This window comes from Pelecanus crispus, chromosome 2 (genome assembly GCF_030463565.1).
Source record: "Pelecanus crispus isolate bPelCri1 chromosome 2, bPelCri1.pri, whole genome shotgun sequence".
NCBI lineage: Eukaryota > Metazoa > Chordata > Aves > Pelecaniformes > Pelecanidae > Pelecanus > Pelecanus crispus.
Window position 1 is genome coordinate 134,285,147 of NC_134644.1, and position 144,179 is coordinate 134,429,325.

General features: G+C 41.5%; 1 protein-coding gene across 1 annotated transcript; it reads left to right on the plus strand.

Moving 5' to 3' along the window:
- The first annotated feature begins 12,586 nt into the window (after positions 1-12,586).
- CLVS1 (clavesin 1) lies at positions 12,587-114,568 on the plus strand. The gene is made up of 5 exons (XM_075706039.1): positions 12,587-12,975; positions 43,440-43,614; positions 95,997-96,107; positions 97,242-97,477; positions 114,481-114,568. The coding sequence occupies exons 1-5, from the start codon at positions 12,587-12,589 to the stop codon at positions 114,566-114,568; spliced, it is 999 nt and encodes a 332-aa protein (XP_075562154.1).
- The last annotated feature ends 29,611 nt before the right edge of the window (positions 114,569-144,179 follow it).

The following is a 144,179-nucleotide window of genomic DNA, read 5'->3' on the forward strand; positions in this document are numbered from 1 at the left end:
CACTCACTCCCCCTGCCCCGATGGGATGGGGGAGAGAATTGGAAGAGTAAGAGTGAGAAACACTCCTGGGTTGAGATAAGAACAGTTTAATAATTGAAATAAAGTAAAATAGTAATGATAATAATAACAATATAATAATAATAATAATAATATACAAAGCAAGTGATGCACAATGCAATTGCTCACCACCCACTGACCAATACCCAGACAGTTCCTGAGCAGCAATCACTGCTCCCCAGCCAACCCCCCCAGTTTATATACTGAGCATGATGTCATATGGTATGGAATAGCCCTTTGGGCAGTTTGGATCAACTATCCTGGCTGTGCCCCCTCCCAGTTTCTTGTGCGCCTGGCAGAGCACGGGAAGCTGAAAAGTCCTTGACCAGCATAAGCAGTACTTAGCAACAACTAAACCATCAGCGTGTTATCAACATTCTTCTCCTACTAAATCCAAACCACAGCACTATGCCTGCTACTAGGAAGAAAATTAACTCTATCCCAGCCAAAACCAGGACACTTATGCAGAAGTTGTTCCCTATCCTTATCATTTATCACCCAGTTCTTCTGTGTACAAGATCCTTCAGCAAGTGACATGGGACAGATGTCCAAAGCAAAGAGACCAAGACAGTCAACTCACTTTAATCCACCACTCCCCAGGAATTATACTGCACAATGTACAGGGGTAGCAGAAGAAGAAATGCACTTTTCTGGTACATTTGATTAGGCTTACTGTGTTGGTGAGAGCAGCTGAGTGTGAATTTGGTAGCCAAGGCCATTAGGTGACCCAAAGTCTTTCAAGTACAGCTTAGCACAGGTCTTCTAAGGCTCATACAGAAAGTGATTTTCAGGACCTAATTTAATGAGAGAAGTTCCCCCTCTCCTGTCTTTTCTATATCGCTAGCTAAAGCCTACAGATACCTATAATGAAAGAGAGGTGATTGTGAAGTAGTCAGATGGTCTGTGGAGCTCCTTGTTAAAGGACATTATGGAAGGATGTTCTAGCAATTTATAGGTGTTTTGGGAGACACTGGGAAAGTTCAAGGAGGACAAATTCTTCCTAAAAACACCAGCACCACATTGGTGGGGAAATCCCTAAACTTAAAATGTTTGGGAGAGGGGCTGGGAGAGTGCAGTGGTGAAGCTTGTCCTGTTTTTGTATTCTTCACTAGACATTTGCTGTGGCTGCTAGTGGTGACAGCACAGGCAGCTGGATGTACCTGTAGTCTGACCCAAACGAACTTCTCTTACAAACTGAGACTGCCACGTTAAGGCAGCCCATCTATAATACATGAAGATTACCCTTTCTGTGGCCGCCGTAAATGCCACAGGAGGTTGTGCTCTCCCCGAGTTTCGCTGGGGAAGGGCTGATGCCAGAACAAAGGCGGTGGAGAGACCATGCCACCAGGTGAAAAGCCCGCGCCGCTAAGCTGGCGGGGACCGGCTGTGCTGCTGCTGCTTTCCCGGCTGCCAGCAGCCCGCAGCTCCTTTGTCACCACTCCCTCGGCGGTGGCGGTGCGCCGAGCCCGCAGCCTGGGAGCGCCGGGAGCGCCGGGAGGCAGCCGGGCGGGCGGCAGGGGGGCTTAGGACCCAGGGGGACGGCAGCCGCCGAGTGGAAGGACCCAGGCTTTGGTGCACACGCCTCCTACCAAAAAAAAAAAAAAAAAAAAATCCTAGCCCCGTGGAGCTGGCGCTCGCTCATTCACAGTTTTCTAGAGAGATCTGAGCCTGAACCTGGGAGCCGGGAGATCTTTCTCACCCACCCAGCTCAACAGCAAGGACACCTACAGGGGGAAAAAAAAAACCTTCCCACGCAGCCCCCCGCCGCCCCACGGCAGGCTGCCTGGCGCTGTGCAGGTATTTGGATTTGTCTTTTCTCGGTTTGCAGCAGGGCGGCTCTCCGCGCTCCGCGTCCCCCCCCGCGCCGCCGGGCCCGGGCTGCGGCGTTTCAGCACCGGCGGGCGGACAGCTCCGGCCGCAGCCCCGCCGCGCTGCGGGCAGGGGCCGCTCCCTGCCCGGCCTCCTGCCTGCCCTGCCTGCCCTGCCTGCCCTGCCTGCCCTGCTCCCTGCTACCTGCCTGCCCTGCCTGCCCTGCCTGCCCTGCCTGCCCTGCTCCCTGCTACCTGCCTACCCTGCCTGCCCTGCCTGCCCTGCCTGCCCTGCTTGCCTGGCTCCCTGCACGCCCTGCCTGCCCTGCCTGCCCTGCTCCCTGCCTGCCCGGCTCCCTGCCTGCCCTGCCTGCCCCACCTGTCCTGCCTGCCCTGCCTGCCCTGCCTGCCCCGCTCCCTGCCTGCCCTGCCTGCCCTGCCTGCCCTGCTCCCTGCCACCTGCCTGCCCTGCCTGCCCCACCTGCCCTGCCTGCCCTGCCTACCCTGCCTGCCCCGCTCCCTGCCTGTCCTGCCTGCCCTGCCTGCCCCGCTCCCTGCCACCTGCCTGCCCTGCCTGCCCTGCCTGTCCTGCCTGCCCTGCCTGTCCTGCCTGTCCTGCCTGTCCTGCCTGCCCTGCCTACCCTGCCTGCCCTGCCTGCCCGGCTCCCTGCCTGCCCTGCTCCCTGCCACCTGCCTGCCCTGCCTGCCCTGCCTGCCCTACCTGCCCTACCTGCCCTGCCTGCCCTGCCTGCCCTGCTCCCTGCCACCTGCCTGCCCTGCCTGCTGCCTCCTGCCTGCTGCCTATCCTGCCTGCCCTGCTCCCTGCCTGCTGCCTCCTGCCTGCCCTGCCTCCTGCCTGTCCTGCCTCTGTTTCCCTCCCTGCCTCCTTCCCCTGCTCACAGCCTCCCCTATGTCCCCTGCCTCCGCTGCTTGCCTCCCCTGCCTGCCCTGCCTCCCTGATCCCTTCCTGCCCTGCTTTCTGCCTCCTCTGCCTCTTACATGGCCTGCTCCCTCACTGCCTCCTTATCCTGCTCCCTGCCTCCCCTGGCTGCCTCTCCTGCTTGTCCTACCTCACTGCTCTCTGCCTCCCTGCCCCCTTCCCCTGCTCCCTGTCTGCCCTGCCTCTCTTCCTTGACCTCATCCTTGCCTTCCCTGACTGTCCTACTTACCCTGCCTGCCTTGCTTCTCCTCCCTGCCCTGCTTCCTGCTTCTTGCCTCCTGTCTACCCTGCCTCTTCTGCCTCCAGTCCTCCTTGCCCTGCCTCTCTGCCTCCTGCCTTCCTGTTTTCTGCCTTCCCTGTCTACTCTCCTCCCTGCCCTGCTCCCTTGCCTCCTTTCCACCCTGCCCCTGTTTCCCCCCATTCCTCCATTTCCTGCCCCTTCTTCCCCTCCTGTTTTCCTTCTCCATCACCAGCCTCAGTCCTTCCTGAAAGAGGGCATGGGGACTGGAAAAATCAGCCTAGCATCCCAGGAGCTGGACAAGCACGGGAAAGAGCACAAGTTGGAAGCAAAAGTCCAGATCCAATTTGAGAGCAGGGGAGAGGCGAGAGGGGTGGAGAGGAAAGGGTTAAAACTGGGAGTTAAGGCACCAAGTAAGGACTCCATCCAAGTGCAACAGATAGGAGCTCACCAAACAGCAGCAGATACCTGTTTGCTCCTCAGCAAATTGATGCCTGTTTTCACCAGGTATATTCAACCCAAAGGGGGGTGAGGGATTAAAGAGAGGACAGAATGTGCCGTGTCGGTCAAATGTTCTGCTTTCCCAATGGCAAACAGTGATGAATAATGGGTGCAGGGAAGAAGTGAGGTGAATCGTGCCTACCCTGTGTATCCTTTGCTGCAGGAAGTCAAGAATTAAGTTGTGGTCTCTGCAAAGCAGCGAGGGTGTTCAGAGAGGGCTTCATACAGAAAATAAACACAAAGCAAGTAATGTCTGGAGAAACCTCATGCGTGCTACTGACAGACTTTAATTCTGTTTGCAATGGTTTAATCCTGGGAGGGTGGGGAAGGTCACAGGAGAAAGGGATCTTTCCCTTTTTCAAAAAGCTGATTCCTCAGTCTGAACAAGCTTGAGGAATAACAAAGTTAAGGAGCAGATGGTTACTCGTTGTCCATCACTAAACAGTGACTGGATCATATTTGGGAGGAAAAATTAAATTACAGAAAGGCTGTTTTCATGTGCTTTCTGAATAATCAGATGATAACATGGATTTTCTCCAGTACTAAAAGTTAATGCAATGCCAACATCTAAATGACGTATTATGTAACAGTATTATGCCATGAACTGCATAGCAAAGGCAAGGGTTTTCTTTTTCATATAATGATAAGACAGATAACCTTATAGAGCTTTCCCTGGTTTGCAGTCTGTATCCCAGCTTGAAGTTTACAGGGGCAGCTTGTGTTGTCAGCATAATCAGGTCTGATACGTATCTGTTATAAAATGCTGTCACTTATTTTAAGAATTCTGTTGACTCATCCAGCTCTGAAAACTATTAAGTGTTTTCTAAAAATTGTAAGGCATATGCAAAACAATGAAAGATATTACAACCTTTTCCAAACCCCTTCTTACTTTATTATATCATCATTTATAACTTAAAATCTGGTGCAGAGACCAGATATTCTTATGCTGAATAGCACTGAGTGCTGCTGAGTAGTAGTGTAAGTGGTGTAATTGAGTTCAGCAATGGAGGAACTGCAGAATCCACCCCATAGCACTGGGTCATAATTCCTTAAACTCCATGTGCTTTGAACACAGATGCTGTTTCACTGAAACATGTAACAGCAACCTACTCATCTTCCAAAAGAGGACCATGTCAGTTAAAATAGAAATGATCAGCCTCATAAAAGGATGGAGAATATTTCCTTCAAACTAGGACTGGAAACTAATGCAATTGTTAATTTAAGTGTGCAGTTACTGAAGCAATCGTGCTATTGTTTGACAAGCGAGTATTATTTGCTCATACAGCCTGTTGCTGTGGTGTCTGGCGCACACACAAACAAGCTATGACAGTCGGGTCCTACTAGTAAAAAAAAAAAGAAGCAACATCAGTCTTTTATGCAGTGGGAAGTTCAGTGAGCAAAAGCTCACATAGTTTTTGGCAGATGAGTTGTAAGTACTTTCCCTCTTGATAATAATGCTGCTCTGAGGATTTAATTTAAGAATTTTCAAACAGTTTTGGGTTTTTGTGGGTTTTTTTCCCCTTCAATAGGATTTATAGAAATAAACTCCTTAAGTGTGATATGTTCTTCCACTAAGAAAACAAAGACACAAGGTAGTATCAAATTATAATAAAATTCATTTCCACAATGCTGGAAGAAGTATCTCTGTGCAGATCTTTGTGTTTGTGCTCAGACTTCAACATGAGTGAGAGAAAAGAACAGGAGATTCGCATGAATTCCTGGGTGCAGAAATCCCTCCCTCTTTCCTTTATCTCCTTCCTCCCTTCTTCTTCCCTCCTTTCCTTCCTTCCTTTCTTGACTCCCTCCTTCCTTCCTGCCTTCCTTCCCTCCTTTCTTCCTCTCTGCCCCTGTCTTTCCCTCCTTCCCCTCCCTCCCCCCACTGTCAGCCCATAGGATGATGGATGCCTTTCTCTGGCATAAATGTGTAAAGCAGAACTAAGTCAACCAATAATACATCACCACTGCATTTCATATTTTTTAAAGGAAATTAATTTTTAAAATGTGGGAGCAAAATAACTGTAAAATTAGATAAACTTCATGTTATTAAAGATGTAGGACTAAATATCTCGATAATATGTTTTGTTCCTTCTTCCTCAATCTTTGTACAGATGTTGTAACACAACTTCTACAGTGCATTTAGGGATTTTCAGGCACCAATATTATGACCCCCATGCTATCAGATTTCTGCAAATAGCTTAAGTATCAGGCTTGGGGGTTAGAATTCATGTTTTGCATACTGCTGATAATTTCGGCTGCAAGTTTCTACAGTACTGGAGAAAGTGACCTCTTTGTCCAATAGCGTCCAGGATGCTTTTTGCATGGTTGCATTTAGAGTGGTTCATGACTGACATGGAAGTCTCTCAGAGCCTGCTGCTTCTTTGACATGCCACAGGTCAGGCCTCACATTCCCATAGGGATTTGAAGTTTATCTGTGGTTGGTGAATACTTAAAACTTTGAAAATATGATTTGGAGAAAGATCGAAGCAATCTCATTAAGTTCACAGGTATTTTGTTTGACTTCTTTATTTACAAGTTGTTGAAGCTCTCCTCCTCAGCATGTGGTCCTATTCTTTAATATTCAGGTAGGCAGTAAGTTTTGGACATTTTAGGTCAAAAGATAATGAGGCAATTTTTTTAATTTTATGTCTATTGGACAACCTTGTCAGTCTTTCCTCATACCTGTCAGCTTATAGCAACAGCAGGACAACTGCAGGTGAGTGTTGCTGATGTGCCTGCCCTACGTACTGTGCAGAGAGCTACAAAGATCAGTTGAGTTGCTGCCGTGTTTTGTGCTGTGCCATGGCGAAATTACCACTGCTGGACAGATAGATGTGGTGTGAGGGTAACCTGCAACTGACTTAAGCTGACAAGGAGACTGTAATATGAGGGGAATAGGAATCTGTGATGTATTGGTTTTGCTGAACTGAAATAAATGTTAGTTTTTGTACCTGAACGAGGAGATCGCATCCCAGGAAAGTGTGAGAAACCATCAAATTCCCCACACAGCTGTTACAGTCACAAACACTCCCTATTTTCATATTGAAGAGAAGCAAAAATTCCCTAGTGAAGGTTTACAGGAGTCCTAGGACTTGCAGGAGAAAGGCTTGCGATATTTAACTCATTTAGCTTGACTGAGAGAATCTAGTCTCTTAGAGAAGGGCTGCAGGGAGGCAGGGGGTGTTCATAATAGTCAGGACTGGGGAGGCCACACCTGGAGTACTGTATCCAGTACAAGAGACACATGGACATACTGGAGAAAGTCCAATGAAGGGACACAAGGATGATTAAGTGACTGGAGCATCTCTCCTGTGAGGAAAGGCTGAGAGAACTGGTGCTGTTCAGCCTGGAGAAGAGCAGGCTCAGGGGATCTCACCGATGTGTACAAATACCTGAAGGGAGGGTGCAAACAGGACGGAGCCAGGCCCTTTTCACTGGTGCCCAGTGACAGGACCAGAGGCAATGAGCACAGACTGAAACACGGGAGGTTCCCTCTGAACATCAGGAAACACTTATTTTACTATGAGAATGACCGAGCCCTGGCACAGGTTTCCCAGAGAGGTTGTGGACTCTCCTTCTTTGGAAATATTCAAAAGCCACCTGACACGGTCCTGGGCAACCTCCTCTGGGTGGCCCTCCCTGAGCAGGGGGTTGGCCCAGGTGACCTCCAATCTCAGCAATTTTGTGATTCTGTGATAATCTGAGCAGCAGTCAGTGTATGGACTTGGGATATGAGATACACCTGTCTGGATCTCCCACTGGGGGGTTGCTCTCGGCAAAAACATAAAGAAATGGTACACTTTTGGAGTCCTGATGGTGCCATTGAAGCCTACAGGGATTACACCTGGGGACACTGGGAACATTGCAGTCTACCTCTCCATTTCCTTGTGTGCAACATGGCTTCGCAATTTTTCTCATGATACAGAGAATTATGCATAGGGGGAGAAAGATTGCCCAGCTGTTAATGGGTAAGCTTGCGGCTCAGGAGACATATGGTCTGTTCTCAGCTCTGTGAAGTGTGTCCTCCGTGACCTCAGGAAAATCACTCAGGGCTGTACTTCTCCCCACTGTCTGTGGAGGATGCCAGGATCCAGCAGCCAAGCACAAGAGAGGCAGTTTTTCTCATCACTCTTTTGAAATTAGTTCATGGAGCTGGGGTATGTCCCTTTCTATGTTTGAGCACTCAGTTTCCAGCGGGGGTTCCTACTAAAGGTACCACGAGGCTACAAAGTGCCATAGGAGCCATTCCTATAAGTACAGCTATGCATTCATCCTTCCCCGCCCTTATGGAGTAATCCCTGCTAAGCAGAACATAGCCCCAAGATGTTTTCCACAGTTAAAATCAAAATATTTTTAAAAAAAGCAATTTAATGAGATGACACCCACACTCTCAGATGAAATCATTCTAGGTTACCATATTCCCTCTCTCCCTGCCCACTCCCTTCTTTTCTAGCATGATTTTAGCAGCTAATACCTGTATGAATGCCAAGAGTTGGGAATTATATAATGAGACAAACCATAACAGTGATGCCTGTTAATACCAGGTGAGGATCAAACCCTAGTGCCTTCCGTGTTTGAAAGCTGTGGTAATGAAATTTCACATGGCATATAGCTTTGGACTGAATGGAAAACTCTTGGTAGACAGAGGCAACTAAAATCTTTCTGGAACTGAAGTGGTTGGGGAAGGGCCAAATGGACATGAGGACAATGCTTCAAGAGGCAAATGGTGTTGCAGGGACAGCTAAGTGGGCAGGAACAAAATGATCCAGACAAGCATCATCACTGAGAGCAGGTTTTGGCCAGTTTTCCAGGGGATGTAGAGCAAATAGGGGTTGAATGCTGATCCAAAAGCTGTCACTGATGAGAGCAGTAAAGCATATTAAGATCTTCAGATGGAAAGTGCTATATATACTTCCTTAAGATCTTATTTTCATTTTAGTTAATTATTAAGTATTACTATATATTTTATTATTAACTAAATTTTATTTTTGAGGGTCAGGCAACTATGTAAGATCTTTGTTTGAAGACTGTATCCCACTTTCAGTATTTTACCCATCCTAAAGCCACTCTCTGTCCCCTGCGGTTCTCTTCTTGGGAATGAAAATGAGTAAGCGGAAATGGTATGGGACATCACAAATTTTGGTGGAAATTTCTCTTCTTTTTTTCTGTATTAATATGTTGTGTTTCAAACCTCTGTTAATTATTTTTCCTTGTTTAAAGCTGGGGTTTGTTCCTTTGGAGGGATGATTTCTTGTAAGTGGCTGTGAAAAGACATTTGGAGAGCAAATAGTCCTTTGGGAACAAAGAGTCACAACACAGAAAAACTGTTGTTGAGACTATAACAAAGAGCCTAGTGTGCCAACATGCAGCAACAATATTCAAGATAGGGAAAAAAAGGCCAGCATCTTCATTTGGGAGAAACAAAAAGCAGAACAAAGATGTAAACATCTGAAAAATTGGCAGATGGATCAGAGCTGTACACAACATCAGAAGAGAATGAGAAACTGCCATGTGTGGGAGTGGGTGAAAATGGAGAAGGTGCTTCTGTTATACCTTTGGGAATCAGAATAAATCAGTAACATTTGAGAAACCACAATGACAATTAAACTGGGTAGCTATGGAGCATTAAATTTATTGTCAAGGTAAGCAGCGGGAGAACCAAATCATCCACTGATATAAATCAGACTCGTGAAGTCAATGGTGCTAGAGTGGATTACTACTAACCCCACAATTTGTGTTATGATTCAGATAGTGGCAACATTGTTTATACGTATTTTGGATTACTTTGCAATATATAATATTATGCCAATAAAGTATTTGTGCGAAGTCTATTCTGGCTGATAATCAGGATAATCTATAGAGGCTCTCCTGTAAGCTGTAACCCATGGCTATAGCTCAACTCACTATGAGAAAACTCTGAAAGGCATTTAAAAATGTATCTTTTGTTAGACTGAGTATTTGTAAGTTGCTTTCTGGCAACAATGTCTGACAGGAGAAGACTGCATCTCCCTCACCTTAGGATCATCTTGGGCATTAAATTATTCATTTAAATAAAGTAAAAACAGTAGGAAACTTTAATGGTAAGAAGTAACATAATTTTCAACACTAAATGCTTGGGGATCCTATAAGGAAATCTGAAGGGCCAGACTTTCTCTCCTTGGTCTAACCCCATTTTCTTCTGGAGTAGACTACAGTTGACCTTTAAATAATTTCTCTTATTTCCAAAGAAGAATCTTGGTGGAGATGGAGTCAGAAAAGGAGCAGAGGAAGCAATTGCTCTACTCCCATAAACTCTTGGAAAATGGATGAACCCACTGGGGGGTCACAGTTAACTGCCACAAGTCCTTGGACCTGTTAGAGCAGGTCCAGAGGAGGGCCACAAAAATAATCAGAGGGCTGGAACACCTCTCCTGTGAAGAAAGGCTGAGAGAGTTGGTGTTGTTCAGCCTGGAGAAGAGAAGGCTCTGGGGAGACCTTGTTGCAGCATTGCAGTACTTAAAAGGGGCTTATAGGAAAGAGGGAGAGAGATTTTTACTAGGACCTGATGTAATAGGTCAAGGGCTAATGGTTTTAAACTGAAAGAAGGTAGGTTTAGATTGGATATAGAGAAGAAATTCTTTATGGTGAGGGTGGTGAGACACTGAAACAGATTGTCTAGAGAAGTAGTGGATGCCCCATCCCTGGAAGTGTTGAAGGCCGGGTTGGATGGGGCTTTGAGCAACCTGACCCAGTGAAAGATGTTCCTGTCCACGGCAAGGGGGTTGGACTACATGATCTTTAAAGGTCCCTTCCAACCCAAACCATTCTGTGATTCTATGATTCTGTAATTCTAAGTCACAGGAGCTCCAAAGGTGTTCAAATTCATACTAAGCCCTGAGCCAGATCTGGCACAGACCCCAGATAAGCTCCTTGCTTCCACACCTCTGCTGATCACCCTCGAGCACAACCAGCCTCCTTAGGGTACGACTTGCTGTTAAAAATAGGAAAATAACCAATCCTTACACTACACTCCCCCAGTGACAGTGTCACACTTAAACATACTAAGCTCCCCTAACTAGCTGATGGAGGCAATTGTAACTAAGAACATGATTTATGCAAGAAAAAGCTAATGCCACCATTAATTTGAGAACTTAAGGACAAAATATTGGCCCAATTTTCCCATGGCCTATATCAGTGGAATTCGGTTGATACCATCAGAGTTTTCCTAATTTGGTCTAATAAAGGCAAGAGGAAAGCAAGTAACTGTTACTTTAGTTTATGTGTGCCATAGTGAACAGTGAATACAGAAGGAGACTGCTGAACAAATTCTCCTTTGTATCACCCACAGGCAGGTCTAATGCACATTGCTGTTGAATGAAAAGCTTATCTCCCACCACAAATGTCCTTTAAGCAAATATGCAGAAACTTGCTGTATTCAAATTTAGGGATCTCATCCCGGGGCTGCAGCTGTGGCATCTAAAAATGTAGTTTTTTGCAATGACATGCAAGCTCACAAAAGAGGGAACTTGGGCATCCCTTGTGCTGATTGACTTCCAGGTCCTGCAATGTAACTTTGAGCAGCCCCTGGATGAAGAAATGCTCTGGCTGCTGCTGTCCCCTTTGTTTGATATAAGAATGCTGAACCCAGGGGAGTAGCTGAGTGAAATGGTTGTTTTGCTATAAATAATTCATAACTTTCCAAACAGCTTTCTTCAAATACAATAAAGTATGTCTTTCACTGAGGGTTTCCCTTTTAATTGTTAACCAATTTTTCTTTTTCAGAAATTAGAAAGAGAGAGATATCAGTTAAGCAGTGGGGTTTTTTGTTTGCTTGTCTGTTTTTGTGATGGCTGAAAAATTGGATGGATCTTGATCTTTCTTCACACACATTTCACATTGGAACTAACCTTGATCTTATTTCACACAAGTGTAACTACACAGACTTCGATGACAGCCTCTTGCTAATTATGTCACTGAAATGTAAGAGATTCACTGTACCGTTTTGCTCATACATAACAGCTTAAGCAGCTTTTCTTCTAACACTTGTAAAAACAAATTCTAGGTAAAGTACAGGAATGAAAATGAAATTTGGAACTAAGTATTCAGGAAAGCTACAAGACACTAAAAAAAAATAATTTGGAATAAAATGCATCTCTTCAACTAAAATACGAACCCTGTCACAATAGATTCATCAAACACTTTATTCATGGGAAGTTTCCCATGAAGATGTATTAAGTCTCAATGGGAAATATTTTCAGTGAGGTTTTACCAAGCAGAAAATATCCCTGATGTTGGTCAAGCTTTGGTGGTTTTTTTTTTTTAATCAATTTTACAATCAGCTCAGGAGCTAATTCAAGGAAAGCTACAAGCTGATAGTACGGATGATAAAACCAAATCAACCAGTTATTATACTTATTATGATAAGTGTAAATCTGCATACTTAGGAAGCTGAAATGTAGCTCCTGTTAGCGGTGGAAAAAATTAATATTATTTTTGCTTTTGTGATCCTGGGATGACAAGTTATGGGATGCTGGAATTCCCACACTTCTATAAGACAACTTGGCAAAGTGTATTCTAATAGTAAGTTGATACAGCTTATTATTAATTGCCAATTAATCAGATTGCCTTTCTGAAAGCTAGAATATATACATTCAAGATGTCAGTGTCTGCCTTATCTTAAACACACCCATTCTGAAAATATTTGACTGGTATTCTCTTACATATGAAGCACACAAAGCAATTTTATTGCTATATAAAGTTCAGAAATGTATTCTTGTAAGCTTTATATGCATATTTAATCTGTCTTTTATATATTTGATTTTTCTTTTAGTAAGTGATGGAATAAACTACACTTTTCTTTGGATGGATTATACTACATGCGAACTGCCTGTTACTCTTTCTGCAAGAATAAGAAAAACCCTTCAGTTTCATTTGTTAAATATCAGCCTGATAGCAGAAAGCTTCTGAATGGCTCACGCTCACAGCAGACCATCAATTGAATGGGCTCAGCACTTCTCCTACTAAAGTATCTGAAGTTAAGGATTTGGAAAAGAGGTTTTTGCAGAGATGACCCATTTACAAGCTGGACTTAGTCCAGAGACTATAGAGAAAGCTCGCCTGGAACTGAATGAAAACCCAGACATTTTGCATCAGGATATCCAGCAAGTCAGGGACATGATCATCACGAGGCCTGACATTGGGTTTTTACGTACAGATGATGCCTTCATCTTGAGATTTCTCCGAGCCAGAAAGTTTCACCAAACTGAGGCCTTCAGACTGTTGGCTCAGTACTTCCAGTACCGCCAGTTAAACCTGGATATGTTCAAAAACTTCAAGGCTGATGATCCAGGAATCAAACGGGCTCTGACAGATGGGTTCCCAGGAGTACTGGAAAATCGCGACCACTGTGGCAGGAAGATTCTTCTGCTTTTTGCAGCCAACTGGGATCAGAGTAGGTAAATGTAGATAGTGTCCTTATCTTTTTACATGCACTCACAGTCAACTTGTAACAGAATATTTGTGACCATACTTGAAGCAGCAAGGCCATTTTCAGTAAAATATTTTGTAACTATGAGTCAATTTCACTAAAACTTTCATCTGATCTCATCACCTCTCATTCTTCAGACATAACACCATTGAGAGATAAAGGTATATCTGTGTGTCAGATAAGTAGCTCATGGTTTTTTTCCATAAATATTTCCAGTTTTTAGATAGTGTCTGTCTGCTATAAATACATTAATGCCCATTATATAATTGCTTCAGTAATATCATAGACTAGCCAAATATGTTCACAGAAAGCAAATGTCTCAAAACATATGGGGGTTCTCATAGCTTTTCTGGTGCAGAAGGAACTGACCATATTTATTCTGTCTCCAGACTTCTTAACAGATCTTTTTTTTTTGTTTGTTTTAACCATTTCACTTATTACAGACTGTGTTATGAGATTTCCACAAACTGCATTGTAATTTCTGCACACTCTGGTTACTGCATGCTTGTTAGTCTGATAAATGGGAGATTAATGCAAAACGTATTTTCTGTTCAGGTAATTTCTTTACAGAATAGTATGAACAAAGATATCTCCCAGCCATATTATAAAATGATGTCCATAAATGTTAATGTGATTGGTCAGCTTTCACTACCTATTTGAAGTGATACAGAGAAAAGGGGTTAGTCCAGGAATATCATGTACACATTGTCCTCTTCATCAGAGGACATTTTCCCTGCCTTCACAATGAGATGGAGAAATGTAGTCAGCTGTAGGATTGCCATGTGTTCTGCTGATTTTTGACAAAAATCAGACCAAAAAACAAAATTCAGGTTTAGGTTTTGAGTATCGTAAATTCTGATGAGTTCCAGGTAGGTTTTTGTCTTGGTATGGTCTAAAGTTGTCCATGAAAGTGTCTCATCCTTAGGAGTCAATAGATTGGAGCTTTGAATTTATGTTATAGAAATTATTAGAGAATAATACACTTATGTCTGCAATTTTTCATGTTAGTGGTTTTCTGGGAAAACCTTTCATCTCCATTTGAAGACAGAATTCAGATGTGTTCCTAATTTTCCTTTGCATATACAGATCTGATAAATAAATGTATAGAAAAAGTTATAGAAATGTAACTTTGCATATACAAAAGTATTTGGTGAAATCCAGAACTGAAGACAGTGCTAAAAGTCCTATTGACTACAAAAGGGGTCAGCAGTTTATCTTTTGTCTTTCTGAACTGTAAGCTTGCCTTTCTTCCAACCACAAACGCCTTCCCTTGGCAATTGACCTGAGATGAAGGATGAACAAACAGGTATCTTGAATTAATAGAAATTATCAGCTTTAGAGGACAGAAGCACTGTGGCTCTGCTGGTTGCACTAAGGGATTTAGGTATTATGTAGAGTCAGCTTTGGGTTTCTGATCCCTCAGCAAAATGAATCCTTGTGATTAACCCTGTACATCAGGTCCTGCTCTGGGAAAGCTGAGAGTGCTGCTGGCTAAGGCTCCTGCACTGAGATTTTGACAGAACATTGATTCTTTGTCAGGTTTTTGGCTCAAATTTTCTGCAAGTCCTTTAATATGCATCCATGCATATGTGTATATGTGTGTGTGTGCAAAACACAAAGTGATCCTGCATGCAAGATACCTTTTTTCTGAAAACGTAATTTTAACCTTCAAAGAAGAAAGGCTGAGACTAACAGGATAGAATATACTTTCCTAAGATTCCTCAGTGAAATTAAAAATTTTACCTCTCTTCAGCCACTGAAGCACAACTCCTCTATGGATTCAAATGAAAAGAAGTGTCACTTCCATGGGCTTTTGTAGTACTGCAAGTGCTGCAAGGATTTGGGACAGGATTTAGGCTGTAAGTAAATAGAGGGATGACATCCTCCTTCTTTACTGTCCAAATCAACAATAGCAAACGCTGTTAAGGAACAGGAAATGATGAATGCAATGTCCTGTTAAGCAGAGGGGAAGCAGGTTATTGACCAGAAGAAGTATGTATTCATATATATGTCACAAAAAAAACCCCAAACAAACAGGCATTGTGTATATCTTACAAATGTATACCTTGGGCAACCTTTCTATAGGCATGTCTTCAGTGATGGCAAGATGCTTACAAGCTTACCTTTCAGCTGAATGTTAATGCAATCAATTCATATGTTGTTGTGATGCTGATATGCAAGAGTAAGAGCTCAGCCTTCAGCATGCCTTTACTAACTTTAATCTCATTTGCAACTGGCTGTGTCTTCTCTTCCTTTATCATGAAGTCATAATGATAAGGGGTCATTTATAAAGAAATCATAGCTTATAAAAGATCATTTAAAGCCAGCATGTCTATAATCCATAAACTGGTATTTTAGTCCAGATATTCTTACCATTTATACTCCTGGCAGTATGGTGGCTGTATGGATCACATGTCAAGGAGGGAGAAGCAGCCTCATAACTTTCTGATATCACAAATATATTGATTTTTAAAGGGAAATATGATTATTTGTGTAATGTGACTGCTTGGACAAATCAGATCTCAGATATTCTGAAAGGATTCCCTGTATTGAAGATAAAACTTCTATACGATCTTTTAGAAACATTTGCAATTCTAGCTTCAAGAATGTAATTGATAGATCTAACATCTCTAGAAAACTAGGTTTTCATTTCCACTCTCAATGTTTCGAGCTTCAGCTTCCAGTTGCTGGATTGTGTTAGTTTAAAGGGACCACAAAAATATGACAGCTTCCCAAGTTTGTACTTTTTTGTCCTGACCATGTCATCTTTTAGCCTACTTTTGAATTCACTGAGGATGCAGCACTGTAGGGTAAGTTACTGTCAGGCAACAAGAAGACAGTACATTAGCTACTTTACAGCAGTGGTTCTTGTGTTCACTTTTAACCATGGTGAATATAAAACAGCTGGCCCTCTTTTCCTTGAGGGCAAAACAACCTTGTGTTGTCCACAAGGTAAAGAACATGTGAGCAGCCAGCACAGCAAAGATAATGTTCTGCAAGGTATTGCACTAGTTTAATGTGTTGCAATATATTTATGCTACCAAAGCTTAAATAGATTGAACTTCTTTATCCTTAGAATTAGGAAGATTTTCCAGGTTGCTAATACTCTTCATCAGTATTTTCTGGACCTTTCTTATCATTTTAGTGTTGTTGCTAATGTGCAGACAGCTGAACTGAATATAAACTTTCACTAATAAACCATCATGTGGTAACACCCTGTCTTCTGCTCAGTAGTTCCCTCCTTTTAGATACAAGATTGTCACTGTTTTCTTAGCTACTCTATCACATTTTGAGCTCATGTTCAGCTCAAATCTGCTTCCAAGTCACTGTTTCCTAAAATACAAACACCACTGGTAAATGTGTCATACATTCTCATCCATAATGTGGGCACAGTCTAGCATGTGATTCACGCTTTTCTGCAGAGCTAAACCTGTCCTCCTCATCAATTATCATTGCATCGGTTTTGTGACATCTGCAAAGTTCACTGGCAAGAATTTTATTTTTGCTTCCACATCGTTGAAAAAGATGGTGATTATTGTTTTGACCAAAACCGCCTTGGTGACTAGGAAAAAACCACAAGGAATGATAATTCTTATCTCCAAATCACTATCTGAGATCTACCATGGTGCCAGATTTTCATTCATTTAGCATGGGCTGCACTGTTTGATTTTGCTCTGGTTTTTAGACAGGTTTCTTAGCGGTGATGTCATCACTTTCTTTCTAGGTATGTCCTGCATGGTATATTTTGGATCTGTTAGTTAATGTCAATCACATATGATACAGAACAGAAAACTTCAGAGGTATTGAATAAGTGAAAATGAGCAGATGGATAGAAAAGAAAGAGATCAGATTAGTTCCACACCGAGGGAGAGGAAAAATGTTGAGCTACATTACTGTACGCTAGAGAATCAATGCAGGGGAAAGCCATCATTCACTTAGATCAGAGCTCAGTCCTCAGAGGTGCAGAATAATCTGACTACAAGGTGTGAACTCACCCAAAATCCACAAAGGCTTCACAGATACCACTGCTTACAAAGCACCTTATTTTTACATGGAAATCATGGAGTGATAAAGACAAGTAAGGATGTCAAACCCATCTTGTCAGGAACTTTTCTGATGGAATAGCTTGCATCATAAAAAAATCTCAGTTTGTAAAACAAATACATGCGTGCATACAAACGTACAGTTTTGATGAGACCTGAACCAGGATTTCCCATAAAAACAAATGTGCCATGTGCTGGATTACAAATACTCTTTCTCACACTTTTTCGTTTTATCAGTCTCACCAAACCTACACCCTCACTGCTCTAATGCACCTCTAGTGAATCTGAAGCTTTTAAAGAAGTCAGGTAAGAGTGCCTTTTCGGCTGTTGGATTGAGGAAAGACTTCAGTAACTACTGCAGCTGTTCCTAGGTCTGCTACTGCCTTCTAATATATCCTGCTTGCACAATGGGGAGATGGGGGGTTTGGGTGAACAAGTAAGTCAGCAGAAGGCGTTCATTAATCTTTGAAGTAAAGATATTTCCTTCAAGGTTGTTCAGCCAGAGTAAAATTTATTTCTGTGTAGAGAGCCAGCACGAGGTCTATCTCCAATCATGATCCTCTGCGAATAGGGTCTTGGGGTAGGGGGGCAGAAGGTTGCCCATTGTCTTTTGCAGCAAAATGGTAATTAATTTCTATCTTCATGTCTGGACTGTTGCATCTTAGAAGCTGTCACAGAGCTCCAAAAATTCTGTGAGTCAGTCAGATGGAAAAAACTGCTGCTTTGTTTACAACATACATTCCCAAGTCAGCTGCTAGCCATAAATTCTCTTTTATTAACCAAGGAGCCTTAAATGTCAGATACTTACCATTCTGTAGGAAAGTGTATTGAGATAGACTAAAGGGCAAGGAAATACTCTGACATAAAGGTAAATCGACAGCTATAAATATTTTAAAGGATCGCAACAGAAAAAATGATGTCCTTGTTGAGAATGCTCGTTGTGGTGTATTTACAAGGATATTATCATCAGCAGATCCTGTTGGTATAAATGAATATGTCTCAAATGCTGATTATTCCAATATATTTCAAGGATAATCTCAGATGCTTAATAGAATATGAAGGAGTAAACATCTGTTGAGACTGATTTATAGTCACAGGCAAACTGTGGCAATAACTCAGCCTCATAGCTGTTTATTATGAGAGATTATGGCTGAAATAGAGCCAGCCTTAACACCAGAATGATTTTTACACAACAAGTCTTTGGGTTTGGTTAAGAGATAGTGCTTCTGTGTTGGAAGAGCTTACAATAATGCAGACTGAGGTTGTGGTTCAAGCATTGCCCTGACTGTAGACCACAGCCTAGAAGCACACTGTATTAAAAAATAATTCATGTTACATTATTACATTACTGAGGTAGTCTGAAATGGTAGCAGAATTCAGGGTAGTAGAGGAAGGAAGTGTAGCATAAGCAGAATACTCATTTCGGGGAGTAACAGATGTGCAAATTAAATGTTGGACAAAGAAGATAAAAAGGAGCTCTGTCTTGAAATGTTTTAATTTGCTTGGAGGCAGCAACTTAATCACTTAGTACCATTTATTATAGAAGTTTGGGAAGACTGTTGTAGTCCATATGAATGACAGAAGGATGACATACAAAAATGACAGTCCCGGATAGGGCTGAGAAGGGAATCAAAGAAGAGAGAGAAAATGTCTGAAAAAGAGAAAGAAAAACAACAGCTGGGAAAGTTAGGAAGCATATGTTAAAGAACAAGGCAAGCCTGACTGAAAGGGAAAAAAAAGTCGATGGAGGGAGGGTAGGGCAATCAAACACCTATTGAGAGGGAAGAGAAGGTGACTGGATGGTGTTGGGCTGAGGGCTGACTGAAGAGCTGTGAAGGACAGTGCCAGTAGGTGAGACAGACAATTGCTGGAGCTGGCCTTGCGGGATAACAAAGGGAAACAGGGGGCAGATTGGAAAGTGGCTCTGTGCCACCTCCCTCCTGTGGAGAAAAGAAACCAAATCCAATCCCCAAGCTTGTTAAACTGGAGAGAAGGACAGTTGATTAGGGGGAATACACACACGCAAACACACATACACAACAAACACCTACACACACACATGCACGCACACCCCCTTCCTTCCCAGTCTGTCGCAAAAATTTTGTTGCGAGGATTTATGTCTGCGTCACAGAAAAGAGAAACTGCATACAGTTGTGGTAGCACTTGTCCCTAGAAAATGACCCATACATCTCCATGGGCTGTACACATCTTCCTCACAGCTGGGTTCTGCAAAAAAACATTGTAACAGAGCTACATCAACAGAATAGTACGAAGACAAACAATGTGACATCCCACTTGGTTCTTTGTCCCTTTGACCCTCGGGAACAGCTGGTAACCATGAATGAATGGTCTAATAAATAGGAGTTTTTTTGAGGTGAGACTTTGTAGGAAGAGATCAGAATATTTTTTGTCAGAGCTTTTCCTAAATCAGGTTTTCTAAATATCTGGTATTCTGATCAGTTTCTAACTCACCAACCTAATTAAAAGGAGTTAAGGCAAATTCATGCATTGCAGCAGGAATAGACTGCCAAGGGTCAGGGGAGGAAAAAACGTAATTCTCTAACTGCTGATTTAATAGGCTACATGTAGCAGAAGCATCACAAAAGAGTGGTGATATTGAGCTGGAATCCTTAAATACATTTTAAATTTTTAAATTCTAATAATTACTTGATATATTATTTCCCCTGGCCATGATTTATTTTAAACTCTTTCCTCTGAATTCTAAGCCTCTGTATCAATTGCATTTTACATAAAAAGAGTCACTTTTTTCATCACACCCTGGTAGGTTCTGAGCATCCTCCACTTCCAGCACCCTCAAAGCAGCATGAGGGGTGGTTGGGAACTGCTGCTGTTAGCAGGCTGCGTGTTCCCATAACAGTTACAGTGGACAGTATGAATTCAGTCAAGATGTGCATGGTGTTGGAGGTACTGAGCTCCATGAAACAACTGAACAGCATGTTGGGGTAAATTCTACCCTGCTGCCATGGTCACCCTGCTTCAGAGTGCTTGCCTATCTTGGTGAGGCTGGAGGACAAGGGGGACATCAGCTCCCGTGGTTGCATTGTCATCAATGCCCTGACCATGTATTTCTGGGATGGTCTTGATAATACGAGGAAGAAAATGGTAGAAGAACCCCTCTGCCACAGGGACCTAAAAATTTAGCACACCAGACAGAGATGGAGGCCAGGGGAAAGGATGGAGGAGTAAAGATATTCCAATAAACTAGTATAAAAATTGAGCTGTTAAAGCTCTTCCGTACAAAATATTTTTTCTTCTTTTGACATGGGTAAACCAATAAAACAGGTGGACCATCATAATTAATATGCCATGACTGGAGAATTGATTCCTAAAGAGAAGAAAGTGGAATCACTCCTTGAGAAAGAGGAAAGTTTTGTCTTAAATTCTGATTGCACTGCCACAGTTCTTATTTTTAATTAAGTGCAGCAACCACAGGGGCAATAAAAAGCAACTATCCCTTGCTCCCAGACCATGATAATCTCAGCTCTGGAAACTTCCTGGAGGATCCATCTGTAGCAGAGGACAGAGGGCAAAGCCAGCCAGTTAGCCTCCTGCTTCAACTATTTCCGATGTAACTGCTTATTTTCTGCCCATGCTGAGCCAACTTGCATCAGTAAAGATTAATTTTTAAGGGAAAGGTGATATGCAAATCTCTTTATCGGTGCTTTTTCTTTATAGAAAGATGGTATCACTTTTCCACTTTTCTGTTGCAGACACACAGTGGGTGGCACATGTCTGTGCATGCATTAACACATGCGGTGCCAGTTATCTTTCATATACGCAGTATAAATATAAATATGATGCTATATGATCAATAACAATCTATTTGAAAAACACATATGGATTATTTATATAATATCCCATAATACATCTTTAGAGGGCCAAAATTCAGGATTTGGTTGAAAATGTAAGATTCTAAGCTATTGACTACCATATTTTTAAAGTTAACAAATCAATATACATGAGAAGAAATATTTGGTTTTCAGAGGCAAATTAGTATGTTTTCTATTTTAACCTTGCCAGCCTGCTGTGTATCAAACCCCTTGTTAGGGACCTGCTGCTGGCCACTGTCACGACAAGGATTTGGGGCCAGAGGAACCATTGGTCTGATCCAGTAGAACCGCTTTCATGTGTGCTTTACAAGACATGTACTCTCCCATGCTTTACAAGACATGCAGCTGATGTTCTGAATTAATAAAGCAGGAAGCTCAAGACCTCTTTTTACCTTTTTAGACCAATATGGTTTTCTTCACTGAGTTCCAGTTACAGCCATCCCCATGCCTTCCTTGTTCTTTCCCATAGAGTGTCCTGTGCTCCCTTCCACAAAGCCATAACTGCAGCTCCTCTGGTTTTATACCATGTCAGTAGAGGAACTGAATTCTGTACGTTCAGATATGAATGAATAATAAGGTGAAAAAAAGTGCTAGCAAACACAAGGCCACAGCTACGGTGTGATCAGGAACATGTGCTCCCCTTGTCAGTGCTAAACCTTTCACTCTTGATTCTATCTACCTGAAAGGAGGTTGTAGTGAGGTGGGTGTTGGTCTCTTCTCCCAAGTAGCTAGCGATAGGACAAGAGGAAATGGGCTTAAGCTGCGCCAGGGGAGGTTTCGACTGGAAATTAGGAAAAATTTCTTTACGGAAAGGGTGGTCAGGCATTGGAACAGGCTGCCCAGAGAGGTGGTGGAGTCCCCATCCCTGGAGGCGTTTAAAAAACGGGTAGATGTGGCACTTCGGGATATGGTTTAGTCTGGTCTACCCTTGATTAGTCTAGAGTGGGCTTGGTAGTGTAGGTTAATGGTTGGACTGGATGATCTTAAAGGTCTTTTCCAACCTAGATGATTCTATGATTCTATGATTCTATGATTCTATCTCTTTCCTTCCTTCTGGCTTCCTTCCACAGCAAATCTGAGAGATGCCAGTTATGTATATTAAATATGCACAGATCAAGCTATGGAGTATATGTGGTGCCTATACCCCTTTGGAGTGCTAGGGTATGTGTTAGCACACAGAATTTCTTTTGTATCGGTATTTCTGACCAGGAAAATCCACACCAGAGTGTGATAACCTTATCTAAGGCATCTCCATCCTCTCCTATTATCTTGGACCTGTGATCCTCTAAGCTGTTCTCACTTTGAGAGATTTTTGAATAAGAATGCATTGCCTTGTTTTCCCAGGGATAATCCTACCCTTCTGTTGTGTAAGTACAAAAGGAGAAATGTGATTTATATTGAAAGAGAAAGAGACTGCTGAAAAATCCTGCTTCCAAATGCACTGCAATATTCATTTGAAAACTGAGATAAAAAAGGAGGAGGAATAAACTCTGACCTAGGGAGAGACAGTAGGAAATCTTTCAATTTCTTAGGTTCTCATTTACATGTAAGCCACTTTGAGCTGGCTACTGCAATTTAAATTCAGTTTCACTCTGATAAAACCTTCAATTCTGTTTGAATAAAAGAGCTTTGCAAGTCTGGGAAAAATGGCAATTTGTGTATGCTATAGCTGCCACAGAATGCCTTTACTTTTTCCAGTATCTTATTATTATTCTCTGCTAAAATGTATACACAGGTACATGCACATTTGCTTTCTTTCAGAGAACAATTTATATGATTAATTTAAACGTAATTCAGGATCATTTGGGGGTTTACTTCAAAAAGAGGCATATTGGATGTGGACTCCATGTTAAAAGCCAAGGACCCTTGTTAGACACCAGGCATACCTGCCATTACTTGTTTAGTCCTGGCTGAAAAGTTTATCTTTACTTGGATTTTCTCACCTCTTCGTTTGTTAAATAAGGTATTCGTGGTTAAGTGATGGAGAAAATACTGACCGGGCACAAAAGGATTTGGGGGTAAAGGATGGACTATGAATGGAATGATACAGTAAGGTGATACCATTGAGGAAGCAATGTCTCTGAGCTCTGTTACAGGAATGTTGTCTGCAGAACACCAGCAGTCATTCAGCTTTACTCACCTCAACTGACCTGTAACCTAACTGCTAGCACATCTCGTGCTAGCAGTTAGACAAATCTGAGTGAAGAAAAGAACAGTAAAACAAGAAGTCCAGAAATATGACAATGTAATAAAAGTTGAGGACAATAAGAGATGGGATATGAATCTTTCTATATAGAGAAGTTTACCTTGATAAAAGGTGGTATTGAAAAGTTCCCCATTTCCTTGGGGATGAGAATACAGAATAGAAGCAAATTAAGTCATTTTAAGAGGAATTAGATTTCCGAAAATTAGAAAACATTTTGCAATTATTAAGTTGGTTCAGGACCTGAAGAGGTAACTGAGCCACTCAGTGGACTCCTCATCACTGGACTTTTTACTGAAGTCAGAGACAAACTAGGAGTATTTATGAGGAGGCAGTGCAGGAGAAGTAAGAGATATTGCCAGTTAATCCTATCCCTTATTTCTAGGGTTAATTTTGCTTTGTCAAAAGCCTATGAGGAGGATAAACTCAGAAAGTGCTTTAAGATATATTGCAATTTAAGAACATAAACATATCAGTAAGCTCTGGTGTCTAAAAGTCCAGCAGACTATGTTGTATATAAGAAATGCTGTATAAAAGCAATTTTCTCATCAGGGATTCTGATTACATGCTGGGTGTTTTATGCCTCAATTATATTTGAAAATGGATAGTTCTGATATTTTATGGTGTTCCAGTGTCATTGTTTCCTACAATGGAGCTGTGTCTCCCACTCACTGGATGCTAAGGGGAATAATGGTCACAAAACTCGTTGTCTCCAAGGTCTATTGCAGCCTCCTTGCTGGACGAGAACCTGTTTGAAACCACTAAATAATGCCGGTATCCTAACTTTGTGAAAAGGTTGCTATGCCTATCTGTGATGTGGAAAATTGCAGAATGTCTAGGTAGGTAGCCCATGTGGAAACAGTCCTCCAACGTGGTCTTTCTGACATGACCCAAATAAAAGTTCTAAGAATTAAGGAAAATACTGGTGAGCAAATGCTCTGTCAGGAGGAGTATGCATATGCAGTGAGTGAGAATGGAACTTTCTTGTGTCTGTCTTTCTTTCAGAGGTATTGAGTTTTCTCATGGGAGGGAGTTTCTGAAGTACTGAATGTGGCTATTTGTGAAACATCTCAGTGCAGATGTAGTGTTGGCTACATGTTCATGGAGGGAATGCTCCAGCCAATGCAGGAGCCACATGGCTTGTCCTGCTGGCTGCCATTGAGGACAATAGCACAAGGAGGGCCTTCAAAGCTCTTGCTGGCCCTGCTGATCAGCAGCCGCATCCCTATATCCAAGGAAATTTAATTAGTGTAAAGCCACCTTCATCTTAACCCTGAAATACACTGGGGTATGGTTCTGGCACAGCTGAGAATCTAGTCTCCAGGATGTTAAATGGTGTTCTTGAATACTACTGGACCTACCAAGCCAAAAATACTGTCTTAGTAGAGTGGGTTTGAATTAATAGAGTCAGGCAGTGAATCAGTGACACAAGGAAGGAATAACTCAATGTTTCCTACTTGTCACGCCACTGCCTTGAAGACAAGGTCATCTTTAATCCTGCTTCCCAAAAGATACAGAAGGAAACCTGAACTGGCCCCCACCTGACCCACAGAGAGACTTCAGTCCTGGTCCAGCTCTTAAACCAGGGTGGGCAGCACAAACCCCTTGGCCTACTTTTTTCTCACACATCTCCCAAAGGCATGGTGGAAAATAAATCTCTTGGCTGCCACCTACACCTGGCCTAGGCTATGGGTCACTATAAATGTCTATAAATACATCTTCAATAAAAAAAAATGGTTATTTTGTTATCTTGAATTACCCAGAAAGATAAGTGTTACTATACTAATAGCATGTTAAGAAAACAACCATTTGCCAGGTTGGTGGTGAGGAGCAATTAAGCAGGGCATGCAAGCCGTAGACAAGACTAATTTCTGCATGCAGTGAATTGCTCCAGTGTGAGCCTGACAGGATAACAGAAAAAAACCAAAGGAAAAAAAATGGAAATAGTTATGCTGGAAGAAGTGCCCAGCATCATGAAGCAAGTGTGATTTATAGCTCAACACCTCAATTAGCTGTGTCCTCTGAGGAGAGGGACTGGCCAGGACCAGGGGAATGGCAGAGTGCAGGGGTGAAGTGCTGTGGCCAGGCAGAGGGGAGGAAGGTGTTCATCAATGTGCTGCTTGCACAAGCTCCCACTGTGTCAGCTCTGTACTCTGTCATGCAGTTTCCTACTTCTGGGATGAAAATGGCCTAATTCATGCCTACAGTCATGTTGTGGGGCCCTTAATAAAACTAGTGCACATGACAAGGTCAGAAAAAGTGAATGAAAAGTCTTTTTTCCAACTTTCATGAAACTATGAGTTAGAAGATTGCATGGCTGAAGCCAGGGAACCCGCTTATCTAATTCTCTCAAAAGCGTATAGGGTTAATGCATTTCCAAAGACCAAGATGAAAAAGACAAGTTTTTTCATAACATCTGATTCAGCAATGCATATACTTACATGCATGTGATCAACCCCAAAAAATTCAACTATGGAGACAAAATGCAGCAATGAGACTATTCATATGCTTTACATTACACATTTGCTTAAGTACCTTATGGCTTAATATACTTGTGCAGAAATGAAACCAGTGAATTTTCTTGACTGTTAAGCACGGTTGATTAATACTAAAATTTCAAAATATTAACCAAAGCTAAGTCATCTGAATGCAAGGGAATGGAAACATGAAGAGTTCTGGCAGATCAGGGAAAAAACAACATGGAGAGGCTGGAAGCACTCTGATTTTTGTGTGTTTTTGTGGAGTGAAACTAACTGCAGCATATTGGGATTCATTTTGCAAAGACTTGATCACTTGTAGTTTTGATCTGATATTGCCATAAGGCCTTTTTAGTAACATTTTTGTGAAGTCAAAGCATTGGCTAGAATAAAGAGAAGTATGTACTACAGTTGCTTTTAAGCAAATGAATTCTGCTGTTGTAACAAATGTGTTGTAAGACTGTGGTTAGATCTATAGGAATGAACTCTCCCTGCCTAATTTTCCCCTTTCAATACGGTGTAAACTGTGAGGCAATAACATACAAAAAAGGACACCCAATGTAGTATTAACAAACCCTGCACTTTTAACAAGCCATCCCATGGTACCAAATTACAGCTTTCATATGTTAAATCTTCCAAAGGGTGTATCTTCCCTGTTATGGTGCAAGCATGTCCAATGCCATCTCCTGAAAAGTAGGCTTTGCTACTTTTAAAAAAGCCTTCAATGTGCAGCTATTCCAATAAACCATAATATGTTCAAGGTAACACCCAATTCCTTACTTTCTTTATATCAAAACAGTTCCATCTGAAGGAAAATTAATTGTGACTTTCTGTTTTCATAAAGGGTTTTTTTAATGGGAAAGAATAGATGAAAAAAATCAGGTGTTTCTTTGTAAACAAGCTTGTACGAATGACTGCATGCAACTGTTTTCCAGAAAACAAGAGGAAGTAAAGAGCAAGGGATGATTTATCTGTTCAAGACTTCCACTTTTACCTCTAATACTGAAGTTTTCCTTCTGGCATTTTTCTCAAGGCCATGCAACTAGACTTGCTGTGGCAATGTCTGCTGATCCTTTTTCTACCTCTCTTTTGCTGACTTTTGACAAAACAGGGCCTACCTGCTGTCTGTATCTTCATTGAAGTGATCACTACTGCTTGTGTTTGGAGTAAAGATCCTGGTTGTTCCAGCTAACTGTTTCCAAAGCTGCCTCCTACAAATACCAATGTGCGGTCTGGCAGGATGTCGTTGTGCATTGAGTTCAAAAGCACAAAAATTTGGGCTGTCTACTATTTTCTGTACTTAATTGTTACATATGTTTCTCCATGAGCAATTATTTATAATTGAATGAATAGTGTAGAGAAGTGACTTCAATTAACCACAGTAATTCTCTGTATTGACTATGTGAGAATTCTTATTAAAGTGTGAAAAAAAATGAATTAATTATATTAGCTTCACAATAAAAAGCAATACAAACAGAAATAGAAGAGTATAAAACATTACATCATTGATGCACAGTTTCTAGCTGTTTAGGAAACCTAAAATACAGCCCTTTCCCCCAGAAACAGCAAACACTGAAACAGTGGTTGCTAGAAGGCAGAGACTAAACACCTACACATATAAGTATACTCTACGGTACAGAGGTTAGAGTGATTTAGGACATTGCTGATAACTTGTGTAATAAGAAATTACTGAAACTTTTCTTTTAGAATTGCTAACATTGCCATTCACGTGAAATTCACTTTTCAACTCAACTAAATTTTAACAGTTTATAAACCACTTAAATTGTTTTTCACTAGCAATTCCTAATAAAATTTGATAGTCTGCCAAAATAATAACATAACATTACTATTCCAAGGCAAAGACCACACTGCACCTGCAATACTAATCTGTACTCCACTGGGAATTGGTATGTACCAAAACATTGTACTGGCTTCAGTGGAACAGAGGATAGCAGGCTGGGCTTCCTTTCACCATTACCATATATTCAATACAAGGCTCCACAATCCTATTTCTGCCTTCTTTGGGATCTCAAACAGTTACTACACACCACTGCTGTCAATATGTTACACAAAGATCCATCCTATCCCATCCAGGAAAAACCTTCATGCTGCTAGGTCATGGAATTAGTAATCTTGGTTAAAAGACAGAGTTTATTGCAGAAATTCAAGGTTTCAAATTCTGATAATGAAATACCAGTAAAGCATTGATTAAATGCTTCAGGTAGATTGCCCATTCTTTTCTCTTTTTTTTTTAAATAGGGAAATTATGTACTAAGCCACTGCATTCACAGAAAATGAAGTACAGAAAAATTATTAAGTACTGGTCTTAGAGTTTTAAAATATGTTTAATTTTTCCCTTTGTGATTGTTGTATATGAAATCACACTTAAAAATTTATTATAGCCTATTTTGTCCACTGATCCTGTACAGAGGGCATTTTGAGAACAACTGTAACCCTGGCAGTTTCTAATTTTCAATTTGAAATGTGCATTTTAATATTTTTGTTCCATAATTACTCCATCTGTTTTGAGAAAGCCAGACTAAACATGGTTGTATTTCTAAATGAGCTGGGCCAGTCCCATTAATTTGTTCAGTTGCTGCTTTGCAAAAATTTCCACTTGGCTTTTTGTGTTGCTGGGAGTCCTATGAGGCTCACCTCTTTTCCCCTTGTCTTGCAACTCTCTCAGAAAACCATATTTTGCAAAAAAAAAAAAAAAAGGGACCCTTCCAAAGGACTATCTTGTCAAAGAAACCCTGTACATCCCAGGAAAGCTCACTTCTTCACTTGCAAAGCATCAGGTGGTTTTAGCTGTCTCTGGATCTGAACTTTTTTTGTTCCTCTTACCCAACTTATTCTGCATAAGTGGTAGTAAAATCCACAGAAAAAGATATTTATCTTCCCTTAGGCAGACCTCTTTTGCCCCATTACTGTCATCCATATGAAAATACACTTAGTAAAAGACTAGCAATGATACGTAGTACAGAGCTGATGATACTTGATTTCTGTATTCAGTAATTCCCCTTCAAAAGGAGCAAATGTTTCATGCACTGGAGTCATTACAGAAGCAGTTGTCATTCATACTGCCTATAGAATTAAATTCAACACTAGTTCCTAAGGTTTCTCCTGCAATGTGGTATGATTCAGACTGATCGTGTCTTCCATAACTTTTGTTTTCTACTCGGTAGTTATGAAATTCATTCAGTTATCAGTCTTGTTGTTTGACATACTGGGGAGTCTTGTGTTCATGGAATCCAGCTCTCCAAAAGCAACTTCTTGTCCAGTGCTTTCCATATGGGAGGTCCAAGACCCAATGAAATCTGAGATAAACCTGGAAAACGTGAGTAAGAAGACATAGTTTTTTTCTAATTCCACTGGTAACATTTGAGCAAACTCCTCATTATTGGTTGAATCGCATCACACTTTTTCTTATTAAGAATTCTGTAAAGTCTGGAGTCTCCTACAGATATCTCTTGTTTACACTTTCAGTGGATTTCTGGAAAAAAAAATCTGCTGTTTTAGGGACAATGGTTGTTGCTATTCATTCCTTCACTTTCTTCAGCAATGTTGTGTGAAATATGATCCACTCAAAAGTGGCTAAGGTGAAAACTGCTCATTTTTCTTGAGCTTCATGACACTGCATATCCTTTTCAGTGTAACTGTGCAAACCAGTTTCTTTGTGGCTGGCAGCATCATAATCCCATACACTTTTAACAGTCTTCTCTATTTCATAAATCTACACAGGTTCATCTTTTTCTGGTCCTTCTCCCCTGCTCATTTGAATCATTATAGCAAATTTTCTTCATCATTGTTTCTGAAGAGATCTGCAGTTAATTTTTCCTAGGCTGCTGTCTTATGAATCTTTATACCATTTGTTTTGAGCTCCCCAATGATCATTTCTACATCAATAACATCAGGTTCCTTCATCTTGTCAGCTATAGCAAAGTTGCCTATTGTTCAAGTGGGAAACCTCTTTGATATATAATGCTTGACACATCTTTTCATTAGTTAATAAGAAAGTATTAGAATATTTTCATGTTTGTCTCTTATTGGCCCTGAAGGGCTCCAAGTAAAATAATTTATAACCATTTTTGTGATTGACATCACTTTTGTACATCTTTTTAATGGCTGCCACTTTTCCTGCCCAGATTTAAGCACAGGCAAAAGCATAGGTATATGCTTATTTGCCTGATTTAGTAGCCATTTTAGGTGTTTACTAAGATATACTTGCATTTCTATTTTTTGCCACTTCTTCTCATGTCTTGATAACCTCTTACCCAATATCTCTGAAGAGATTCAGCTTTGACTATTTGCCTTTGGTGATGACATCCAACATGGCTCCATCAGTCTTTCTTGCTGTTCTAGAAAACCCTAATATGCTCTTCACCAGACAGGCTTAGGGACTGCTGAACTTCTCCAAGCTTTTTAGTAACATCATCATTTTTCTATCATCCTCTATATTATGACAGTTAAAATGCCATTTTTACTGGAGAAAGCTTGTGAGACTGTGATGTTTCCAACTGCTTTATTTGCAAATTATTTCTTTGTTTTCATTGGTGGCATTGCTGCTCACCACCCATACCTGCTCTGTTTTTCTCTTTCATTCCTGAAATGAGGAATAAAACATGGTCTCTCTGTTTCTCCATTATACCATCTGGTGATACCAAAACTACGTTACAAATCTTTATGTGGAGATATACATTACTACCACAGGATGATCTTGCCAATGAGGATACACAGGCCATTTTCCACCATCTTCATGTGAAACCATTTCTAGACATGCCACTACTGTGGGGTCTGCAACAGTCTGTCTCTGTGTGTGCATTCATTTCACACAGGCCAAGGAGGATGTCACACTGACTTAATAAAGTCCACTGGGATGTTATATTTTTCTTTTTCTTCTTGTTATGCTTTTGTTAGGGACATAGTACTGCACGACTGTCACCTTCATGCACAGTGTCTGGAATTTCATGTACAGGGCATTACCCGTAACTGAGTCTCAGTTTACTGTGGCTTTTCACCATGATCAGCTCAGCTCTGCTCTTCCTACTGGATAAATCATCATTTCTTGAGCCTGATGCAATCTGCTCCTGACCATCTGGCCTCACTTAGTTTTCCAGTTTTCCTATGACTTTTTCTGACATTTTTCAGTCTGTAGAATCAAATGTACCTTCCATAATACCATACGCAAGAAAAAAGGAGCCTTCAGCAGAATATTTTTCAAAATACAAGTTGCTTTCACAGGCAAGTTTTCACTCTCATCTGTCAAGCATACCAATTGTACACTATCTGTGGTGCTCAAAATCTGAGATTCAGCTGGACCAGATTTCTCCTCTGACCTTAGAACTTCATAGAGATTTCAGACTAGGTACTAGGAGGAAAGAGGTGACTTCATGCATACCTTTTGGGTTCATTGTCAGCTTATGATTGCCAGCTGAAAGTTCATTACTATAATTTCAGTCACACAGAAGGTTGTCTGCTTCTTAGCTGAACAGTTAAGAGATAAAGAAAAGTGAGTTTATGAATGAACTTCCAGGCATTCTGTACATTTTTCAAAGCTTTCTGGTTTGATGGGTGCTGTGTGAGTAACCAGGTGCTCTTTAAATATCCACAAGCAATAATATGACTTTTATAGTTCTGAACTCAGCACTCTCAGAATATATGCATTGGTGAGCAGTTATTTGATTTTAACTTTACTATTTGATCTAGTCATCACTGAGGTCTGCTGTAAGAATGACTGATTGCAACCAAAGGGGCAATGAGACAATTTTGTTAGAAATGTCTAAGGTAAAATATTGAGCCTGTCACTCATACTGGAGGGCAGCACAGACAACAGCTGTCTTCGGTGTGACCAGGTAGATGATCTGCTCAGCCTGGTGGCAGAGCTGGAAGAGGAGGTGGAAAGGCTAAGGAGTATCAGGGAGTGTGAGAGGGAGATAGATTTGTGGAGCCACATCCCACCATCTCTGGGGCAGCAGATGGAGGCTCCACATGGAGCAGAGGATCCCCTACCCTCTTGCCAGCAAGCAGAAGGAGGGGGCCTAAGATATGGGGGGGAATGGAAACAGGTCCCTGCTCAGGGCAGCAGGCAAATTCCCTCCTGGCCTCCCTCACCTTCCCAGTTGCCCTTACACAACAGATATGGGGCTCTGGAACTTGAGGGCCAGGCAAATGAGGATGTAGGTGAAGGTCCATCCAGGGGGTTGCCTAGGGCGAGTCAGTCAGCCCCACACATTATGACTGTCCCTGTTAAGAAAAAAAGGAGGGTAATTGTCGTAGGTGATTCCCTCCTGTGGGGCACAGAGGGCCCAATATGCTGTCCAGACCCATCCCACAGGGAAGTCTGCTGCCTCCCTGGGGCCCAGGTTAGCGACGTTACTAAAAAACTCCCGGATCTGGTACGGCCCTCTGATTATTACCCGCTGTTGGTTATGCAGGTTGGCAGTGATGAGGTTGCAGAAAGAAGTCCGAAAATGATCAAAAGGGACTTCAGGGCACTGGGACGATTGGTTGAAGGATTGGGAGCACAGGTAGTGTTTTTCTCAATCCTGTCAGTGGCAGGGAAGAATACTGAAAGGAACAGGAAAGCCCAGCTGATTAACAAGTGGCTCAGAGGCTGGTGCCATTGGTGGAATTTTGGGTTTTTTGATCATGGGGAGGTTTACACGGCACTGGGCCTGCTGGCAGCAGATGGAGTTCAGCTGTCTCCAAGGGGGAAAAGGATTCTTGCTCATGAGTTGGCGGGGCTCATCGAGACGGCTTTAAATTAGGTTCAAAGGGGGAAGAGGATATAACCAGGCTTACTAGAGAGGTGGCATGGCAACATTGGGGGTTAAATAGATAGCCCAGCTCAAGTGCATCTACACCAATGCACGCAGCATGGGCAACAAACAGAAGGAGCTAGAAGCCATTGTGCAGCAGGATAGCTATGACTCACTCGCCATCACAGAAACATGGTGGGATGACTCTCATGACTGGAGTGCTGCACTGGATGGCTATAAGCTCTTCAGAAGGGATAGGCAGGGAAGGAGAGGCGGTGGGGTGGCTCTGTATGTTAGGGAGTGTTTTGACTGTATAGAGCTCAACAATTGTGATGATAAAGTCGAGTGAGGGGGAAGGCCAACAAGGCAGATATCCTGCTGGGAGTCTGTTATAGACCACCCAACCAGGATGAAGAGATAGATGAAGCATTCTATAACCTGCTGGCAGATGTCTCACAATTGCTAGCCATTGTTCTCGTGGGGGACTTCAACTTGCCAGACATCTGCTGAAAATACAACACAGTGGAGAGGAAACAGTCTAGGAGGTTCCTGGAATGTGTGGAAGATAACTTCCTGACACAGCTGGTAAGTAAGCCTACCAGGGGTGGTGCCTTGTTTGAGCTGTCATTTACAAACAGAGAAGGACTCATGGGAGATGTCATGGTCGGAGGCCGTCTTGGGCTTAGCGACCATGATATGATAGAGTTTTTGATTCTTGGGGAAGTAAGGAGGAGGGCCAGCAAAACCACTACCATGGACTTCTGGAGGGCAGACTTCGGCCTGTGCAGGACACTGGTTGGGAAAGTCCCTTGGGAGACAGTCCTGAGGGGCAAAGGGGTCCAGGAAGACTGGGCATTCTTCAAGAAGGAAGTCTTAAATGCACAGGAGCAGGCTGTCCCCATGTGCTGTAAGACAAACCAGCGGAGAAGATGACCGGCCTGGCTGAACAGGGAGCTTTTGCTGGGACTCAGGGAAAGAAGGAGCGTTTACCACCTTTGGAAGAAGGGGCAGACAACTCAAGAAGAGTACAGGGATCTAGTTAGGTCATGCAGAGAGGAAATTAGAAAGGCAAAAGCCTGTCTAAAACTCAATCTGGCCACTGTTGTAAGAGATAATAAGATGTTTTTATAAATGCATCAACAATAGAAAGAGAGCCAAGGAGAATCTCCGTCCTTTGCTGGATGCTGGAGGGAACATTGCCACCAAGGATGAGGAAAAGGCTGAGGTACTTAATGCTTTCTTTGCCTCTGTCTTTAATAGCCACACCAGTTACCTCCAGGGTATTCAGCCCCCTGAGCTGGAAGACAGGGACAGGGAGCAGAATGAAGCCCCCATAATCCAGGAGGAAGCAGTTAATGACCTGCTACACTACCTGGACAATCACAAGTCCATGGGGCCAGATGGGATCCACCTGAGAGTACTGAGGGAGCTGGCAGAGGAGCTTGCCAAGCCACTCCCCATCATCTATCAGTAGTCCTGGTTAACAGGGGAGATCCCTGATGACTTGCGGCTTGCCAATGTGATGCCTGTCTACAAGAGGGTCTGGAAAGAGGACGCGGGGAACTACAGACCTGTCAACCTGACCTCAGTGCTGGGGTCTGACCAACCTGATATCCTTCTATGACCTGGTGACCTGCCTAGTGGATGAGGGAAAAGCTGTGGATGTCATCACCTGGACTTCAGTAAAGCCCTTGACACTGTCTCCCACAGCATCCTCCTAAGGAAGCTGGCAGCTCATGGCCTAGGCAGGTGTACTCTGGGCTGGGTGACCAAGCCCAGAGAGTTGTGGTAAATGGAGTTAAATCCAGTTGGCAACCAGTCACAGGCGGTGCTCCCCAGGGCTCGGTTTTGGGGCCAGTCTTGTTTAATATCTTTATCAATGATATGGATGAGGGGATTGAGTGTGCCCTCAGTAAGTTTGCAGATGACACCAAACTGGGTGGGAGTGTCGATCTGCTGGAGGGTAGGATGGCCCTGCAGAGGGATCTGGACAGCCTGAATCTATGGGCCAAGGCCAGTTGCATGAGGTTCAACAAGGCCAAGTGCTGGGTCCTGCACTTGGGTCACAACAACCCCGTGCAATGCTACAGGCTTGGGGAAGAGTGGCTGGAAAGCTGCCTGGCCAAAAAGGACCTGGGGGTGTTGGTTGACAGCCAGCTGAACATGAGCCAGCAGTGTGCCCAGGTGGCCAAGAAGACCAACAGCATCCTGGCTTGTATCAGGAATAGCGTGGCCAGCAGGAGCAGGGAGGTGATTGTTCCCCTATACTCGGCGCTGGTGAGGCCGCACCTGGAATACTGTGTCCAGTTTTGGGCCCCTCAATACAAGAAGGACATTGAGGTGCTCAAGCGTGTCCAGAGAAGGGCAACAAGGCTGGTGAAGGGTCTGGAGCACAGGCCGTATGAGGAGTGGCTGAGGGAACTGGGGTTGTTTAGCCTGGAGAAGAGGAGGCTGAGGGGAGACCTTCTCGCTCACTACAACTACCTGAAAGGAGGTTGTAGTGAGGTGGGTGCTGGTCTCTTCTCCCATGTAGTTAGTGATAGGATGAACGGAAATGGGCTCAAGCTGCACCAGGGGAGGTTTAGGTTGGATATTAGGAAAAATTTCTTCACGGAAAGAGTAGTCAAGCATTGGAACAGGCTGCCCAGAGAGGTGGTGGAGTCACCATCCCTGGAAGTGTTCAAAAAACGGGTAGATGTGGCACTTCAGGACATGGTTTAGTCTAGTCTACCCTTGGTTTAGTGTGGACTTGGTAGTGTAGGTTAACGGTTGGACTGGATGATCTTAAAGGTCTTTTCCAACCTAAATGATTCTATGATTCTGTGTAATTATACCATTTAGTTAGCTAATCAAAAATGTTGCTGTGAAGTTTGTATTAAAGTCTTTTCAGAAAAGTTAATAAATATACAGGTGAATTCTTGCCTTGCACATAAAAGTGGCCCAGATACTTCAGAGAGTAGGATCTGCAAGTGGCAAAATTATGGTATCATAATGCCCAGCAGTAATATTCTTTTGGGAGATGTAGGTGAGGTAGGTGGTGATGTGTAAATGGAGAGTTGTGTAGGTTAGTGAAGTTTAGCAATAATTGTGGAAAACTCTAGAATGACCTAGAAAAGCAACATTTATTATGCAAAGAAGTTTAAGTGCAGTGCAAGAACATGTTGGATTTTAATATGGGGCCACATCTTGTATGCAAATCCTTTCTCCTCTCTTAACTCTATGCAGTTCCTTCTGGGTTTTCAATTACTTTTATCCTTTTAAGAAAAACATCAGGTCATTATGGACAGCACAATTAAGAAGTGTACTTATTGTGCAGTGGTGGTCAGAAAAGTTAATTAGATGTTAGGTTGCATTAAGAATGAGATGGAGAATAAATAGGAAAAGATAACATATTATTTTATGTATGTTGATATTCCAAACTCACCTTGAATACTGAATTCACTTTACATTGTATTATCTCAAAAAGAAGGTTATGTAAAAAATACAACTGTCCAAAAAAAAAGAGCAATAAAAAGAATTCATTAGTGTTATGAACAAGTGAGGTAATTGCATCAGAAGGAAGCAAAAAGTCCAGGGCTATTTCAAATCGAAAGATGTTGAAGATGCAGTAGAGATATAGCTAGAGGAGATATAGTGGATTCAAACAGAGAAAACATGATAGCAGGGAGACTGAATTGGTGATGCCATTTGTACCTTCTTCTAATAACAGAACAAAGGAGATGTATAATTGCTCTCTGTGATTAAACAGTAGCTTCATAATGTTCAAAAGAAAACCCTTTCCCTTTCTGTAATGAAAAATTAACTTGTGGAACACACTGATGCAAGAAATTGAGCAAATAGCTTTGTGTGATGCAGGCATGGATTACAGTGCCAAGAGGGAATAAGAAAAGGCTATGCAATCACAGAGAATAAAATAAAACAACAGAGGTCACCAATCCTAATGCTGCTAACCATAAGCCATTCATGTACCAACATGCATTTTGCTCATTATTACTACAGCTGTGCTTTGAGGGAACAGTATCACAACATCAGTAAGATCACGATAGGAGAACAAAAACTACCTCTCAAACAGCATCCTGAGCTATGACCATCAGTCTGCTTCCACATGTCATCTCCTAAATTTCTAACAGTGGCAACCACTAACCCGAAACCACCACGGACTCCCTGACTGTGCCTATGCTGGAATGTATTCTTTGCCCATCTTCCCCATGCTCCTTGCAGGAGACATTGCATTTGGGACTGTCCAGGCAAATTACTGCAGTGGCTCTGTAGTATTGATTCATTGATTGCATTTAGGGGTTGTAGCATAGGACTCTTAATAGTTTCCATAGTATCATAACACACTGCCTGTGATTATCACTTATTCCTTCTCAACAAAGAAATTCGCACAGTGTGCAAGCATGACATTGCTCTGGGTACTAAAAAGGCAAGAAGATCACCAGTCTGTAGCTCATAAATACTGGCTCCTGAAGGAACAAAACAAATCCACAGCCAGAGGAACAGTCATATTGCACCCGAGATTCAGTTCTGGCCTTTCTTTTCAGCACCAGGCTGGAAAGCAGAGCTGCACGCTGCTCTTGAGAGGCTTCACCCTGCACAGCGCTGGGTGCTCTGCCTGGAGCCCAGCCAAGCCATTAGCCTGGCAGCGGGGCTGCCCTACTGCACCCAGGTGAACTCATTGGGCAGTCACTACGCTTGCGCTGTGCTGGGTTGCAATCAGTTGTCTGCTCCATTTGGGATCGTGTTTCTGGAGAGCTCAGGGAAGGATTTTTTGAGCTCTCGGGAGTGTAACAATTTTATGCTTTATCTTGGACTGATTCCTGATGGTGTAACAAGTCCCTGGACTGAGGCAAAGGGAAGAGCAGATGTCACCTCCCCGTTCCCCTGTGCAGGTCTTTTTCATGGAAGCTGGTCCCACCAGGGGTCCAAAGAGCCCCACCACCTGCAGTCTCCCTCCCCAAGCACAGGGGCAGTGAAGGTCCCTGTTTTTCAGCCAAATTACACATAAGAATGGGTCCTTGCACAGTCACATTAACATCAGGGACAAAGTATTCATTTGGTAAGGGTGCCCGCAATATGAATGAGTGTATGTAGGAGGAGATTCGTAACACTGACTTGAATGCGGAGCATGTAATTCAGGGGCTATTGGTTGCTATGGAGTTCAACTGAAGTGGAAAGCGACAGCAAAAAAACTCATAATACTTGTATATAGAAGAACCTTGAGCAGAAACATAACATGGGGAAAATTTTTATATCTTTAAGAAAGCCACTGAGAGGCCATTTTTGCATGATAAAAAATAAACCAATGTAGTTTCTTTCTGCAGGCTGGTACATTTCCCCTTCACTGGCAATGGCAGAGGCTTCCAGCTCACTCCAAGCAGGAATTCAAAGCCAGCCAGATATCTGTGAGTGACTGGCCTCCATTCAGTTATAAGCTAAGCAGTGGATTTCTGATATTGTTAAATACAGCTCAGGTCTCAGCTTTGTAATTCTATTCTTTCTATCCAGTGCACTGTTGGACTAACCATTTCCAAAGAAAAAAAATCAGTATACTTATCTATCCAGTCTGTTATCCTGGACATAAAGTTACTTTGGAATTTTATTTATAGATTCACACAGATGCTGTGGGGAAAAACATGCTATCTTTTCATTACAAAAGAGGAGTGATGCCTGTCTGAAGCTGACATACTGGAATGGCCTAAGATAGCTACACTGGATGTGACAGAAGAACAATTTGGAGCTATGACATTAACTTAATGCAATCTGTGTTTTACTCCGTAGGAGTTTTATCTGCATATTATCTGTTTCTACAGAGAAATAAAAAAAAATCTGTAACTTAACTTTGGCATGGCAAAGAAGGGGTTGGTACCGCACAAAATAAGAACAAATCTCAGATTGTTGTGTAAGAATTTCTCCAGTTTGCATGCTGGTGAATTATTCATATTTTTGCAGCTAACAAGTTTAAATGGCTTTGAATTGTTCTATGAAGAAAGTTACCCATGGCTGGTCAAAATATTTGTTGTGAATATTTCCTGTGAATGCAACCCATTTTCTCTGTGAATCGTAGACAAGCCTTCCTAATTTCTGCGCACATATGCGCTATTCAGACCTCAGACAGATGAGACAAACAAGCCCCTTTCAGTGCATGAGTCAGCTGTGAGCTCTTCTGTTCAACTATTCATCTTCTCTGGTGCAGGATTAGTCAAGTGAGTCACCATGTTTATTCACGATTCTTCATTTTGCAGTTATTCTTCCTGGCCCTGGCTATTCTTCAGCCAAGGGCTGCCCAGTGTTGTGTGGGTTCATATGAAGGGCCTTTCCTCACCAAAGGGTCATAAAATACGAAGATCTTGCAGTGGTTGGACTCACTGCCATTTCCCTCTGATGCCAGAGAGGCAGGGTAGCTACTCATGATCATGAGTTTGAATCCAGGCATGAGTCCCCAAGGACTGTATGTCAGTCATTTCCAGTGCGTTTTTCAGCAGAGGTGAGATTAAAATTTCTAAAATAAATACATGCATTAAAAAACCCCAGGTGTTTTCTAAGAACACATTATCAGAAGTTGGGGCTTTCTTATCAATACTTCATGAGCAGAAAGGAGAATTTAATGTGCTGAAATAAATGACTTCGTACGATTTATGAACACCTGTTCAAAACCCAATGCTGACTGGATTCCAAGGGCTTTTCCATGAACACTGTACCTAGGCTGCATGTGGGAGCAATTCAAAATGCTCCGTCCCGGGTTGTCCCTCCTCCACCAACATCGATCTGCCTGCTGTTCACATCTCCCTTTCTAAACCTTTCCTTACAGCTTCTTCAGCTTTGATTAGGTCAAATAACTTGGGGCACCTAGAGCATGTTTTTCTGGTCCTTCTTTCCACTTCCTCTTCTGCACACACAGTGGGAATCCTCCTTGCAGGGCAGCGCCAGCTCTCCCCCCACTAGAAGCTAAGTGTGCATTTCTGCTCTCTGTTGGTGATTTACTGTGTGGGGAGGGAAAAAAGCAAGATGTGGTCTCTTACCTGATTTGTATCAATGCCATGTTTGCAGCTTGCTAAATGTTATTTAGCCTTGGTGTGCTATACTGTCTTCTCTTCTTAGGTGTTCAGACTCAACAAAACCAGTTTTATATCGCTCAGTCTTTCGTTAGCTTATGTTAAATATAATGGTGTTGCAAGTTCACTTCTTTGTTACATGTAAAAGGTGACAAATGCATTGATTTGGTATCCCCAGCTGTTTTTTTAACAAGTAAACAAATCCCTTTTATCTGTATTTGCATTTAACTAAGCCACCTTTTAAGTATTACAGGAGAGAGGCTCTTAACTGCATACTAACTTAGGGGTGTTAAGCTGAGTTGTCTGCAACTGCCAAGATAACAACACTGGTCCAAACTTTGTTAGCCTGCTGTCTTGTGGGACAGTCAGGATTTTTAGTGACAGCTTGTTTTTGCTTACTACCAGACACTCTTAATGGCTTCAGCTGCCGGATCTTCTGTATGTTCATACTTTTAACCATCTTAATAATCCAATTAATTTCACTACCATGCCTAAAATGGAGTCTGTGCTTAACTGTTCAAAGACAGTAATGTCAAAAGCCTTTACTGATGCTATCTTCTCAAAAATGTATCACTTTCTTGCAGTGTGTCTTATTTGACCCCTTATTTTCCAGCAGTCCCTCAGCTTTATTATCTATGTATCTCTTCAAAATGACTGGTGGTAGAGACATGCAAATAGATCATTTAATTTCCCTGCAATGTCTTTATCCCCTTTAATTGTTCCCATTGCACCCTAGTACTCCACTGAGCCTTTTGATTCTCTCACAGCCTGCTTACACCTCTTATAATTAAGTAATTTCTTCTTATTTATTTTCATGTTATGCCTTTGGCTAATCTCTCCACCAAATCCCTCAGCTAAACCATCTTCATTTTTGTTTTACATTATTGTTCCTTACCACTTAGCTTCTGTTGGGCTAACTTCCCATTTTCCAAAGGATATTTGAAGAGCCTCTTTTGTGGTACCTTTCCATTCAGCCAAGGCAGATAGGCACTCTCCCTCCCTCCTCCTTTTTGTCTTTCTGGGGCTTGTGCAAATCTTTTGTAACTCATTAGTGGCTCACTTCAGTAGGCTCCATGCTGAATCCTTACAGCACCTTACACATTTCCCTGTGTGTAGTAGTAATTTATTTCACTTTCTTTTTTTTTTTTTTTTTTTTTTTTTTGTGAGAGGGTTAGGCTGGTAGGGAGGGGGGTTGGAGGAGAGAAGAGAACATTAAGCAAAAGAACAAAAGAGATGGACTAATAGAAAGTGGTTCTCTGTTCATGCATAGAAAATGATTTGGATGCAAATCAGTCATACAGCTGAATGATTTGTCTCAAAGCCTCAAGATTAGGGAGCAGAGGGCTTCAGCCTCAAGTGGCACTCTGTCTGATTTCTATCCAGACCCCGCATTCACAAAACAGTGTGCCTGCAAACAGCCCACCTGGAGGACTTGTGTGCTGCTTTCATGTCTCCTGGTACTCACCTGAAAAACTTCTTTGTGTTCATTTTGAGTTATTTCCTACACCATGTCTTAAAACTGCAAATACGTAGCGGTGGGGAGGGATCTGGGCAGAAGACAGACAGATTAGTTGCACACTAAGAAAACTGGGTGCCATATCTCCCAGGCAAATAATTTCTACTGAAAGTACAGCAAAGTACAGGTGAGAAATTTCTTGATGACCTGGTAAATTATGTAGAGACCTAAACAAAAATTGGAATTCCTAAGGATAGCATCTGAGAGGAAGATTTTGCTCAAACAAATGAAATATTTCACTGTGACTTAGAGCTTAAGTGGATTACAGAAGATGCCTTGCATACACCATTTCCATACAGCCCTACTGAAATCATTACACAGCCTTTAAAAGCATCAGAGGTAGCAGGATCATGAATATGAGTTTGCAACTTCTATTAAGAAAATTTCTTCCCAAGAATAAAGGATGAAACCTTTTCTGATCACAATGTGGCCCTATTTTCATACCTTCAGTACTAACAAGTTTTCAGATAATTTTTAGATTTTCAAATATGGCATTAAATCAAGCTCTGGATTAGTCCACCTTCCCCAATCTAGCCAGAAAGCCCATCCATGAATAATGATATCATTCTGTGTTGACACCAACAAGAGAGTGGAGAAGGCTGGCATCTGGGTGAGGACACTTTTGGAGACAGTGCACACCTCTGAGACCTTCCACAGGGCAGTTCTTGTGGAAGGCTGACCCCCCTAAATAGGGATGCTGGGGCAGAGTAATGTAGGATATATTAAGTAGATATGGTCTAGGGGTGCAATTGCTTTTTTCAGCACCGAAAGTGTAGCAGTTTAATGCTGCTGCATGAAAGTAATCACCTGTTTCAGCTGGGCAGTGGGTAGTATATTCAGATAACAGTTTTTTGAAATAAATTTAGACTGAAAACAAATGTCATTTGCCAATCCAATTGGTATGCCTTTACCTTATGTTGCTAAGGAAAGTACTCCTTCAGTTTTTCTGTTTAGTACAGCTTCCCCATGTGATTTGAAAAGGTCAAGGTTATCCTGTTACTGCAAATGAGGGACAGGTGGTCTGGTACCCAGCAGCAACAAAGTTAAATATCTTTAAGCTCTATGTATTGCAAGTTGCCTCAGCAATTATAATTAAGAGAAGCTTCTAACTTAGGCAGAGAGGCACAGTTCAGGAACAGCTTTTTCAAGGGACCGTGTCTTTAGAGAAGGAACATACATTTCCACACAAAACCTGCTGAGAGAAAAGAGAAAGAATAAGAAAACACTTCACCATTTACTTCTAGTAGAAATTTATCACATGTTGCTGCCTTTCAGGGGTAGAGGTCTTGAGGGTAGACAAGTTTGTTTTGACTGCACATAGTTTTTTTCTTGCTGGCAGAATTTGAAACAACGCTCTTGTAGGCTTAGATGACTTGTTTTAAATTAAAGAAAACAGCAGAAAAGGATTACATTAAAATCTCCATGGGAGAACATGGTGTAAGCCTTCCCTGCAACTGACCTCAGGCCTCATCAAAATTTGAGAATTATGCAGGGGTAAAGCAGACTGCAATAGCAGTATGTTACAATTTCATTTTACAGAAGGTTGAGCTGTGCTTTCTGAAGCTTTCCTTGCTTGTTGCTCTCTGAAAGAATCTGTTGTTTGTAAATCATCCTAATGGGAAGGAGAGATGACGAGAGGGCCTGATTCAGCTTACTCAGGTGTCAATATGGAACAAGTCATTAAAGTGTCCAGCTCTCGCTTTTGTAAAATGCATGAGATGAAAATAGAGAGTGGCCCAGGCTTCACAGTACAGATTTTCACATTAAAGAAAACACTTCAACGTTTTCTTCTCTGTCACTTGCTATCTCCTTCAGGGCCTCCAAGGTCTCTAATCATTCTCCCAGAGCTGAGAGAAGCATTGCAGCCAACCTATTGGTAGCTGCTAATTAATAAAGAGTTCCCATTTTGAGCAGATGCAGCTATTTTCCATGTTGCATTTGGTTTGCAGAAATAAGGCAACAGTCAATCTTCATTGTGCAAAGCCTTGGATCATTCCTTCCACTCAAACAGGAAGCCAGGGAGCCCAGTTGTAACCATACAACTTATATTAATATCATACAGATTTATTTCCTTTTCTGGTTTTCCTCTTTATAATAGAAAAAAAAGAAGGGGAAAAAAACCCAAACAAAAGAAAATGGTAAAGTATATCCAAAGGAGAAGGGACTTAAACTGATAGATGGAATCCGTTTCACATCACCCCAGAGAAATATTTTCCCAAAGTAGCTTAGCTAAAATCTATTGTAAGGAATGCCAGAATAATTGAAAAGATTTAATTCAGGGTTTATTTTATCCACCATCCAGTGAGCAGGACTTACCACATCAAGCAAAGGAATATGAGTTTCAGAGCAGGAGTGCTTTAGTGACACCTCTGGAACAACTCTCTTTTCAAAAGAATTTTCTATTTAAAAGAATAAGTCCCCATCCCTTGCTCATGCCCCATCCACAGCAAAGCTGAGTATCTTGAGGTTTGAAGATAACTGCAACCATTGATTTTATTTTTTTTTTTTTTTTTTCTACTTTGGTTTTAGGAACTCCTTCATAGATATCCTTCGGGCTATCCTACTGTCCTTGGAAGTGCTCATCGAAGATCAGGAGCTTCAGATAAATGGCTTCATTCTAATTATAGATTGGAGCAACTTCTCCTTCAAGCAAGCCTCCAAGCTTACACCGTCTATCCTCAAACTGGCCATTGAAGGGTTACAGGTAGGTGGAGAGTAATACATGTACCTGCAACTTTTATTCCTTCAGCCAGTGATTTTTGCCTCAGCAGGCACTGGGCAGGGTGAAGGGTGGTGGGAGAAAATAATCCAGAACCCTTTAGTGTCATGTCCCATTCACTTGGACCATAGATTGATTTTCAGACATTTCATTTTGACTGTCTTTCACTTTTATTTCAGCTGTAAATCAGTGTAACCAGTATGTGTGTTACTTACTGCAGCTTTAAGAAGGACAGTTAGATATTTGAGGTTTAATCCATCAGAGAATTCAGAGGGATTAAAATCCAGTACCGTCTGCCTTCTGGAGTGTGCAGTCCACATGCAAGAACTGTCGTGTCCTCATTCTGACTGCCTTAATTTGTTGCACAGGATCCTGTTACATTATGGTTCAGACTGTTCAAGGGCTGTACATCCACTTGGTGCTTGCAAATAAATAGGAGCAAGCTAAAACCGCATGCTGTCACGGGGTTAGGTGGAAAGTGAGGATAAGGCGGCTGGGGCCTGATGAGGCAACCCAAGGATGGGGATAGTCTGTGGTGCTCCAAGAGGACTTCAGCCTTTTCCACTAGAATCTGAGCCCGTCTCTGCTGTTAGACCTGAGATGGATTTTTGGGTTTGAAGTAGTCTGAAACAACCTTATTAATTGTGGGCATTTGACAGAATCCAAGGACTATTTGGGCTGGAAGGACCTCGAGATCACTTTTTCCAACCCCCTGCTCAAAGCAGGGCTGAATTAATCTTAGACCAGGTTGCTCAAGGAGTACATGTTTCATGTAGCTCCATATTTAAAAGGAGAGATTTTATAGGTCATTGTCTTTCCTTTTTATTTTCAGTACTTTTCAGGTATCCTGCAGTCATAAATACCTCAGGAATAATCTTCCCTGGTGTGTGTGTATTTTAGCTTTAACTCATATACTAGAAAGAACAATTTGTTCAACTAATTTTTTGACTAACAAATTGTCTACAATTAGATCATGATTATTTCTACTTTATGTTATTATTAAAAAATGAGGTAGAAAAATCTGCCAGCAGTTTTAAGCCTGTTTTCCCCTTTGTGGGAAATTTTCATCTATTCTAACAAATTAGAAAGTCAAGCTGCACAATTAGTCCCTAGGACAATACCTTATCTTCTCCTGCTGCTACTATCACTTCATCTGCCTTCCTTCACAGAATAACACTCTGTGGTTCAAAAAAAAACTCAAGTCAGAAGGAAGAGACAGCCAAGTGACATTAGAAAATCAAATTCCAGCAAGGTGTCCTTGTGCCTGTCCAAATTTTGCACTTATAACTCTCCAGTAAGAGGCGAGTCCAGCCTTCATCCCACCTGATTTCTGGCCCCAACACCACCGGGTTTTCTGCCTGCTGTGTGGGAATGAGAGGACATGTCCACCTTATGGCACCCCCAGCTTTCAGCGGTGGAAAAGAAAGTTATTCCTTTTGAAGCCAATTTGCCTTACTGTGCCTGTTCACAGGCTCTTCTTTGACATCCCCATTACCTGGAGGGAGCCTGCAGTTTATTTGCAGTTGTTGGCAACAATATATTTCTGGAAGTACCAAAGCCTGGAAGTACCAAAGCTGGTTTTATGATGGTGTCATTAGCCTGACATCCTGTGCTGGGCAATTTAAGGAGGCTGTCTTTCTTGTTGCTGGGTGGGCATTTAATTTCTCATTTAAAGTCACATTACTGTCATCTTCTCCATGATATGTAGAAATAGAACTCTCTAAAAATTGGAAGAATATGTCCCAGACTTTTCTATACACTGGTGGGCTTGACGAGTTGTAGGAGTTGTGAATTCCGCACTCTGATTTACCAGGTTTAGAAGCAAGACATTCATGCTTATAAAGCACATATTTAACAATTGTTGTAGGTGGGGTTTTTTTAAGGGTGGGTTTTTTTGGCTCTCATTGTTGTTGAAGTACCTTCATTAAGACTTTGTTCTATTATTATTTTAAAAGAACTACTGTTATCCTAATGTAAAACTTATGCAAAATGTAGTTGAAATGCAGGCAAGACCTACATACAGAAGAAGAGTCACAATATGAGTTGCAGTGGATGTCACTGAAAGTGGAAACGTTGAGTTCTACTCTCATGAGATGACGACGTCTGAAAAAAATCAAGATTGTTTTAGTTCCTTGTTATTTCTCACAGCTAAGGCGTTGTGCATGTACAGATGCTCAGACAGGCAGATTACATGGCTATCTCAGTCCTCCTTTCTAAGAAGAGATTTTAGGTCATATTAAAGCCTATGTAAGACTATTGAAGTGGATGGAAGGAAAATAATTCTCTCTTACAATTTCCGGTGGGGTTGAACCCATATGTTCACATGCTGGTGTCTGAGCCAGGAACTTCTAGCCTCTTTATCTGTAATAGTAATTCTAATGCCATAGCTGAGCCATTTTCCCATAGCTTTGTTAAGCTCTCATCTGATTCGGTATCTCAGACCACTGTTTTATGAAATACAGAGCTGCTAAAAAATAAAGTCGTGTATTTAATAATTTAAATTTATGCATTTGGTCATTTTTTTCTTACTTTCAAATTGCTTCAAGCCAATCAATATATTGGCAGTTCATTTTTTTGCATTTGTATTCAATTTATTTTTTTCCTCAAATTGCTGCTGCAGTACATTATCACTAACAGCAGAGAACAAACATTACACAGATGCATATGTTAATTCATCCTGTGTTGCAAGACCAACACAGTCCAATCTAACAGACTTAGCCGCAGAGATTAATATGTTGCTGTTACATAGGATGCTCTGTTCCAAATGCTGTAAAGTCTGTAAATGCCCAGCGAGATGAAGTATGACTTACATCACCACATGTCTGAAAGCACATTTTGCTCAATACTACTCTTTGTTCTGTTTGGATTTCTGCATATATCACATCACACAAGATAGCTCGTTATAGCTCAGCAGGGCACCTACTCTGTTTCTGTTATTTAATGACCTAAAAGTAGCCTTATGACTCCACTTTAAACATGTGTTCGGATACTAAACAAGTATTTGTACAGTATGGCAATTCTCATCATGTCACAGCACAGAGGCAAATGTGGTTTTAGTGCTTACACCATCTCTGTTTAATGAGCTCTGCTCTTTTATCACAAGGCAATTGCTACTGTATGCTTTGAGCTCATACCATACTCCTTCCTAGACCTTACTGATCTTTTGAGTTTTAACACATTAAAGAGAAGATTGTCATGTGGATGGAAAGGTGAGGAAAGATGTATATAAAACCAATCTATTTTGCCAATAACTTAATGAGTTTTGACTTCTGATCCTTATTCTTTTAATGTGAACAGCTTTTCCACTTCACAGCATATTTTTCCCCTCTGTTCTCTTCATCTGTGAAGTTATACGTCTCCATGTATCATGCTGATCTCATAATTATCCTATGATGGTAGACATAATTTAATTGTGGCTTAAGTTAACCAGAGACTGATCTTTTGGCATTTTGCATAACTGTTTAGAAGCATCAGAGTCTAATGGCGAAAGTAAGAAACCCATGTTGCAATCGTGCAGCAGGTAAAGCACGTAAAAAATGGTCACTTAGTATGCAGGATGTTTGCTACTGACCACTGCATTTGAAGACCTCTAATAAAGCTGAGAATTAGGGCTGAAGTGTTTACAGTGAACATAGCCTGGGTGTCCAGTGAAGCCCAGACTTCTTTTTTTTTTTTTTTTTTTTTTTTATGTTGGTTGGTTTTTGCTCAGAGGATGTAGTTGCTTTGCCTCCAGACAAGACTTTTGATTTTAGGGTGCTCCTACCAATAAGTATAGAGAACCACTGCTTGCTTCTGCCTTATCCAACACCAGAGCTATGTATTGCAGTTTGTGCACATGCATGCACATACCAATTTAGAAATTCCCCCAGCTAATACTCTGAGTTGAAATGCAGCAAATTCTCCAACAACATCCAGAAATTTTCCCAAACTTTCAAAACAGCACAAGGTCTGATCATGCCTGCCATTGCTTTGGTGAAAACAAAGCCAGAAGGCCCCTGTCTACCAAGATCCAGCTGAGTGGCTTATGGCACGAGTGAGCAAGCTGGATTCAAAACTGACCTGATGATTGGGTTTGCACTCCAACGTACATAGCACTGCCTTACATAAAGCTTAACTTGCTCCAGGGCTGTCTCAAGGTGCTGAAAGAGGTAGGGTGAATGGTTATATCCTAGCCATATTCTTTTTCTTGCCCCAAGGCCGTCTCAAGGTACTGAAAGAAGTAGAGTGAATGGTTACATCCTGGACATTTTCTTTTTTTCTCTGATAATTCTGTAACATGCAATTCTACTCACATATGCGAGGACAGTGACTTAAAAAAAAGCCCTATGCCTACTTTGTGACAATGATGAATCACTGTAGGAGTGATCTTTAGGGTTAAAGAGGGCTTTGATTCAAATTTCACAATCATTGCAGCAAATAGCAGCAACAACAGGGAACAACCGAGATCAGCAAACAGGGATTTGTCCCCAGATTTTCACTGGCAATAGCCTGGCAGAAGTTACGACCAACAATATCCATTAGGACATCCATTAAAGCTCTTTTATTTTTTTAAATTATCTTCAGTTTATCATTGTCCAGTGAATTTGGAAACAGGTATTTCTGGGAGGAGAGGGAAATGAAAGGAAATCAATGATGCTTGACTTAAGAACATCTTAATCAGATACTGGTACTGATAAAATTATTCTGAAAAAATTCTTCAAATAAGAGAAACTTGTATAAGCTTCTTCTAGAAAATTGTTTCAAGTACACTTGTCCAGAATAGCACCAATGCTGAAATCAGGTCAGATAATCAAGCTAACAGTTTGTTTGGACATTATTGGAAGTTATCCCACTTTGAAATCTGGAATGAAATACCACATTAGGGAAAACTCAGCCTGCTTAGAATTATGTGAAGCTTTTTTATCTTTAGTATGAGCAATAGATTTAAATCAGTTAAAATAGATTTTTAAAAGTTAAATTTTTTTTTGGAAATTCCCTCCTACTGTAATTATGTGGGATTGAGAAACTTAATGTCAGTTAAATTATAGCAGCAGATTACTTGTCTCTTGACACTATCTTATACAATCAAATGTTTTTCCTGTTGTGCTTTAGAAAGAAGAGCTAAAATATAAAATGTGCTCAAAATGCAGACTAGAATGTAGAGCTTGTAGGAAAAAAACGTGTAGTCCAATATTACAGCAAAGGTGTAATTTATTTGTTTATTTGTTTTTCCAAATCTTAGTGAAAAATATGAGCTTTTAGAGCTGATGACATTTTTCCAGTAACTCCCCTTTTTTTTCTGGAACAATGCAATTTTTTCAGAATGGAAGTATGTTGTGGTTTAACCCTAGCCAGCAGCTAAAGACCACACAGCCGCTCGCTCACTCCCCCTGCCCCAGTGGGATGGGGGAGAAAATCAGAAGAGTAAGAGTGAGAAAAGCTCCTGGGTTGAGATAAGAACAGTTTAATAATTGCAATAAGATAAAGTAAAATAGTAGTACTAATAATAACAATATATTAATAATATTAATAATAGTATACAAAGCAAGTGATGCACAATGCAATTGCTCTCCACCCACCGACCGATACCCAGACAGTTCCCGAGCAGCGATCGCGGCTCCCCAGCCAACCCCCCCCCCCCCCCAGTTTATATACTGAGCATGACATCATATGGTATGGAATAGCCCTTTGGTCAGTTTGGGTCAGCTGTCCTGGCTGTGCCCCCTCCCAGTTTCTTGTGCACCTGGCAGAGCATGGGAAGCTGAAAAGTCCTTGACTAGCATAAGCAGTACTCAGCAACAACTAAAACATCAGCGTGTTATCAACATTCTTCTCCTACTAAATCCAAAACACAGCACTATGCCCACTACTAGGAAGAAAATTAACTCTATCCCAGCCGAAACCAGGACAAAGTATTACAGTGAAATGTTTCCAAAATTCTCTGGAAAACTTTGGAAATATGTTTATTTCAAAACTTTTCATCTAGAAAGTCAAAATACTTAACATGCCATTTCATTATGCATGGTAAGTTACATGGTAACTCTTTATGAGTCATGTGAAGGATGCAGGCTATGAGATGCCTTACTTAGTATAAGATACTGCTAGTCTTTCTATAGAGTTTCTGAATATTAATATTGCTGTTTCTTCAAAGTTTAAAGTGAGTGAGAATCCACATCATAATGCACTGAAGAACACTCTGAAAAGACTTGTTCTAGCTCAGCCTTTCTGTAGAAATCTGTAGTATAGGGAGAAGTCTGTCTATGCTATAAATATCCTATGATGCTGTTATGTCTCATCAGGTATTTATAACAGGTCATATAACAGAAAGACAGAGAGCTCTCCGTCATTGCCTACTGAAGGCAGAACAGATCAAATCTTCAGTAATAAAAGCAAGGCAAGTAAAACCATATATAGACACATGTATACATTGGCTTGGACAAGAAAAGTAAAAAACCTTAGCACCTAGTGTTTATCTCTGGGAGACTAAATGCAGATTCAAAAGTCACTCATTTATTTGCTCCGCTGTTCCTCAGTCTTTCAGGTTCAAAATCTCAAAGACAAAAATCAGCAGGCACCTGAGGCCAGTTGGTGGGGTAGTGTACTATGGACATCTGCAGGGTAATGCTGATTTATGGCAGCTGAGAATCAGTCCTTCTTGTTCTTCTGCTGTTAGAAAGAAACCTACTGTTTTTTCTTTTTTCTTATATCCAGGATTTAAAGACGTGTAAAAAATTAAGGAGATCTTTAGATTTTGGATTTTGTACAAAAGCCTTGTCATTATCTTTCTCAGGAGAAAGAAATTGAAGAAAAGGGGATGTTTTAGGCTATGTTCTTGAGGATGGATAACTGCTTCTTCAGTAGTGGCCTACCAGAGGGCCGACAATTTCCTCAGAGTATAAAATCAGGATGTTCCTGTGTCATAATCATAGTGTGTTGATATGTCCAAAAGGCGTGTTGTAGCTTCCCAGACTAGAGTCCCTGCTAATAACTCTAGAAGACCTGCTCGTAACTCAAGCTTGTGTTCATAGAGACAAGTTTAGCTGTATAAACATGGTTTTACCTATAGAAAGGAACAAATATGTTCTGTGAAGGCAATAGAGAACTCCTCCCAGTAAGACTTATCTAACTGTTTCTGAAAAGAAGCAGCTTCAAGATCGAATGACATTCAGCATCTGGAAAATGGCTACAGACCACAACTTAGCAGATGCTATAAGATGCAGTGGGCTTTCCCAAACATCTGTAGCAAAATAATTTCTTGATTTCAAATCCACTGTTTGTATGAAATGTAATTTTGCATATTTATACAGATATTTGGATTAAACCATTTCCAATAGATGTACATAAAAAGCATACCATTTTTCCCATTAAGTGCTGTCTCAAAAGTTCCAAAATCTGTTCTCTAGTTATTTTTTTCCTCAATATTAAAATGTGCTTCTTGTTAGACCTTTGTTGAACTGCTGAATGTGAAGTCACAGCTAATAATGAGCATTTAGTATCCACTGAAAGAAGGTCAGTTCGAATCATTCCAGAAACACTCATGCTATCTGTCTCCAACAGCTGTTGTGATATGTAGAGTGAGTACTCTCTGAGCTGTCAGTGAGGATGCCTTTGAAATTTTAGGAGACGAGAAAAGGGATTGACTCATTATATATAAAATAAAGGTAGATAAACAGACTTTGCTCTCTGCAAGAGAAGGCCTATGCTCATTGTTTGCCTATCATCTCTAGAGAGTTGACTGGAACAAGGAAAAAGAAAAGCATAGTACGCTGTAGATTCACATTTGTCACTTGAAAATTGGAATTAACTGCTTAGTAGAACTCATCAGCCCAGCCATGTTTGCCAGTTGGAGGCTTTGGGGCTTTTGGCTGTGAGTAAAGGATAAGCTGCAATGTGGACAGCCTAGGAGGCTGGATATGTTAAGTGGAAGGTCTTTTTATTACATTTTAGTGGAGGTATCATTGAGTTGCTGGTAAGAGTTAGACAGGAAGAAAATACTCTTTCAGCCCTGCCAAGGAAACAGGAAAGTTTATTGCAATAAGTCTGGTTAGAACAGAAAGCAGCTGTTTCTTACTGGTAGCCACTAAAACAGCAGCTAGAGCTAACACTAGTCATGCTCGAACCTTCCTACCAACATATGCATAAGTAGCTCATGTACCTTGAACCTTTCTTCCTTTTCTAAAATGTGCATGTGGCCAAATGTACTTGCATTAATTTACATTATCCCTGTCCTCATTAGTTTCATAGAACTTCAGGAGTGATGAATCTGTAATAGTTGTTTAACTTTTACAACTCCAAAAGCCTTTTCCTCTTTAGCATGGAAACTGAGTGAAAGTTTCTTGAAGAGAGTGTTTACTACAGATACCTTCTTTCTATGAGAAATATATAAAGCAATTATGCAAAAATATAAAAGGGATTGCATATACAAGACTAGACTAGAAAGATACAGGAGCAGTGACATTTCAGTGAGAGCTACATGCCAACAGAGGTGGAACAGGTACTGTTTTGATTGAGATGTGGGGTGGCGATGGAGGTACATGTGGGTAGGGAGATGGAGGAAGTCAGAGCAAGAGGAGGAGTGAGGATACGACTGTACACTGTGATATGTGGCATGGATTATCCCCTGAACACAGGTCGATAAGGACTTTGCTCTCTCTGGGAGAGGATTCATGCTGGAGCCTCTCTGACAACTGCAGGACTGAAATCCATGTCCCCTGGGAAAACAGCCGTGGCAGTGTAAGATCAGTTGTCCCCTTACACCTCTGGCTCACAGTCCCCTTTTTAGCATATGCCTTCAAGGATGTGCCACATCAGTGGAACTGCCCTTGGGTCCCTGACCACTGCTGTGCAAGAGCCAGCAGCTGGGCTCACACGGCTGCAACGAGGGCTCGCGCCAGGACTTTGTGTTCACACTATACACTCTGCTGCTCTAGGCAAGGTAATAATTTCTGGTGCCAGTTTTTAACAAAATGCTGCAGAGAGTAACATTTTAAAATTTTGCAGAAAGGCAAAGATTTTGAGAAATGTTTGCCTGCTTGTTGTTTGACTCCTGTTACGTACAGAAAACCAGGACTTTTCTACCACACATAACAAATCTCTTTAAAACCTCGTTTATTATTATTATCTTCTTCTAAACAAGGCAACTTAAAAATTCCTCAGTACTTTGTATGGTCATACATATTTGTATGGTTAATATGTGTATGGTTAATACAGTCAAAAGAGACTTCAATGTTTTCAGTAAGTTTGAGGTGAAGTCCTAACTGATGTGAATGGACTTTTTAATTGCCTTGATGGAGGCTGTAATTCCACCTCTGTTACACCTTGGCAGGAAGTGGTTTTCCATGTCATAAGAGTTTTCCAGGCTGGCAGAAAAAGTCCCTCAACATCAGAGCGCTTCTTGGAAATTTTGCACATCAGTTACAACTTTTTGTCTAGCAATCTTCAAACACTCAGTTTGGTTCTCAAACATTTTTGTCTCTTCTTAACTGTGTAGAGCTTAACACTTGAAACAAGCATTCCTCAATATCAGGGATTCCTTGATGCAAAAGTGTCAAACTGAAACATCTCAAACATTGCAATCATCCAAGGAAAGATGAAAATATTGAGTGAAAAATTCATTAAGACTCCCAACTTCCTTCTCCCCTCCTCTCTAGCTGGTGCCACCTGCTAAACTTTGATTTCGACAAATGGGCATTTTCTGAGGAAAAAAGTGTTTCAGTGGAAATTCGTCCAGTAGCCATACTGCCCTGTAATTCAAACCTTCTTACGATTCTTTCAGGATGTGTTTTGCATCCCATATCCCATATTAGGCCATTTGAATGTGCATTTTGCTTTTCACTCTGAGCACATTCCCACTATTTCAAACTGTTTGCTGTAGAACTAGTTTAAAGCATGGCTGAAGTGTAATAAAAATAATTTCCATTTCAGAGGGGGATTTTTGATCAACTGCAATCTACATACAATGAAAATACAGCTAAGAAAAAGCATGGCTAACACAAACACAATTACAATGCAAATATTCTTCAAATAGCAGATACATTTAGAATGTCATCAAATTGACAGTTTTTCAGAAGAAAGGCAGAAACATGAATATATATGTGATGAGCAAAATACTTGATTGCTATTTAATAATTATGGAGGATAACAGCAGAACTTTTAATAAACTGAAAATAGAATTGAAGCTTGCCTAGGCTTATAGGGTAATATAAATCTTAGTCTTCTATTTTCCAAGGAATTTAGAAGCAGCTTTGAGTTAGTAGAATTGTGCTCAGTAGCACATGTGCTGCTTCTGTCTGGAAGAGATGGTTTCTGGTGGGTTGGTGGGAATGCTCACATGAATGGACATCTGCCGTAGTTACAAGGTGTCCTCCTGTAACTTCTGTGTGAAGTTTCATGAAAGTCCCACTGGCAATCCAAACTTTATTTGGCTTCATTAACAAATACAGAGAACCTGAATTTAAAAGTTTCTCAGGAAATAACATCTCCTCAATATAGGACAGACAGCATTAACCTCCTTATGATGGTCCTTTCCTTTATCATATCATTTGATATCATTTATCAAACTTATTGGTAAGTGTGAGAAAAGCTGCAAGGGGACAGTCCTAAAGAGATAAGGATTCCCAAATCTGTACTGGTTTTGGCTGGGATAGAGTTAATTTTCTTCCTAGCAGCAGGCATAGTGCTGTGTTTTGGATTTAGTAGGAGAAGAATGTTGATAACACGCTGATGTTTTTAGTTGTTGCTGAGTACTGCTTATGCCAGTCAAGGACTTTTTCAGCTTCCCATGCTCTGCCAGGCGCACAAGAAACTGGGAGGGGGCACAGCCAGGATAGTTGATCCAAACTGCCCAAAGGGCTATTCCATACCATATGACATCATGCTCAGTATATAAACTGGGGGGGGGGGGGGGGGGGTGAGGGGGATTGGCTGTGGAGCCGCAATGGCTGCTCGGGAACTGTCTGAGTATCGGTCGGTGGGTGGTGAACAATTGCATTGTGCATCACTTGCTTTGTATATCATTATTATTATTATCATTATCATTATTATAGTGTTACTATTAGCATTACTATTTTACTTTATTTCAATTATTAAACTGTTCTTATCTCAACCCAGGAGTGTTTCTCACTCTGACTCCTCCGATTCTCTCCCCCATCCCACCGGGGTAGGGGGAGTGAGCGAGCGGCTGCGTGGTGCTTAGTTGCTGGCTGGGGCTAAACCACGACACTGAAATTAATGAATTAGTACAGATGAAGCTTTGGACTTAATTAAGCAATGTGAGTGGGCTTTCTGCTAACATTGGTGACAATATCTACTACTCACTCTCTCTGAAAAAAAAAGTTAATGATTTTACTATGCAAAAAAATCAATCCTCCCTATTTTCAGACAAATTCCAAACATTTTTTATCAAAAAGAGAACACTTGCACTCAAAACCAAACAGGCAAATCTCAGGCTCTGTTGCTGGTCACTCTCAATGCTTAAAGGTGAGTCAGTGATCACTGCAGCATGGAAACTGTCTGTAGTCATTTGGCATCATATGTAGAAGAGCCACTTGAACAACTGGACTGACAAAGGACTAAGGAAGCAGAAAACAGCCAAGCTGCTGTCTTAGTCAGATACTGCATCAGAATTTCTGCAATTAAGCTTTTTTACAAAAAGTCAAAATTTTCTAGAAGAAGCCCACAACTCTTCACACAGAAATAAATAGAATCATAGAAACATAGAATTGTTTAGGTTGGAAAAGACCTTTAAGATCATCCAGTCCAACCATTAACCTAACATTACCAAGTCCACCACTAAACCAATTAAGGGTAGAGTAGCAATTTCACATTTCCTGGCTTGGTGGCTGGATTATGCTTTAATGAAAGGAAAAACTAGGAATCAATAAGGTTGGAAAGGACCTCTAAGATCATCAGCCCAACCATCAACCCAACACCACCATGTCCACTTAAACCATGTCACAAAGTGCCACGTCTACCCGTTTTTTGAACACTTCCAGGGATGGTGACTCCACCACCTCTCTGGGCAGCCTGTTCCAATGCTTGACTACTCTTTCCATGAAGAAATTTTTCCTAATTTCCAACCTAAACCTCCCCTGGTGCAGCTTGAGCCCATTTCCTCTCGTTCTATTGCTAACTACTTGGGAGAAGAGACCAGCACCCACCTCACTACAACCTCCTTTCAGGTAGTTGTAGAGAGCAATAAGGTCTCCCCTCAGCCTCCTCTTCTCCAGGCTAAACAACCCCAGTTCCCTCAGCCACTCCTCATACGGCCTGTGCTCCAGACCCTTCACCAGCCTTGTTGCCCTTCTCTGGACACACTCCAGCACCTCAATGTCCTTCTTGTATTGAGGGGCCCAAAACTGGACACAGTATTCCAGGTGCGGCCTCACCAGTGCTGAGTAGAGGGGAACAATCACCTCCCTGCTCCTGCTGGCCACGCTATTCCTGATACAAGCCAGGATGCTGTTGGTCTTCTTGGCCACCTGGGCACACTGCTGGCTCATGTTCAGCTGGCTGTCAACCAACACCCCCAGGTCCTTTTCTGCCAGGCAGCTTTCCAGCCACTCTTCCCCAAGCCTGTAGCATTGCACGGGGTTGTTGTGACCCAAGTGCAGGACCCAGCACTTGGCCTTGTTGAACCTCATGCAACTGGCCTTGGCCCATAGATTCAGGCTGTCCAGATCCCTCTGCAGGGCCATCCTACCCTCCAGCAGATCGACACTCCCACCCAGTTTGGTGTCATCTGCAAACTTACTGAGGGCACACTCAATCCCCTCATCCATATCATTGATAAAGATATTAAACAAGACTGGCCCCAAAACCGAGCCCTGGGGAGCACCGCTTGTGACTGGTTGCCAACTGGATTTAACTCCATTTACCACAACTCTCTGGGCTTGGTCACCCAGCCCAGAGTACACCTGCCTAGGCCATGAGCTGCCAGCTTCCTTAGGAGGATGCTGTGGGAGACAGTGTCAAGGGCTTTACTGAAGTCCAGGTGATGACATCCACAGCTTTTCCCTCATCCACTAGGCAGGTCACCAGGTCATAGAAGGATATCAGGTTGGTCAGACCCCAGCACTGAGGTCAGGTTGACAGGTCTGTAGTTCCCCGCGTCCTCTTTCCAGACCCTCTTGTAGACAGGCATCACATTGGCAAGCCGCAAGTCATCAGGGATCTCCCCTGTTAACCAGGACTACTGATAGATGATGGGGAGTGGCTTGGCAAGCTCCTCTGCCAGCTCCCTCAGTACTCTCAGGTGGATCCCATCTGGCCCCATGGACTTGTGATTGTCCAGGTAGTGTAGCAGGTCATTAACTGCTTCCTCCAGGATTATGGGGGCTTCATTCTGCTCCCTGTCCCTGTCTTCCAGCTCAGGGGGCTGAATACCCTGGAGGTAACTGGTGTGGCTATTAAAGACAGAGGCAAAGAAAGCATTAAGTACCTTAGCCTTTTCCTCATCCTTGGTGGCAATGTTCCCTCCAGCATCCAGCAAAGGACGGAGATTCTCCTTGGCTCTCTTTCTATTGTTGATGCATTTATAAAAACATTTCTTATTATCTCTTACAACAGTGGCCAGATTGAGTTTTAGCCAGGCTTTTGCCTTTCTAATTTCCTCTCTGCATGACCTAACTAGATCCCTGTACTCTTCTTGAGTTGTCTGCCCCTTCTTCCAAAGGTGGTAAACACTCCTTCTTTCCCTGAGTCCCAGCAAAAGCTCCCTGTTCAGCCAGGCCGGTCATCTTCTCCGCTGGTTTGTCTTACAGCACATGGGGACAGCCTGCTCCTGTGCATTTAAGACTTCCTTCTTGAAGAATGCCCAGTCTTCCTGGACCCCTTTGCCCCTCAGGACTGTCTCCCAAGGGACTTTCCCAACCAGTGTCCTGCACAGGCCGAAGTCTGCCCTCCAGAAGTCCATGGTAGTGGTTTTGCTGGCCCTCCTCCTTACTTCCCCAAGAATCAAAAACTCTATCATATCATGGTCGCTAAGCCCAAGACGGCCTCCGACCACGACATCTCCCATGAGTCCTTCTCTGTTTGTAAATGACAGCTCAAACAAGGCACCACCCCTGGTAGGCTTACTTACCAGCTGTGTCAGGAAGTTATCTTCCACACATTCCAGGAACCTCCTAGACTGTTTCCTCTCCACTGTGTTGTATTTTCAGCAGATGTCTGGCAAGTTGAAGTCCCCCACGAGAACAATGGCTAGCAATTGTGAGACATCTGCCAGCAGGTTATAGAATGCTTCATCTATCTCTTCATCCTGGTTGGGTGGTCTATAACAGACTCCCAGCAGGATATCTGCCTTGTTGGCCTTCCCCCTCACTCGACTTTATCATCACAATTGTTGAGCTCTATACAGTCAAAACACTCCCTAACATACAGAGCCACCCCACCGCCTCTCCTTCCCTGCCTATCCCTTCTGAAGAGCTTATAGCCATCCAGTGCAGCACTCCAGTCATTCACCACCGCTCTCTGGGCTTGGCCACCCAGCCAGTTTTTTTACACAGCAAAGAGTACGCCTGTCCAGCTTCCTTAGGAGAATGCTGTGGGAGACAATGTCAAAGGCTTTAATGAGGTCCATAAATAAATAGGTTGGTGTGAAGAGCTGCTTCTTGTTGAAACTGAGAGAAACTCAGTTTCTCACAAGACTTGAGCTTAAGCTTATACTGTATCACCCCACATATTCCCACCCAGTCCCTGCCATGGATATGTGGGTTGGAGTCTTCTGGTCATCTACTAGCAATTTCAGCTCAAAGCAGAACTACTGTAAATACTGTATCAGTTCAGCCATGGCCATCAAATCAGCTGGCCGTTTTCTAGCTTTTTGCACTTCCCAACCTCCCTGCTCTTTCTCTACCTTTGATATTGCTTTCTCTTCTAAATATTAAAAGATAAATAAAGCTGTGAGGTAAACCAGGTATGAAAGGTGTGCATTTTGTGATGCTGAGCCCACATGGCTAACAGCATTAGGTATTCAAACATACCAAATATAATAAACTGTTGAAGAAATTTCCCCCCTCCAATTTGTTATACATGCCTGAGTGAATGTTAATGGGGTCACATAGCTCTTTGAACTGGTGCTGACAGAAAAATAAAGAGTTCCTGTGGTTTTTAAGAAACAGCACAGTATAATTTTGCTTGCTTTACAAGGGCATTTCTTAATTATATCATTATACCCTCTAAACTCCTAGTCCACTCTCAGAAACTCACAACACTTCAAATGACAAGTTACCTTCTCTTATCCCTGGGAGAACTGAATCTCAATTATAATTTATAATGTGTTACTTACTCAGTGAATATTCTTTTCCTGTGCCTCTGAGAAGTGCCAGCTATGGTATTTTAATGAAGCACCCCATTTTATAGCCTCTCTCTTCTAAAAGTGGAACAACAGCATTTAAAGGGCTAGATCTCTTATCCAGTTTGCTGAGTAAGGAAGGCAAATAAATTAAATTTGAACTGTCTCAAAAAGACAATGAAAATAACTTAAATTTGTCTCTGTTCCAGAGATCACTTATGCCTGAACAGTATTGCTGGAGAACGAATAAATAATCTTACTAGCAAATTCCTGCCATCTGTGATAAAATTAATTCAAATATTTGAAGTATTTTACTTTGACTGCTTACACCATTTTAAGGTTGTTTGTTTTGCAAAGATATTCTAGGCAAATTAACTCAGGAATGTTTGTTAAACTAACAAAATAATTGAATGTTGTTATTAGCTTGAGTAAATTTATTTGGTGTCTAACTGTAAGGATTGCCCAGCTTTGTGTGTATATAGGAAGAAAAAGAAAAAAAATCCCCTTTGTGGCAATGCATTCCTTTTTCTTGAGGTTAATACAAAAAGTACATCTGTAAGATTCCAGGTTTAGACCAAAAGAAAAAAAAAATCAGAAAATAATCTTGCATGTTTATAGGAGATTTTGTAAATTAGTAGTGTTTGATGACTTTTTTTAAAAATTGGAAATTTTACATAGTACAAATTCTGTAACAATATCAGAATGTGATTCTCAATTTGCTTTTAGCAGCAGAGTGTTTTGTTGGGCATGCAGGTTGTTGAAAATAAATACCTGACTTAAACGTACTTCTATGCAGATAGCTGTCAGGCTGCAGTTTTCCCTCAGCAGCAGTATCTCAGCTACTGGCTCTCTGAAAATTGCCCTGGACCAGTCAGTAAGTACCCATGCCACTGGCATGAACAGAGCAAGTGATCAAGAATTTCAGCACAGTGAATCCCCAAATATGTCATCACTACTACTAACGTGACTGCGGTAATCACAGGCAAAAATCGATGTCTCCCTGGTTTTGTATATTTGGGAGGTTGTGTCCAAGCCCAGAGAGCAACTTCATGCCACCTCTCCCCAGACCCTGGAGGCTGTGTTTTCAAGGCAGACCTCTTTGAATCTGGGCTGGTTGGCACACTAAAAAGAAAGATGTGGAATTACTCTTGGCAGGAACATTTCACTAAGATGAAAGAAACATCTGTTGATTTTTGTGTACACTGCATCCTTTTGAGAAACCTGCCACCAGTAGGGACAGACTTGGAAGATGTGACACAAGTGAAAGCTTTGAATCCTACTGATTTCTTTGCCATTCAACTGTTGTCACACGTGAAGCAGATCTTGCACCCTTTAAACATTTCAAAATACTGTTTGTACATGCTAAATTCAGCAAACCACCAACTTTAAAATGATTTACCTTTTTCTTTTTACCTACCATTCTGCTCCTTCAGTCATGAGCTCACTTTTCCCCCAGTATTTCTCCAATCGCTAATGCACAGCAGAGCTTTACAAGCTGAAGTATTGTTACACTGCCATGACGGGAGGTTTTATGAAGCAGAACAGCTAGTGCCATATTTTTTTTCTTTTTTTTTGGTTTTGTTGTTGTTGTTGTTGTTTTATTCAGCATCAGAATTATGTAAATGAGCTCAACAGCAACACATCAAACATCGATAAGCTTCCTGTCAGGAGGTAGTACTGGAAGGATATTTGCAGCAGTTTGCTTTGCTAAATACATCAGAAAACATGCCATTTCACTCTTTCTTTTCTTGCCACATCTCCCACGTTCTTGGTGTTCTGCCATTTCTCAGATAATTTCTGGTACTGTCAAGGTACTGTCTCTTCAGAGATTTTCTATCTACAATAAGCAAAGCTCAGGTGGTGGTTAATACTTTTACTATCTTTAAAAGCTTTAAAAGAGTTGTAACATGTAGAGGGGTAGAAAGGATGGTAATTTTTTCAGACCATACACTTTTTCAGGACTTGTGTACTATCAGCACATGCTGAGATGCTGTAGGAATGCAATAGAAGTTGTGTTCCAAAAAGCCCATTCATTTTGACCCTGCAGCAAAAGATAAAATAAAAATGGGGACAAATTAAATAAAACTGGAGTTGGCCTTTAAAATACCACTGTCTGTATATTTTTATATTCTGGGGTTGTAGGCAGGGGAGAAACAAACAAATTGGGGCTTGTGAAACCATAACAATTCCAAGTGGGGTGTGACCCCCACAGAAATCCAGTTGTTGGTGTGTTTAAAATATAGATTCAGCAGAAGCAAAGCTTTGAACCAGAATTCACAACAAACCCCCTCTCTGTGGGCTTGGTGTTAACAGTGGGGCTGTAATAGCTGAAGTCTGGGAACTATTGCTCTGAAAAACTGCAGGAGCACAGGGATGATTGATACTTTGCCACTGTCACTAGTGGCACCTCTTACTAGTCACTAGTAAAAGGACAGGGAGGTAGAAAATGAAGCTACTAGAAACCAAGTTTGGAAAAAACAAAAGGGGGCAGCTCTGAAAGTCCTTGTCTTGAAGGATATGTGTATGCCACATGACTTCAAGACATGCTGGACAGGTTAATGCAAGAGAAATCCAGAGAGTGTGACTAAAGAGGCAGGAACAGCAACTGACTTTAAAAACTGAGAATAACTGAAGGCTGAGAGCATGTTGGGTGAAAACACACTTACCTGTTCCTCCTCTTCCCTCGGTAGCTGTGTAGGGCAGCTGGTCTAGAGAGAGGATACAGAGCCGAAGGGGTCTTTGGTCTGGCTTGCACGGCTGCCTTCTGTTCTGGAAGCAGCAAAATTTGCACCTGTCCTCAGTGATTCCTTCAAGTACTTCCTAGTCATTGTAACAGTTATAAAAACATTTGTTTCCAAGAGTCCAAAGACACTAAGCAGAAGTTGTCCTAAATTTTCCCCTGGGATGCAACCAATGTCAGGATGATGGACTGTGGCAATGGCTCAAGAGCAGCCCTTGACACTGCGGGACTCAGTTCTCCTCTTGCCAGTGCAACTCAGTGGCATCAGGGTGTGCATTACTGGTTTATACTGAAATACATGAAAACAGATTAGTATTGACCCCTATGAATGTTGATCAAGCCCATCATATAGAAACCACAGTTTGCTCAGTCAGTGGCTCTGTTAGTGAGGTTAGTGGCATGGCAGCGTATACCTGTGTATAGCTTTTTCCTTCAAACATCAGTTTATTTCCAATTTCTAGCATGAGGGAGGGATTTATGAATATCATCTTCTGGGTTTGCTAAGTAAGTAAAGATCTGATTATGTACAATACGGTTAAAATGAGCAAACAAATAACCACCAACTCTCTCTGATCTCCCCTAAAAGAGGGAAAAGCCACATCCCAGAATGAAATAAAAAAGGCTCAACCAGTGCTGTGTAAGCTAACATGAAATCATTAGATATATACTGCCCACACCCTCAGAGCTACATGTTTCATTTTTAAACCAATCTGTACTTGGAGGCATCAGTAATTATTTCCATTTATTTTCTGCTTCAGTGATATGTAAAGCTGCAGTTTTGATATGTCTTGCCAAATGCCTCCATTGATTTACATAAAAAGTTCACAGGAAGCAGAAATATTTGCCTGAAGGATAAAAATAAACATATTCAAACAAACAAGATGCTAGTGAAAATGTAGTAAATTCTGAAATTTAGTGGAAAGCTGATTGTATTTCTCTCTGTGCTTATCTAAGCATGACCATAGGAGAGTTTGGTGGATCAAAAGCATTCAGTCATCCCCACTGATCCATCACCTGCTCCTAAATGGCATTGTTGCCATCCTGGTGGCCTCTTTTGCAGAGGATAGCATGAAGGCCTGGTGGGTTGCTGGTCTGACCAAGGTGGGTGGAGGCAGGAGCTGCTGAGCTGAAGGCCTATTTCTCCTCTCGTAATGCTGGAGTGAGCACTGCTGATGGGAAGGGCAGAGAGGGATAAACTGCAGAGCCTTTTCCTCCACCCTCTCCAGCAGCTCCTCCCCCCCCTCCCCCCCCAATCCCCAATCCTGGGGCCAGATGAAGCAGTGACCGTGATCATGAGATGAAAGCTGGACAGTGGCATTACTGCTCCAGTGTCCCATGGAGCGCTTGAAGCACAGGAAGAGCAAAAGATGCCTGAATTCCCCAGCAGTGCTCTGGCAAAAACCCACACAGTCTTTCCCAGTGCTTTTCAGCTGCTTTGCAGGAGTTCTGCACAAACCACAGGACTCAAAAGGGAGAGAGTTTCATCCAAAACCCTGCTGCTGCCACTGTGCTCCACCTGGCTCTCTTTGAGGAGCTCATGGAAACCTCACAGGAGGTCTTCTCCTCCAGGTGGGCAAGAGACTATCAGCCAGGGCAGCTGCTCTGTAGTCCTGTTACAGCCTCCCTCTGAAAACATCAAAAAAATCCACACTTCTCTCTTTTATCTCCTTAGTGTCATGACTTTTTTTGGTTTTTAAATGGAGATGTAAGTACAAACAGAAAATTTAAGACTCTTCTTTTGCATTTGCAGTCTAGGATTTGAGTCTCTGAAGTGCATTCAGTTAATGTCTGCAAGATTTTGTCTGCTGCCATGAAGGCTGGAACCATTTTCATAGAATCATAGAATCGTTTAGGTTGGAAAAGGAAAAAACATTTAAGATCATCCAGTCCAACCATTAACCTAACATTATCAAGTCCACCACTAAAACAATTAAGGGTAGAGTCATAATTTCATGTTTCTTGGCTTGGCAGCTGGATTATTTTTAATGAAAGGAAAAGCTAGGAATCATTAAGGTTGGAAGGGACCTCTAAGATCATCAGTCCAATCGTCAACCCAACACCACCATGTCCACTAAACCATGTCACAAAGTGCCACGTCTACCTGTTTTTTGAACACGTCCAGGGATGGTGACTCCACCACCTCTCTGGGCAGCCTGTTTTAATGCTTGACTACCCTTTCCATGAAGAAATTTTGCCTAATATCCAATCTAAATCTCCCCTGGTGCAGCTTGTGGGCATTTTCTTCCCATTTTAATGGAAGCCAAGCTTTAATACACTATCACAGGAACAGCAGCTTAGGCTTTAAGGGAATCTTCGAAAATCACAAGATTGATTGCCAGAATAGGAGGTTTACATATGCCCTCACTCTCTTGCAAGGTCCACTTGTGACCTGGCTGCTGCTGCTGGCCTTACAGAAGATACAGCTGTGTTGGATATGGTTGTGATGGCAATGGGATGGTTAGGTTGGATGGAGGAGGAGACATGGATGGAGAGCTACAACCTCTCTCAGCCAAAGGACACATAGCATCTGTTGCAGTAAGCAAGGTTTTGTGAGCAGCTACAACACTTCTCACCAAGTCCACATCTAAGTGTTTTCAATGGAAATGCTGTTTATTTTCAGCTAAAATGGTTCTTTACTGAAGACCACCTCCCTCCTCCTTTGGATGCAGTCAAAAGAATTCTTTGTATAGAGACCCTCATTGTTTACTTTTGCACTGTGACAATGTGCGGTGTTTTTTTTTGCTCAGAGTGAAGCGTTAATATTTAAGAAATAATATTCTTCCTCTTCAAATCAGAGTAACATGGCCTACTTTGAGGATTAATTGCTGTGTTGCTATTTGCTCCCACGAGCACTGCAGAATCAAGCCAGAAAGGAGATAGCAAGCTTGACTTTTTACAAGGGCATGTAGTGATAGGACAAAGGGTAATGGCTTTAAACTGAAAGAGGGTAGATTTAGATTAGATATAAGGAAGAAATTCTTCACCATGAGGGTGGTGAGGCACTGGAACAGGTTGCCTAGAGAAGTTGTGGATGATCCATCCCTGTAAGTGTTCAAGGCCAGGTTGGATGGGGCTTTGAGCAACCTGGTCTAGTGGAAGGTCTCCCTGACCATGGCAGGGGGGATTGGAACTAGATAATCTTCAAGGTCCTCTCCAACACAAATCAGTCTATGATTCTATGAGTTTACTGCCGCTTGCACACTCTCTGAACTCCCATGAAGTGGTGATGAGTGAGAACAGAACAGCCTGGTGTTATTGCTGAATCCAGGCTTTAGGTGGAAAAAACCCCCCTCATCTGGACTCTTGTAAAATGGAAACAGTTTGATTTGGAGACCATAAATCCAGAAAATCGTTCCAATGATATTAGAGAGCCCTTAATCTAGCTGTGGAAAGACCAGTTCAGACGACAAAACAGGTTTCTACTTAGTGGTTGTGCTATCAACCACTACAGCATCTTATCTAGGAGTGCAGTAGATTCTCCACCACTTGAGCTATGCTAGTGAAGGCTTGAAGACTTTCTTGAAGATGTGTGCTACCCCTAGCTGGATTTACTGGGCAGTTTGCAGCAATCGCTGAAAATTTAGTGGCTTTTGCTAAGCAATATTCCAGATCAGGTTTCCACCTTGCTTCATTCTGTCCTTTAAAGCTCTGCATGGCTGAAAAACAAGGACTCCTACTTGTTCAGTTCCACTCAGTAGCTTTTCAAACTCACAATGTACTTTTACTGCTGTAAGTTCCCTTGTACCCTGATTTTTGCCCACCTTTTTAACACTGGCAGCAGTGTGAGGCTGGGAGGCAAACATGTGTAATTGGCAAGGAAGCACACATGTTCCTGTACTGGAACAAGGAGGTTTTGAATAAGAAAAGGTCTAAATGAGGTACCTAGCAGTGCTTTGTTATCCATGTTGTCCTTGTGCCTCCTCACCCAGCTATTTTACCGTAAAAAAGGATTAATAGAGAGTGTTGATCCGCAGTTGTATTTTCATAGTGCCTTGTAGGAATTAGTGCACTATAAATGGAGTAGAATGAAGTGTCTTTTTCAAAGGTGAAAACAGGACTAATAAAGTGATTAATGAAATAAATTCCTGCATTTTGATTGCAATGAGAATTCTCAATGGGAAAAAAATGGTTCAGTGAGAATGAAGCAAATAACACTCTATCCTCCATGAGAAAGGAAGAACTGATAAGCACAATGAAGGTAACACCCCTGGTGTGAATTGAAAGGAAAAAAAAATGTTTGAATTTAGTGGAAAGTGACTGTATGTCATCAAGGATTGGTAGTGAGTTTGTTTTGTACTCTGCCTTGTATTCAACCCATGATGCTTTCAAAGACTTCTGCAAAACAAGAGAAAATTTGCTGATGCAGCAGTCTGTCAGCAGGCAGCTGGGCTTCAGGGCACTCGGTCAATGGTACTGCAATTATTTACAAAGAAGATCAAGTAACCTCTAATTCTTTGGATCTTAGTCCCCTTTCACCTCCCCCACCTTCCTTTCAAATACAGGGCTAAAGAGAGGGAGATAAAGGTAAAAATGCTCTCTTTGGGGTTAATCTCTTTACCAAACAGAGGTAAGGGGAAAAGAAAAAAAAGAGGAGGAAAAAATTTACATGTGCATTTTCTCCAGTTTTTATTTTCCAAATCCTACAAAAAGCAAGTTCCAGATCTAATTACAGAGTAAAAGTAAGGAAATAAAGGGTCTAAATACACCCTGCTTTTCCCGAAATAGATTTTGTTGCTGTTGTTGTTCTTTGCATCTTTTTAAAGTATATTTCTGGGAACCACAGCCTATATCTAGGTTTTAGAAATCCCTGTGTGAGGCAGGAGCTGTGTCTTTCTGTGGCAGGGGGCTGAGGGAGGAGGTGGTGTGGTGGAAGATGGTGGGCTTAGCCAGCCATGGCAGCACACTGCAGTGGGTGCAGATGTTGGCAGATGGTGTAAGCAAAGGTGATGGGTCCAGAGGTGCAGAGCTGAGCAGCCATCACTGCTGGGAGATCAGAGTTTGGGGGTCCTGACCATGGAGCAGTGAGGGGTGTCAGCGGAGATCCTGGGGCAGAAGAGCAGAGAAGTTGGAGGGTTTGGGCAGAAGGAGGTTTGGGGCAGGAGGTTGGAAGAACTCAGGACATTTGGAGTTGGGTGGTGCTCTGAATGTCTTTTTGGGGTAAAGAGGGTGGGTGGTCTGGCACGTGCTGGGAAGTTTTAGGAAGCTCTGCTCTGAGACAAATGTGTGGAACTAGAAATAACCATGAATGGGATTTTTGGAGTGGTAAGATCTGTGGGCTGTAGTGCAGCTGGAGAAGGGACAAAGGGACTCCAAGGTTGTTAGACCAAAAAGGACAGAGAAAGCTTAAGAGGATGTGTGGGGATAGCTATGGAGCATCACCCAGGCATTCTTGTGGGGATCTTGTTTTGGGATGGGGAGCACACACAAAGGTCTACCATACCACCCTATATCTTTCAGCAAAGGAACCTGCCTTTTTCCATACCACCAGGGTCACCGGGTCCTGTCAGGTGACATGCAAGAAGCTTGCAAGTGCAATTAAGCACTTAGTCGTCATTAATAATTCAAAATACTACACAAGACCTATAACTATGCCTTGTTGCCAGGCCTAAATATGGAAAACAGGATTTTTTAAAACAGAGGGGATTAACATCCCTTTTTCAGTTAACATGTGAAGCCAAAAGGATCTTGTCACTATATCCAAAGGAAATATCAGCAGTATTTTAAGTAGGTAGCATCCATATGAAAAGTCAGGTCTTTCCTTTTCACTCACCACTCTTCTTCTGGCAAGAGTGCTTAGCACCGTCTGGCCTTGGCAACTCCTGGGAGTGGCTTTCTAGTACCACAAGCTCTCAGGACCGTATTTTAATGAATAGTCATTTCTTTAGTACAGTTTGTGTGTAGTCATACATGACAGTTCTTTTTTAAAAAATGGCAGGGCTATGATTTTGAGTTAGATAATTAGAGCTGAAAGCAGTGTCAGCTCCAGAGCAAGTTCTGAGGATAACGGTGTGCGTGCCTCTCTGCTGCAGTACCCTGCTCTCTGCCAGTCAGTCTCCTAGAGTTAGAAAGCCCACAGCTTTGTAAGCCACTTAATGTAATGTAGGCACTAAGGAACTAGTATTTCTTTATATTTTCCCTTTTGTTTACTGAGATTGAAAGGATTCCCCCTTTGAGGTCTCAATTCCCACAGTAATTGGCCATATATGCTTCTCTGTTCTTAAATTATTAGTTTTCTTCACCTCCTGGTCTGAGCCTTCTCCAGGTGGTGATAACAAACAGGTTAAAACTTTAATCTGACATATGTTTATCGTAGCTGCAGATATAAAAAGAAATGCTAGTCTGTTCATAGTTTAATCAATACCCTTAGCTATTTATCTACCTTTGGATTTTATAAATTGAATTGTCAATACTCTGGTGCAGGTACATTTCTTAAAGTTCATCAGGAGATTTGAAGCCATGAGTGGCTATTTTAATCCAGACTTAGAAGTTACTCCTTGTGTTACAAACAAGTACTGTATTTATTTTGCTCCTCGTATTGTCCAACTCGAACTTCTAAAGTCCCCTCCCTCCCTCCCAGCAGTACTCACTGGAGGGATCTTTCACAGGGAGTTGGAAAATGACTTTACAACCTGCACACATACCCCAGACTACAGAAAAGATGGTCACCACATAAGTTTGTGAAGATTTTGACATGCCTTACAACACTTCAGAGCAATCACATTTTCCACCTATGGATTAATAGTGTGAGGGGTAAAAAGCAAGACCCTTCTGGAGTCATGGTCCTGCTGCAGGAGCCCTACACTGTGAATCTAGTATTAATCTCCCATGTATTTCTAAACCTTCCCACATGACTTATGAAATGACACTATAGCAGAAGCCACCTTCCTGATGGCAGTAATTGAGCTACAAACACAAGTCTGTTTAGATATTTTTATAAATATAGGCATGTATACATATATATGCATATACATAAGGTGATGATGGCTCGATGGAGGTCTCCTCCAGCATTGATGTCCTGCTGCAGCTCCAGAGAGTTCTTCACAGACCTCTGTGTTGCTGGGATTGTTGCATGACTGCCAGGAGGTGCGGATCAGCAGCCTCAGTTCATGGTCCCCGGGAGTCCAAGGCCCTGTGGGGTCCGCTATCATTTGAAAGTGGCACATCCTCACAAATACAGTGATGCATTTTTGTCATAGTAATTTTTGCATAGACATTATGGGAAAAATTATGCAACGAGAACTTTCCTGTGCAGGCAAGGTTTTACCCATGGCTCTGTGAAGTTTCTATCTGTCATCAACTGTATAAGGGGTTTTTTCCCCTGCTGAAAAAGGTTCTAATTTTTGGGACAAAACCTGTGGACCATTTCTATGTATGCATATATGTATGTTTTGTTTAGCAAAGGTCTTACTCCAATAAGAACTGCAAGATTTTGCCTTCTGAAGAAGCACAGTGGAAATTTTACAGTAGACTTTACAATAAACTTACCCAAATCTCTCGCATACATTTTTGGCATAGTTGCTACTATTTTCATTGAATCACAGCTTTACAATTTTACATATATTGAAACTAAGAATAATATGCACCCAACTTTCTTCAGGCCATATACAATTTACTCAGTCATTTCCCAGCTGTTTTCATTTCAAAAGTTACAAGTACTTCATAGCACTTGATATTTTAGTCAGTCCTTTCTTCCTTCTTTGAATATTGATAAGATACCCTATAGGGAAGGAGGTAAGATACTTTTATTCATGAGCTATATTTTGCAATAGATGCAGACATATGAAATAGAAACTTCCTAATTTTTAGTTCAGAAAATCAAGGGTCATTTTCTCTTGTGCCATTTTCTCTTCCACCCACTAGCTTAAAGATTTTGTATCCATTTGAATTTTGCCAACAGCAAGATCTGACGAGTATATGTACTGCTTACATGAATTCCCAGAACTGACAACAACGGCAAAACTTTTGCTGACTTCAGAACCATGAATTTCAACCTAGTGAGTCATTTTGAATTATTTGCTCTTCTCAAAGTTCGTAATCACAGGGAATTGGACACAAAAGTGGAAATCCAGAAAGCTACTGCTACCGTGTTTTTGAACTGCAGATACTCATTTAAAATTTCATTGGTTAATGCATTTATTACAGGAAAGAGGAGCATTTCACATCACTGAAGTTCATGAAGTTCATGCATTTTTCCTCTGTTGGCTAATAGCTGTCTTTATTTCTAGCTGTGAATGACAGCTACTTGCAACTTGCAAGTAAATACTTCTGAAATAATATTATTGCTATTTTAGCTGCATTTACAGCTATTCAAAAAGGTGTGGAAAAACATCCAAACCAAACAAAAGCAATTCCATAACCAAACTTTTTTTATGAATTAAGAATGTGTAGCTCTAATTAGATAAATGCCCTTTCTGCTGCAATGATATGTTGCTTCTCACCTTATCTACTGATGTCTTGCCAGGGCAGGGTAGAACAGCAGGGGTGGAGATGTGCATGAGACCAAACTGAAGGGGGAGTTGTATGGCTGTAAATACTTGTTTCAGATGTCATGGGATTTTCCCCTTTTCCCTATACCAGGGAACATGTACCTGTGTGAATGTATGTGATGGGGTCAGTGTTTTATTAGAGGGCTGTCTTCCAGGGGAGGCAGATGGCTTGTTGCGTATGTTCAGCACCATACACCTCTCTGCTCCCTAGCTGATCTCTTCTCCCTGGTATCCAGTGACAGAACACATGGGAATGGTTCAAAGCTGGACCAGGGGTGGTTTAGACTGGACATTAGGAAGCATTTCTTTACCAAGAGGGTGGTCAAGCACTGGAAAAGGCTTCTGAGAGAGGTGGTCAATGCCCCAAGCCTGTCAGTGTTTAAGAGGCATTTGGACAATGCCGTTAGTAACATGCTTTAACTTGGGCAGCCCTGAACTGGTCAGGCAGTTGGACTAAATGACTATTGTAGATCCCTTCCAACTGAAATAGTCTATTCTATTCTATTCTATTCTATTCTATTCTATTCTATTCTATTCTATTCTATTCTATTCTATTCTATTCTATTCTAAATTTTTGGCAGCTCTCTGCACCTAGGACAGGGTGTGAGGTCCAGGGAAGACTGGTAGTGCACTGCTGGGAGTAGAGGTGTTATCAGTTCCAGGGTGAGCAACAGAAGGACCCCCCTCAGGGAGACCCCACGGGAAGTGTCTAGGGGACTTCTTGAGAGACACGCATCATGCTCACTGCCTCTCTGAGCCATTGTCCTCCTTTGCCGGTGTACTTGGTGGGATATCTACCTCTCCTTAGAGATGTGGAGGACATGATTAAAAAAATGTAACTCCTGAGAAGACAGATGTTCTGCTTTCAGCATTCAATCTCCAGTATTTCTACCAAATGCTCTGTCATTTCCTGGGCACATCTCAAGAGGGCTGAGTTTTTCTCATCTAGCCACATTTGTGTTCAGTGCTCCTCTTCAGTTGGACAAAATCCCTCATTTTTGCCTGAGGCTCATTAACCTGGGTTAATAAACTCTCATTATCCAAGGTTTCCTCAATCGACTGCTGAACCGATGATGAGCTTTCCAATACATGGCTACATCAGAGTGAGAAGTTTAACATCATGTAATTAAAATCCCCATTATTCTACCATGAAGGTGACTGAACTGACACAGAGCAAACTATGCCTACTAATTCAGAAAATAATGATGCAAAGTGAAAACGCTCAGCACTTGTCTCATGCAGAGGTCTTCCCATGCCTGCACAGGAGACAGCTAAAGGAACTTCAGATGCTGGGAGGGACAAACAAGTAATTTAAAACTGGAGACTGAGTCAGAGGAAGTGCATGGTATAGTTTATCTATACTGCAAGAGAAGGGGCAGAAGATGTCTGAGATGAACAGCTTAAGATCTAGTAGGTAGCTAACTGAGAGAGATGTGAAGGAAGTAATACTGCTTCAAGTTTGATGTGGCACATCCACACTGCATCAAGTGGACTTACTAATTTAGGTCATGCGTAGTCAAGGGATGCACTCTGTAGTGAGGTATAGGCATGACTTTGGTAACTCTAGACTTGTTGACTCATTTCCTTCCCTTTTACAAGTCAAATTATTTTTCTAAATATCAAGTATACGGTACTGTCCTGGTGCATGTGTCATCCTTTTCCTATTGAAGTTTGAGGAAAAAATCCCTTGTTGAGCTGTCTTTGAGAATGCTGAGCTATAAAACACTCATGCTCAAATAATTCATTATAACCGGTACCTCTGTTAGATTTTTCTTAGGGTTTTTAGCTCTTTTTGCCTTAAGTAAAATACAGACTGGAAAATTATTATGAATGTATTAAGTCTCCCAGGCAAAACAATTTTTAAAGCAAAACAGCCATGACAAGAAGGAAAATTAAGATTTTCAGATATGTGTTCATCATACTGAACATATGTTCACCAAACTGAACTTGACAGGGGATGGTACAATTTTTAAGCAATAATAACCAGCTCAATTAATTCAAAGTCTTATGATGTTAACAAAAGCAAAATTTTATCCCATGTCTGTACATGTCTGGGCAGGTGATTTTGGTATCAACAGAGAATGATGGATTTTTAAGAGTAGGTTTACATTTATTTCCAATCAAAGTTATTTGCCAGTGGGATTGTGAGATTGCTCATGTCAATTCAACCAAGCAACTCTAAAATGACAATTTAGAAATTTAGACCAATTTAAGAATGTCGATTCATTTCAAAGTTAGTTTGTCCAGGTAACACAGCAAAGCTTTGCTGCTTCTACAGAGAGGACTACCGTATATTAAAACAAAAGTAGGACCATCCAAGCAGGAACAGCTCCAACTTCAGACCAATCCATGCTGTAGCCCTCTCAGAGAAATGAGGGAAACCAAGATAAAAATCTTCTGACAGTTTCTTCTCTGACATCCTAATTCCCTAGGTCCTGATGTCTCCATCTCCCTTTGTGTGACCCAATATGTCCCTGTCACATGAGCAAAATGAAGCCACCTTTATTACATTTCTGAATGAGAAGGGGATGTGGCATTTGGTCATATAATATCTGTACTTCTAGCCATAGAACAGATACAAGGATGGGTCTTATAAGTCTTCTGGTATCTTTATAGATGTTACATGACACATCATGGTATATATTTTTCTTCCAATAATTTGGAACTGCACAATAGTGGATTCTCCAGGAGGAGCTAATTTCTTAAGATAAATGCAACATTTGAGTGTTGAATCTTCCCCAGCCTAATAGTCTTCCCAGATGTCATTGTGGTCACTCTCTGCCTGGATGTATGGCATAAAGGGAGTTTTGTATTTTTTATTTAGGTAGGAGGGTCTGGCTCATTTGGCCAAGCAAATACTGTCTCCATTAATGATTTACAAATGGGCTTGAAGGACTTTAGCCTTGTCATGTGAGAGGGTGGGAAATAATTTAGGAAGATTGTTTATTTCAACCCTCAGCCAAAAGATTTGGGTCAACCACTGACACCTGACCCTGTCTCTGCCCTCTCAGTCACACCTAGGCAGCTTTTTCACCTGTTTCCAGATTGGTTTTCAAACTAGAGAAATGTTTGCTATTCAATGTCTATTCACACTCACCTCATATGGGCCAGCTCTTGTTTAATGCTTTATTTTACAACACTGAAAAAAAATGGAGGAATAAAATTGCTTTCCAATTTCAGAGGTGTGTGGTTAGGCATGTCTGTTTGGCACCAGGAATTCACAGCCCGCAGCTTCTCCGTGTTAAATGGCAGGAACAGCATTTATGCTTTGACATGCGTTCAAGTCATCTGCCTGAACTGTGCTAAGGGTTTCTGGTTTCTGGCCAGGCTGTGAATATATATCAGCTATGCAGGTGTGAATAATAGCTGTATTTTTTGTATCATTACTAAAATCAGGAATTGAGAGAACTTATCACAGAATACCAGACTAGACAGATCACAGGCCCAATCTAAATCCCTCTGTGCTGTTGTGGAGAAGGTGATCTGGAAATCGAATCATAATTTTATGCAGTACTTTTTCATGTAAAATATATGCTGATGGGTTTAATTATTAACATACTATTCTATACTGTGTCTAGTTAAAATTCATACTCAAGGTGACAATAAGATGCCTGCAATATTTTCATATGGGAGACATCTACATAATGCAGCAAAAATCACACAACTGACAGTATGATGCATGCACCCTCCTGGTATACCTGCTTTTTCCCCATTACTGTAATGAACTATTCAACAGCAAATACTCCACTGATCAAAAAGACACGTAGATCATCAGAACACTTTGTCCAGACTCTTTTGATAAGATTTTGCCAAAAAGAAATGTTTAAAATGTTTAAAATGCTCAATAAAAGTAGATTATCTTGAATTCTGACACTGATTTGTGAAACACCTATGTTGCTTCACCTGCACAATGAGTAGCGTTATTGGGTGTTCATGAGTTCATGGGCTGAAAATGTTAATGACATTGAATAAGCTGTTTATTCAATGTGGCCATGAACCACACTGAATGCCTCATTACCCACTTAATAACTAGAGATGAACAAATTGATTTTCTAAGTCATTGTCCCAGTATTAAAGTTGGGAAAGCAATTGTTGTGGGTCAAACCAAAACAGAAAACATCCAGTTCATTCTTTGACTTGCAAAAAGGCTTCTTGTCATTTTGGAATGTTTCGTTTTCCCTTTTCGTATCACAGTGAAGCTACATAGCAAAAAGAAATCAGAGTTCAAAATAGAAGTTGAAAATACATCAGTTTGTGCATTTGCTTGATATTTTTCCTCATTCTTTTTTGGCAAGACTCTTCATCAGATAAATACAAGTAGTTTCAATCTTTTGTTTCTTTAGTGGATATTTTTTTTTTCCTAACAGATTTTGGCCACATGGGCCTTGTCTGTACAGTTGAAGCAGACAGATGCTGTGTCACCCCCACTTGTTAGTACTAGCCAGAGAATTGGGTGGCCATTCTGGTGACAAGGACCTGAGCTAAGAAGCCCTGTTGTGATGCGAGTATATACATTATTTTGGACATGTCATCATGTCAGTGTAGCTGTGCAGCTTTCCTGAACAACTTCAGACTCAGACAGCAAATGCTTGATGTTGCCAGAAATTGTTCTCCAACAGAATTTTTTTGTTGTTGTGGTCCAGCTGTTACTACCTAAAACAAACTGATACTGAATTGTTTGTATCACCTTGCAGTGTTAAAAACTAGATAGCCCTGGATGGAAGAGCGGACATCCTTCACTGGGGGATGTAAGGTCTCAATGTAGTCATGTTGTCAGCAAGATCATTTCTTTACCTATCTAAACAATTAAATGATCATGTAAGAATGATTAAGTGTTCATAAAGGTCTTCCTGTGGTTTCCCAGTCTGGAGCTTGTTTACTTTGCAGAACAGATGGAACTGAGATGGGTTTAATACCCTTTTTATCCCTTTTATTCTACACTGAGTTCTGCTAAACACTTGGCAATATCAGGAGATGCAGAAGTACTGCTGCAGAATGTCACAGAATGGCAAGTGCTGAGCTCTCAAATGGCAAGTGAAGTGCTGTTGTTTTTGCTTTCCTTGCAAATTGTTTTCTTACAATCAATCATCACCTTTTTTATTCAACCCTTTTTCACCTCAGAAAGCACACATGCCTCAGGCTTGGAGGTGAAGCTAAAAAGGAAATGTCAACTTAATGAAAAACAAGCAAGTGTTTTGGAAAGTCTCAAGTTTGTACTTGTAAGTGTTCAACACCAGAGTGCTGGGCCAGGTCAGGTTCTCAGGTAGTCCAAGGGGATTTGCTACCATATGGGTCCTGAGGTCATCGTCACACTGCAAAATATGCTCAGTGTCTCAGCTCCAAGGATGTCTTGCAATGTTATCTATTATATAAAACAATGTAACTAACATGATCAAAAAGATCCTGCTTTTTTTTTTTTTTTTTAATGAGTTTTTAAGCCTTGCTGCTTAAGCACTGCATGGGAGAGCAGAGCTCTCACAGGATTCACTAGTATCTGAGGTGTGCATGTAAAACTTAACTGGCTAGCACTGGAATGTTCCTGGAGCACACAGGACAGCACCTGATCTGAGACATGGAGGAGGAGCAGCTAGAAGGACATTGTGCTGCAACATTTGAGATCCTGATTCATCCTGATTCATTATCGTCTCAGGATAATAATAGGCTTGACCCCACCCACAGAAATGCTTTTTGTTATTTTTCCAGTGTAAAATTCTCTTACAAGGCCCAGAGAATCCCAAAAGAGTCTTTCAGTGAAGCAAGTAATGAGCTATTGACTGTGGCAATACTAAAATATGCTGAAAAGGCAAACTCAAAGAAATAGAAATCCCTTTCCTCTTCTCATACCAAACCCTGACTTCCAGGGACAGCGTTGCAGCTGGAAGGCTCCCTCCTGTTTTAGTAAGGAATGTTTTGATAGAAGAGAGCTAAACCTTGCAATCTATTCCCAGGCAGGCAAGCTGGACTCCTAAGGCACTAATAGTCTTCAAAATTCCTGTCATTCTTTTTTTCATCTATAGATTGCAAAGACGGAGAATCATGACTGAATTGTCATTAGAGAAGAGATGTCTTTGGAGATGGAAAAATCTTTCAGGAAAAGAGCAAATACAGGAAGCTGTTAACTGGAGACTGAGAGAACTCTGTGAACATACCAAATCTTATCCTGTTCTTGTACTCCTTCCTGGCTGCCCATCTTTGACAACTGCCAGTCAGAATACTGGGCTAGCTGGATCTGTCTCAGTAAGGACCTTCCTATGCTTTTATGAAAGGATTTTTCAAAAATGGAATTTGAGCAAGGAAGTGTTGAGTTCCTGAATATTTTGTCCCTGTTGTTAATGACTCAGAGGCGAAGAAAAGGCAATCAGAGATCACACTGGTGTCAGCAGCCAGCCATTAACACAAACAAGTAAGGTCAAAGCATGGAAGAGAAGGAGATCCAGTCATAGGACTTGGGGAATTTCCTGCTTTCACATTTTCTGCTTTTTCTGATAACAAAAATACCAGGTAACATTAATGTACCAAACCTGAGGGCACCTGTGTCATTGATCAGATTTGGAGGCCCACCTTAAAGTGTTGCTAGAGCAGTATGACCTTCGAAGATTATCTTTATTCTTTGAAGATCAAAGGAGGGGGTATGAGGGGAGAAGAAGCTGGTAGACAACCTTAGAGAGGAAGTACCCTGAGAAGCCTTCCAAAGCATGGCCTCACATGAGACCACTGAGTGCAATGGAGAGTGGTTGAGATTGCAAAGATAGCAAGGCAGAGTTTTCAATGTACAGTGTTACTCAATGAAAAGTAAAGCAAAGGGTGAGCAGATTCTTATGAAATTGTCCAAGTTGTCAAGCCACCATGAGACTCACCTGTCAGGCTTGTTTGATGCCCTTTCATATTGTCTGATGAATATTCCCCCAGTGCTCTCGCACCAAGGTGAACTGCCAACTCTCCTTTGTGGGCTTCTACTAATAAACACAGTCCTTCAAGACAACACACAACCAGCATTCAGCATTACTTCCATTTAAATGTCAGATTATTTCATCATGCCAAACCCATGACAGTGAAGGCAGCTTTTAAAATACACTGCCATGATATTGCAGTTGTTTCCTCAAAGTCTGATACCACAAAGTACGGAAAGAAACATCAGGTTCTTTAGGGGTGTATGTATGAAGCTCTTGCAGACACAGCCATTGCAATATGTTTAGAATACAAAGTAATAGCTCCAGTCTTTCCACTCCCCTGGCTCGCCATTGCAAACCCATGTACTTGATTGCTGCATGTGTCAGCATGTCCGGAGTCAAGGCATGCAACGCTGCATGGCACAGCAAAAATGCAAGGCTGAAATCTTCCCTCTTGTTATGCTGCCAGTTCCACCAAAACCACACCTGGATTGTATTATATATTACAAAATATACATAAGTGATACAAGGCTGATCCAAAGCTTAGTGTGGAAAAATCAGATAGAAATTAGAATTAGATGGAAAATATCCTAATTCTCCTCAGTGGAGTCAGACCCTTGAGGGCCACTCAGACCCAGAGTCATTCAGAAATTTGTCATTTTGACAAACAATTCTGTAACCTGAAGCCGTTGGAACTGGGACTGTACTTTGGAGCTACAGTTTCTACTGACATTAAAATCTGCCATAAAACCAAGACACTCATCAGACAGAAAAAACCAACACAGAGCAAATTTCACTGCTTCAGGCACTGACAAGTGTTATATTCAGGTCGTCTTCTAAATAGAGAAAGCATTGTCCATACCTTCTGTATGTAAAATGCACAAGTGCTAGATTTTAACCTTTTCTTCAGTTATCTGGCTTCTAAAAAACTTAAACCCATGAAAAGATATTTTCTAAACAATTTAGGGAATAAACATATGATTGAATGGGTATAAATTAATAAGACTTTTCAAGTTACCATATTTTATTTGGGGGAGGTGACAGTGTACCTGTTGTTAACCCACCACAATTCTGCGGAGATCAGTTTAAGAAACTCAAGCCTCCTGAGTGTACACTTGGAGGAGTACCAGAGATGGAGACATAGTAGTATCCATCCCTCATCTTGTAGTTTTCTGCAGCTGTGGACCAGAAATACTTTTTAATGTTTCAGGGCAAATACATCAGGTTCACCTAAGCCATCCTGGAAAGTTTTATTTCTAATACTATAGGGACCTTCACAAGGCCAGGTACCATGAGGGATGGTAACCAGCATCTTCAAGGAGGTTATTAGCAGTGATGGGACGATAACCTCTCTGGCTTTTTCATAATTGCACCCCTGTTTTCATGTGTTGAGTTTCACTTCACAGTAAATTTTCTCCTGTGTCTCAGCAGAGGTGAGGCTTTTCATTTTGTCTCTATGTCTTTAGAATTACACAGAACTGCTGCATGCAGGCAGGTGTTGTTTTCTTCAGCTTCCAACTGGCACTGCTAGCTTCATGTTTTGTTAGGATGATCAGATATTTCTGTAGTATGTACTATTTATTTAGAAGAATACTTTATAAAGCAGCAGGGAGCAATGAAGCTTTTGACCTGTGGTTCTAAAAACACATGGGAAGCCAATCAAAATAAATGACAAAATGCACACTGAAGTATATTGTTCGGGATTTTGCTTCAACAAACTTAGCTGAGCCAGGAGAGGACTATGGATGATGGGAAGGAATGACAACAATGGGGAAAAAACAAGGCACAGAAAAGGCCACTTCAAGAACATTAGCATCAGGTCATAGTTTGCAGTCTGAATCTGAAACTTGCAACAAGCCTTGCGGCATAACAGAAACAAATATTCCATATCTACTAGACAGGGATTTTCTTGGAGGAGTAGGAAAAGGCAGCAGAAGGCAGAGTAATGTCCCACTAACCTGCACCTCTGCCTCCAGCTTGTCCACATCAACTGGCAGCCCAGAGAGAAGAGGCCAGAAGAGGCCAGAGGGAAGGTCAGAGAGAAACTGTAGGACCGTGTGACATGCATGTGTATGCATCCATGAGCATAGGACAGGTCCAGCCACACAGGGAGGACCTGGCCCTATGAACTTAGGACACATGGGTCCATAACTTGGGATGCATCCTGCAGAGGGGTTGGACCTGCCATGGGATGCTGAGTCCTGCACCCCTGCTGTAAACACCATGGTTGTGTGTATCCTTGGCTGTCACTGGTATTAAACATAGCTGCTACTCTTACAGTAAAGACTCTATGAGTCCTTTAAACTCTCTTGTAGACTATCTGATTACAGAATATTTTAACTGCAGTTATGCTTTATTGTTACTGTAATTGCTGATACAACTAGTTTTATACTTTTGTCAGATGTTTGATTATTTGTCTCATGAGTCTTTTTTTTTTTTTTAGAAGAATGGACAGGTTAGACTATACAAACAAAACAAAATGATTTTTAAAGAATGGAGAAACAGGACTAAAAATGAAACCCTGTTTACTAAAATAAGAGAAACCCTGCAGAGCTGTGATGTGAATGGATGACTAAGCCAGCTATCCTTTCCTGAAGTGTGCTTTTTCCATGAGCAGATAGTTTGCTATTATGACCAGGGGATCTGAAGCCAGAGAAATTACCAAGCTGTGAGAATGCCATTGGGGAGAATACATTTCCTACCTTCTTCCTCCTCCTTGTCTTCTCTTCCTTACTGCTGCTTCCTACCAATCTGGTCTTTGCAAACTGTGTGGGTGACCTTATCCTATCCCCTGCAAGGGAAAAGAGGCTGTTCCTTCCACTTTTAAAGGAGATAAAAAGAAAGTGCTGTTTTACATTTCCACTCCAAGTTGTGAGCACAGCAACAGTGGGGGTAATAAACTGATCATGGCTAGATTGATGGAGGAGGGGGAAGGGATTAGTAATCATTTATTACCAAGCAGCTATTTTAAGGTCCTCCTGCAAGTTCTTTATTTTCCCACAACTTCCCTTTCTAGGCACACCATCACTGATTTTTAATGCAATTCAAAATCTCAAAGACCATCGGTTACCAGTGGTCAATTAACTGCTGCGGTGTGTCATACCATCGCATGGACCCTTGGATCTCAGCTGTAATATCCACACTGCCATTTCTGCCACAGTCGGGTCCTTCAGTTCCTGCTGTCGCATGTCCTGGGGCTCAGGTGCATCAGCTGAGAAAACCTACTCCACCTACTCCACCTCCGCCTGTGTCCATCTGGTGCAGCAGTGTTGCTTGCATCTGGGATGAGTCCACTGCACATTGGCACGACTGCTTCCCACCTTTATCGCTGCTAGCATCATTTCACAAACCATACCGGACTTGCTGCTTTCCTCTCTATGTCGCAAGACACCTGTGAGGCCAAAGTGACTCTGACAGCTGGCTGACGAGCACAGGCATCTTGTCTTCAGAGTTCATCTGACCTCCAATGTATCACTGGTGCCACAGTAATTCCACAGTGTTAAATACAGACCTGGTTTGTGACCTACCCTTCCTGCATGTATCTTCTCAGTAGCCCTCCCAAGCTGCTGATGAAGGCATCTTGATTAGGTGCAAATTTTCTTACAGGTCCCCCACCTGAGGGGTCTGCTGGGGAAGGTGTTCCCATAGGGTTCTCCAGCATATATCTGTACACTTTACATCTTAATTTGTTTTGGTTTTGTCAGAATTTGTTGTGCTTTCTGAGTTGCTTGAAGCCTCCAGACAGGATTTTTTGCACTTTCCCCCCATATCTAACATAATTTATGCATAACTTAGTACTGTTTACACTCTCAAATATGTTGTATTTCCAAGCAAAAAGCTTCTGGCTCCAAGCACCACCCAATGACATTCTGAGAAAATGGTTTCCTAAAGAGATAATGATCATGCACAAATGGATGCCCCAGGTTCATAAGGTCACTTCCCAGAGTGTTACTGCCTTTTCAGTTTCTCATTAGAGACATTGCAATAGATGCCATTTTTAGGTCATTCATATGCAAAGGAAATATTTCAACATTTTTGCTTACTTTTTACACAATCTGTAAGAGCACTACCTTCACTTGTTCTTCTTAGTTATATTTGTCACTCTAGAGCAATAGGATTCTCTTATTGTAGCATGAATTATGGCAAGAGAAACTTTCCTGAGTAGATGAGCCATGGGCCATCTTGATCCTTTCATCTTTATTCCATACTCTGTTCAGAGTTCTTGTATTTCCTGAAAGCATCCTTAGTTTCCTCTTCAGTTGCTGTCAACAATTGTCCATCCATTGAATTAATTAACTTGCTGAGATCCAGAAGCTGGCATCTTTTTATCTCAATAATAAGCTTCTTTTTTTCTTCTGGTACTATTATAAATTTTAACTTTTCCATATTTTTCAATATTTTTCTTTATCCAAACACTTACTGACATAATTTTATAATGGAATAAAGTTTACCTCTATAAGATGAGAGTTTCATTGACTCCTACCATCAGTGACTTTGCTGATATTTGTGTCCCTGGTACACCTAATCGTCATGGAAAATCAGTCTGTGTCCCATGGGCCTTCAGGGGGACAGTCCATTCACCTTCTACTATGCTGTTTTCCATGATTGCCATGAAGAAGTCTGTTTCCTTCCTTTACAGATCTCTACTGACACTTGTAAATGCCTGTGTAGTGTTGTGACCCTTTTACTAATGGCAGATATTATCCTGCATGAGTTGTTTGTCCACTCTGGGTTTCTCAGAGTCTTGGGCTCTGTCGACTCCCACACTGACAGCATTATGCTTTCCTGCCTCAGTCTCATTTGCAGAAACATTGTGGGTTTCTTTTCATGTCCACCGCATCAAAGCAACATCTAACCTCCTCAAACTTCAGGCAAGTCCTTCATTGCTTTAGAAATGCTAATTGCTTTGCCGTAAGTTGATTCTGGGTATTTCATTAAACACTTCCTTGAATGATTTTTCCCAGAATCTAACTGTGATCTTATCACAAACTGAATTTGATTAAAAAAATTGAAAAACTTTTTTTAAACTTTCTATCAATCACAAACATAATTTTATTTTTACCACCTTCTTTGTAATGTCTGTTTAAAAACATACATCTGACATGTTTCACTTTACCTTGAGAGCAGTGCTCAAATTGCTGTAATAATCTTTCATAATAGGCCTCCTCTGCCTAAGTTAATGGGAAAATATTTTTAACAATCAAGGTGCTTCACAACTTCTCTGTCAGAAATTAAGCTTCCTTTCCAGTGGTACTTCTGGTTTATGGGTACAGACTGAAGTACTAGGCAAACTACTCCAATTATCTTCTGTAGTCTGAAAGAATTTTGGTGCTGGCAAGCCATTTAACTTCTTTATTTTTCTGTTTAGGATATTTCCTTGCTGTTTTTACTTTGGAAAATTAGTTGTTCGATGATCACATTGAGTGAAGAATTTGCTGTGTTCAGTGATGTATTTCTCACTGAGCAGACTTTCATAACCTGAACCCCTTCACAACTGAACCAGCTCAAATAGCAGAGCCTATTCAACAGAGTAGTCTTTCCCAGACTGTACCACACAGTGTGCCTAAGATTTGTTTTAAACTCAAAATTGAAACAATATAGTGCCTGGAGCAGAGAATTAGGGGGAAAAATAAGGACATTTACTAACGGTTTGGTCTTAAAATTTTGGAAAGGATGGTACCAATAAGCAATGAACTGACTTTCCTGGACAGACCCCTAATAGAAGTGGGGAAGCAAGATATTAGTGTAACCTCTGCATTACAAGCGTGTTGTCAGGGGCCCTTATCTTGAATTTTTGTGCAAAGATGTACATGCAAACTACTGCATATATATGATAAAAGTGTGTCATTGCCAAAAGAAAAGGCAAAAAAAGAAGACTCCCAGATCAAGCATCTGTGAAGTGTTCAGAGGTACTATTAACTTCTCAGTAGCATTTGTAGACAAATGTTGGCTTTGGTTGCAATCTCCAAATGTTTTCCAAATTGCTGGATTTGCAGCAGAAATTGTTTATTTCCTACCAGAAATAACCTAGCACTACTGGAAAGCTGTCCAGTGAACAGCACAAATGAACACTCTTTCCTAAGCTCTGATATCTTTTTGTGCCAGTTAGAGATTTCAATAACGGAGAGGTTTTAATTAAGTTGATGGACATAAGTGGGATTAATATGCATTGGGGCATGTGTGAAATACTGTAGCCGTTAATAGGGAATGCAGCTTTTCTGATGACTTCTGCTCACCCAGCACATTCCTGATAACAAGGAAATCCTTCATTCTTGGAACAACAGTTTAATGCAGGGAGTTAGTGATATAGATTTTCCTCTGGTCTGAGCAGATTATTTTCTTTTGTTTATTGCTGTCATTTGTGCTCATAATATGGGTTTTGTGGCAAAGCATATCTTAAATAAACCTTACCTTCCTGCCCATTAGTCTATAATAAATTCTGTGGCATATTTTAAAGATGATAAAAGCTTCAGCTTTAAATGGAAACTGCAACCTGAAGCCCTGAGCAACCAGAGATCAGTCAGTGATAAGCGTGGAACATGGCTTAGTAACTTACAGAGCAGGAACAGTCTGACAACTTCAGATTCATGCTTACCTGCACATATAAAATACCACAGGATCATGGGATAATTAAGGTCGGAAGGGATCTTTGAAAGTCATCTGATCCCATTCGTGGCTTAAAGGAGGGCAAACTTTGAAGTTAGATTCAGCTTTGAGTTTTGATCAGGTCACTCAGGGTCTTGTTCAGCTGAGATATGAACATCTCCATGGATGGGGTTTCCACAGCCTCTCCAGGAAACATGTCTGCCCACCGTGAAACTTTTTCCTGATATGTGGCTTGGCTTTCCACCACAACTGTAACTCATGTTGATTACCTTGTCTTTTCTCCCTGAGAAAAGTATGGCTGACTTCTCTATAGGTGCCCACTAATTAGTTACAGGGAGCAGTGATATTCCCCTTTAACCTCCTCTTCTGCGGGCTGAACAGACTATGTTCTCTAAGCCTCTCCTCATACGCCACTTGCTCTAGCCCCCGGCCACCTCAGCTGCCTCTGATGGACTTACTCCAGTATGTCAACCTCTCCTGCAGTGGGGAGCCCAGAGATGTACACAGTGATCCAGATGTGGTCTCACAATTGCTGAATAGAGGTGAAGGATCACCTCCCTCACCCACTGATTATGCACTTGCTAGTGAAGCCCAGGACATGTTTGGCCAGTTTTGCCACAAGAACACACTACACTGCTGACTTGCATTCAACTTGCCCACCGGGGTGCCCAGGTCCTCTTCTGCAAAGCTGCTTTCTAGTTGCTCAATGCCTGACCTGTCCTACTGCATGGGGTTATTCTAAGATAAAACACTTTGCATATGCTGATGTGGTTTCCCAGCAACTCTGCAGCCGTTCAGGATCCCTCTGAATAAGGACTGTCTGCCTTAACCTCCAGCATCTCAGCTGTACTCCACAGCCTGGTACCACCAACAAAGCTTCTGAGGGTTAGTTACTCCCTGCCATCACCCAGGTAATTTATAAAGACATTAAGCTGTACTGGCTCCAGTATCAACCCCAGAGAAAAAACATTAGTAAATGACCACGAGGCAGACTTTGTACCTCTGGTCTCAACACTTGAATCCCAGCAATCTGATCAAGTTTTAACCCACACTGTATTCCACCTCTCCAAAGAAAATCTCTCCAATTTGCTAGAGGAACAATATGGGCCACTGTGCCTAAAGCCTTGTTAAACTCAAGGTAAATGGCACCCACTGATTTGCAAATGTTCTGGTACTCAAGCAGGGAGCAGTAATAAAATGCTTGGAGTTTAACAAGGAGGATACGCTGCTGCATGCCTTCAGGTGGAAAGAGTTCTCGATTGGAAGCCTTCAAAGGAGAAGGTACAAACCAACCGCCCTGTATCTACCTAGCAAATTTAATGACCTCCAGGAATATGACATGGCATACACCCAGTCTCTGGGTGGAAAAAACCTAATTCATTTAAGACTTGGTGTAGCAGTGCTTAATGTGTGACTTTAATGCAATATAAGAAGCAAGAAGAAGAGGAAAATTTGTATGGTTTTTTAATCTGAGGTGGGTGAGAAATGGGGTCACACCTTCCTGCTAGCTGTAGTTTTAGCAAATTCAGAGAAGTCTTTTTTTTTTTTTTTTTCTGCTCTTGGCCTTAGAATACATGATCAGAAAAAATTGTTAAGAGTAGAACAGGAGAATGGAGGAAAGGTTGGCTTGCAAACTGACACTGTGCTGCCTGAAAACACAATTAAGAATAACCTTTTGGGGTAGGCGGTGCAAGCACTACTCAGGCAGCAAACTTGACTGGTAACCCTCAGACTCCTCTTGTTCAAGGACTGTAGTGGGAGCAGGTGCTAATATAGAAGAGGTTAAAGGACTGAAACAGTGTCCTGGAATTATCCCCACAGTCATATCTATGCTTGGCTGATGATAATGAAAAGGCTGGGAAGGTGCACTGATTAGTGCCCTTCTTCCCTTGCACCTGCACAGACAGCAGATATAATTTTCCTACCGCGATCTTTTAAAGTTGTTTTGAAGTCAGAGTTAAGGTTGCAGTAAAGCAAGGTAGTGAGGAATAAGAAGTGTGAACTGAAGGGAAGTTGTGTTGTGGAAATGAGAGAGCTTTTGCAGAGAGTATAAGCATGTATTTTGTGTAACAAAGAATACAGGGTTTAAGCAGCATTTAACTCTGCCAGACTGATAAAAACCCTGTATTCTGAGAGACTATGTGATGAGCAGCACAGGCTGTCACCTAGCATTGCTTTAGGTGGTGAGCATGGCACAAAAAGAACATTAAAATGGCAAAGTCACGCACTTAGAAAAGGAGAAATCCCCGTATCAAAGTACAGCTTCATGGGGTCCTGACTCCACCTGTGCTTTACAATACCTCTAGGAGCAACCAGTGCAGGGAGAGCTCTGCCTCTCACCTGCGGGTCAGGGCTGCAGCCACTCCGTTGGGAGAACATAGCTAACGAACTCTAAGCATTTTGACTGATCATAGCTTTTAAGGCAAGAGGGTATCATTATGGCTAGTCCAGCTTATGAAACCTCTCAACCTCCAAACTTCCTTGAATGTGTTCTGGCATATACACACACACAGAGATGCAAATACTCACTGTGGCAGTAAAACCATGTGCAGTAGGAAAACATTATGTGAAAGGTTGGGCCCGTGCCCCAAAGGCTTCGAGTTTTAAACCTCCACCCTTCAGTAGTCATAGAAATATTTCTGAAGTGCAGAAAACAATATTTACCCCACCAAGCCCATTGAGAAACACTCAAATCACTTTCTCACCCTCCGGTCCCCAAAATGTCCCTGTAAAAAATGTGTCTAGCTCCCTGGTGAAACATTTGGGCCCAAAATGTAAAGAACTGGCAAAGTTATAACAAAATACAAATGGAGCATCAGGCAATCTTATCTATTGGTGGTGCTATTAGCAATGCCTACTTTTATGACCACAGGGGAAAAATATCAGTGTGTTCTCTGTACTGCACAGTACAAGGCTCTTCACTGTAAAACAGTATTCATAACTTGTTTCTTAAATGCAGGGTGTAGAATATGTCATGAAACAAAATGCTGTCTGCCACTGTTAAAACAGCTTTCCTAAAAATGTTTTCCACAAGGTATCTTTACATCTTTTCACATGTATCTTTACTCACTTTTTTTTTGTTCTCAAAACTTATTTCAAGGACATTCAATTATGGTCATGTTTCTCATTACCAAGGCACTGCTCCATTATTAAAAAAAAAAAAAAAAGGAGAGAGAGATCAAAAAAGGACAGACACAAAGAGATTATATTTTATTGCAGAGCAGACACATTGGTCTGCTCCTGTCAATTCAGCCCTGTGACTATGTGGGACTTTGTGAGACACAAATACATGAAACAAGTTTCCCTTCAGCATGGAGGGATAAGAAAGCTAAGCAATCCCACCAAGATATTAGAACAAGGACAGAGGCTGAATCATCCAAATAATAAAAGATTTTTTTTTCCTTAGGCTTCTATTGTTTTGAAGAATAAGAGGTTGTACATGAAGCAAAGGTGCTGCTGCTGTCTAGTGTGTGTTTATCTAATGCAGCATGAGTTGTCTCATATTGAATCCCCCCCAGAGCTGGGTTTCCACCGAAGGATAGGCATTTAGCATTTTGACTCCCTTTAAAACAAAGTAGGTCACAGGGTTTTCTCACCCACCCTCACACACATACACACTCTCTCTCTCTCCTGTTGAAAGAGAAAAAAGAAAAGAGAAAGAGCAAAAAAATGTCTTCACCAGGGGGACACTCATCAGGGTACATTCATCGAGGATGACAGAGACCACAGAAATTGTTTAAAAAAGGGTTTGTGCAAGAGCTAGGTGAAGGGAAACCTTCCATTTTAAAATTAGGTTCCAATCTCAAACAAATTAGGGTAAAAACTGAAATTCTTAGTGAAATAAGATGGGAATCTAGCTTCTGTTTAGCAGATACCCTTGAGAAAATGGGTGCTAGAAGGCTATGATACCTTCAAGGAGCTGTACAGAGAAGTCAACACAAATGATTTTCTTAATTTCTTGCTAGATGCAGAGAAATTTACTTGAAAAGGAAAAATCTCTGTTAAATAGTTTGTTTCAGTCAGCCAACAAATTCCAATTAAAAAATTGCTTGATCGTTTTTTTCTGACCTAGGTTAGAAAACCTTTTCTCTTTCTAGGTTATAATCTCATCACAGTAATAGTTTATAATCTCCTTTACATGCCACTCTATATATGAATGCACATGCAAAAGCTGTAAGATGATTCCAGGCTTTGTTCAAGCCAAGCTACAGCAGACTTCTGTGCAGTGCCAAATAGGTTGCCTAGCACTATAAATAACAAAATTGCCTTTTCTCCATCATCAGCTTTCAATCAAAACACAAGTGTAATACAACTGCATGATTTCTGTGTAACACCTTGGCGCTTTCATAGGCAAGATGGAAAGCTTTTCTGCAAAGTCAATAGGTCTCCTGAGAAGAAAGGCAAGTGCCACAAGACCTTTTTTAATTGCTTTTCTTTGGCTGACTTTATCTAATGCTGTGGGCATTTGTCCTCACCATGACAGTTTGGCCTTCATTGCCCCTTCACTCAGACACAGGGCTATTTTGGCAGGCAGCAGATACATAGATACAGCAAGCGGCGATGTGAAGAAAATACAGAATAAATGTTTTACATACGTGAAGTAGACTCTCAGCATAACAATGTATATCTAAAGAGGCAGACTTTGTACAGGGTTTTTTGTTTAAAATCCTAATAGTGTTGCTCAAGAAATAAGGTACTGCATTTTGTCCTTTTCAGGACTGGCTTTTTGCATGCACTTTATTCTTTCCTTTCAACAGCCTTTTAAATCCTAGTGGATTTGCCTCAGCGTCATCTTCTTCTCTGCCCTAACTCCTTCACTCCCTGTGCTTTCAACCACAGTGTCCCACAGCTCTACTGCCCTTCAGGATGGGTGCAAGGCTTGTCTATGGAAATAGAAATAGCTATGGAGAGAGGTTTAAATCAGGTCAACTAAGGAAAATTGTAGATTTTGACTACAGTGGTTAATAGCGCTAATTAATTTTGTTTAGAGCTCAACTTTTAAAAATTACTTTGAAAAAAATCTTTGTTACTATTTTTCAAAAAGTGTATATTAAAAATAGAACATTTTTCAGGTCAAGTTTTCCATGCTAAACTTTTTAACCCCAGTGCTCCCTGGGTGAATCCTTTTCCAGGTGCAAGGAAATTAGGGTGGTTTTTCCTTAAAGATGTCTTAATGCTGACTTTTACTTTCATTGCTGGACGTGCTCATACTGCTGGTGGTCATTTTACTTCAGCAGGTCCTGCTTTAAAATCTGGCTACAGGAAAAAAACCCACTTCTTTATCACAGACCCAAAACTGAGAGCAACTCACACCCACACAACCCACCAACGGGTCAGAGATGAACAGCACTGCTTTAACTCCCGGTGTCAGGGAAAGGATTAGAGGGACGTCACTTCTCTCAGAAACATGGCGTTTGCACAGAGACTTTCTTCTGACAGTGATTTCAAGTGAGCAACCAAAGCTGGTAGGTTACAGCCAGCCAAGGGCTTGGTGTCCCAGGGAGAGCGAAGCGCGGCAGCCAGCCTCCGGGCACGCGCTTCAGCCAGCAGCACCTGCGCTCGTCCAGCAAGCCTCCAGGGCAGGCTTGCACTGTGCCCAGTGCATTTTGCAGTTCCGAATTAAGCCCTAAACTACTTTCAGCCTTGATGATCTTCCTGATGCTTTTCCCTTCCCCCCAAACTAATTTTAGACGTTCATGTTCAGTGAGATACAGGAATAGCAGCGACTCGGCTTGCAGTCACCCTCACTAAGAAAGCTGGATATTTAAGTGTTTCTGAGCTACTGTTTACACCAAAAATCAGGACACTGGAGACAGTTTACCCTGGTTTGCTAGAGCTGGCTACAAAGATTGTAGCAAGTTCCTACACTAACTCTGCAAAACAGCCTCAGCCAAATTCATGTCCCTTCTCATGCTGCCGCCTGTTCCTGTGACCCAATCTACCCCTCCTTAGCTTAGTGTATGACTTTCACTCTTCCTGCTCCACCAGAAGCTCCCTGATCTGGCCTTCTCTAACCTGACGTCATCTAGAGAAAACTGTGGCACCCCAGTTGCACATGTGCATGGGCTACTTTTAAATCAGTGTGTCAATGCTCTTCGTATTATTATTTTTCAATCACCTTTTGAATTCCTCTCTTCTCTGTGTACCTCCTCAACCAAACCCCTGAATGAACCTGCTGTTTCTATATCAATAGAATTTATTAAGCTTTTTTTCTGGAGGGAGCCTCAGTCTGTACCTTAAGTGTGTGAAACACTTCGAAATCAACAGGGGCACATGCCAAACAAAAAAGCAGTACCAGAGTATAGTGTCAATCCAGCCGAGTCACTGCTTCTGGGAAATTTAATTCCTAAATTATTCTGAGCTGGTTCAGCAAAAGGTTTCTTGTAAAAAGGTAGTGAAGAAATCCCCTTTTTGCCCCAAGGTTACAAGTTCTAAGTTATTTTGTTAGACCAGATGATATGACAGCATGATTCTATCAGGACAAATCAAAGTTTACTGAGCAAATCTGTGTTCTATAACCTGATCTATTGGTGCCATCTGCCAACACCCATGAACAGATGCTCTGTAGGACCTCACTAATGTGCAATAATGACTGGGGGAAACCCACTGCAAATGACTGAATTTTAAAAGTTATCGAGTGTAGCAGGAGAGATAACAAACATAATGAAAAATGTCTAGGAGAATGCATCCCAATATTCATTTTTTAGTTCCATTTCCCTGACAGCAGTACTTCAGAGTGTACTCATCTACATATGTGGGTATGCAGTGTAAAAATAAACCAAGCACTCGTATTTTCCTGTGATTTTGCTCCCATTCTTTGCTACTGTATGCTTCAGAGAAAAGAGAGCGTTTCAGTGTGAGCTGTTACCATCACAGCTTACCCCAAATCAATGAGTTCTTCCTGACTGCAAGAATTCTTTTTATGGTTGTATTCAAGCAGGTCAACATTGCCATATTGCTAGCACTAATGTCTTTTTTTTTAATGGTTTTCCCCTACTCTGCAGCTATTTCCAAGCCCTCTGTACTCTGAGGGCATGCCAAGGTAGAAGCAAACGAGTTTGCAATTATTGCCACCGGCAACATTAATTTTGCATTCCCGTCTCTTCAAAAACACAGGGGAGCAAAAAGAGATAACGGAAAGACGAACAACTTGTCCCAATGGAGACTTGAAACGTGCCTGGGCTCAGAGCAGGCACCACAGCAGGTGAGCAGGAGCAGCCCTGGCTCCCGCAGCCCCAGGGACCGCTCGGAGAGCTGCGGGACTGGCCCAGTCCTGGGGTCCTTGCGGCCCCCAACCCTGCCGCTTACTCCCACCGCCTCCTGCCCACAGGATTGCCAAAACTAAGCATTCATCTCTCAGGAGCTGCATTAAAATTAGAAGCTGAAGCTGTAGCGATGCGGGGAGCACTTTACCTTCTCTCCTAGCACACGCTATACGACAGCCTGCTCTGTCTGTGCCCAGGGCGTTACACGGTGTTCATTCAAATGTGCTCAGGAACGTGGTTTTGATAAACACAACCTATGCAATATCTGACAAAGTCGTAAAATCGGGGGACAACAACTTTCAACCGCAGCCACTGTTTCAGAGGCTGAATTTGGATCCAGAGCTGGAGAGCGGAAAGCCTCCATCCCTTATCGTGCCACTCCATTAAAATTACACCCTCATGGAAACTCTCAGTGGAGAAACTATCACTGAAGTATTAGTAAAATCTTCCTGAACTATTAATACATTTAATACAGTCTGTGGGAGCTTTAATCCACTGCGGGGACTGATTATGTAAGTGCACAGGCATGAAGATGCTGTTTTTATCCTCAGTTGAAATGACCTTTCAGTTTAAACAGTTTTGTTTATGATCAAAATCTTCCTGAATCTACGGGAAATTATTTTCTTTCAGAGGGGATTATATTTGGATTTGCAGTAAACTGGCAAGTATGGCTGAGATTAAAGTCCATTTGGATGGCAGGATGTGTGTGTGCTTTTCTGATTGCAAAGGGTAGAAGTTATGAAAGCATTTTAAAAACATTTGTGTCACAAAATTCAGATGTCCCATAACCCAGAAATATGCTGCAACTTGGTTTTTGAGCTCAGGTCATTGGTCTATGTAGCCAATTCATGCAGTTCAAAAAGATTGGCCATGAGCATCAGGCTGGATTTACACCTAATTTTGGCATTCCACAGATTGTTTTGCTTTTCTGCCACACTTTGGTGTGAGGAGGTGCTGTGAGATCATTTTGATTTTTAGCTTTCAGGCTCTTCAGAGCAACAACACAGCAAAAGGTTTCTGATGCATACTCATGCCAAAAGAAATAGATGTCGTGAAGGAAAGAACAGGCAGAAATAGTGAAAAATTGTCTCTCATTCACCTCGTAGCTATCACTCCCAAGCTATTTAGCGGAACATTATGTACTGAGGGTTTTCAGTCCCAGGCTCATTTCAGTTCAGAAATTTCCCTGCACAGGAGGTCTGAGCGGAGGAAGGGAAACAATGATCTCTGCAACATTTTCCTCTGATCTGCAAGCTTGGAGACACTTCTCCAATCTGAAAGGAAAGATGTATTGAGGCCTGTATGGATTTTGGAGTGTCTGTGGCAGCTCCAGTGTTCATTTCTTTCTCTTCTTTGGGGATGATGCAGAAGGGAATAACTGAAATGAGAAAAGAAAAAATACATATAAAGTTAAAAAAGGCAAATCAGGCAAAAGAAAAGTCCCATCTTTGGCACCAGTTTCATTCAACCAACAGAAACAACTAAAACCCTGTGTTTGGACAATTTTATCTCTCTAGGTTTACTTTTGCAGTTTGGGAAAGGTACCACTGCAGCACGGTTAGACATATTCCTTGATTTAGTTCACTCCAGGTCCCAATGAAGAAGACCTGGTCTGACTCTGGACTGGGCTAGCTGCCCAAACAGGTATCTGGAGTTCCTTCACTGTTTCTTCCCTGCTATTACTGAGTAGCGAGGTAGTGAGATTAGCACTGGGTTGGATGTATTTGTTCATGCTGCAATTGCGTCTCTGAGCAACATGCTAGTATGTCCAGCCTGGTTTTCAGACAAAATGACAGCAGTCCCCACAAATAATTAGACCAATTCCTACATGCTGTATTTTATTTATGCCATTGAAATAAAATGTAAATATATCCTCAGGATTGGGTATTTTTAACAAGGAATTGGGTTAAGAAAAGGCTCCATGATCCCAGGGTCCTTTTCACAGTAGGCTCCAAAAAATGTACCTCATTATAAAATACACCTTCCCAAGGAATCACAAGACATGAGAAATCAAAAGAGAATTACTAAAAGCAAAAGCTCTCCAGCAGAAAATCAATTTCAGCTACTTTCACCTTGCCCCAGGGAAACCAGCAGAGACACTAAGTGGGGTGTGGGAAAGGTCTCATACATCTTCCTGGAACCGCACAAGGCAGACCTCCAGACGGGAGCTTTTCTTTCCAAGACAGCTCTGCTCTAATTAGGGACTTCTGCAAAATTGGTATGTTGCAGTTCCAAACAGTGTCTGGATGATTCCCATATCAAATTTCTTTGGCTTAAAAAAAAATTATGTCTTTGTCCTTGTTCTAATTGACAGCCTTACAAATGCAGGTGGACTGAGGGATGAAGGTCAAACTGAGCTTATTGTGCTTAATAGGGTAAGGAAGAAAAATTAGCGGAAAGTTACGCACAAAAAAATGTTCTTCTGTTGTTTTTTTCCTGGCCATCATTCTGCCTTTTCAGGGGTCTTTGTGCATTTTCAGATGTATCTTCAGAATGAAAAGAAAGCAATTGCCTTTAAATAAAACTATTATATGAGGGGCTTTCCTGTAATACTTAATCTACTGATGTACCAGACAGAATCTCATTTATGGACTCAACAATCTATGTTGGGTGGACATAAAATTAATTTTCTATATAGGAAAGTACATCCTTCTCCTTAGTCAACCTTTTCCAGAGGCAGTTTGAGAGTTTAAACCTCTGTCTGTTTCCTATAATTCTCAGCATTCAGACCTTTCTGGGTAATATGGTATCGTTAAAGCTGGTCAACATGTTCTAAAAACCCTGTATTCCCCCTTGGAAATGAAGTCTGACTGACATTTATCACTTAAGATTGTGATTAATATCACCTGTGCATTCCAGTGAGAAGGCAAAACAATTTTTTTTTTTTTCAGGTCAGTATAAATCTCTGTCTCTTAAAGTTATTTCCCTGGTTCTCATTGCTAATTTCTTTACTGTCCTTTGCTTCAGACACAGACTGTATCTTCTACACTGACCTATGCTGCTATGGTACAACCTGGGGTGGCTGTGGCAGCTCAGCCCCAAAGAGCAAAGGAGTCCAGAACTTCTCCCTTAGAGATACAGCTTGTGGGATGGCAGCTGCCTTGAAAAATATAGAATTAAAAAAAAGGGCAAATGTGCAATGTTGCAGTATTTCTTAAATATGTTTCGGGGTTTTTTTATAATATTCTATGAAAGTTTCAAATCTTCAAATTTTCATTCTCATGTAGGAGGAAAGCAACTGAATATGTGAATTTTGCATGACATGGGCATTTTTGGCTCTAGTCTGCTCTAAACCCCAATGTTAGCTTATCACAGGGTAGCAAACCACTTTTGGCTTCACTTCACACTTCTGTTGGTCAAGGTGGGCTCAGATTCTCTGCAGCTGTTTCTCAGCGCAGCCCAGTTGAAGTCACTGCAACCTGCAGCACTGCAGTAGTTTATATCAGCCAGAGCTGCGTCCCTAAACTCTAATGAATATTCCAGCAGCAATGGAAATACAGTTGTCTTTATAGTGAATGAACACCTCAACAGAGTGTGTGCCATCCTTAAAAAGCTCAGCTCATAGTTTATTGGGATTTAAAATGAGATCACCTGTTATGTTGCACTGCTTGGCCTCCTGAATGCTCGCCTGACTACCCACTAGGCTTGCACAGAGCATCCAATATTGGGATTTATAATGATTTCAGATAAACTGATGTGTCCAGGGTGTAAGCAGCTTATACTACTGTGTAGCAAATGAAAAAGGTATCACTTAATGCTTGTGGCCGCTGACAAACATTACCCAAGCGTGGTTTAAGATGACTGCCAGGGCAATCCATGGCCAGTGCAAAAGAGCATAGAGAGTCCTGCCAATCTGCCTTGGGTGGTGGGATGCCTACATAGTGCTAAATCTGGGAAATAATTTGACCTTGAAGCGGCACAGAAGCTATACTGAGCAGGTGTATAAGGGGATTTTCCATATCATCTCACAAATCCACCCCATATCCTCACCAGCTGCGCTCAATCTCTGATGCTCCAGAGGAAGGTCAGAGAAAGCCCCAGGATACCCCATGCTAATTGTGGGGGAAATGAGCCTGCCTGAGTCCTAAAGCCAAAGCCCTGAAGGAAGAGACCTGATTATGCTCTGTCTTTTATGCTGAGCTGTAGGGGTTAGGAGCACAGGCAGGATGAGGACAGCTTCATCAGGATGTCCCTTCACAGAGGAGAGACAGGCACCTCTCCTCTCGCTGGAAGCGTATTTGCACGCAGGAGCGGGGGTTGTCCCACTATTTATGCAAGCAAAAAAATCCTAGGCTCTTCCCTGACTGCCTGACATTTGTTAGACGAGAGTGTAGGTACAAAATGCCCATCACAATATACAATAACCTTTAAAGATACGCCAGCAACCTCCTCTTTTATTAAGCGTGCCACGCTGGCTGAGCGGAGTAGGACGCTGTTGCAAACACCTCCCCGGCGGGACGCTACCTGCATGCTAATGCTGAGGGTGTTTGTGCACAGCCTGGCAGCGAGCGCTGGGCTCCGGCAGTTTCCATGGTGCCGTCATGGTGTGCTCTCCCTACACCTTCACTTATCAACATTTCCCACCCATCCTCCTCCCCATAATACGCTGCTCGCTCACCCTGAAAGGTCAGCCATTGTAATGATGATTTTAGCAGGGGGGAGGCAGGGAGGCCGAAGGGTGAAAAGGTGAGCTGTGTGCAGCGATGTGCGTGGGAACCGGCGCTTGCCTTACGCCGCACAATGAGAAATTAGAAAGCTTCCCCTCAAGGGAGCGGTGCTCATCAGCCCCCTCTCACTTCCCATCCCAGCCAAGTCAGATGCCCTGATGGAGTTAAAAAATGTGCAGGCGAAGTGTCTGGAGAGCCTACTTTAAATCATCAGCAATTGATGCATTAGTGTGTGGAGGGGAGAAGGGACTGCGGCTGCTAACAGAAGGAACTGATGCAAATGTTTCCAGGCATCTGTCTTTTTCCATCTCCCTCCTGCCCCCCTCCCAGTGCTCGTTTGCAGATGGAAAGAGGCAGACTTCTTCCTCTGACTTTCATCCTATTGACTACCAGGCTAAAGCACTGCATCTATTAACTGCCTTCCTTTTCTTTCTTTCTGTAGGACAGCTTCCCTGCCCGTTTTGGAGGAGTCCATTTTGTCAACCAGCCCTGGTACATCCATGCCCTGTACACACTAATCAAACCGTTCCTCAAAGACAAGACAAGGAAAAGGGTAATTAGATGGGGCCAGGGCAGGGGGGTGGATAGGAAGCTGCAGAGCCGCAGTAACTGAGTAGGTGCCTGCTTTCTTTTCTTCTTTCTTTTTCTCTCTGCATTTTTCATATGGCCTCAGAGAATTGCTGCTGTTATTAAAACTTAGAGTTTGCAATGGTCTGGATTGAATCAATAACTCAGCCAGGGACCAGAAAGCTATCACTGACAAAGTGTAGATACATTTTAATGGGACATGCTCAGGGATAGAGAGAATTGGCAATGTGGAGGGGTTGTCAGGCCTGGCTGAAGTCACCTGCACTGAGGGAAACTTCAGCTCAACTCTTTTTGTGGCAGTAAAATTTCCTATTTCATTCCTTCAGCAAGTGGACTCTTTTCACATGGTGGTAACTCATTTCCACAAAAAATGCCCATGCCTGAAGGCTGTTTGCTCACACTGCAGAAGAGGCAGGTCTTTCCCACTGAAATCCATGTGAACTGTGGTCCTGCAGACATCTTGGCCATTTGTCCTCTACAGTCTATCAAACAACCGCTGGATCATCTCTCAGAAGGACCCAGAGCCCACCCTGGGGTGTTTCTGACCAGGCAGGACAAAGGTAGTACCAGCCTGAAAGCAAAGAGGGATTAGAGAGACAAATGTCGCTGAAGCAGTGCAAAGTGGCGACACAGACCTACGCTCCTGGGAAACGTCAGTCCCGAGGTGCAGGTCTGTGTCGCCCTCTCAGATGCTGAGGACCTGCTCTTCACATCTTCTTTCAGTAAGCTCCACTATCTCCCTTTTCTTCTCACCACTCTTTGTATGAGCCTCTATCCTCTTACAGTAGCAATAATCTGTCATTATTCCTGACTTGCATTTTCCTTGATCTGGTACTTAGGAAAGTGAAAGTGTCATGTGCCAAAAGCAAGCAAATCAGGATTTGTCAGAAGTGGTCCCAGCTTAATTCTTCAGCTGCTCACCCCAAAGCTAATCCCCCTCCTCCTGCCCGCCTGCACCAGCCCTGAGCACTTCAGAAATTCCCACCTGAAACTGCAGCATCAACTAATGACTCTCCACGCCGCATTAGTGCTGCTGTTATTGTACTTAATGAAGTCAGGAATCGATGATGACTTTGAACTTTCTTTTTATTTGTTAAAGATCTTTCTTCATGGTAACAACCTGAACAGTCTTCACCAGCTAATACACCCTGAATGCCTGCCCTCTGAATTCGGGGGGACTCTTCCTCCATACGACATGGGGACGTGGGCTCGAACATTACTCGGTCCTGACTACAGTGATGAAAATGAGTACACCCACACCTCCTACAACGCCATGCACGTGAAGCATGCGTCCTCCAACCTGGAGCGGGAGGCCTCGCCCAAACCCATGAAAAGGTTAGCACTGTCTTTGAAATCATCTCTCATTTGGCTTTCCAAGCTGGTTTGGCATAAATTTAGCAGGAAGGGCTCATCTGGCTCGCAGAGAGGCTGTAATTTGGCAGACATTGACTGTAAGGAGTGCTTCACCCTGGACTGCGTTCACGGTGTGGCAGGAGAAAGGAAGCCTCTCTGTGGAACCATAATTACTCGTCTGATTACTGTGAAAGAAAACAAGGGGAAATTAATGAGCCTCTGCACAGAGCATCACAGAAAGTATATCAGTGAGACGCTTTTCTGTATGGCATAGTGCGGCCAGCAGCACCACTTCAGTGCTGGTTCCTATTACTTGCTGCTGCTGTGGTGCTGCTGACCCCAGTTATTAACGATAAGGGTTTTACCTCCTCGGAAATGCAGCGCTTGTACGATGAACACCACTGCCCTCTAAAGGGAAAATGGGTTAGTCTCCTCCCGCTGCTTCTGCTCCTGCTTTCTCTGTCCGGCCCTGCTAAGGCAGCAGAACTGCTCTTTTAAGATCTCTGATTTTAGATCTAGTGGTTGTGCAATCAGCTCTGAATGCTTAAAATTGCACCTCTCGAGAGTGTCACCCTCAGTAATTTGCACTGGTTGCGGGGATGGGGTGAGGAGGGTTGGATACCTGGCACAGGTTTGTGGGTGGTACGGCAGAGCCAACACCGGCTATGGCAAGCGATGGCTGGGTTGGCTCCGGAGTGTAACATCTGCCCTTGCCTCACCCTCCGCACCACGCTCCTCAAAACTACTTTCAATGCAGATCGCAGCGATGCTTTAACTCACTGCTGCCACTTGATGAGTGCGGTGCTCACAGACACAGCGTCACTCTGCGTGACAAGGAGCGGCCATCATTTTGTCACAGCAAAATCAAAGCTGACAACACAGACAAGCCATAATGTCATGCAATTAATTTTAAAAGTCTTTCATCTTCAGAGGAAGGAGAAATGCATTTTTGATTCGCAGCTCCCTCCCAGGTCAGAGGGATGCCACGCTGCTGCAGCTGCCAAGTGAAGCCTCGTGCTGGAAACAGGCACACGTACAGCTGACGCTAAGCGCTGTGAGTCCCACCGCTCACAGGGCCACGAGACTGCAGGGCTACGACCCTTTGAAGGGTTGCAGCCATGGCAAGATGAAAAGTGGTCATCTGCATAGTCAGCAGTTCTCACTACTGACCGCCAGCCAAGACTGGGAGCCAGGATTTTACTTTACACAGCCTATCCCAGACAGCTGATTTTAAAATAACTTTTTTTTTTTTTTTTTTTAATATTAACAGTGGAACACACTGAATGATTTTAGAAACATGTTAACTAAATATCCCATTATTATTAAAACATATATCAAGAGTGTACAATTTATGTAGCTTTATAGAAAGAAATCTTCAGTTTTTAAAGCTCCAAAGTGTTAAGAGCTGTTCACAGGTAAATCTTTGCTGAGGATCAAATCCTCGGCTGCAAAGAAGGGAGGGTCTTATCATGCCCTCAGGGGAGAACCCCAGCTTGAAAATGAGTTCAGAGCCAGAAAACCCTGCCTCGAGGCAAAGCCTTCTTTTATAATCTGTTCACTAATACAAAAGTGCATTAATACAAATATGGTGAGTGGATGAATCTAATTTGTCATGTTGCCTCTGGGCAGGCTAGATCTAACTTTTAGCCTAATTTCGTTACTCGGGCGGTTAAGTGAACCATCTGATCTTGTACCCCGTGGTCATTACTGGCTGTTAGAGGTGAAAAGTTCAATGCTTCGACAGATTTTCTCCTACGAGTATTTGCTTTGGTTCTTATTCCCCTGAAATTATGGTTTGGCCTAACTTGAGGTAAAAGCCTATGCTTAGGAAGCATAATTGTGTGTTTTATTAGATTTATTAGACCAGATTTATAGCTAAGCCCTACTGAAAGCTCTACAGACTTCTACCAGCATTACGTGTCTTTATATATCCCCCCTCCTTGCTTCTTTAGGTTCATACATCTCTAACACAACGAGTCTCAGGCCATGGCTGAGATTCCTGGATACTCCAGGGATGTTTACACTATGCATAGGTGATCTCCTAGCATTAGTCTTCATCTTAAATATAATTCCCTCACAATTGCTTTATCATTTTTTACCTTATTAAAGCAATTTTGCAGTTTCATTAAAAATCTCTCCTCTCCTCCTCCACTCACAGCGTAAAAATCTTTAAACTCTCGAGTAAACATGGTGTTGCTATGCTGAAATGTTGGGTTTAACAAAAAAAAGTGGCTGACCTTTTCTTTAGCGCTTATGTTTCTCTGAAAGGGGTAAATATATGAAGACTGAGCCTTCTTGGGTTTCTGTAATTTAAGGATGAAAAACCTTGCTGAACAATTATGGGTCGTCTTCTCTCTGACTGCCCAGATATCACTGCAGGTTTACCTGCCCAGTAATTAGCTGCCAAGGAGGGTAGTGCTAATGAGAGGTGGATTTACCCCGGAGGCTGGGGGGACAGTGGTTTCTCCCCTCCCTGGAACACTGTCCCGCTGCGTGACAAGGTTGCAGGTTGCCCCTCCTGGCTCTGCAGCCATTTGCTGTAAAGCCCTACAAGCATGTCCTTGCTAGAGCTGCCACTGTACCAGCGCTGTGTTAAAGCTTTCTTAATCTTGGAGCTCAATGCTACTAGAATATCTTGGAGTCTTGCACTGTGACCACAGAGAAATGTCCCTGCGCAACGTAGTACTGCCATCCTACACCTAGAGAGAAGCTCACCATGGGCGCAACCTACTCCAAATATAGTGTCTAGCAATTTTAGTAGCAGAGATGCTGAGAAATCAAGATAGGAATTATAGATCTGGAAGAAAAATGCCAGGAAATGGAATCGGAGAGTAAGTGACCACCAAAAGTGTCTACCTTTGTACCCACTTAATCGATGTTAGAAAATGAATGCTGAGGGGGAAAAAGAAGGCATTTTCAAGATGCCAAACTGAGACCAAACTGAAGACATCACCTGGAAATTAAAATAAGTCTCAAAATGCAGACCAGGAGAAAACGCGGCACCGAGCAGCAGTAAGAGGGAGTGAAGCTGGAGCAGGTATATGCCCATACATTTGCTTCAAGACTGACAGCAGTGCTTTGGCTCCTGTCACCAGGTCAGATGCATATAAATTGAAACAAGTGTATGTGAAAGTTGTGAGGAGGGTGAGGAGAGCAGAGGGCATATTTTTCCAGCAAGATGCTATGGAAAATAGTGGTTTGTTCAGCCTCACAGAGCAAAGGTTGAAATGGATATGATTGTTCTCTACAAATACAGGAGGAAATAAAAACTGGGGATAGAGAACAGGTACTTGAGAAACAGGGCAACTTAGGCTTGAGGTCAAACAGGTATAAGCTGACCAAAGTATACCTTGGCTGCAAATTAGAGATGTAGGTTTGCTAGTCATCAGAGGAGTGAGTTACTGAAACAGCTTGTCAATATGACAATCTAACTGATAGACGGGTGAAAGGTCTGATATAAGGTCTGATATAAGGTGACTACCAGTGGTCACAGGAGACTAGGCGTGCCCCTCAAAGTCTCCTTAGGTTCCAATTTCTGCTCCCCTTAACAGCAATGGGACCAGAACATTACCTTCTCCCCAACCACAGGCAGGGGTGGTTTTTCCTGTGACTTGAAATTGCACAAGATTTGTTCTCAAAAAAGATTTCTTGTTTACTTCAGAGAATGGGGGCATTGTAGATAGGGAAAGGATTGAAAATCCTCTTAGAAAAAAACTGCCACTGAATCTAGTTAGCAACACCATCTTGAAAATCTTGAGATTTGATCTATAATGTGGAAAATCTTTAATCAAAACCATTGCAATTGTCATTTTTCCACCAGTGGCCACACTAAGCCCCACTGGGGCAAAATCAAAACAGTGGAAATTGCACTCCCATCTGCAGTATTATCTCACATCCTGGGAAAAATCCCAGAACCCAAGAACTGTATGAACAGATGGGAAACAAAGCAAAACAGCTGATGACTCTACATAATGAGTCTTAATGGCCAGGAAAAAACAACAAAAAAAGCAACAATAACAAAAATCCATTCAGAATATATCTGTTTATTAAGATTCAGCTCAGTGAAGTTTGAAATGGGCAAGGTAATAAACATGCAAACCAGCATTAATATAGTAATAGCAAAGTCAGTTCAGTCCAAGAGCTTGGCCGCATCTGTTTGATAATCCTGGGAGCAGCAATGGCAACAGACACTTCTCCTGTCTTGGGCCATCTCTTCTGAACGGTCTGCATCCATGCAGGGAGCCTGTCACTTAGGAGCTGTGGGATTTGAGAGCAATGTAAATGGTGTGAAAATTCAGAGCACAGGGAAGAAAATCACCTCCCTTTCAGCTGTGGCCAAACCTTCTGTGAGGCCTGATGGTCAGAAAGGGGCCTTGGGTTGCTTTAGTCAACAGGGAGCTAGCACAAAAGCAAAGCATTTGCCTGAGGCACTCAGGCTGGCTTTTGCTGATGAGCTGTTGTTTTTGGGAACAGCTGGAGGTTTTATCTGGGTGTGCAGTGTAATGAATAGTTATGTTGGATGGTTAAGCCTAGCAGTTAGAGTCAGAGACTGCTCTGAGCATATCTCTGTGCCAATAGGGCATAGTCTTTGGCCAGCCACAGTGGGAGAAGCATGTCCTTGACTGGTTGGGTACCTAACCGCAGTGAGGGAGTATCGCCAGTTGGAGAGATGGATTCAGTGACTGGGGGACATGTGAAGGAGCTCAGTTCCTTGAAGCATTTCCTTTTTCTGCGATGCCACCCTACTGTTAAACTTGGGTCCAGCCGCAGCAAGGGGTTACTTGCAGTAGCACATTGCCTCCCTGTGACTCACTTTTCTTTACAAGATCTGTCTTTCTGCAGCTGCATCTGGGTCACTTCTTGATGTCTGAACTTGATCTTCAGTCCAAGTGACAAAGACTGTTCTCTGCCTTTGCCTGTTCCCCGTGCAGTCACCAAGCACAGCCTGGGAGATGACTGTTCCTTCTCTCTCCCAGGCATCAAAAGAGCACTTGCTTTTAACCTGCTGCCAGTGCAAACAGGTCTGAAAAACCTAGTGCAATTTAAAATTGCCCTGCAGAGAAAGGAAATTTTACCTAACAGCTACATATATGTTCTGACCAAACAACCTGTGCTTTTTAATCAAATTCATTTAATCAAAGTTGAAATAAGGGTAACTTTAATCAAATTTGCAGTTAAAAATTATTCTTAGGATAACACAGATTGCAAAAGTATTACCATCACCAAGTCAAGCTCATTAGAGATTCAGGAAATTCAGAGTTAGAGTAAAACTTTTAAAGTTAAACTTTTAAAGTAGAGCCGAGCATGCTAATTGTGAAAATGTACAATTCATGCATGAAGACACCGTTAACTTTTCCTGCTGTGAAGTAGAAACTGGAGTGCCTAAAGATGCGATGACCTGCCTGGTGGTTCATCAAAAGCCCCCATATCAGGCATTTTGAAAACACAGCGAAAAAACCTGTTGGAATTCATTGCCTCACATTGTTGAGTCAGAGCACGTGGAGTTTTATGTCCCAGATTAAAGTGAAAGGATTTTAAAGTACAGATTAGGGTTTGCCATTATTGCCTCCTGATGTGTGCATTTTGAAAAGGACTGATCTTCAAATGAACTTGTTGCTGAAACTAATTGTTAGTTCTCAGAAATGGGATTCTGCTCCTGGAAAGAAGGGTATCACAACTGGTATACACTAATGCCGACTGGAACAGTTTTAGATCCAAAAGGGGCCATTTGTGGGGGTGACATATATAAGGTTTTTATTTATTCAGACTGGTTCCTCCATATGCCCAGCTGGGCTGTGCAAGGCAGACCTTTCTAGCTGTTATCCTTGGTGTGACCTTAATGTTCCTTCGCCATATGTTTCTGCTTTTATGGGTCATGTTTTACGCGGGTTCACAGTCAGCACCAATTTACTGCAGAAATAGTAAAATACCAGCAAATAAAAATCAGTATGAAAATGTGTGAAAACTTGTCACTGCCCATGGCTGGCACCTGGGTTGCTCTGCTTGTAGCTGGGGTGCATTTCCACATGTGCAGGGGGAACAGGGAAAGACTCCATGTAAGCTTTCTGTTAAAGTAACTCTGTAATATGAGACTTATGGTGCAAAATTTATTTTCACTATTTTATTATTAATTATTTCAAACAATGGAGAATTTCTGAATGCTTCTGTGGAAATGTTTCCCCCGTACGCAGATTAAGAATGAGACGTGTCTTGATAGTAAAGCAGGTGTCCCAGGGACATGCATATCACATAATGTATGTATTATCTAGCGACATAGATTATTAGCTGTTAAACAGTTTTATAGCTTTTGACCGGAATTCTGCTAATACATCAGAGAGAAATGGAAAGGAGCGGGTGGATCTGGCACATTAGCAGGTCCCGGGGAGGCTGCAGGGGAGACAGTGCAGAATATCCTCAGGAGCCAGGAGTGAGAGAAGCCAAGGAGGAGATCAGAGTCGCAAAGCAGTGCCTGAACCAAGGACAGGAGGGATGGGTAGCTGGGCGCTGGGGGTCCCCTGGGACAAGGCAGTAAATCAGTTGCTCTCTGAGGTTATTGACAGCATGGTTTTCATCTGTTTACAGCACTCAATTACCAGTAACCAGTGCACGGGTGCACAAACACAGGCTGGAGGTGGGAATGGCAGAACCAGGGCTGTTCAGGCTGCCTAAAATATTGCATTGTAAATTATGTCTTCAGCTGGCTATAAATTTGCCAAAAGTTTAGTAGTTTAGATTAGAGACATGACACTTAATAAAACAAATGGTTTTACACTGCTTATGTCTTTTGCTGCCCTGTGAAAAATCCACCTACATCTGGCTGAGTTACAAGCCTTTGAAAAGGCAATTCACACATGCTCTGTAGAAACATATTTAATTTTAGCATTTAATGACCCCAAGGATTGCCTCATGCTTTAACTTAGCCTCCCAGCATAAACAAACTTGTTCAGCTCGAGTTGATGGTTCAACGCTCACAGTGCACATCTCCTGTCTGGGCCATGGGGTGCAGAGGGCTTTTGTAATTACAATTTTTACTTGTGTTCACAACTTTCCCTGCACTAGGCCAGGCTGTAGCAAGACATGGAGCCGGGATTTGGAAGACTGACACCCCATGCTCTTGGGGCTGCATCCTCCCTCCTGTTGGAAGGAGAATTGGAGAGATGAGGATTCAGCAGTGAATCCAGCTGGGATACTGGGAACTAGGGGCATTGGATGGGAGCCCCAGGGCAGACTGAAAGATGAGGCAGGCATAAAGGACTGGAAGCAGCTGGGCTAGGAAACACACCTGGTGGGCAAGCAAATGGGGATGCTTAGGGGGAGGGCTGATGGAGACCAGGAATGATCCTTTGGTTAAGCCTGTTGGGTGCCGCCCTGGAGAAGCGGATCCTGCCCTCCCTCTCTCCCTGAGCCCCTGCGTCAGCCTGGCAAGTCACTTAAACCAAATTTCACACAGATGGTGAGATTACACGTTGCTTATTTTCAGCCTGCCAAGCTATAGACTCTGGGGTCTAATTTCCAGAAATACTCAGCGCTCACCTGCAACAGAAATCAATGGGACATGTGCTTTGAACACACAAGCTGCCATGTAATGCTGAGTGCTCTGCAAAATCAAACTCTCGGCACTGGGAAATGGGCACCCCACATTAGAGGAATACTTGGATCCTAATCTCACTGCGCTTCAGCTCTCCACATGCAAAACAGAAATAAAAAAACCCCTCACAGTCATGCTATGGCAGTAAATGAATTAGCATTTAAGAGGCACACAAGCACTGTGTTGATGAACTCCACAGAAAAGCTCAGGAGGGAATTAACAAAGGCTATCTTCAGAGCAGGCTTGGAATAATATGCAGCAAATGTGTCACAGAGTCACACGCTGAACCACTAGAAGAAAGCAAGATAAATAGCCACTTATTAGCTCGGCGCTATCTACCCTGAGCACTGAGGGAGGAAAGAGCCCTCCAAGAAAGAACAGTGGGTGTTCCTGGGGCTGGGGTGCAATGTGGGGGTCACAACGCCCCCACACACCCAGCTGAGTGACTGCTGCTCCCACAACCTACATTTTGGCTTTTCCTGCTGTGACGGAGTTTGACTTTCCAGCCTAAATAGTACATCTGCAGGGTTGCTTTCATGCTGCAGTGCTGTTCTTGCTAAGGACAGGAAACTTCGGATGTAGGACAGGGGAGTGAGATGACTGACGCCCTTTGCTCTCGGGGCTGCATCTTCTCTGTTATTGCCACAGAAGTGAAGAGACTGTGAGTCAGTGGCATACCTGGTTGGGATATGGGAAACTGGAGTCACTGGCATGGGATCAAAAAAGGCAGACTGAAGGACAAGGCAGGCATAAAGGACTGGAGTGCCTGAACAGAGGGACTGGAAGCTGTTGGGCTAGGAAGAGCACTTGGTATGCAAGGAAATGGGGATGAGGAGGAAAAACATGAATGGTGATGACAGGAGTGTGTGTGTGTGTGTGTGTGTATAATATTCATAAAGTGGGAGAAGAAATTTTTCCTCATTACTTGGCCTGTATTTCTTTTGTTTGGATATAATACAAATTATTTTCTTCATTACTTAGCCTAAATTTCTTTTGTTTCGATATCATATTCTGCAGAGTCTCACTGAATCTGGTGTGAATTGGTGCTGACTGCTGCTGTAGTGTTGTCTCTATCTGGCCTCATGGCTAGGCTTACCTTTTGGTGGGTGACTTATTCCACCCCAGGGACTTAAGGGTCTTGAGGAGCTGTGGAGGAGCCAGTCTATAGAAAAGAAAGGAAATGGAGAGTACAAGCTCTCACCCACGCCTTTCCCCTGCCCTGGACTTAGGATGTGACTGAGGCAAGATCTTGGCACAGAAAGTCCAAAGCACTTAGGAGCAGGAAATAACAGGCACATCCACACTGATAAATCAAAAAAGACCAAGGTGTGCACACTAATTCCAAGGTTGGTGGTGCAGACCAACTCCTGTCTGTATTGCTTGGGGGTAGCCCCTGCTAGAGGAGTCTGGCTGCATTTGACCTGCGTAGCACCTGGCTCTTGCTCTCCTCTGGGTCTCAGTGGCCTTCAGGCGTAAGGCTGTATATGCTATGTCAAATACTTGAGCATTTCTGTATGTTTTTGTAGTTCAGAGTGTCTGCAGTAAGCTGAGAATTGTTTCATAGCCCACCGGAGAACTGTTTTTACAGCAAATGCCAAAGGCTATGCCCTGCTTCCCCCAGGGTGTGAGCTAAGGGACGGGTTGGGACAGGGTGCACACCTGGCCAGGCCATGGTTAGAGCCAAATGCAGTGCAGTGTCATCCCTACTGCTTTTTGGGGCAGACCCTGCAGCGAGCTGTGGTCAGGGTTTGCGGTGGGGAGAAGTAGCTGGGGCCAGCTGTCAGGAGAGGAGGAGCATGGAGATTGCTGGTGGGCACAGGGAGGACAAGGGGTCTCGTGCTGGGGGTTCACTCTGTGGCAGTCGCCTCTTCAGCAGCATAGATGCACTCACAGAGTCTTCACACACGCAGTAAAGCACAGATCTGGGCCATGGTCACCATGGCTTTGATGTGCCAAGGCACCACCCAGAGACCTCTCCCTAGGATGTGCTAACCATCAGGGAGGAAGATGGCCACTGCTGCCACGGTGGCCACAAAGCCAGCTCCGGTTTGGAAAGCACAGCACCTTGTCACCGTTTTCCTGTGGGTTAAGCACTGGGCTGGCAGTAAGGTCAAGCTAGAGTTTTCATGCTGCTTTGCCCCTTGACTCACCACGTCGGTGGATCACTTAACCAGTTCAGCTGTGCCCCTAGACACAGATGCTGCTTCATCTCTTTGAAATGCTGAAGCTGGTGTATCAAAGCTGCCCCTCCGGGCAGGTCTCTGCAGCATGATGATGTGCTGTCTTAATGCAGAGCTGTGAGCCAGCGCAAGTGCAGAAGCTGCAGAGTTGCATTAGCAAGAGATTTCAGCAGGGCTTAATAGCCTGGGCAGAGAGCCACACTTCATGGCTTCTGTGCTGGAGTTGTGCACCGCTGAGCAGAGCTTGCCTGCATCTGCCTGCACCTCCTGCGGGAGCATACATGTCTTTCAAGATGCCTTGCCCATGCATTTCATTTTCAAGTGCTTTAAATACTAAAAGAGCACATTTTACCACAATTACTTCACACCTGCACATCTGCAGTTTCTGTAATACCAGGGAAAAAAAGGTCCTTGGTTTTGCCATCTGATGAAGACATACTTTTGAGGGGTGTTGCAGAGCACACTCTGGGGTGCTGCACCCCCCTCTGCAGCCTAATGGGGAGGGAGAAGGGCAGAGAAAGAAATGCCCCTCAGACCTTGTCAATACAAAAATTCACGGGTGTGATTTTTAAAAAAACGCTTATTATGTTCTGTAAAGGGAATGAATAACTGGGAGATGAACAGCCCTGAGGTGCTGGTGAAATGGGAAGGGAATTAGAGGGAAATGAGCAGATGGGAGATGAGAGGTAGATGAATAGAGACACACGATGCGAGCTGATTGATTGGCTGCAGTGTGTCACTGAGAGCTTGAAGCTTCCTGCACTTGGGGAAAAAAACATGCCACCCTCCTCCTTCCTCCACAAAACCCTCCAAAGGAAGCCCAGCACAAATGTAATATGTCCTTGCTCCTGTGGGCTGCAGCACATCAGCATCGCTGTGATGAAAAGCATAAAATGAGGGATCAGAGAACTGGAAGATGTCTTTTAAGGCAAGCATGCCATGATGTGCTGGCAGTTGCTGTTAGCTCAGTGCAGGATTTTGGTATTTTATTTTTTATGGGAAACAAAACATACCCAACAGACGTCAATTCCTGTGAGCTGATTCACTCCAGCTGTACTCTGACAACAGCCTCTGAAATCAGTGCAGCTAGAAGGCCTGCATTCAGTCTTCTTACATGGCTTTTGACTGAATTTGAGATAGTTGCATTAAAACGACCACACACACATAAAACCATCTGCTCTCTTGATATTGATGTACATACCTATGCAGTGCTGTCATTTGAAATATATGGCTGACCTGCTGGAGAAACAGCTGGATAGTGTTGATTTTCCAGACTTTCAAATATTCTTGCTGAACAGTAAAACAACCATGGGGGTTTGATTGATGCTTTAAATGGAGCACACTCAAATGGTAGCTAGGCTTCCAAAGTGAGACTGAGAATTCACTTCTCTTTCCATCTTCATTCTGCTCTCCTAAGCAAGGTTATCTAGCCTAGGAAACTAGGCTAGGAAAGTCTATGGGCATTGAGTTGTCTGTTAATCACTTCAGACTTAGTTCCCGGCCCAAGGTGATCGCGTTGTACTTTTACAGGAGCTAAGTTGCCCACATGTGTAAGGTTAAAGAAAGACAGGCATGGGATCTGCCAGCTAAGGGCCTGACACAGTGATCTTATCTGTGTGATACAAACAATTGTCTGCTTGCATTTAAAATTTAACTCAACCAGATGCCCCACACCCAAGCATCTTCCAAACTGGTTACTGAGAATTTTTAGCTGAGAAGGGAAGATACTGAGAATTTTTAGCTGAGAAGGGAAGAAAGCCAGAAGGATTTGAATTCAAATATACTTATTTATAATTCCAAAGTTGCAGCACACACCGGACATATGCCACATTTCAGGTGTGTATTGAAGGTAATATAGTGTGAGGCAGTCATGGCTATGATATGTAGGAAACATTGCCTCCTAATTCATGGAACCTGTTCCCCCTGGTGTTAACAGATGAGAACTCATCAGAATAGGGACCAGAATGTAGGTAACCCAGAAATCCTGTGTTTAGAACAGGTCAGATGAATTACACCCTCAGAATGTCTATTTATCTCTGCCATTTATAGCACGGAGTGACCATAGATGTCTGATGGTGAGATGAATCACAACACAAGTGACTAAAATGTAGTGATATGAGGAGGAGGCCAATGAAATTACTATTTCCTGCTTAGATGATTAGTTCATATCTGGCCCAGGCCAAAATGACTTTGACATGTTCTGAACATTACAAACTAGTTGCATTCATCCTGCAGAAACACCACCACAGGTGAGGCTCTGCTGCCTAAGTATAGGCATCTTGTATGATTTTAGGCACTGTGATGTCCTCTTGGCCTCCATCTGTTACTCCAGAAAGATGTGAGTCCTCTATAAGTCTTCTATAAATCCTGGGTCATAACAGTCAGCCATGGAAGGTTGTCTTGGATATCCTAAGATGTCTTAAATGGCAGTAGGTATCTACGTTCAGCAGCTGAATGTCATCCACACTGTCGAAATTGACACCCCAAAGGCATTATGGGCTTGGAAAGAAAATCATTGCCCTGTCAGGATAGAGAAACATGAATTGGGATGGTTCAGAGAAGCTGGTATTTCTATGGGCACAGAATCACAAAAAGGTTGAGGAAGGGACCTCTGGAGATCTTCTACCCAACCCCCTGCTCAGAGCAGAGTCAGCTAGAGCAGGTTGCCCAGGACTGTGTCCAGATGGATTTTGAGTATCTCTAAGCATGAAGACTCCACAACCTCTCTGGGTAACTTGTTCCAGTGTTTGTCCATTCCCCCAGTAAAAATATTTGTTCTTATGTTAAAATAGAAGTTCCTGTACTTCAGTTTGTGCCTGTTGCCTCTTCTCCTGTCACTGGGTGTCACTGAGAAGAGTCTAGCTTCATGTTCTCTACTCCACCCCATTAGGTATTTGTACGCATCGATATGCAAAGGCAGCAAAATATGTTTTTGTCTGGTGCCATGAAATTCTGCTTGCCATAGGGCACCAACAGAACAGCATCCACAGCACTTACAGGGCCAAAGCTTAAACTGAGCTTTCCAAACAAGGGAAATTCTGTATTGTTTATTTACCATTTTATATCAAAATGGCTGGAAAGTTCTGTACTGCTCATTTACCATTTCACATCAAAATGGCTTAAACTGTTGTACAAGTTCTGGTGTTTTTGATGGAAAGATGGTTGCAAATGACAAGGACTATTTAGGGCAAAGGTACTTTGGTGCCTGACTATTTTTCAACAGGAAATTAAGGTGGAGTTAGATACCTAAAAACCTTTCAAGAACCATGATCAGATTCTACTTAAAAATTTGAAACATGATTGTAAAGTCCTCTGAAAAAAATGTTAATGCATTTAAAACAGGTAGCAGTAATTTTAAAACAGAAACTGGTCTTAATCCTAGGTTTAATACTAGAGTCAGCATAGAAAAAACCCTAAATATTGTGTAAGCTTGCACATACCTAGAACACGACTGCTTTCCTTGAACTGAATATGTGTGTTTGATACACAAAAGCAAGATGAAATCAACATGTAGGGTACATTCTTTCAAATAGTATACACTCTTGATATATGTTTTAATAATAATCATAGAATCATAGAATCATAGAATCGTTTAGGTTGGAAAAGACTTTTAAGATCATCCAGTCCAACCATTAACCTACTAAGTTTTGGGGCCAGTCTTCTTTAATATCTTTATCAATGATCTGGATGAGGGGATTGAGTGGGCTCTCAGTAAGTCTGCAGATCCCACCAAACTGGGTGGGAGTGTCGATCTGCTGGAGGGTAGGATGGCCCTGCACAGGGATCTGAACAGGCTGGATCGATGGGCCAAGGCCAACTGTATGAGGTTCGACAAGGCCAAGTGCTGGGTCCTGCACTTCGGGCACAACAATCCCATGCAACGCTACAGGCTTGGGGAAGAGTGGCTGGGAAGCTGCCTGGCTGAAAAGGACCTGGGGGTGTTGGTTGACAGCTGGCTGAACATGAGCCAGCAGTGTGCCCAGGTGGCCAAGAAGGCCAACAGCATCCTGGCTTGTATCAGGAATAGGGTGGCCAGCAGGAGCAGGGAGGTGATTGTCCCCCTGTACTCAGCACTGGGAAGGCCGCACCTGGAATACTGTGTCCAGTTTTGGGCCCCTCAATACAAGAAAGACATTGAGGTGCTGGAGTGTGTTCAGAAAAGGGCAATGAAGCTGGTGAAGGGTCTAGCACACAAGTCTTATGAGGAGCGGCTGAGGGAACTGGGGTTGTTTAGCCTGGAGAAGAGGAGGCTGAGGGGTGACCTTCTTGCTCTCTACAACTACCTGAAAGGAGGTTGTAGTGAGGTGGGTGTTGGTGTCTTCTCCCAAGTAGTTAGCGATAGGACGAGAGGAAATGGGCTCAAGCTGTGTCAGGGGAGGTTTAGGTTGGATATTAGGAAAAATTTCTTCATGGAAAGGGTAGTCAAGCATTGGAACAGGCTGCCCAGAGAGGTGGTGGAGTCACCATCCTTGGAAGTGTTCACAAAATTGGTAGAAATGGCACTTTGGGACATGGTTTAGTGGACATGGTGGTGTTGGGTTGATGATTGGACTGATGACCTTAGAGATCCTTTCCAACCTTATTGATTCCTAGTTTTTACTTTCATTAAAAAATAATCCAGCCACCAAGCCAGGAAACACAGAATTGCTACTCTACCCTTAATTGTTTTAGCAGTGGACTTGGTAATGTTAGGTTAATGGTTGGACTGGATGACCTTAAAGGTCTTTTCCAACCTAAATGATTGTGTGATTCTACGATTCTACATTTTTAATATTTATCATAAATGAAGAACATGAAAAAAGTCTTTTAGAATCTTGTTGAGAATTTAATAATTTTCTTTTTTTCCTACATGAAATTTAAGTTAAAAACAAAAGTGGAAACATTTTTCAGCAAATGAAAAACTGAAGCATTTGGAAAATGGAAATCCAAACACAACAGCAAGTACTTTATTGTGGTGCCTTGGAAAATAGTGATGATTTTTCAAATCATTACCGTGCCCTTCAGAAAAAGTCTGAACGGCTTATTTTAGGATAGGGGACTGAGTAGCTTCTAGCAGAAAAGGAAAAGAGATTGTTGCTACAGAGCTTGGCATATACTAAAATCTCAGTTGGATCCATCTTCATGTTATTCAGAAGTGCTGGGCATAGCAATTCAATCATTTGGTATCTTGAACGTGGAGGTCAGGTGGGCTGCAATGCATTTACTCACTGCTCTGGCTATTGTGGCTGTGTGTGAAAAGGAGCAGTGTGGGACCTGCATACAGAGTTTAGGATTACATTGCTCCCAACCTGGCGTGCATCCGAGTACCAGTATGGGAGAGAAACCGTTATCTTGCTATTACAGATGCAAGAATTTTTTTTTGTGTGTGTGTGTAATGAGTTGAGAGCAGAGATAATCAGTAGTGACCACAAAAGGCAAAACTGCAAGATTTTTCACATTTGACTTAGAGCAGAAGCTTTGCACTGTATGCGGGCAAATGCTGCAATGGATCTGCAACTTTTTATATTCATTGTAGGGCAGTGGGTCAGACAGAAACAATACATTGGTGACAAGTATTAATCAGATACTATTTAATAATAATTTAGTCCTGTAGTCCAGAAAAGAAAATAAAAACCTGTTGACACTGTGATTTGAATGCATTCTGTGTCACTTTCAAAGCCACATGATTAGCTTTTACTGCCACATACTAGAAGAATGTAAATTGCCATTTTGCATAATCTCCTGAATCAGCTGCTTTTCTATATTAAAATGCAGTCATAAACATTATGCATGTCACATTACTGTAAAAAATACACAGTGAAAACATTTGGGCAAACATATTTGCTTTGAAAATTTTGGCATAAAATCTTCCCATTGAGTATCCAGTTTTTGTTATTTCTCTTTAGAGATTTTTTTTTAATGACAAATTTTTATTATGCTTTAATGAAAGTTCCAGGCATAAGAAAAATAATCATACAAGTTATTCACAGTCATGGTATTCAGTCCTGATCAAGTGCTGCAGCACCAAAGGATGCAATTTATTAATGATTCTTATCAAAAGAGAGGTGATATCTAATCTCATGAAATAGCTAAGGCTTAAACTGAGTTTACCATAATGAACAACTGGGAACTACAAACACATCCTGTAGGGAATGAGAGCTACCCCTAATTCTAAAAGTAATCCATGAGAAAACTGGCTCTTTAAAACAATACTATGCACTATGCAAATGCCTCGGCTGGATGATTTTAGTCCTACCTTTGAAAAAGTTCCCTTTTTAAAAGCTCCCAATTCACAGAGTGATTTTGCTCTAAAGCTCACTGCCCACTCTAAACTGGCAGGCAACTCCTAGCCTGAACCAGAGAAAGCAGAGGATAAGAAATCTCTGTAACAATAAACTCATCAGTTCCTCCTTGCATATTTCAGTGAGCAAACACTGGAGCACACAGACCTACAAAAACGTATTAGTCCTGAATATTCCTACTAGTTTAAGCCCATTCAGCTTTTGTCACTGCAAGAAATCATGATGCTCTGCTTTCTCTAGTGTTTACTCATTTTTTACATGTTGGGGTTTTCTTTGTCCATTAGCAGCAAAGGATAAACTATTCTTCCCACCTTCAAGACAGAAATTAAGTTAAAATGGACTAGCCCTGTATAAAGTTCTCCTTCAGAGATGTAGACAAGGAGATAAACTGCAGGACTGGGCACAGCAGAAGCCCCCTCATTGTCATATTAGTTCTGGCTTCTTCACTCATCTTGGGTAACTCATGAAACTTCTGCCCCTTAAACTCCTACACCAGGAAAATGTGATTTATCTACTTGTCTTTCTTGAGATTCGTAACAAGAATGAGCTGAGACTCACTCCTGCAAGCACTTGTACAAATGACTTTGCTTGGGCAAAGTATTCCACAAGCAGTTTTGCCTAGGAAGAGATTAAGGACCACGAGATCTCATGGCAACTCAGGCCCAGGCCTTTAAGTGGCTGAGTGCGTTCAGCATTATGGATAGTAGCTAAGTGCTAAATATTGTGAAAGCATTCGAGACATGCAATGAGTCACATTCCTGTTCGTATTCAAAGGAATGCTTCTCAAATTCCTTATGTGTTCCACAGAAAGGAAATAAAAAGCCATAAAGGTGAAAATGGACAAAATCACAAATCATAAAATGCAGCAAAGGGACTCCAGGAAGGTGGGTGCTCCTGCACCAGCCTTCGCTAGCATGTGTGTCTTCTTGCTTTCAGGTCCCAGTCTGTGGTGGAAGCCGGCACGCTGAAACACGAAGACCAGGGAGAAAACGAGAACACCCAACCGCTGCTGGCTCTGGACTGAGCTCCCACGCGCCCAACACACAGAGATACATTAACAGACTTCCACTGTACCAGAAACCCACAGAGCACGACACACACACACAAACACACGCACGCACGTGTTTTGCTTGAGAACAAGTCCTTCATGTTTCCTGAGCAAGTTACAACTGTCACCAGCTACCTGTCCGTGCAGCCAATGCTGAACAAAACCAGAGAAATTTCTATTGACGTAGGAGTCTGTCCATATACAAAGATTTTCTTTCTTTCTTTTTTTTTTTCTGACTTACGACATTAAAATATTGAAAATGATGGGACTGCATTCTCTGTTTAAAGAAACCAGGCTGTGTCAGTAGAAGTTTTCCTGAAGCCTCCAGCAGGGATGCTTGGTTTTATAGAAGCGAAGCTTAAATGTGTTTTAAAGAAATGCATCTCAAATTTAATCTTTGCACTGTAATTAGTGGCCTAGTCTGGCTCAGAGGGCAGAAATAACAACAACTATTGCTCAAGTTTTACAGAAGGATTTGCATTAAGAAAAAAAAAAAATCAGTGCCAGCATAATGCTATTGAACATGACACTTTGCGACTGTCTCATCCATGCTGCTTATAGGGGGGGTGACTTATTTCGGTATCTAGCAAAAATTATTTTTAACTTTTGAAGCCCTTATAAAACTGCCAGCTAACTGGAATGAGCTGTGTGGGCAGCAGACGCACACAATTTGAAATGCAATTATTTAATTTTAACGATGTGTTTTTCCACAGGCAGCTCGGGAGCCTATTAGATGTGTGTGTGCGTGTGTGTGCGTGTGAAGGGGGGATGCTAGGGAGACCCATTGGACACATTCACCAGTGATTAATGGTTCAATCCAGATTGTTTCATTTAGGTCACAACTGGAAATGAAAGCTCTGAAGGGCCATTTACCCCCTTCCCTCCTGCAGTCAGTGAAAGGTGCAGCCAGAAGGGTATGCTGATTGCAGATGCGGGCCATGGTTAAAATGAAAAAGGAAAACTTAGTTAATTATTCAGTATAAGCTTCTGCGAGAAGGAAATGTGGAAAAATAGAAGAACTGAAATGCCAAAGATCAATTTGTTATTTCTCTATTTGCTCCAGCAGCAAAGAAAGTCCCATCTCTTCATTGAAATGGAAATTGCGTTAAAGAAATAAAAGAAAAATCGTTATCAAATTGCATGTGCAGTGACTTTATTTCCTAAAACACTTACAACCACTGTACACACCTTTAGTCTTCAATTAAATTGCCATACACTGACAATTTACTAGAACAAGCAGCTGGCAACAAAAGGTACCAGTGTAAACCATATATGTAAAATGAGATGATAATGTGCACAAGAGTTTTTAATGTGCCTCTGGAACATCCACTGAATTCTTAAGTGATACACTGAAGTGATAATACAGTTCAACTGGACATGGTCAGCCCTTACAGATGGAGTAACAAAATACTGCCTTTATCTACAATATTTTACGCCTGTACAGGGCAGAAAGGACATCCCGTGAGATCCTATCAACACACCTGGGATTTACCCACTAGTATTTGTACAGAATAGCCTCATTCAGACTAATCTCCTTCTGTAGCAGCACGTCATTGATACAAAGCCTGGCCTCCATGATAGAGATTGAGTCTTTAAGGCATGGATGGTCCCAGCAAGGCAACACAGGAGCCAGAAAAAGAAGCAGAAGCTTGCAGGAACATTAAACAAACAAAATGACTGAGCCCATTTATCTTTGGGATTTCTTCCATTCCCCCTCCCCTGACATTACCACTTATTACAGAAAAGTAGGATGTCAACTCCTGGTAACAGGACACAGCTCCCTTCCTTCCCCTGGGCTCACAAAGACTCACAGGCATTTGCATTTGTCACAGAGAACTTGCTTAAAAGCAGAAAATAAAAAAACACAAACAGTCAAAAAAAGACAGACATTGGCTATTATACTGCAGCATTAATGAAGCAATACTTTGGCTTACAATTTTTCTCTGTTAATACACTTACCTCCACTGCCATGGAATCTTTGTGATGACCTGTTACAATCACTGTTCATTCAGGTGGGATTTGTGCTGCCCAAGAAGCGCAAATATCACTGAAATCTAGCCCTTGAGGATTAAACATCGCAGAAGATTAGATTTATTTATTCTCTTCAGCTGTGACATGAATAAATACATATGATGTCTTGTCTATAACTTTATGATGCTTGTATTTAACTGAAGGATCTTACACAGACTCTGCTTGGAAGCAAAGTAACTACAGGCAGGAAGGAATCAACCCCCTAACATTGTGATGAGTACGTACTGCCTTACAAACAGGAGACTATATTGCCCTTCTCTGTCATTTCCCTTGGTAAATAAATCTAAAGAAAAAAAATATTTAAATTGCAAAGGTTCTCCATTTAAAAAAAAACATTTCCATTCACTTCTTCCCTTGGCATTTGCAATGTTGAAAAACTTTTTTAAGATGAAATACAGGTTGGTAAACAGGAATACCTAAAATAATATATCACTCGTTCCCTGCATAATTTCTGTAGTTTGCTCTCTCTATATATCCCCCCCATGCATATAGTTAACCCAGTAACTGTACCTAACAAAAAGATATGCTCTCAGCTGCTTGACAGATAGGCACAGAGTAGATTCACTTCAGCGTTGCAGGAGCTATTCACAATAAACCTTGTTGTATTCAAGGCACTTAAGATTTTAAATGGCCAATATGTCACTACACAATTTAATAAACAGTGCTACTCTGGCACACACACAATCTGAAGGATGGCACGGATTTTTACAAATAAAGCTCCAAAGCTTTTACCACTCCTTTAGTATTTACTCTGACCTATAGAAACTAAAATGCAACATTAATAAAAATATTCCTAAACCACAAATTTTGGTTTCAACAGTTCTTGATTTTTTTCTTTAGAAACTATGTCTTTATTTTACAGAATTACAAAATAGCTAATGATTTGTACTGCTTGATCACTTTACAGAGATACAAAATACAGCATCTGACTAAAAAAACTACCAGATTTTAAAAACTTTTTTAATATGACCCCCCACAATAACGAGTACCTTATTTCTAGTTTTGCACGATTCCTCTAAAACTCTCCAAAAGTATTGTTCTGTTTTCTTAAGCATGAAACTTATAAATCTTTTCAGTTTTCATGATGATTAACTGACAACTGTTACTTTCTTGTACATTGTGTATAGTCTCAATGTTACTTTTGATACAGACAATACCTGAAAGCCTAATTACCATAGCAATCTAAAACTGACTCTTGAGCAGAGAGGTTTTATCAGTTTAATAGTCAAAAAGGAAATTAAAGTGCACACCTCCAGAAACTGGTTACACTAATTTATGGTGCAAGCACCATGTGTTACATGGCATTACAAGATTTAATTACCTAGTAAAATACAAAATCTGAAAAGCATTCAGTTTATGGGAATGTAAAGCTCTTATCTGTATTTTGCTTCAGCAAACATGGCATTCTGGTCACGATACTTAGTGCAGATGCGGTCTCTGCAGTACAAAACCACTGAACATTAAACAAATAACGTGACTGTTCAGTGTCTTTTGGACAACAAAGCCAAAGCTGTGGAGACTAAGTGACCTCAATGTCTCCTTGCTTAGTGTTTGTCTCTCACAACCCTCCATAAAGATGCCACTGCTCTTGACAAGCCTTGAGCAGCCTAGCACACCTATCCACACCCAGCTGGTTTTGCAGGCGAGCTGATAACAGCCAGCCCTAAGCATCACCAGTGCAACCTCAGGTCTCTTGTTCCTGTTAGTGTTCTTAGAAGTTAACAGCTGAGGGTCCTGCACCCTCCATCTCCCATTAAACAGTACAGACCCAAAAGACCAGTGAGCTGCTTAAATACCCAACCAGTTTTCTTTCTTGAAAACAGGCCTTTTTACCATATAGTAAATTCTGTATGGCAAATACAGAGCCTACTGTAAACAGTACTGGAATAAGAGTACTTCAGCATTATGTCATACATTTCAAGACAAGGAAAACACCATTAGGTCAATTAAAGGAGCATTCTAGCACTCTGCAGGATGCTGGCAGCAGAAGTTAATACAAGTTAATAACCTGAAGCCCTTTGTCTGCGCTGCATTCTGGCAGGAAACCAAGTTAGACCTTGTCCTTCTGCCCAAAGCAAAAGAAATTCTTCATATTTTTTTTTTTTTTTCTGTTGAATGGCCACCCAAGGGCAGCCTAGAAGGAGCCCCTGGAAGGAGGTGCCCCAGACTCTGACTGGGTAGAAAATGGATATCGCAACACAAGCTTTTGTAATGATAGGAGAAACAGCAGTTCACCACATAATCCTAAGGACTGTCAAGCGCTTTAAGATCTGAGCCTACAGATGTCACATTTGCACAACATCTTTCAAAAATCACATTATCAAACTGAAGGTTGCCTGCTAACTAAGAAAACTATTTTGATTAGAAGAACAAAGCTTCACTAAGCAGCTTATTATGCAAGTTTCTGTTTGCATTTCCAGGAAGGCAAGAGAAGGCCACACTTGGCAAAAATGAAATCTGTTAATATATAATGTTTTCCTTCTGCTGATAGCTAGAGATGCACTTACATATATATTGTTTTATAAAAAATAGTGGTTGATTAAAGATTTGTTCATAATTATGCTAGAAAAATACAGTTACTCAGGTAGAAAAAAAAATACAAAACACACATAACCCATTCACATTGTCTACAGTTGATAACACAGGGACATGTTCTATGCCTAAAGCAGCTAACATTAAAACTGCATACTGATTTTCAAAGTTGGTTGTGTGCATATGTTTGTAAATATCTTACATGTTGCTTCTCAGATAAAAGCCTAGGAAGTATTTCCCAGATGTAGGTGACTAACTGACTGGTTTTGTACACATAATACAGGCATGGCAAAAACATCTGCACATTCCTCAGTTTGAAAATCCAGACCTATTGCTCTTTGGCTGACAAGATTTGTATTTTCAAACTTGCAGCCAGAAAAACAATACATATCAGTGCTGTATCAGTATGAAACAAAACATGGCTTTCCCCCCCCCCCCCCCCTTCTTTTTTCATTTTTTAAATCAAGTCCTCTGTGATTGCAGAATGCTGTTCTTATCTCTTCTAACCCTTACAATACTTATATTCTTTGTATGCTGGATAAATTAATCCTATTTGCATACTCCAAAGCAATTAAAGCTCCTCTGCTCCACATATCGGAAGGAACCCCTTAAATAGCAGGAAGGGTGCGTCTCTGTTGTGCTGATAACTCAGGGTGCCACACATCCACAATGAATATCAGGCGATAATTTTCAGCATCCTGCCATACTTCATGTTCGAAAGAGTCATCAAAAATCAGAACTTTCCCTTCTTCCCAGGTTCTGCAACACAAAAAAGGACATGCTTTAGTGTAATATTCGAAGTGCTGTGGAGCAGGCAAGATATATTAGCTCTGAAGATGCCCTTTTACACACAAGAATTATGTAAACAGTATATATTGCACAGTCAAGATTTCAGTACCTAATATAAAGAGATTGGAATATCAGAGTTTTAATTGAAATAAACTACAGAAAGATCAGTCTAATGGACCTTCATATTACTGAGGGATTCATTTGCAATATTTGTTATATACTTTTAATGAGTTGAGTCCCATAAGCAAGGAGCATTCATCAGGCTCACAGGTATAATGCTGGTGTAGTAATCAACTTCTTTTCTAATCAGTTACATACATAATGAGTACTGGAAACTGAGGGAATGACCAGCAATATGGTCGTATGGTTTGAAAATAAATTACATTAAATCAATCTGCTTTTTCTCAAAACCAGAACAACAGAATTAGGCCCTGATCATGCTTAAAATTTCAGGGATGTTAACAGTCTTGTCCCGTAAATCCATTCAAAGCACAGAGTGTAAAGATTTTTCTTCAGCGGAAGGTTGCAATGCCATAGTGCACACTGGGTTAACTATACTATTAAAGCTGAACTGGAAGGATAAGACCACATAACTTAAAGCTCCTCTGCTTGCCAAGATCACTGAACAGATGTAAGTACCCTGGGTGAGTGTTCATTAAGGCATGGAAGAGCCAAGTTTTAACAGCAGTACTTTTCCAAGATCTGTACCTCTGTTGGGCACAAAAAGGGATGCATACAATTTTTTCAAAGTGGCTCGGTTTTGAGCACCTCCATTGTTTGAAAAATTAACAAAATTACCAGATTTAAAAGCAATGGCAAGACGTAATGTAGGAGGGAGATTAATTGTCAGAAGAATCAGTGTTCCTGTCAGTTTTATGAAGGATAGAATCGCAGAATAATTTAGGTTGGAAGAAACCTTGGAAGGGCATCTGGTCCATGCCTCTGCTCAGAACAAGACTTAATGCAAAGTTAGATCCAACTTTGAGGTTAGATGAAGTATCCAGGTTCCTGACTAGTATAGTTTTGAGCGTCTACAACCAGGGATATTCCACCATCTCTTCCAGTGTTTCACTAACCTCACTGCGCAAATTTCCTTCTATCTAGATAGAATTTCCTTCACTGTCACTTGTGTCCATTACCTCTCATTCTATAACTGCACACTTCTGAAAAGAGTCTGGCACTGTTTTCTGCACAGTCCCCCATTAATAGTTGAAGACAGTAACTAGGCTCCCCCTTTAGCCCTCTTCTTCAGACTCCAAACCAGCTCTCTGAGCCTCTCCATGTGTCACATAATCCTGTCTCCTAATCATCTTCTTCATCCTCCACTGGAGAGCCCCAAACTGGACAATACTCCAGAGGCAGTGTTGAGTGCAGGAGAGGGAAAAAATTGCTCCCCTCAAACTGCCTCCTATGCACTTACTAACACAGTCCAGTACACAGCTAGCTTTCATCAAGACAGGAGCACATTATGATTCATGTTCAACTCATCCCCTAGGACCTTGAAGTCCTTTTCTTCAAAGCTGCTTTCTATCCAGTCATCACCCAGTCTGCACTGTTGCAAGGCGTTGATCTGTTATCAGTTGCAGGGCTTTGCATTCGCTTTGTTGAACACTTCAAGAAGTTTCAGATGGCACCCTTCTCGAGCCTGCTGATATCTGGATTCATAATTTTGAATAGAGGTTTAACACCTGGTTAAATGCAGTCCTGATACTGCAAAAAATCAGCAGCTGATCAGTGACCACTAGTGACAATGTCACAGCATGTCAAAAAGTCACTATGCTAGTCATCCGTCTCTGCCCCTCAGATCTCAATCTCACCTACTGCATTTAGACACAGCAGCTGATTATGTGTTACATGTTTGTCTATTGTAAAGTCAGGCAGTGGCATGAGCAAAGCAAAATTATTTTGCATTGCAGCAGGACAAAAGCATGGTCCTGATTATACCCCTTCAGGTGAGACTGGATGAATAACAGTCAGTTGAGGCAATACTGATCAAAGAAATGTTACCTCCTAAAGCCACTCTACAACGACCACGTAATCAAATTTTTTAACAGGATCCCTTAGGAGCTGAAGCAGTCCATGAGGACTGATGCCCTTAAAGGGAATTAGGAACTGTGAACTGTAATGTTGGTAAAGAAACAAAGATCTTGCCATCAAAGATGGAAAGGCATTGCTTAGCTCATTCAGCTGTGTTCACTCACAGAGAAAACAATTTTCTTTTTTCAAAAACAGGGTGAAAATGAGATTTAGACTCCCAAGTCATCTCAGTATTTTAATTTTTAATTCAACAAAAGCAAAACTTAACCATCAAAATTTATGAGGGTGTGCTGCAATGTTCTGAAGAGAAATGGAAACTGAAATGGGATCATTTCAACTGAAATGATCATCTAAACATAGTTTAAGCAAGAGTAGATAAACCAGAAAGCGTAACATAGTAAAAAATTCACACTGGCTTGCACACGTGTCAGCCTTGAAGGCACAGATAACGAGCCTTTTGCAGGTTTCAGCTATGATCATGTGTTTTTTCTGTTACCACATCAGTTATCTGATAACGAAAATGTTTCGTGTCATACAGACCCTGAGTCTCTGCTACTGCACTAAAGTTACATTGGTATTACTCAAGCCAATGGGAGTCAACCACTTGCAATGCTATAAGATGGTAAAAAATTAAGCCAACTGTTTTTTTTTGGAGGGGGGTGCTGGGGGGTTGGGGTGTATTTTATTTTATTTTGGCTTTTTTTAGTTGTTTGGGCGGGAGTTGGGTTTTGGGGGTTGGTTTTTGGGGTGTTTTTTGTTTGGTTTTGTTTTTTATTTAAACCAAGCGTGAAAAACCCTGCCCTAAATAGCCTGAAAGTGCAGCTCAGTTAAGGACAATAAAAACTCTAAGCACCCAGATGAAGTAGCTTCAGAGGTTAAAACCCAGGATCTATCATTTGCATCATAATGGGATGGGCTGTTTTGCACAACAAAGAAAAAGCCATAAAGTTGACAGAACTATTAGCCACTTTTGAACAGATTACAAACCCCACCATTGGCATGCAAATAAATATTTTCTAGAAGCCTTCATGGTGTGAGAAACACTTCACAGTCGGCCCACAGGGATGACATTATTCTGCTCTGGTGCTGAGCCACTTTGGGGTAGTTTCTATATCACCTGCACAGCTCTAGTGTCACCTGTTACAGGTGAGATCTTGGAATGGCTTCTGCATAAGGCTGTAATTCTGCACCTTCATTTCAAAACTTGATTACCTTGTCTGACAGAAATGTTCGATTTTGATAACTAGATATTATTTACCTACCGTTTTTGTGCATTGTACCCTACACTTTAGAGTTGGAATTTCAAAATGGCCCAATGACATAAAATTACTATAGCTGTATATAACTATATAGCTGTAAATAACAATGAGGTGTACCTGCTCCTAGAAGCTGCAAAAAGACTCTTCTGCAAGTGAATGAGTAAAACGCAATACTAGCAAGAGGAGAGGTGCCTGTCCATCAAAGGATGAGTTGCATTGTAACATTGCCCCTCTAAACACCCACACTGGGGGGCACAGAGGTAACCAAGCACAAAATTCTCATTGTTTCTCTTCTCTCTCTCATACACACAGCAGTGGGACAGGAGGCCAGAAAAAGCCTGACCTACACTAACCTTCATATTTGAGCCAGCTCTCTATTTGAAACTAATAGTTTACCACTACTCTGAACCACCAGGAGGCAAGGAACTGAAAATGCCCAAGGCAGAATTTTTTCCTGGCACCATTCCCTTCCACAGTAGTTCACCCACCTCCCCTTTCATGGGGGAAGGGATAAAAAAAAAACAAAACCCACCCGAAAACAAAACACCCTTTTTGCCATCAGTAGACACACTTTCAATGCTTTTAGGGAAAATCCTGCCTTTGATTCTGAATATAGAGCTCTTGCCAAAAGCAACTAAAGTTAACACATTCCAGCACAGGATGTAGTCAGCTCTTGAATGTTTTACATTTCAAATGAGCCAGTCTGATGCACAAGACTGAGCCAAGTTCAAGATCCTGGACACTGGAGTGCTTGGTCTGCAGCATACCAGCAGCAACAGGTGTTTCTCCACTCTTGACTTTGAGGGAGCATTGCTACCAAGGAGGAGGTTGTTAAGTTCATGTTTATAGAATCACAGAATGCTTTAGGTTGGAAGGGACCTTTACAGGCATCTAGCCCAACCCCACTGCAGTGAGCAGGGACAGCTTTAACCAGATCAGGTTGCTCAGAGCCCCGTCCAACCTGACCTTGAATGTTTCTAGGGATGGGGCCTCCACTGCCTCTCTGGGCAACCTGTTCCAGTGCTTCACCACCCTCATTGTAAAAGATTTCTTCCTTATATCCATTCTAAATCTATTCTTCTTTAGTTTAAAACCACTACTCCTTTCCACACCGCTATCCCTTCTGTTTGGGTTAAGACAAAGAAGGGTGCCAGCCATAATAAAGGGTGGTGAGCTGCCGATACCTGCTCTCTTGGCAGCAGCTCAAAACCACCACTTCATTCACACAGGCCACTAAAAAGCCACCTAATGGTAATACTAATGCCATTCAGTCACCACCAATCTGAATGCACAATACTGCCCTAAAGTGAAGAGACTCCACTGTCTCCATAGTAGTCCTCTAAGCCTGTTAGCTACCTCTCCTTCCATCTAAATGTCTGTCTTAAACTTATTTTGGATATTGGATTGGAATGCTGGAAGCAAACATCCATCACTACCTAGATGTAGGTGGTGTAGATTGTAACACCGACTGTGACAGATTATTAAATGAACTACATGTTGGCAGGGGTCGGTAGTGGCAACATCTTTTGTTATTAACTGTTGGATACTTCTGTCCTCAAAAATTCTAAACATTTCTTGTTGTAGTTGTTTTCAAATGTTCTCAAAAATGTCTTTGCTACATATTGCAGTCATGCAGACAGGAGGGGCATTTCATTTCTTGATATCAAATATATCTGTACATTACTACCCTGAAAAGAATTCAGAATTAATGCTTGTTGCACTCGGATGCTGCAGACAAGACACAGAATCTTCCAAAAACATACATATAGAAACTAAGCATCACTAGAATTTCACATAAGTCTCCGAAAATTAAGTCTGTAAGAAAAAAGCAATATAGTTAATACTATGTTTTTCTGTGTTTAATAATATCCTGCAAAAACCTATCACATTTACTCATATTTCCCAGGGGAGTATATGCCCTGGTTGTAAATGTATAACTACTGCATTTTATTTTTGTTTTTGCATCTAGTAAACAGAAACAAAACTGGTCTTCAAGTCAGCATAATTCTTCCCTAAGGGGTAAGAAATCTTACTTAAAATGCACTTTAAAGAAATATGCTACCTGCATAACTCATTGGGCCAAACACTTCAATAGATGTGTTCATCTTCAAATTAACTTCAACTGGAATACTTTTAACTGAATTATAACAAATAATACTAGCTAGGAAGGACCCTTCTGCAGAAATACAGAAGTATTCTGTTATGGTAGTGAAAAGGGAGGTATAGCTTAGTCTCAGCTTTTGCTGAATAAGCAAAGAATTCTAAGCAAAAAAAAAAAAATCAAAACAAATAGAGGTACTTGGTTGGCAAGTATATTAGAATGGCATTATAAAAGTAAACACAGAGAGACTTCATGGACTAAACTCACTGTTATTTCCATGCTACAGCAGAGTACAGTAGCTTTGTCTCCCGATTCTTCTGGCATTATTTGACAAATGATATTTATATGTTTGTACCAAGAATTAGGGTGTAAATTGGCTGTTTAATGAAATAGATTACATCTCCTGATAAGTAAAACACAGGGTTTTTTTCTTTTTCTTTTTTATTACATGCTGTCCCACCCCCTTTTCAGCCTTGAGGAAGGTAGAAGAAACCCCCCCAAAACCCCAAATATACCTGTTGTCTTGGGCACACCGAATTCTGCAGCCTTCCTTAGGTATCACCAAGCCCAAATGCATCCTTAGCCGACAATTGGTGGGCCCCGTGTGGGGCCAGACATGAGTCCCTGGGTGCATGATAGAATATTTGATCTGCAAGAAGAGAGAGGCAGGCCTTCAACACGTTCAGCTCCACAACCATACTGCTAGGAGTTCAGGACCCATTGCGTCTCATCCTTGACGACGGGCCAACAGCGCAATGTCACCTTTTGTTAGAGTCTCAGTGATGATTGTGCTTTCTCACATCCTAAGGGCAATCAATACTACAAAAAACATGTCTTGTGGAGTGTGTGTACGTCCAGGTGTGTATGTGTGTAAAAGTACATATTTTTCACATTGTTTAAAATAATCAGTATTCATATTTCAGCCTGAAAATAATTATCTCCTATCTACAATCAGAAAAATACCTTCTTTCTTATGGAGAGATGTACAGACACTCTTATCATTTGAAAGGATGGACCACAGGAGCCACAAGGCCTGTGTTAGCCAGACTGACTGGCCCCTCTCAGATGAGAACTGGGTTGTGAAGGTCATTGTCAGCCTTGGCTGGAGCAACCATGGGATAATGGAGTTCAGGACCACGAGAGGAGGGAGAAAGGCAAAAAGCAGGATTACTACCCATAGCTTCAGGAGAGCAGATTTTGGCTTATTTAGGGATCTGCTGAAGAAAAAATCCCATGAGATACAGTGGTGGAGAGAAGAGTGGTCTGGGGCGGCTGGTTGATTTTCAAGGATCACCTCATCCAGGCTCAAGAATGGTTCATCCCCATGTGCAGGAAGCATGGAGACCCAGACGAAATTGAAACACAAAAAGGAAGCATACAAGAGGTGGAAGCAGGGTCAGGTCACCCAGGAAGACTGTAAAGACACTCTCTGAGCATGCAGGGATGAGGTTAGGAAAGTCAAAGCTCTCCTGGTGTTGAATCTGGAGGTGGAAGTGAAAGGCAACAAAAAAAGGTTTCTCCATATACATCAGCAGTAAAAGGAAGTCTAGGGAACACATGGGCCTGCTTCTAAATGTGGCAGGAGATCTGACATGGAAAAAGCTTCTTTGCCTCAGTCAGTATGACTGACTTCAGGAATCCCAGGCACCTGAGACCAGTGGAAAAGACTGGAGCAAAGATGACACTCTCAGTGGAGAAGAACCAGGTTAGGGAACATTTAAACAAACTCAACAAACTGATCCATGGGTCCTAATGGGATGGGATCCACTCATGAGTGCCAAGGGAGCTGGACGATGTTGTGAATCCATACTCAATAATCTTTGAAAGGTCATGGCAACAAGCAGAAGTCCCTGAGGACTGGTAGAAAGCAAATGTTGTTCCTATCTTCAAGAAGGGCAAGGAGGAGGATCTGAGGATGAAACATATATATAGGCTATAGGCTAGCCAGCCTCACCTTGATCCCTGGGAAGGTGATGGAGCAAATAATCCTGGAAACCATTTCCAAACACATGAAGGAAAAGGTGACTGGGAGCAGTTAGCATGGATATATGAAGGGGAAATTGTACTTAACCAGCTTTCTGTGGCGAGATGCCTAGCTTGGTGGAGGAGGGGAGATTACAGGATATTGTTACTCTCAACTTTAGTAGGACTTTCAACACTGTCTGCCATCAACATCCTCACTGACAAACTGATGAAATAGAAACTAGGTAAGCCGACAGTGAGGTAGACTGAAAACTGGCAGTTCAGCCAGGCTCAGAGTTGTGATCAGAGGCACAAAGTCCAGCTGGAGGCCACTCATCAGAGGTGTACCCCAGGACTCAATACTGGGTCCAATGCTGTTTAATAGCTTCACAAACGACTCTGATGATAGGACAGAGTGCATCCCCCTCAGCAGGTTTGCAGATGATAGAAAATTGGAGAGGAATGGCGGATATACTACATATTTTTTGCTGCCATTTTTAGGGACCTTGGCAGGCTGGAGAAAGGAGCAAACGGGAATCTTATGATGTTCAACAGTGAGAAGTGCAAAGTTCTGCAATGAGAAGGAATAATCCCATGTACCAATACAAGCTGGTGGACAACTGTCTGGAAAGCAACTTCCCAGAAAGACCGTAGGGTCCTGAGAGACAAAAATTTGAACATGAGCCAGCAATGTGCCCTTGCAGCAAAGACGACCAACAGCCTCCAGGGAGAGCTTTGGCAGCAGGCTGAGGGAGGTGACCCTTCCCCTCTACTCAAAGTTGGTGAGATGTCTCAAGTGCTAAGTTCAGTTCTGTGCTACCTACTATGAGACAAACATGGACATACTGGATCAAGTCTAGTGAAAGGCTTTAAAGGTGATTAAGGGATTGGAGCATCTGACATACAAGCTGGGACTGCTCAGCCTGGAGAAGAGAAGGCTCAAGGGGATCTTACCAATGTAAGGAGTGAAGAAGATGGAGGCAGGCTCTTCTCAATGGTATCCAGTGAAAGGCAAAGAGGCAATGGACACAGATTGAAGTGCAGGAAGTTCCATTTAAACGTAAGAAAAAACCTGACTGGATGCAGTCCTGAGCAGCCTGCTCTAGTTCATCATGCTTTGAGCAAAGGGTTGGACTAGATAATCTCCAGAGGTCCCTTCCCACCTCAACCCCTCTGTGATTCCACAGCAACGCAACAAACAGGAAATGTGAATAACGCGTGACAGTGGTGAGAAGTGTCTTTTCAACAGAAATCTGCACATCAGGCTGGGATAGGGTAACTTTGATAAATCTTAGGGTTTAAGGTGTTGCTTGCTCTCCATCTGTAACAAAATCAGCAGAAGACAATATGTGTCTAATGCCTTAGCCGTTCACACCATATGAGGTTTCAGCTTACCAGCAGTTTCTTACGACAGCTAGTGATGGGCTCCAGTGGCCATGGTGAACACAGATGCTCCAACCCACCACCTCTGCTACACCAAGATGTGTTAACTTGATTGCCCTGTCAGACCCTAATGCAAAGCAAATAAATGGCTATACAAGATAGTTACTAATATCCCAGAGAACCAGTTTTTTTAATGCTACTATACCAGCACTGCGGAATGATTACTGTCATGTATGTTATCTGTCTATGCAGATCAATCTAGGTATGTCTGTGAATTATATGTATGCGCTGTACTCAAATACTATACATAAATAGTCCTGAAACACCAATGAGTTATACTATGGTTGTAACGTAAAATTCTAAAGAGTTAAGAAGTGCCCAGAATTAAAACTACCTGTGCTACTTTTAGTTTACTGCTATTTTTAAGAAGAACGATATAATTTTTAATAATATGATCACGTGCTATTGTTCTACACAGTCTCTCAGCAGCACTGAGCAGGTAGTTGATTATTTTACATTTCTTTTATCTTTGTCAATACACGAGGTGCCCGAAGCATCCAAATGGCCTATCTGCCACAGAATTCCTAATTTCCTGATTGTGTTTGTTCCCATTGCTTCCAAGTGCTTCAGTACATGAATAGAGATTAGGTGATATTTTAAATTTAATTTACCAGTAAGAATCTGAGGCATGGCTAGCATAAGACCAAAATTGTCCTAGGCATCCCCTAATATTGGATGTAAAACTTAAGACTTCTAGAGCACCCTTTTCCAGATTATTTTACATTTTATATGTTCAAAACACATGACTACAGCTATAGCTATGAATACATAATGTTTCCACAAACCATATCCTGTTGATACATGTGGGGTGCCAAAAAATGATGAACAAAATAGTAGCTCTCAAAAATAATCTGCTCTCTAGGATAGATCCATTTTGGCTATGGATGCCACAGAAAGCAGTTTTCTTGCTGTTAGCAAACAACATCACTGAGCATGATGACCTCTCTCATCAGTTATATTCACTACAAACAGCCTTTGTAACAAATCAATGAAACAATAGCCTTGTTCATTCCCACAACAGTAGCCATCTAGCGTGCTTCTGCATATCAAAAGCAAGAGTCTGGTGAAAAAGCTGAACACTTACTCTCAAGGCTCTGAATTAGGGTTGTGCTAGCACTGTGTTTTCCAGCTTTTGCATCCTTAATTTTGCAACATGAAGGCTATTCTCATGTAGTTATTACAGATAAAATATAGATAACTTGAAAAAAAAAAAAAGATAAATTCTGTCCTATAGAATCACATGATAGCTGTGTTGGGCCATTCATTCAGCTGTGTATGTATTGATCCATGCCATATAAATCTACTGCATGATTTAATGAGGTTAATTTGTAGTTGAGTAGTCAGTGTAGACCAGGCAGTTGAAACAAACTTTGTTGGCACCCAAGGCCACAGCTCAAGGATGTAAAACTTCCTTCCTTTACCTTTAGGAAAGAAGCATGTGACAGTAGTACTGTTTGGCTTCCATGAGGCGATTCTCCTTCTGTCTAAGGCAGCCAGGCTGGAGTTTATCACAGTGAGAATCTGGCTCACTGAATTAGTCTTGCAAAGTTAGGCTCAGACCAGAAAACAAAAATTCAGGTTAGAAAGGACCTAATCCAACCTCCTGCTCAAAGCAGGGTTAGCTTTGAGTCAGACCAGGTCGCTTACGGCTGCTGAGGCTTAGTAAGTCATCACTGATTGGTTGACTCATGGCAAATACCTACTTACCTACCACGAGCTCCCAGGAAACACAAGGTAAAATGGCTCAACTAAAGAGTCCATAGAAAGGCTTCAACTAACATATTTCACCTTGTATTTGCTGAGGGCTAAAATTTGGTGTATTTTTACTGTTAACTTCATTGTGTGCTTCAGGCATCGTTAAATATACCAAGGTCATGCATCTCTATACACATTCCTCAAAACCACCTGCTCCCAGCATTAGGAATTTGCAAAAATGAAGAAATTTGCCAGGTACCTGCCCTCTTCTGCAGCCAGTAGCTTCTGGGAATCTTTCCAATAAAGCGCATGTTTTCGGAACACTTTTACAAGCATTCTCATTTTTTCTTCCTAGTGAAAATAATGGATAGAGCATTGGTAAGAGCAAGAACGAACATTTCCTTGTTTTCTGCTTTGCAGAAGAGCAACAAAGCTGTCAAAGAGCTGACACTGAAAGACAGGTAAATATTATTATTCCCATTTTACAGATTATGAAACAGAACTATTAACATATTGTAATATCAGAGCAGCCTGCAACATCTTTGCTTTTAAATTATTTGTGAAGAGCAGGCTTTCTACCATTTTTTAAACATGATTCTTCAAGTATAATCATTAATGAGGCTGCATAGAAGAAAAGATGAAAAATGCCACCAACATCATACCATTTCAACACCAGATTATATTTTGATATTTTGATATAAGTTGCTTTTAATTTTTTTTTTTTTTACAGTACTCTTTCATATGCAGAGTCTTATAAGAATTTAAGGTCATTCCAATAGTTGGGCCTCCCACTGCAGAGCTCAGGGACAGGGCAGCAGGCTTATTAAAGCTCATATTCTTTCGCTCATGCCATTTCTGAATAATAGATCTCACCTAGCCGACAACACAATATTGGGGATGCGCCTTCTCCCACATTCCTGTCTTCCCTCAGGCTGATCTGGACTATGTATTACCATGCAAAATATTGGCAGCCTTGCCAGAAGAGGAGTATTACCCTCAGGGGATTCTTAGAAGTGCTTGGGGACAACATGGTTTAGAATAAAGAACTCTTGTTCACTGTTGCAGGGGTCCCAGATGCTACTTTATTAGCTCCCTCCTTCTGCAGATTCAGTGATTACAAAAACAGTTCTGGAAAAAAACTGTATTGCTACTCCTTATTACACTATATTAATCTGAGAAAGTGAAATTGGGGAAAGAGAAGAAATACAAAATGTTTTACCTTGTTGCCATAAGGTAAACTGGCTCCAGTCTCCTTTTTCTCGTAGATTCTCATCTTCAGGCAGAAAGAGGCTTCTTTTTTTATCCATCACAGCAAGCCCCTCATCCCGAATGAGCTTCCAGTTTTTTTCTAAGGACTGTTTAGAGAACCATGTTACTGCATTAAGAACTTACTGTGTTTGGCTTTAGTACTGTTTTTATTTTTCTTTGCCATTATTAACTTTTTTTTTTAATTTAAAAGCACTAAAAAAAGTGTTCATCATCATTATCAAGTTTCTTTATATTCAATTCCCTTCTGAGACGTTAAGGCAGGAAAAACAACTTTCACAGCATTCCTCAGATTCAATTACATCGGGATCATAAAATTTCAATAATCCTCAGCCTCTTTGCAGACTAGGCCTCACTTTGATTTGCTTTTTGATTAGCCTAAGGGTTCTTTAACAGATCATTTTGTATTGCAAGCTAGGAAGAGTACTGATCTTAAAGACAGCACATGTTACCTGGAAGCACTCCTGCAAACTAGAAAACCACTCGCATAACCTGGAACTCCAGGCGTAGGCAGAACATCACGATTCAAAGAGTACAAATGTAAACAGGCCACTTAAGTTGACAGTTATGATTTAAACCTTCAAAAAGGTTTGCAAAGACTCATTTGCACATGCTAATGCTATTGAAAAAGATCAAATATGACTTGAAATGCCAGGTGATGATTTATGGACACAACCATTAAAAAATGTGTAAGCTGCTTGTACTTCATACATACCAAAACCACAAGATTGTAGAATTAAAAATTCTGTTCTCTACTGCCTTAGGACATTGTATTTGTAAAAATCAGATAGATCAGAAAACCTTCTATTCTACCAATAAGTCATTTTAATGTTATAGCAGTATAAATGAAAAACCGACAGTGTAACAATGGACCGGGATAAAAGTGACTTCGATTTCCCAGCTGCTTACTTTACTCGCTAAACCTTATTTTGTGTGAATAGTTTTCATTTTTCCTTTGTGCTCTTGAACAAAGCATTTCTATAAGACATTTTCAATCAATTTCATACTGAAAATAGGCTGCCACACTTCCTCTTTATATGATGTGTAAAGCTGAGTAAAACTCAAAAGTCTTTGAGATTAGGTGATATAACTGCCCCTTTTTAGCCTTAAAACTCCATATGGTTATTAGCCTTTCCCATTTAAATTAAACAGTTGCATTTTCCACTTGAGTTTTTTTCAATTAAAAGACAAGCTGATCACACAAAATAGGCTGTACACTGATATATCATAAAAGGCTCAGCAAGCCATGGCTAGAACACGCTGTCTATGATACAGCGACTTTCTCCCACTAGAACATTTTCAGGTAGGCTAAGATCTATGAAAATTAGGATTGTACTTCTGTAATTACAGTACTCTCTTCTTCTTCCTAGCAAATCATTTTCTCTCTCATCCATCAGCAAAGGGGAAGAGCATTTATAATTTTTCCTGGTGCATTCACCTTATTCTGTCCCACTGATGGGTTTCCATAACACTGGTTTAACAGTTAACATTAAGTTGAAATGTTTCTTAGAGTATCTTTGGAAAACTGACTTTTCCAAAATGCAGAGTACAAAACAAGACTGAAAATTTCCACCTGATTGGAGATGAATATGGGAAGAGTGCTGGTACTGATTCAGCGCTACCATATCTATAAAAGGAAATACCAGCTTGAGTACCTGATTTTACACTGGCTGGAGAAGAGAAAGAAAAGGATAACTCACAATTACACAGGCCTCAAATTAAAGTGATGTGGATCAACAAAACTGGAAAACTTTAAAAGATATTACAAATGCTTCTCTGTTTCCTTAAACTCCTCCTACTCCCTTATCTCAAAAAAGGTAAGAGGGAACATTCACCCATGCAGACAAGATGGTGCATGGAGAGCACTGGTGGTCCAAGGACTTGCAGGCAACAGCTGCTTTCTCACCTCTAATCCTTCACAGGTGTCACAGGCTTAAAGTTAACCTCCAAAGGTGTGTGTTTGTCCTTGCTTTTTAAGATTCCTTCCCTAACGTTGGAGATAAAGTGATTTGAATACATAGCATCAATTTTTTAGAATCATAGAATCATAGAATGCTTTGGGTTGGAAGGGACCTTTAGAGGTCATCTACCCAACCCCCCCTGCAGTGAGCAAGGACATCTTCAACTAGATCAGGTTGTTCAGAGCCCCATCCAACCTGACCTTGAGTGTTGCCAGGGATGGGGCCTCCACTACCTCGCTGGGCAACCTGTTCCAGTGCTTCCCCACCCTCATTGTAAACAATTTCTTCCTTATATCCATTCTAAATCTATCCTCCTTCAGTTTAAATCCATTATTCCTTGTCCTGTCACAACAAGCCTTGCTGAAAAGATTGTCCCCAACTGGCTCCTCAATGGTTTTAGACATAACTTGCACCGAAATCAATAGTGTCTCTGTACTCCTGAAAACCTGGACCCCATCTATAAAAGACACTGACAGTGCTTTACTATGAGTAATAGGCAACTCCTGGGTAGAAAGGAAGCAGAGAGTTACAGGAGTTCACACATAGCCCAGCCTTGATCTCTCTGATTTTACAGACTCTTAGGCATACCTTGAATTGCAAGAATGCATAACTCCCCTAAAACATAATGATTAAGTCCAGGACTTGGACTTAAGGCTCTTGATCCAAGAGCTGGTATCTACAGATATGCTTATGCTCCATAATACGTAGGGATTGAAGCCTCGGGTTAGACCAAAAAATTCATATTATATTTGGTGCAATATCCCGATTTCAAGTGAAGAATCAGGTGGTGAAGAGCATTGGGAGAATATGTACTTGTTTCCTAGCAGCTGATTCCCATAAACCTCCATATGGCTTTTTAAATACAGTTCCTAACAATAATGGAAGTTTACAGTTACTTTACATCTGGCAATAGTGTAGATTTTATTGGCAAAGACATTACTATATTTAAGTAGGGATTTCTTAATATTGGTTTATTTTTATGTGTGACTATTATATTAAAAGAATCTGTGCTGTCAAACCCTTTCAAATGCATGGTCATAAATGACACAGGCAGAGATTAAGAATGTGAGGCATAACTACTGACGACATGCCCATTTTAATCCATTGGACTATAAAATAAAATCATGGTGAAGACTTCAATCTATTTCACTTTGTTACTGAAACAGAGTAGGAGAGTATTCACAGTCAGTTACCATGTCTCTGCTGGGGAACACTGATGACTTCCAAGTAAGGGGCAATATTTTAAGCTTTTCAAAATAGATTCCTTGCACCCATTCGGTCACTCAGAGTGCTTGAACATCAGCATGTGTACGCCTCATCTCTGCTCTTTTCAACACAAGGCTCCCCTTAAAGCATCCAGCCACACTTTAAATGCATATTCCAATTTAATTTCTCCATTAAATATGAATGTTTAGCTATTATTAGCTAAACCATTAAGCCCTAGCTGTCACTCTACAGAAAACGTTATGGATATGTGCTGTTGCCAGTACTTTCATTCTCTTTTTGCACTTTTCTTCCTGCACTTTAAACTTTTAATTAATAAAATCTAAGCCATCAGAGAAAACTGACAATACAAGATCTACTTTAATCAATCCGCTATTCACTGTAGTACATTATTAGCAAAGCATCCTCTGGGTTCTTTCCAAATGTCAGCAGACACAACATAAGGAAAGGACAAAGTTACCTAGGTCATTACCTATGTATTAGTTTCAGACTGGTGAAAAGTCTCTAGGATTCAATAGCATTGTACCTCTTTTATAACAAGCACCAGAATAGAAAAATAATGATATACTGAGGTTCTACAAAAGGTACCAGAGAATGATGCAGTGGCTCAGTAAGACGGTCCATGGAAAGCTAATTGCCCCAAGGGATGAGGGCAGGTTTTCAAAGATAAAAGTAAGGTTTCCTTTTAGCTGAGCTCAAACAAGAAAGAATTTGTTTCTTGAATCTCCAAATCCAAAGGCCTAAAATACTGTAGATCAGAAACATTAACAGAATATTTCTACATAAAACACTTGACACACTCTTCCTAATTTAAAGGCTTATGTTTTCTGCTTCCTGAGAAATCAGGTGCCCCTTCCGATTCTTTCAAGGAAGCCAGAAAAAAGCATTAACGGGCAGCAGCTAAAGAGATGCAAAGATCCACTTCCCTTCAGCACAGTAGCGCTAACCATGATTTACCTCCTTAATACACGTCCTGTTAAGTGTTACTGAGATATTCTCAGTTTTTTTTTTTTTTTAGAGAAACTAAAAAATCCCTCTTCCTTAAGACGTCCAGAAAAGTAGGTAACAGTGAAGTAAATAAAGTATTAGACTGTCTCTAATCTTACCCCAGGCAGTTAAACATCAGGCCTAAATTAGTTGTGTAGGCTTCTTTTTTTAGTAAAGCAGTAGGAAAGTTAACACCAGAAAGGGAGACATGCCATCTTTAGATAGTTATTTAAAATAGTAAAAATTAATCATCTTCTGGAAATACCTCTTTTTTGACCTGTAAACTAGACCTCTAGCATGGACAATATGCCCTGTGTCTGTACGGCTACAGTTAGGTGAGCTGAATGCCCTTCAGGAGGAATTTATTAAACTCAGAATACCAAAAAAAGAATTTTTTCTTCAGGTTTTCTGTGGAAAAAGCAAGGCACTGTCAAAATTCACATCTCCACCTCCAGCTTCAAGAAAACACATCACCCTTTAATAACAAAATCAAGCCAGGTCTGTGCTATAAGATGCTACTGACCACAGCCGTACTGCTTTGTAGAATGAACCAAAAAGAGCTGCCAGTCTGGCTTTAGCAATGTCTCAGCCACAAATAAATCCTCAGCTAGCATTAACCTACCAAGACACTGAAAATAGCTTGTTCATATTTAACAACAAGTGGTGAAACATAGTGGGAGAAAGTCAGGGCCTCCAGTACTTAGCCCTTTGTACAGCAGTTTTCCACGTCAAATTCTGTCATTGGGATTTGGTAGCATTTCCCACACACCCTGTACAGATATAAGAGGAACGTAACAAGAGAAGCAGGAAGAAATAACTGCTGATTGGTTTTTGCTCTGTGGAATGGGGAAATAATGGGTTTTTTTAACTAAAATATGTACAGAAGTTGCAATATTTCAGAAATTAATAAAACCAATGTCTTCAATGATTTTTTGCCACTTTCTGAAGAGTACTTCAAATTTTGCTTGCAGCATCGTATTTTATTAGAATCAAGCCTGCTTTCTTTCAAAACTTCAAGTACTTTCTTGAGTTATGGGGGAAACACAACAATATAAATATTTTTTCCTAATGCATTTAACTAATATTTTGGGTTTCTAATTTCAGCTGTGTACATTATCTTGAAGAAGGTAAATCTTACATAGGTATCATAATTTGGGGGTGGTAAGTAAATTAGCAGCCACAATTTAGTCCAGATTCAATGACATATTGCTAACAAATAGCTAAAAAATATACCACAAAATTATTGGATTGAAGCAGCATGAGTGGATTTCAAACAGGCAGTTGTGTCGTGGAGGTAAGGGGTGAATCTCTATCTTTGTTGGTCTTCTGATTGGCTCTTCTAGGAGCCATGCAAGATGTTGATTCAAACCAAGACCTCCATATATGGTCTGATCCATCTGAAAAAATCCCTTCAAGGTAGAGCCCTGGCCATTTTATAACAGGAAACTGAATTCTTTCATCATTCAAAGCACCCTCATGCTGAGGGTGAAGGGACCATTACCTTCTGTGACTCAAGAATTTGAATGGTTGACATATACGAGACTGTGAAACAGCACTGCAGATAGCTCTAAAACATCAATAAAATAATATAGATTTTCTCTTTTTTGTTTAGCAAAAGTACGATAAGAAGTTTCCAGTTTCTCCATCTTCTTTATGGCAGGGAGTATCTATTCCTACACATCCTCAAGAATGAGTTCAATACATGCACATTTCAAATCTTCCCAAATGCGAGTCCATAAAGCTAATTGCTTTTTTTGTGTGACTGGGATTACACTGGAGAATCACACTTTAATCTAAATTTCCTAGTCTTATTTATGCTGCCATCAAAATCATAACAAGGAGTAATCTTCCTTTTTTAATTTCTTTTTCTTTTTTTTTTTTTTAAATAAAATCATCCTGTTATAGTAGGTTTTTTAACATGTTATGCAAGTAAGTATAACGGAACAACCACTTTGAAGGAACCTTTCTCTTGCAAATAAACATTTATGTTTTTAAATTATTTGTCCAGAATAATTTTGCTAAACCACATACCAATAATTAAAACATACAGGGGGAAAAAGGTTCTCCCCCCCTGCTTTTTTAAAAATTATGATTAAAATTGTTAAAATTAAAATAATAAAAATTATGCTATTTTGGAAACAGAAACTATTATTATGAATAATAAATAACCAGACTACTTGTCTTGCATTAAATAAAAAAAGAACTTTAAAGAGCTTAAATTCTATGTTGTTACCTTTTGCTAAATCCATCACTGGGAGTCTACGTTTGTTTCTCTTATGCAGTTAAAACCTTCCAAAGAAGTCACCAAATATTACATAATGGATGAAGGACACAGCCTTTCCCAACTAATTAAAAATCCACAATGCGTGTCCCAGACATTACCAAAGTTTGCTGTGATTTTGCACTTGAGACATTACAGTTGCCTACCATGCAAACGTTGCATTTATTAATCATTTCAGCCATCTTGTCCCCATTCTGAATTTTGAAAATGCCTGAGCTCATTTTACAGTATCTTAGTTAAACCTTGTGCTCAGTCTGAGATTGGAGTCTGGTACTCACAGGCAGTGATTCAGACTTCATAGATTAGAATTTTCTCTGCTTAACACCTTAGATTATAGTTGATATTAAAAATAAAATCAAAGTATACAGAAACAAACTGCCTTACCTTCACCAATTCCATATAACCAGTTTCCCTTGCTGTCCACCAAGGTTGAGCTTTCAGTCCCTTGACATTGTAGAGGGAGCGCTGCCAAACTGATGCAAAGTGACCTCTTTGGTATCCAAGTTCATACCACTTGTATGCCTAAAAGATTGCAGTTGGTAACAACTGAATTCATATCAGCCAAGCTCCCACAGAAAAAAAAGTAACTTATGCTTTTTTGGTAAGGCAACAGACTGTCTCTTTGGATGCCGGGGTTATTCTAATGTAATGTAGTAATGAACACTTCAAGGAAAAAAAACCCCAAAACAAATAAACCCCCAAACCCCTGACTAACAATCCCAAAATAGATCAGTCAGCCAAGGCTGTCCAATAGAGCATTAGCAAAATAGGATAATCTTCTCACAACTATTCACACCAAATATGGGTCAGTAATCTATGCACTGTCTTTGGACTTGGGAGATCCAATTGTTTGTCATCTTGGTCAACCTTGTTTTCTTTATGTTTCAATTCTCTGCCTATGAATTAAAGATGACTGCCTTCTGCTGCCAATGGAGATGCTGTGATGATGAAAACATTGCTGACATTATGGATCTAAATTGTTACATAATTATCTAACACATATATGCACTTGAGTTTCTTCAAATATTTGTTGCCACACCAGAATTGAGCTGATGCTACTAATTTTTCTTGTCCCTTCCCTTTATTTCACATGGTAGAAACCTACTGAGGCTAATACCCCACCTTTGTCTTACTGTCCGTTTCACAGCTTGCTTTACCACTGTATAGCAGCAAAGCAAGGTCCTGCAAAAGAAGAAAATGGGATGCTTGGAAAGAAAAGATCCAGCATGAATAGCACTGTGATGAACCGTATACAGAGAAGGCTACACAGAGCTGCCTCCTTCCTGTCCAGCATTGCTGCTACAGCTGCAATGTTTCAGACAACACAAAAAAACCCTGGATATGACAGGACAGCTAAGTAGGGAGATATGAGGTAAGAAGTTGTAGTAGACAGAAGTCCAGAGCAGAGGGACTGAAGCAGGAAGCAATCCCTGCCTTGAACAGAAACTGTCCAAAAACCTCTTTAGTTGAAGTCATCCACAGAGTCCCTATCTAGCTACACCGCTTGAAACTTGCTCCCTCCCAAGCCTGCAATCTATCCAATTCACCTCCACCTAAGCATCACTCATCTAAACTTGTACCATGTTCCCACGCTCCTTCACCCAACCTGTTATTTATTCTTATCTCACTCTACATAAACCAGCCTATAATTTCACCCTTGTGCTTCCAGTTAATAATACTCCCTCTACGCGTCACCATTAGCCACCTTCCTTGTCCGTACCCACCTCCTCACCAAGTTCTCCTCAAAAAAACAAACCCTCCACTTTTCTTTCCAACAGGAGTTAAGGAAAATCTGTTGTGCTGGTTTGGGCTGGGACAGACTTAATTTTCTTCATGGTAGCTAGTACAGGGCTATGTTTGAGATTTGTGCTGGAAACAGTGTTGATAACACAGGGATGTTTTAGTTGCTGCTGAGCAGTGCTGACACATGGTCAAGGTCTTTTCTACGTCTCACCCCGCCCCACCAGCGAGCAGGCTGGGGGTGCACAAGAAGCTGTGAAGGGACACAGCCAGGACAGCTGACTCCAACTGACCAAAGGGATATTTCATACCATATGATGTCATGCTCAGCATATAAAGCTGGGGGAAGAAGAAGGAAGGGGGAGACGTTTGGAGTGATGGCTTTTGTCTTCCCAAGTCACCATTATGTGTGATGGAGCCCTGCTTTCCTGGAGATGGCTGAACACCTGCCTGCTGATGGGAAGTAGTGAATGAATTCCTTGTTTTCCTTTTCTTGTGCACATGGCTTTTGCTTTACCTATTAAACTGTCTTTATCTCAACCCACTTTTACCCTTCTGATTCTCACCCCATCCCACTGTGGGGGAGCAAGCGAGTGGCTGTGTGGTGCTTAGTTGCTGGCTGGGGTTAAACCACGACATCTGGACAAGATGAACACTGTCCCCAGTAGCATTCTGGTATGCTAGTTCTCCTGCATGACTAACTATTTTAATTGTTATTTGTCTTTCAAATAGAGTAATTTCTCCTATTCTAACTCATGAGCATATGACAGTTGTCCATTAATCTGCCCACATTTGACATGAAGGCTAAAACAAAAGACTTACTGAGACAAAAAACACAGTACTAACTCTTAAGCTAAAGAAGAATCATTTCATGTATGGGGTCTAATGGAAAGCAAAACATACAATCAAATAAACACATCTCTAGGAGAACAATTCATGTCAGCTTATTATTTATGTTTACCTTGAAGGCAGTAAACTAGAAGGAAACCCAAAACTTTTTTGCATACAAATCAGCCATTAAGAACAGTGTGTGACTCACTAAGACTAAGTAAGTCTTAGCAGTGAGTCAAGACAACAAAAAGCTATTGTAAAATCTTCATGTAATAGATTATTTCTAAAGATTTCCAGGTGTCATCTTAGAGATCTTTTATTTCACATACAAGGTAAGAAATTACTTTGGGTGGTCTTGTCTTCAAATTTTTCCTTAAGTGTCTATATTGTAACCACAGATTATTTTTTGAGAGTCTGTGAATTTTCTTCAAGCTTTCAAAAAGTGTGGTCCTCTGATGTTTAAAACTGTCTTGAAGTATGGAGGAAAGGCCACAACAGAATGTTGCCTTATAGTATTTATCTGAAGTACAGAAAAACAGTGTCGATGAACAGAATAACCATAGACCATATATAAGCTTTCGTCTTTTTTCCCTGGAGAAGCTTTGTAAAATTGTGTATGGGTCAAAGAAAAAAAAATTATGTATTACCTGTGGGTAATACACAGTATATCCTTAAATTTTGATGTTATCTTGGTTAAGTCTCTGAAATGGAAGCATTATGATTTACAACATATGTTCCCCAAGATGTAAGTTGTAATAGCAGTGGGATATCAATAAATCATTCATGCTGACTACCTGCATTCATTTGCAATGTCTGGAGCTAGCCCAAATGATAAGGGGGATGAATTACTTGTTTCAGCCACTGACTGATGAGTATGAACGTTGCTGCGCTTTAAGATCCCTCAGCTATAATCACAATGTATAATACTGTTAATCCTTACCTATTAGAAGAATTGTGCTATGAGGTTGCCTTTGACAGCATGGAGTAGGGTTAGGTTGCCTCACTCATCCTTTCCAGTCCTGAGTTTCCATGAGAAACTTTTCTTTCTGCATGCAGATCTTGGCAGCAGAAAGGCTAAATAATGACCACTGTACTATTCAGGACAGCTACTATGGTATAGCTTCTTTCCCAGGGACGTAATTGTTTGAGATGCACTCAGTTTATAAATTCTGTGTGAACAGCACTTTGTTCTATAATACCTTCCACAGTTTTAATTTATCTTTTTTTAAGTCAATTTGGCGTTTTATCAAATTATAGTTGGAAAGGGCATACTCAACACTGTTTCCCTAACACTTACCAAGCCCACATTCATAATTCCTAATTTAGCTCTAATAGATTAATATCTACCTTCAACAAACCTTCAGTGATAGTAATTTCACATGTTCCTTAAATATTGATCTCTTTCCTTGATTAAATCTTGAAGTTCAGCAAGTCTAGCAAGGTCAGTAAGAAAAATTTAGCTTAACAGTGGACTTTCCACTGATATATTTAAAAGTCTGCTCTATGCCAAGAAGTTCATTTGTCATTGATTAAAACTTTTTCTACAGCAGATTTGACCATTAACTCCATAAACATTAACACATAATGATCCTGGGGATTGGGATGATATACATTGATTACATCTGAATATCTTTAGTCAAACATTGTAATGGGATGCTCTAGGTACAATCATTCAACCCAGAATATGCCATGGAAGCATACAGGGATTTCATTTTTGGTTTTCTGTTGAGAGAAGGACAGTCAGACAGGCAGGCAGACAGACAGAGGGACAGCACGCACGCAAGCAGACACTGTGTGTGCTTCTGCACACACAAGCATGTGTGTGTTTACATATAGAATGAGGCTAACTAATTCTCATTTGTAAATGAACTTTTAAATTAAAAAAACTTCATTAGAAGAATATTTTATTGTACTTTCAGAGAAGGCAATCTTACTTAAAAAATACAGTTGTTATTACATTTCAATGTATGTATAAGGTATTTTATTAAAAGTTCCACGTTTTATAAAAAATGAAAATTAACCTGATGAACTATGCTTAAGAAAGAGCACATGGCAATAGTGCTAATACACACATTTAAATTTGGCTTTTACATTAAATTTGGGTTTAAATTAACAAATTGGAAACTCTTATGGTTTTCAGTCACATATGTTTGCTTTTGTTGGGCACGCAACAGATTTGTTGCACAAATCTGTGTTTTTCTGATCTGTTTGCTACTTTAATTGTTGAAAAATACCATAACTCAGCCCACACATTCAGTCCTCTCATGGTCGTCTCTTATTACATACTCATTGGTGCTCAAGGTCACTTTGTGAAAGAAGGGAGGTTTACAAAACACTGTTCTATCAGAGCTATAAGAGAACTTCTATACAGTGATATACATGCAATTGGTTTTTTTTAACTGTGGTTAAAATATTTGTTGTAAGTGGTAGGAGTAGAAAACAGACTCTAAAAACACCTTCATTGAATTTTTGAAAAATATTTGGTCCCTTGGTTCAAAGTGCCCCATGCAAGTTTCAGAAGTTTAGGTTAGTTCTAAAGCAAGGGATACTGAGAGATTGTATTGACACACCCATAGCAATTTTTTTGCTGTTGCTCATCTTGACCTCTACACACATATGCTGGATTGTTACTGCAATAGGACTACTCATGTTTTCAACATTGAGCCCGTGCTTCAAAGTTTTTCTGGATTCTGCAGTCCATCAGAGGTTTAGAGTTAAAAGCAAGAACACGTTACATGCGTACCTCTTTGTCTCCCATTCTCTGCAACGCATCACCCAGATGAAAATAAAAGCGTCCATCATTTGTGCCAGGGTCACCAGACTCTAGTCCTTCCTAGAGTTAAAAAAAAAAAAAAAAAAAAAAAAAAGAGAAACTTCAACAGGTCTTCTAAAAGAGTTCATTTGATGCTGTAAATAGGTTGCCAATTCTATGCAAGAGACAGGCTATGAAACTGGCTATAAAATATAACCACCATGGTAACCTTGAACTTAGGTTGAATGAATACAATACTTCAGTAAAAAACCATCGAGAAATGTTATCAGTTTTCCAAATACCATAGCCTCTCCCCTCAAGCCCTCCAAGACAGAGCTGTATTCAGAGATGGACACTTGCCCTGACCCTATATACATATACACAAGCATTTTAGAAAGCTGGATTAAGGTTTTATTTTGTGGTATTTCTTCCCAAACACCCAGAAGTATACGCAAGCCCTCTCTGATTTTTCAAGAACCTTAAGTTTGCAGCATACTGCCAAACTCAAAAGAATTTGAGACTCACAGCTACGTACTTAGAGTTAACCACTAATAAAACAAATACCTGATGTTTAAGAATTGATGAGTCTCCATGTACAAGCTTGTTCCCGTTCATAGGCAGTAGTACAGCAATATAACTCCAACACGTAGCTTAAACTGTGATTTGTGATTAGTATGCTTCTACCTTGACATGTTT

Excerpts from the sequence above, each read along its gene's own strand:
- CLVS1 (XM_075706039.1), top strand. The coding sequence starts at position 12,587 with ATGACCCATTTACAAGCTGGACTTAGTCCAGAGACTATAGAGAAAGCT. Across the intron at positions 12,976-43,439 it reads GCCAACTGGGATCAGAGTAG|GAACTCCTTCATAGATATCC; the intron begins GTAAATGTAGAT and ends CTTTGGTTTTAG. Across the intron at positions 43,615-95,996 it reads TGGCCATTGAAGGGTTACAG|GACAGCTTCCCTGCCCGTTT; the intron begins GTAGGTGGAGAG and ends TTCTTTCTGTAG.